The following is a 143,116-nucleotide window of genomic DNA, read 5'->3' as shown; positions in this document are numbered from 1 at the left end:
GATTTTTCTATTGTCAGTCTAAAGACTGGTTTTCTATCAGTTTTGCCCTTCTCTTGGTTAGACCATCTCTCCCCACTCTCACGCCCCAGCCTTACTCCCTGACAAGCAACTTTAAGTAGTTTAATTCCTGAAGCCCTTACCTTATGAAAATGAAAATCACAACTGTTTCCTCTACTGTTTCTTTTTACTACTATTTACACCAATACTTCTGGTCACCAAATGTGTGGGTTTTTTTCTCACACCAACCAATTCTCCAACACCAGCTGCGTGTCCTACTATTCTGTTCAGCTCAGACACCATCTCCCTGGAGTCAGATCCCACAGGTTAAGGGCTCAGCCGCAGACAAGACTGTTCTCCTTTCACATACCAATAACAAGCGTGAGACCTCAAGTTACCCACATTTCTGTCTGACTTGGCTACAAATCAGGGGTCCCACAGGCCCCTCCTCAGGTTTGATGATTTGCTGTAATGGCTCACAGAACTCAGGAAAACACTTATGTTTACTGGTTTATTATGTAATAAAGGATATGATAAAGGGTGTAGATGAATAGCCAGATGAAGAGATACACAGAGAGGTCCAGAAAGGTCCCGAAAGCAAGAGCTTCTGTCTCTGCGGAGTTGTGGTGCACCACCCTCCCAGCACATACATGTGTTCACCAACCTGGAAGCTCTATGCACCCCTAGTTTAGGGATTTTTATTGAGGCTTCATCACATAGGCATGATCGATTAGTAATTTGTTCTCCAGTCCTGCTTCCTTCCCTGGAGGATGAGGGAAGGGCTGAAAGTTCCAAGCTTTGGTTGGTCTTGGTGACCACTCCCCATCCTGAAGCCATCTAGGAGCCCACTAAGAGTCACATTATTAGAACAAAAGATGTTTCTATCACCCAGGAAATCCCAAGCGGTATGGAACTCTTTGTCAGGAACCAGAATCAAAGACCAAATATTAGGACAGAAAGTGTTCCTAGCACCTTTATTGCTTAGGAATTTACAAAGGGCTTTAGGAAAGCTGACCAGGAGCTGGGGATAAAGACCAAAATATTTATATATCTTATTATATCACAATACTATACCATATCTGGGAAGTAGTAGAAGAACTAATTTATGGAAGACTTTAATAAGTCAAAGACCCCTGTTATAAATTCTAAGAGCAATTTAAAAAAGGAAAAAAAGCTTGTGGAATGGAAGGGAAAAATGATAAATATAGATATAATTTAATTATATATTATATACTATATTATTAAACATTATATATATTTATTACATATATATTTATTAATATAATAAAAGAAAGGAGAGAAAAAGCCACATAGATCATTTGAGATGAATAAAAAATAAAGAGATGACAGATTTAAACCCAAGTACGTCAACAATTACATTAAATATAAATGAACTAAACACTGTAATTAAAAGCAAAGATTGTCAGTCAGGATTTTAAAAAACAAAAATATTAAGCTATATGATACTGTCAGGAGAGTCTAGTGGAATATAAGGATAAGAAATGTTAAAAGCAATAAAATGGGTGAAGGTACACCATGGAAATACTAATCAAGAGAAATCTGGCATTATCATATTAATATCAGAAGGATTACCAATATTATCTTTTCTGCATAGCAGACAATGAGGAGTAAGTTTTTTGGTATCATGGTTCTTTTTTTTTCTACCTGGAATTCATTGCTTGAAGAAATCTCAAAAATATATCATCTTTGATTACTGAAAATTGATGTCAGTCTATTCAGCTCTTTTAACAAGTTATTTTTCTCCAAGGACTCAAAACTATGAGAAACTATCTTAAAGTACTCTTATGATGTCTGCCACTTTGAAATCTGATAAGTGAAAAGAAAATGTAATTTGTTTACCTCATTTTTTTCTAAAAAATACTCTTTTTTATACATTATTTATATGTTATGTTTATTTTATTTTTTTAAAAGATTTTATTTATTTATTTGACAGAGATAGAGACAGCCAGCGAGAGAGGGAACACAAGCAGGGGGAGCGGGAGAGGAAGAAGCAGGCTCATAGCGGAGGAGCCTGATGTGGGGCTCGATCCCAGAACGCTGGGATCACGCCCTGAGCCGAAGGCAGTCGCTTAACCGCTGTGCCACCCAGGCACTCCTATATGTTATGTTTAGATAGAAGATGGTTTATCGTGGATGGTGTTGTACATGGTTGGGTTTTTTCCTTCCTATTAAATGTCAAGGGGACAAAATACATCCTCAAAAGCCATAACAAATATTCTTGAAATACCTTTGGCCTAAGTGGAATCAAATAACCAAAAGCTAAACATAGTTCTTAAAGTTTGTTTTGTCAGTGTTATGAGTGCTAGTACATCAAGCTATTCTACAATGATCTGAAAAATGGTCAATTATTCTTTCTTGCAGTATTTAACTTTCTTTTTTTTTTGATAGAGACAGCCAGCAAGAGAGGGAACATAAGCAGGGGGAGTGGGAGAGGAAGAAGCAGGCTCCTAGCGTAAGAGCCTGATGTGGGGCTCGATCCCAGAACACTGGGATCACGCCCTGAGCCGAAGGCAGACGCTTAACGACTGAGCCACCCAGGCGCCCCACAGTATTTAACTTTCTATTGACACTTTGGGTTCATAAATTTCTTCTTATAGTTATCCTTCTAACCCATTCTATCTTACCCTTCATATCAACTGACATTCTATTTCCTATATACTTAGCTTTTTTTTTAATAATTGTTTTTGTACATAAAATTACTCATTAATTATGGTAACATTTCAATTTTGTAAAAATAGATACACATTTATATTTGATTTATTATTTATAGAATTATATATAGAATAATTATAGATTTATTTATAGCATTAAAACATACAAAACACACAAAGAGGTTCTTGCTCCAAAATATATCTAAAATGATTACTCTCAAAGATGAATATTCTAATATTAACAATAAGCCGAATGGCATAACTTATTCATATGAGTGAATTTTTGCACTAATTATATATGATGGTAACTCTCAAGGTCATATGATTATTAATTATCACAAACTCATGGATGCCAGACATTATGCTGGAGTGTGCATTTGGCTCTTTGGCCCTCTTAAGGCTGAGGCTTAATACCAACACCCAGTTGAACTAGTATGTACCCCATGCATACTAGTCTCCATTCTTCTACCAAAACAGGGTGTAAACCAAGAAGAAGGAAACGTGAGATTCAGGAAATCAGAGTTCCATCTTTTTTTAAAAAGATTTATCTATTTATCTGAAAGAGAGAGCATGAGCTGGAGGTAAGGGTCAAAGGGAGAGGGCAGACTCCCAGCTGAGTGTGGAGGCCTACCAAGATGCAGGGTTCGATCTCATGACCCTGAGATCATGACCTGAGCTGAAATCAAGAGTTGGGGGCTTAACCAACTGAGCCACCCAGGCGCCCCCAAAGTCCCATCTTAATGGACTTAAACCTCCAAATGACAATGAAAGGAGCTTTTAGGACAGCAGCTGTGTGTCAGTCCTGACTGCGGCAGCATAAAAGCATTCAGAGGTAGATCTCCAGGCAGGTGAACCTAATAGAGAACCTGATGTGTTTGAGTGATTGAGGGGAGTTTTAGATGGATAGCTGAGGGCCAGGTTGCATTATTCATACATATATGGAAAACCGTATCAGACAAGCTCTGTGAGCCTCCGCTTGCTATTCCGGGCCTAGCAGCCAGTCTCCCAGGCTTTGTCTCTTCTTGTCACTTCCAGTGTTGGGTGAAACACTACATTCCAGGCTGGGGGATCTGGCATCCCAAGTGGGCAGCCCGTGAAGGCACTGGATAATGCAACCCAGAAGTGCAAGGGAATAGATCCACAGGGGGTGAATTTTACTGAATGAGAGACCAGAGACAAGAAAGAGCCAGACAGATAAATTCTCTGTTCTTCTCTTCCAGAGGACTCACCCATCCAGCAACCTGCTCTGTCTCCTGGTGGCTCTTGTGCTACGGAGCGCGCTAACACACCACTCTGTGTTGCTTCCCACCTCTCCTTCCTCCCTTCCTTTTCCCTCATCCTCACTTCCCCGGATTTGCATCTCCCAAATAAAGTTGATGCTCTTTAATTTGCAATTCAGACCCTACTTTTTAGAGGATCTGGGCTAAGATGAAAACAAATAACTAAACAATGAACTATATTATATGAAAACTCGAAGTAGTGTAAGAAATGACAAATAATAATAGTCGAGGACCTGGCTCAGCCTATGAATAGGGTGTAGTCCTACCACTGTAAATACTAAATATTCCACAAACAATGAACTAGAGCTGCCTTGGAAGAACAGCTGGGAGAGAGATGATTGGTATGGGTGGCGGTTCTGGTTAAAGAGATCTAAATTCTCATCTTCCATAGTGAGAAGTTAATTAGACTGAAAAATCTGAAATATTGAATATTAAAAAAAATAAAAGAAAGAAACAATAGAATTTGAAGGATGATTGCCTTTGGAGACAGGGGAATAGGAAATTGAAGACAATTCTTTTTTAAGTTTCCCTGAATTAACCAACTCAGCCATTTACCTCTGTGACTTCAATCTGCAAAGATACATTTGAAAATGCATCTCAACTATGATAAAGGGCAACAATGTAGCATGATTGTTGCTTACTGTATAATCAAATTAGGGGAAATGTATGTTTGTTTTTATTTTTTATTTTTTTAGATTTTGTTTATTTATTTGAGAGAGAGAGAGAATGATCAGGGAGAGGGACAGAGCAGAGTGACAGAGGGAAAGGGATAAAGGGAGAGAGGGAAGCAGGGAGCCCAATGCAGGGCTTGATCCCAAGACTCCGGGATCATGAGCTGGGCCAAAGGCAGACGCTTAACCAACTGAGCCACCCAGGTGCCCCTGTATGTTTGCTTTTGAAGAAACTTCCAGTTTTCTGAAATAACTGTGCCATTTTTTATTGCCTCCGGCACTTGGCACTTTCCCCCATGAGGCCTCCTCGGAGGTATGGCCGCCTGGGCAGAGCTCCGCAGCCAAGAGCAGTGGGTAGCAAGAGTCTGTGGGCTCTGTGTCCCTCTGCGGTGATGTTTATGAGCCCAGGGGTTGGCGCTGTGTGTCAGACCCGATCTGCACCCCTCACCCTAAGGCCACTCAGACACAAGGCTTCCACCTGCCCAGGAGGCTGTGCCCTATACCCTGCAGGTATGGAACTTCTTGCCAACCTCGGTAGCCAAGCCAAAGCAGAAGCCAAACTAAGGCAGGGGACAGAGTAGCTTGAAAGCAGTCTCTATAGTGGGAGCTTCTTCTATGCCAGCGAAGTAGCTTCATGGGGTCTCGGGATGGTGTTTTTCAGCCTGGCGCCCACGACGGCATTTCTTAGCGCAAGGACCATGTGTGAGGGAGAGAATCATTTAGACTGGGAGGCACCAACCATGGAGGAGGAGAATGAACACTTGTGAAGCCCCCGCTAAGCGCCAGGTGCCCCACTGGCTGTTTTAAACACGCCATCTCTAAGCCCCATGACACCTCTGCAGGGTAAACCTTGTTGCATCTTGCAGACGGACCTGAGGTTCAGAGAGGTTAAGTAACTGCCCAAAGGGCACACAGCACTAAGTGGAGAATCAAACCTCTGCCTTCGGAGTCCCATGTTTCTCCGCTAACACTCTTGGGGTCCTTGCAGAAAGAAGCCTACCGTGGGCAGCTGCTGGAGATCGAGACCTCGAAGCCAGGGTGGAGGACCCTAAGGAAAGCCCTGCAGGATCTGCTGTCAGATCACCCGACAGCGGACGACGCCTAGAAATCCTCGGCAAATGGCTTTCAGCATCCTCACTGTCGTCATCGTAGGACACCGTGAAGCTGCTCAGTTTGACAGCTGACGAAAACTTGTATAGCCCTTCTTTGATTTGCACTCACGTTACCCTGAGAGGCAGATGTCGTTCTGCCTGGTTTTGAGATGAGCACAATGAAACGCAGAGAAATCCTTTCTCCAGGAACCTTCCTTTCCAGTGAGCTACCTTTGGAGTCCAGCTCTGGAGGGGCAGCCCCTCTGAGGGCTGGCGTGGGAGGGCATGGAGCAGGCTCCCCGTCCCGGGGCAGCGAGGGGCTCGGCCAAACTTTTGTGGGTGTGAGTGAGGTGAGGGAGGAAGAAGCCAGGCTGAGTGGATTACTGAGCATTTGAACTCAGCCTCAGAACAGCAAATATTGATTCAAGAGGGCTGCCCAAAGAAGCTGACATTTTTATAGTCAACAAATAAAACCGAGCCCCTCCCAGCCCCCTTCATCAAAGGCTCTTTCTCTCTGCAGCTGCCAGGGGACATTTGTCATCTGCGCCTGGGAAGAGGAGGAAGAGCTGGTGGGAAATGTCTACAGGGGCCTGGCTGATGTCAGCACCTCACCTTTAGAGAGAACCGAGAGCCCCAGGCCCCAGGGGTGGGACCTCGGGGAGCCAGGCAGCCATCCGAACAGGTGCCAGAGTCCCTTGGGGCAGAGCAGAGCCTGGCACCCAAGTCCCCAAAGACAACAGACACACCTCCCACACAGCTTCCTCCTGGGGTGGCTCTTTGGCTGCTCACCACAGCCCAGGGCCCCTCGTTCATGGACTAGGAGCCCGAGGCCCAAAGAGATAAATGGCTCTCCAAGGTAAACAAGGTCTGCGCAGCTTCTTGGTTTCAAGGCCTAGGGGAGGGTCGCTCTCACCGAGCTGAAAATGAGAGGTAACCACCAGGTGGACAGCTGTCCCTGCTCTGCCTCCATGACCCAAAGCCTGGCCTTCGCGTCCCTGCTCCAGACTTTGCTCAGACAGCTCTCCTCTACCTGGAACCCCTCCCTCCCCAAACCCTCTTGGGACACTGCTCAGCATTCACACCTTGCTCATTTGTCATCTCCACAGGAAATCTTCTGAACGCCCTCCCCGCCCTCCCTGAGCTCCCCACGTCTGCACCTGCACCCGCACCTGCATCTTCGGGCAGACAGAATCCCCGATTCTCTCTCAGCGCTCCCCGAAGCATGGGCTGCTTCCAGTCTGGTCCCCCTGTGGCTGTGTCACCTTGGGTGGGTCCTCCCTTGGGTACCTGTCTCTCAGTCCTTCCAAGCCAGGCACTCCATCATGGGCAGGAGCTGTGCTGATCCACTCCTATCACCCCAAGGAGCCTAGAAAAGTGCCTGGCACTTGGCAGGTGCTCCATCAGCGCCCCGGGATTGAACTAGAAGACTCTGAGATACGCAAGGAAGAAACCAGAGAAGTGAATCCCGCTGCCTCTGGACCAGGGCAGGAAGGGGACCCGCCCCAGGCAGGCCCGCCTCAGGAGGGAGGCCTTGGCCCTTTGCTGCTTTACTTGTCTGTTCTCATGCCCCTCTCCATCACCTAGGGCCTGAGCTTATTTTCGGGGTCAGGCCCCGTTGGCTGCTGGGAAGGCCACGGCTGCAGAAGAGCACACAGCCCTGTGCTTCGCCTGGAGCTTCTGGAGCATGCCAGGGCCTGGGGCCAGGGGAAGCCAAGAGGTCTTTCCATTTGCTCCCTGGTCTGTGGGCCAGCGTCCGAGCTGCGGCTCTAGGGTCTGGGGCATTGGACTCAATGCAGTCAAGGACCGGGCCCAGGCAGAGCTGCAGGGGAGCCGTGGAGCTCATCCCTGCTGCTCACTGAGGCTCTCCACCTTCTGGGCACCATGCTAGGATGAGACCGGCCCCCGTAATTGGGTGAAAGCCTGGAGCTGATTCAGGGCAGAAGTGGCACAGACCCCTTCTGAGATGGATATGCAAGTGGTCTGTTTCATCACTTGCAGGAGATCCATGAGGACTCTTTTTTCCTCCCGAGTGGCCAGTTCTGCACCCTGGGGCCATCCAGGGACCAGTATCAGGGCAGCTGTGCCGCCCTCCACACGAGGCTGCATACCTAGGTGTGTCCAAAGCAACTGCCCCACGTGTCACCATCTCTTAGGCAGGGGGAAGGGAGGAGAGGTCATGCAGGTCTGCAGCTGGGCTTTAGGAAGGAACCCAGAGGTGCTATTGCTCGCCTCTGTGGGCTTTAACTTGGCCACATGGCCACGCCTACTGCAAAGGCACATGGGAAATGTAGTTTCTGGTGCAGCAGCCATGTGCCCAGGCTAAATTCCACAAAGTTCATTATTCAAGTGAAAAATGGAGTATGGATCCTGGGGACCCTCACTCACCACCAGTGCCTGGGGGCCCCTGGACAGATCCTGACTGCCCACAGCCCACCGCCAGCCGGCTGGACCCGGGGACCTTTCCTCTCCACTCACCACCTGCTCAGAATGACCTTGGGCAAAATGTGTCTCTTCCCAGGGCTTCCTTTTCCTCATTTGTAAAAGGGGAGATTTAGACCAGTGATCACTGGGGTTCCTTCCAGCACCGACCTTCGACAGTTGTGGTTATAGGCAGGTTCTTAACCTCTTCGGGTTTCGATTTCCTCATCTAGAAAAGGGAGATAAAAATAGTTCTCAGCTCAGAGGGTTGTTGCGAAATCATCTAGGGTTATGCCTGACATATAAGAAATAATTGATAGATGTTTGCTCTGATCAAAGTAATCTTGAGTTCCGTTTGTCAGTGCCTGAGAATCTGGTGAACGTGTTCAAGTGAAGACAGGTTTTGGCCACGAGTCCTGTCATTACCCTCCCTCTTCTCCTCTCTTAAGTTGAGGCTTTTGTCTGGAGCACTGCATGTGTTCAAAAATGAATTCTAGATCTTGCGGCTGGCACGCGTGGAAATGTCTGGGGACAGGTGGTGGGCTACGGGACCGCCTTACAGGAGACGGCGTTCCTGCCTCTGCCAGGTCCCCTTGAGCCGTGGGGCGAGTCTCTCCAGCCAGGCTTCCCCTGCAGGCTGGCTGGACACTGCCGAGGGAGCTGGGGCAGCCAGCATCCATGGGGACCGAGCTAGGACAGCAAACCTGGAGGCCACCAGGTCCGCTCGGAGGGAGCTGCCCTCCCTGGGGTCCATGGCGGTCTGCGGGCACCTCGGGCTCCAGGCTGCGAGGCCATTTCCCACTTAGCAACTAATGGACCTGGGAGAGCTCAGGCACCTGCTTTCCACTCTTGCAGACCAATGCCCAGCATCACCTTGGCGACAGAAGGGCGAAGGGAGGTTAGGGAGGGCCGGGAGAGCACCATCTGCCAGGTTAGCCCAGCGGGGTGCCCACTGCTGGGGCTCAGGCAGGCCTGGGGTGGGGGCAGTGACCACAGCTGTCCTCAGGAGCCCCTGTCGAGCTGTGTGCAGCACTCACAGACAAGGCAGAGGCACAGCAACTGGAAACCCGGATTTCTAGTGTCCTGGCTCATGGCCATACGGCGTCATCTGATTTTGGACCATAAAGTATGGTTACCAGGCGTGAGTCTGATGGGGAAGCAGTATGTAATCTGAGGGGGCGAGGAGGGCCTATATTTGCCACATATCTACCCTCTGGCTTGTCACAGGCCCTGAAACGCCAGATTCGAGATGAAACCAGGTCACTTTACTAAGAATACCCCTTGCCTACCCGATCAATAGATAGGAGCCTGACATAGATGAGGAGCCTGACCCTCAGGAAGGTGAAAGGACTTCCAAGGTCACATAACTTGGAAATCAGGTCACAGCCCTCCAGGCGCGGGGCTTGCCCCTCCGTCCTATGGGCCTGCGCAGCGAGGTTCTGTTCCTCAAACCAGTCCTTGATGCCACCGCCCTGCAACTGACGCACTCTGGGCAAGGGTCACTGAAGAATGATAGCTACTAATTATTAAACATTTAACTTTTCCTGTTACTGATCTCAGGTGCTCAAACAGCACCCCTGGGCCGTGGCCAGGTGCTGGGGGTTAAGATAGCAGCAAGCCAGGGACTCTGCCCTCCAGGACTCAAAAAAGTGCAGGGTGGTAGCAGCTCCAGGGTGCCCAGCGACGAGCTGGTGGCATCTTACTGGCATCCTTGGGTAAACAGCAGTAATAATAATAAAACTATTAATCGGGAAGAAAATGTGTTGAACTGTATCGGTGGCTTTTCCCTTCTCCCCTTCTGTGTCTTCAGCCAGGGCCATCCATTGCTTCTGGAAGGATTAGAAGGGTCACCACAGGAATACAAACGAGAGAACATCATTATGCAGGTTCTTTTTTTTTTTTTTAATCATATGGTTCATTTTATTTGAATATTCAGGGTAGGTAAGTCTATAGCAACAGGAAGCACATGGGTGGTTGCCAGGGGCTGGGGCGGGGGAGAGTGAAGAGTGACGGCCCAATAGGTATGGGGTTTCCTTTTGGGATGGAGAATACGTTTTGGAACTTGGTAGAGGTGGTAGCTGCACAAGATTGTAAATATACTAAACGCCGCTGAATTGTACGTTTTTAAACGGCTAACTTTATGTCGTGTGAATTTCACCTCAGTAAATAGAAAAAAAGATAATATCGTGCAGGTTCTTAAAGTCCCTTTCAGAGGCAAAAGCTGTTCAAGTCGTCTCTATTCATTCACAGCACCAAGGAGTCTTGAGAGGAAAAAGGTTTCTTTGCAAATCCGAATTCGATCACTGTCTCTCATTCAAGTTATTTACCGAGAAGCCATTTTGCATTACACACGCTGTTGTAGATACTGAGACAGCTGTTGCCGGATTCAGTGGGACAGGAGGGCTGGAGAAAGAACAAGTCAGGCCCCAGGAGGGGTTGGGATGACCCTGCCTTGTGGGCTTGGGGGGCAGGTAAAGTTGAGGTGGGGGTGTGTGGAAGGTAGAGGTTGGGTCCAGGGGGGCCTCCCAGTTCAGGGGTCGGTGTGGGGAGTCAGCCCTGCCCAAGCACCCACAAGCTCCCTGGCTGGCGCTGTCCAGGGAGCAGGTCTGCACACTGTGCCAGGAGCCGTGCACGGCCCCTGGACATTCTGCTGAGCCCTGGACCATCGCGCGAGAGGGACCCATGCACACCATGAGGCCTCAGAGCCTATGGGGCAACCCCTTGTCTTGTGACCCAGGTCCCCTTGGCGAAGTATTGATCTTGCCGAGTGCCAGCTTTCTCATCTTGTGAAAAGCAGTTAGTACTCAGCTTTGCCTGGAAAGCCCTGTGTCGTCATCTGTACTTACTCACAGGTTACTAGAAGTGGAAGTTCTGGGTCAAAGGGCCTCAGCACGGTTAAGGTTGGCTCTATATTGGGCCAAAAAGTTTTCCAAAGAGGTGGTACCAATTGAAAAGTCCTCCAGCAGTGGGCAAAAGCCCTCCTTTCCCTTTGTCCTCTTCAACATGGAGAGGTAGTCTTTCCAGATTGTTTCCCATTTGCTGGGTAAAAAAAAAGCACCTCGCCGGGGAGATTAGGCATGGTTTGCTGGTTCAAGTGAAGGTTCTGGCGGAAGATTGCTGGGTACGGTTACAGCCCTGCCCCCTGTAGGCTCTGTGACCTTGGGCATGCTCCTTGGCCTCAGATTGCTTCATCTGTACATCGGGCGGGGAGCCATCACGGGATGGTTCAAGGCTTAAATACGGTATTGTAGGACATGCTACGTGTTTAATAAATGTATTCTTTCCATTCTTTGGCTAATGGTAAAGTTGAATTTTCTTTTGTATTTCTTGTCTCTCTTCTCCAGCAAATGATGTTTGCCTTTGCCCATTCTTCTATTGCGACGCAGAACTTTTTCTTAGTAATCTTCGAATAAGTCTTTATCTACTCATAATATTAACACTTGGTCTTCTAATTTTTTTTATTTATTATTTATTTATTTGACAGAGACAGAGACAGCCAGTGAGAGAGAGAACACAAGCAGGGGGAGTGGGAGAGGAAGAAGAAGGCTCATAGGGGAAGAGCCTGATGTGGGGCTCGATCCCATAATGCCGGGATCACACCCTGAGCCGAAGGCAGACGCTTAACCGCTGTGCCACCCAGGTGCCCCTGGGTCTTCTAATTTTTAATACTAGATCACATTAGAGTCACCTGGGAGCTTCTAAAACATAAACTAATCTGTGAGTGAGGTCTGGGCACTAGAACTGTTGGCACCCCCATTCTCTCCCGAGTCGCCCCGGTTCGGACACGGTGGTCGACTTCAGTCTCATTGCTTGCTGGCTGATTTTGTTTACGTGTGGCTTCAGCTTCTAGTTGCCGTGTTTATGTGTGCAGTCACGTTTATCTTTCTTTTCCTTTATGATTTTGCGAGTATCCTTTATGCTTAAGAAGCTCCTTCCCACTCAAATAGTCACATATCTCTTCTGGTTTCCTGTGATGGCCTCACGTCTCACTTCCTGTGTGATCTCGACAGGTCGCTGAATCTGTCTGGGCTTCCGGTTCCCCAAAATGAGGGGGTGGGCTAAATCAGACTTTTCCAAAGTCTTCTGAGATGCTTTGTGGAAATATGGCTTCCTGGCCAAAAAAGGTTGGAAAATGCCCATTATGTCAAACATTCTGAGAAACAGTACAGTAAAGCCAAGTGACTCAGCAGCTCCACTCCTGGGTCTATGCCCGAGAACTGAAAGCATATGTTCTCACACAACTCGTTCCCGAAAGCTCGCAGCAGCATCGTTCGTGACAGCCGAGAGCTGCGTCCGTGAACTGATGAGTGGATAAACAAAGTATCCAGATACCCACACCATGGACTATTATTCAGTCGTAAAAAGGAATGAAATTTTGATCCACGCTGATCACGAGCCTTAAAAACATCATGCCAAATGAAAGAAACCGGCCCCAAAAGACCACAAGGCATCGTTCCATTACAACAAATGCACAGATTAGACAAATCTGTGGAGACAGAGGGTAGATTAGAGGTTGCCTGGAGCAGAGGGAGTCGATGGGGGAGTGAGGAATGGTGGCTGATGGGGACGGGGTTGGGATCTGGGGTAATAAGAATGCTCTAAAATCAGATTGTATTGATGGCGTACAACTCCGTGAGTACACTAAAGACCACTGAACCTACAGTTGAAAGGGTTGAATTTTATGACACGTGAATTATATTTCATAAAGCTGTTTAAAGAAAGAAAAGAAAAGAAAGGTCAGGACTTGGGAAGAGCCAGGTACCTCCCAGCTTCAGGCTCGCCTCAGCCCAGGACCTGGAGCAAAGCTTCTTAAATTTTCATCTTCGAGTCTTAGTTCCCTCATCCGCACAGCAGGGCCCCTCGCATGACTTTGCATCATGCAGCTGAAAGGTCACGTCCAGGTCTGCTCCTCATAGACCCTCCAGGAAGGGGTGAAGGCAACAGAAATGAAACCTGAGACCTTGCAAGGGTGCCTTGCCTTGGTTAACACAGCACTGAGTGGTGGTGTCTTGAGTGTTGACCAGGCCCAGCCAGGGTCACGGGCTGCCAAGAGGTTTGTGGCAGGGATGTCCAAATTCATGCACGGGGACTCGGAGGCTGCTATGTAGACGTGAAGTGTCTGCTGGCTAGTGACCACGGGAGAGGGGTGGCCGGGGGGAGTCTCACTTACACCCACTTCCTCTAAGGCTAGAGCAGCCCTTCTGTTTCAACCTGTGGCCCCTGACCAGCCACCGCACCGCCCCGAGCTTTGTGTTCCTTCTTGTTAAAATGGAAGGCTGGCCCTTATCTCCCGGGAGCTGGTGGCAGCAGATGACAAGAGCGGCCCCTTTACTGAGTGCCTGCTGGGTGGCCTGCACACCGCTAGACACGGCGCCTTGTTTAAAGCTGTGAGTTAGGTATGACCAATTCCCTTCCCAGGGGGCCCGCCGAGGCCCAGCAGCCAGCCGGTTTATGGCCTGCCTCTTCTCCACTTCATGCCCGTTGCTTGACAGTCTTTAAATAGGTCATCAAAGGTCATCAATATTCTGTCAGAGACATAACCTTCCTTTAACTATTTCCCTAGTATTTGACATTTCTCCCTATCTTATTTTAAATACCAACAACACTGTGGTGGACAAAACTACAGAGAAATTTTTGTGCGCCTCTCTGCTCACATCCCTCAGGCAGATTCCTGGAAGTGGAATTAGGACTAGGTGGAAGGGTGGGAACCCATTTACTGCTCCTCACAGAGGCTGCCGAGCAGCTTTCCAGAAAAGAAAGGCCAAGATGTCTACACTCCCACAGGCAGGGCTGGCGCTGCCAGGGAGGCGGGTAAGTCACCAGCCTGGGCCTCTGTTCTTCCTCTCGTCCATCCGGGTGATCTGAAAACTGACCTTACCCGACCTCATGCTAGTTAAAACGTATGTTAACTAGTAACTGGAAATAACCAATTCCCTGGGTCTCTTCCGTGGGGCTGTGGAAATCCCCAGGGCACCTTCCCAAAGAACCGTAACTGGCAAGGCGGGAATAGATCAAGAGCGGTTAACAGGCCTGCTCACGGTCTCGGGCTACACGAAAGGGCCAGTCCCGGTAAGAGACACAGGACTTCGAGTCTGTCTTCATCAAACCAGTCAGTCACAACAATTCCTAACACTTACGGAGCACCTACTCAAGAAATGATGTGTATTAATTAATTTAAACTTGATAAGAATGCTCTGAGCCAGACTTTATTATTAGCCCATTTTAACAGTGGGATGAGGAAGCGAAGGCGCAGCAAGGTTGAGGAACTTGTCTAAGGTCACACAGTAAGCCGGAGGTGGATGACGGATCTGATCTGATTCTGGTCAGTCTGCCTCTAGGGGCCACACCCTCACCTCTGCCCCCATCCCCCCCCCCCCCCCCGCCACATCCCTGTGCCTTCTGGTCCTGTTGCTCCACTGGTCTTGAATTAGCTGGAGGGTGCAGAGGACTGGGACGCCCTGACTGGGGCCGGTTTCTAGTAAATTCTTTTGGGAACAGTACACAACAGAAGATTCAGGAACACCTGAGGTGGTCTACTGAGATGCTGGTGTCCATGGGACCCCTCCTGCCTTGGCCAGGTGCTGTGGCGCTCAGCTCGGGGGGCCCTGGCCCGCGCTGGCCCGCTGGTAGCAGGCTCGTGCTCAGAGAGCCAGGGACAGGCCTGGGGTGGTGAATATGGACAGATGCTGTAAAGGGCCCAGCACGGCTTCTTCCGCGAGCTCCCGTGAGCCTGTCAGCTCTGTGCGCCCACTGCCACGTCCCCAGGGCCCAACGCCACGTGGCACTCGGCGGACAGTGAAGAGTTAGGGGTGGAGGTGAGATCGTCAAACAGATGTCGGAAGGATTCAGTTATTTTGGAGTTAGGAAAACAGACATACAGCCAGAGGAAGGGGAAGTCAGATACGGAGGGGACAGCAGTGGGAGGAAGCGAAGGGCGCCGCTGATGAGGGACAGAGTGACAACAGAAGATGGTTAGAGGCTGTGGCAGGTGAAGGAGGAACAAGAGCAGAGCCGGGTACACTGGTGAGGGTGTGGGCTGGTGCAGAGACAAGAGGTCAGCAGGGTGCACGGGGGTACCTAGCTGTCCGGGGACCCCACCATCACAGTCACCAGAAGGGCTTATTGGAACGGAATGCTGGGCCTGCGCCCAGAGCTCCTGATTCTGCAATTCTGGGGAGGGCCTGGGAATCAGCATTGCTAGCCCTTCCTCCTGATACCTGCACAGCGTTGGGCTCGGCCCTCCGGCCACCTTGGGACACCCTGACCCTTCATCCCAGGGTGAGCCCAGGGCTCAGGAACATTACAGCAGGTGGTGGTGGGGGTTTCCTGCGGGTACATGAGGCTGCCTCAAGCCATAGGGACGGGGACGGAGGAGGCGTGAGGCTGCTCTGTGGTTTCCTGCCCGTGGACCCGTCCTACCTGTTCCTCTCCAGAAGTGAGGTCCTTGAGAGCACGCAGTGGAAATGAGGTGTCAGGAGCAGCACGAAGCAGGGCCCCAGGGAGGCGCTGCCCCGTGAGGCTGACTCACTGAAAACAAGGTGTTCTCCCCCAGCCTGTACTCTGCCACAGAGGCCTGTGGAGGGGCTGGGCACGGGGCCCACCGGGAGGGGAGGCTTTATAGCTGGAGACCCTTCCCATAAGCCAATTCCTGAGAGACATTGGACGCATTCCCGTACACATTCACATACTCTGGGATGAGAGAACCAAGTCAAACACTGATCCCTGGAAGGGAACCCCCGAGGCCACTGCGGCGCCAGCTGGCACTCGCCCAGCTGTGGGGGTGGGGAGCGGGTGTCCTCACACTGAAGACCTAGGGAATGGGGGCTGAGACCTGGAGAAGCAGTGCACCCGTGGAATGGGTTCGCGTTCTGCCCCTGCAGCCGGGCTCCCGCGCAGGAGGGCCCGGGGTTCTTGTTCCGCAGGGGCCCAACCCCACAGGCCCAGCCTGCCCTGGATCCAGCCCTCCCCTGGGATGCTGGGCAGCAGGCGCTGAATCAGGGGTCCCATTAGGCCAGAGGTGCTCAAACTGAAGGGCCCATTGGAATCACCCGGACGGCTTGTTAAAACCGCCTGCCAGACCCACACCTGGAATTTCTGATCCAGTAGCTTTGGGGGTGGGCCTGCGTGTCTGCATTTCTAAGCAGTTCCTGGGGGAGTCGCACTTTGAGAACCACTGTGTTAGGTCTGCCTCTGCCAGGCAGTCTACCAATTCTGCCCCAAACAGGGTTAAGTTCTCGCACTGTTCGGACCTCATGTCAACAGCATGGGGCTCTGTGAGCCTCTGCTGGCTGCTGACGGTCATGGGGCTCCGTGCGCAGGCCCTCAACGGCTGGTGTCACAGCAGTGGCTGGTTTCTGCCATGGTTCTGTCACGTGGGCCTTCCCTTCTGCCGTTCCTCCCAGAACGGCCTCCGCTTCCTTAACCCTCTGCTCCAGAGGGGGTGCCCAAACCTGGACTGAGCTTCCAGGGTCCCTTGTCCCATGGAGAGAAAGAACACACTCATTCTTTTCTCCTCCCTTTGCCTTTTGCTCAGGACACAGCTCCATCAGCCTTTTGGGCCTCCACGGAGTCTCCTCCCTGGGTCCATCTGCCACACTCACCCCAGCACTGTTCCCCTCCTCCCAGTGCCTCTTTTTGACAGGGGCCACCCTCTCGTGTCCCTGAAGCTCTACCCCCCACGCCCCCACGTCACCCCCTCTGGCCTTGGGCTTTCTCTTCTTGGCTCTGTTTTGGCCAGGGCCCCCTCCCCAGAGCTTTCCTCCAGCCCCACAAAGGGGGCAGTAAGGGAAGGGCCGAAGGCTTAGGAATGCGTTGGTCCTGGTGGGAAAGTCTTGCCTCCTACAAAGTACATATGAAGCAATTATTTAACAAAGGGAAAGGTAATAAAGGAGCTCAATAAATATTTGTTGAATAAGGGAACACAAAGCTACTTTCCATGATGCCCAGTCAAAACCTCCTCTTATGAAAAAGCACTTTGATTGTGAGAGCCTTGCAGGTGTGCATGCGAAGTGGGAAATGGGAGGCCCCCTTGGTGGGCATTTCTCTGGCACCGTGATTTCCAGTGAGTTCCATGGCAGCTAGAGTCCGTGCCAATAAGTGTTACACACCCAAAAGGGGCCCCAGGGATAATACACTTGGCAAGCACTCAAGTGAATTACTATCAGCTGGTCCCTATACTGGGGGGACTTCCCTGAGCCTGCCCTGGGGAGGGAGCTGTGTCAGGCCTCGAGGGCGATGCCCCAAGCCCACTGGCCCTGGGGCCTGGGTCTGCGGGATACCTGTGTGAGAATGTGGCGGGTAGGAGGGGCGGGGTTAAAAGTGAGGGTGGGAAAAAATAAACCAATTAAAGTGAGGGCAGGAGCAAGGTAGTTTTATTCACAGAGCCCCTCCCAGCCCAGAGATGTCAGCATTTGTGCCCAGGGGGCAGAGGGTTGCCTTCTAAGCTTCTACCAGCAAGGTCAAGAGAGAGACACCTGCCTTCCCTGCCTCCCAAAGGGTTGCTGGAGCCTTGGGGGTAACTGCTGAGGACCATGGTTAGCCTGATGACCTGGGATCAGAGGTCTCCACACACACACACACACACACACACACACACACTCTGGGGTTGTACATGTGGTGAGCCCTGAAGCTCTAAGTCATCCCACCTGGGACTCATGAGCCAGAGGAAGACTCTAGTAGGAACAGGGGCAAACAGGTGGACGAGAGTTTGGAGGGACATTCCCAGCACCCTCAGCTCATTCTCTTCTCCTGCCCTATCATTGGATAGCCAAGGGAAGAGCACAGGGCAAGAAGGGGGGCACTAATCAGAGGGAGAGCTGGAAGCCAGAGACTTTGGGGAAGGCAGTGACCCTGATCCTTCCCCTCCTGGAGAAACCATGGTTCCTGTCACTGGCAGCCAGTTCCTTTTGCTCTGTTTGAGGACCTACAGCCTCCCAGGGGCTTGGTCGAGGGGAAGGTGGGCAGGAGAATGGGAGTATGGTAGGGGTGGCCACAATCCTAATTGTTCCAGAAAGAAGCTGGATAAGGGAAAGGGTTGGGAGGGAACAGAGTAGAGAGGAAAGCTAAGCTGGGGCCCCCTGGAAACCCTGACGATGGCTCATGTGGGCCCAGAATCCCAAATGCCTGAGTCAGTAGTCATCCTACGGGGACTCACCGGGCCTGGAACCGGCCCTTCCCCACCTCGGTGGTAAGCAGGCATGTGACCGTGAGGTCTCCTTTGCGTTCTCCTCGGCCACCCTCCTCTAGGCACACTGTGGCCCCAGGTTAGGCCTGTCCATTACAGTGGCCTCCACCCCTCAATCCCTGGGGAGCCCTGCCCCTCTTTGCCCCCGTTTGTATGGCAGCTGCCGGGGCCAGCCCCGAGCCCAGTGTGCTCCCACACCTGCTTGCCCGCACCCAGCCCCGTGCATCGCCTCCTCTCTCTCTGCCTCTTGTAGTCTCCTCCAGCTCCCATCTCTGGTTCTCAGCAGGCAGCCTTCAAGCGTCCAGAATGGAGGGGACATTGAGTCAAGGTCAGGGCTGGGGGTGTGAAGGGAATAGCTCCCTCCACAGCCACTGGGTTAGAGTTTCCAGGTCCTTGCTGAAGGGACACAGACACCTCACTACACAGACCCGGCAGGCACCTTAGCTTCCCTCCACAGCAGGCCTGGCCATGAGGACCACATCTGTCTAACAGTAACAACACTTCCTGTTGCCCTGGCTGTCACCTCAGAAAGCCCTGACTGATCACCATTTCAGACCACCCTTCCGCTCCTGGTGGCTCTTGTTGCTTCAGCTTGTGGCCTCCCTGAGCAGACCGTCAGTGGTGAGATGTCCACGCAGCCTGGAGCCTACAAGAAGCACGGCTCTGTGAGGAAACTGTCCCTGGGGTCTTTCTACAGTCAGAGAATCCCTCAGCCCCTGGCCTGTCTACAGGGCGGCTCTGCGGCTCAGGAACAGCCTGGCCCCTGGGCTGCTCCCGTTCCCCCGGCCTGATGTCGGTCCTGGTTTCTAGGTTCCCATGAAGCTGTTCAGGCTGAGTGGTTGTGCGGACTTGAGGGGACCCAGCAACCTGGAAAATGTCATTCTCCTGCTGGGAAACGGGGACGGTATTGAGCGCCTCCCTCCTCCCTGACAGGTCCCACAAAGTGGGATTGGCAGGGCCCAGGAAGGTCCTGCGCTTCAAACACCTTCCTGCCACGGAGGAGGAGACGGAGTCTGGGATTTGGCGCTTGGCTCTTCACCAGGCTAAGCCTGAGGTCTTGAGCACCATTTGCCTGACTTTCCAGACCCTTAGCTCTCCCCCTTGAATTGTGAATCAGGACAGAACCTGCCCTACCTTCTTCAGACTGCTGTGAGGGCCCATTGCGGACCCGCCCAGTGTGTTTGGGCTGACAATGGTTGGAGGCAGGGGGCACTCCAGCATCACAGACTTCACTGTGACCTACGAACCTCTGTGATGGGAGGGCTTTGGACTGTAAAATCTGAGAGCTAACCCTCTGACAGTTGCGTGGATTCCCCGCTCAGCCCAAGAACCACGCCAGGAGTGGGAGGGACACAGCAAGAGGGACAGGAAACACCTAGGCCAAGTTCCCCGTCTAAGACTGCACCCCAGTTTCCAGGTTCCTGGGATTTGCTGGAGTGTCTGGGCACCGACATAGGAAAGTCCCTAACATCCCCTGATTCCATTCACCCAGAGTGACTACAGACGGGCCACATGTGCCATGAGGTTCGGGAAGCAGAAGCGCGCCCAGCTGTGTGTGAATTGGGGTTCCCAGTAGGTAGTGTCGGCTTCTTGGGAGTGGATCAGGGTGGCAGGCTCTCAGCACCGAGACCCCGGGGGCAAGACCTCTTGGAAATGTAAAGGTGGCCTCCAGCCCTCTTGCTTGGACCCTCAGACACGTTTGTTCCTCCCTCTGGTTCAATCATTCAGCCCCTCACTGTCCCGCGAGGCCCCTCCGGGGCTGGCCTCAGGCTCAGGCTCAGCACAGTCCCCACTCCTTCCAGCCCCCTCAGCCCCAGAGACGCTTGCAGTCCCCCATTCCTCTTACCAACCCTGCTGCCTCATACTGCAAGGGCTTGTGTGGGGGCTGCTCCCTCCTAGAATGATCTTCTTGCTCCTCTCTGCTTGTTACCACCCCCTCTTCTCTCAGATCTCCCAGCCAGGTCAAACCTCTTTTTACAAGCACCATGTCCTTGTTCTTTGAAACTTTCGCCATTGCTGCAGTTTGTGCCACCCAGTTGACAGCTGCTTCCCTGACTAAGGCTGCTAAGCTTCCTGATGACCTGGTTGTAGCCTCTGACCCCAAGAGTCCCCAGTGCCCAGCACTGAGCAAGACGCTGCTGACGTTTGTTGGGTGGATGGATGGTTCTCACCCTCTGCATGTTGGCCAGTCCCAGGGCTGAAAGGGATGTCCCTTGGTGGCCCCCAAACCAAATGGCCATTGACTGAACCTAGGACCACCTGCTTGACCCTCTTCTAGAGGCTGAGACCTGGCATCCTTGGCCTGGTCTGCCCCCTGTCTGTGTTCATGCAGGCTGCTATAACACAACATTACAGACTGGGGGACTTAAACCACAAAGCTTGATTTCTCACAGTTCTGGAGGCTGGGAAGTCCAAGATCAGGGTGCCAGCAGATTCTGTGCCTCATGAGAGCCCTTCCTAGTTCACAGGCGGCTGTCTTCTCGGTGTGTCCTCAAACGGTGGAAGGGGCGACGGAGCTCTCTATTACCAAAGTACGATCCCCTCCACGAGGGCCCCACCCTCACCACCTAATCTCCTCCCAAAGGCCCCGTCTCCAAATGCTATCACACTGGGGATTAGGATTGAACATGCCAACGTTAGGGGGACACAAACATTCAATCGGGCAACCCCACCTGGTAATTCAGCCCTTCCCCAGGCATACGGACAATTTACACAAGCGGACACGGGGATTGGGCCCACACAGCTCGTGGCTGGGCCTGCTCAGGCCCCACTTTACCATTTATTTGCTGTGTGACCTTGGGCCCTCATTTAACTCTTCCAGCCTCCATCCCCTTGTCTGCCCTGACAAGACCGCTGGGGAGATGGACCATGGTCACGTGCAGACATGGGAAGGCCTGTCGGAAGCAGCATACACGGTGTAGACGTCAGAGGTCCTGCAGAAGGTGAATTACAGTCACAAGGCTTCGTGGTCCTCAGGCTGAAAGTGAAGTCTCCCGGACTCCTCTCTGTTTTGGGCTCCCATCTGCCCCGGCTCAAACCCTCTGCTGGCACCACTGTCCTTTCCTTGGGCTGACCCTGCTTCCACCCGAGGCCCTGCCAGGCTTACTTAGCCTGGGAAACAGGTCTTCCCTGTCCTGGGCCCCAGGCCCGCCCCGTGGCTTCTGGCCACCACGGCCCCACGCACCCCATCTCTTCAGCAACGAATTTCCTCACAGCGTCCCCCTCCTTCCTTTGCTTCTGAGGTGGCGCTGACCCTGGGAGCAGGCAGACACGACTTGAATCTCGGTTCTGCCACCCTGGCTGTGGGCAGTGAGTCAGCCACTCTGGGACTCGGCCCCTTGTCTGCAAAACTGCCACCCAGTCCCCCTGCAGGTTACAGCGAAGATACAGTGAGATCATGGGTGAAATGCTGGCTCAGTGCCTGCAAATGTGGGGTGTCCTCCCCTCTAAAGGCCTCCCTTGTCTCCACAGCTCTGTTCTCAAGCCTGCAGAGCTGTGCCACCTGAACCCCAGTGACGCACACAGATAAGGCCTGGACGGCCTCCGCCTGGCAACCTCGCTTAATCTCCTCCGAGTTGCTCACTAGGCTTTTTCTACCCTCCCTCCTTGCTCCTGAGGACGGAGGAGGCAGGCAGGCCGCTAGCTCAGGCCCAGCCTGGAGCCCCGGGCGGCAGGTGGAGGGGGAGGGAACCTGGCATCTGCCAGGGTGTGGAACCGCACCGGCCTAGCGAGTCATCGGCAGCGGAATCTGAGTTACACATCCCCTCCTCACACCATGCCCTGGAACACCGGAGCCCCAGAGACAGGGTTGTCCCTGCCAAATTCACAGTGAGCTTTGCTGGGCCCCACTCCCGCAGCCTGGGGGACACCCGCTGCCACAGACAGCTGCAGATCCCTTCATCGTGATTCAGTTGGCCTCAACACCGTATTATCCCCACCCCCCGTCCCCCCGGGTACAGAGAGCACCTCCTGGGTGCCAGCCACTGAGGGAGGCCCTGGGGGTGCAGAGGTGAGGAGCCCTGCCTTCCACGGGCTTCCAGCTTAGGCGGAGAGACAGCCGCTGACAAGCACCAGCTACCCTGCATGCGAGCGCACACACACACACACACCCCAGCTCTGCCCTCTTCACCATGGCCAGCTTGCGGCTCCTCGAACCCTGCACAACCCCACCGGCCACACTCTTGCCTCCACATTTCTGTTGTCTGAGACACTCTTTCATGACATTAGATTTATTGCGCTCTAATTTATTCACGTAAGATTCTTCAGTTTGGACAAATGCATATGATGGATTCCATGACCCCCGCCATGGTCAAGAGATAGAACGCTTCCACCCCCTCCCCCGGCAAGTTCCCTCGGTTATGCACGTGGCTGGCTCCTCACCCCCTGGGGTTTCATGTGGGTCACCGTGGGCACTTGCTCCCTCTGTCCTGCTGAATCAAGACCCCGCCCCCAGGACTAAACATCAAGGACCTGTGTACCTGTGCGTACAACTCCGTGTCTCAGCTACTTCGCACCCAGGATGGGAACAAAAGGACGTGTTTTGTGTGCCAGTTATCAGAGCTCAGAATTCTGAGTCTGAATGTTCCCAGAGGTGTGGGGCTGGGGCTACAGGAACATGGGGGTGGGGGGCCTCCTGCGGTCATCAGGAACAGACAGGCATGGCACCCGGTGGAGAAGGAAGGAAAGGGCATTGCCGTCTGAGAACCAGAGCTCGTTTGGTGGGAGTGATGAGAAGCGGCTGGAGACGCAAGTAAAGGGTGTCAGGTCTGCCAGGCTGGGAGTTCTCAGGCATTCAACCCCCTGGGGGCGGGGGTAATACGGGAGAGTCTTAAATGGGGGGCTGATCTACATGTTAACAGGGCCTGTCTGGGTGCATCCTGGGGGCAGGCCCGGAAAAGCCACAGCCCTGGAGGCTGGATATTGGACACTGGGTGGAGGCGATGGTGGCTGGGATGGAGCCTGGGGCTGTGACATTCAAGTTGGGTTTTGAAGGATAAATAGGAGTTCACTCATGGTACATAGTAGGGAAGATTCGCAGGCGTTTTAGCAGAAGGAAGAGCTTCTGCAGGGCCTGGAAGGTCTGAAGGTATGTGATGGGTACAGATGGGTACAGTGATGGGTATCACTGATACAGTCCTTTCTGGGTTGCTTGGGTGACCAAGAGTGACTCCTGGGAGCAAGGTATTCATCTTGGAGAACAGTGTGGACAATTCTTCACAGATAGCTTTGTAGCCTCATCCTAGTCTGACTGGCATCCTGCATCATGGGACCCTTTCCTGTAACTCCCTTGCCTTGCTCTGCGTTTGCCCCTTCTAAGGTGATCTGGTGCTGGATGTGAGGCACTGCAGGACTTTCACAGCCACACAGTGGGCTCTAGAGCTGCTCCAGCAGCTCATGGAGAGGGAAGGAACAGGGCAGGGATCCTAGGAGGCACTTGATGCCCAGGGGACCTGTGAGGATCTGTCTGTGGCTGGCAGGACCCCAGCTGTGAAGCTAGGCATGGGGAAGGAAGGACCATCTCCCCCCCCCCCATCACCAAGTGGGGCTCAGAGCAGGATTCCACTTCGGACGGCACCTGGGGTACCAGCTGGGTGGCTGGTCAGAGCCGGGGTAGAGAAGCTACAGCTGTGCCCAGGGGAAGGGGCAGAGGCACCAGTGAGGGATGCCTGCCCAGGGCAGCAGCATGGGGGCTCAGAGTGGACAAGGAGGGAGGAAAACCAGCTTCATCGCCTCGGGAAGGGGAGTGTTTCACGCTGGATTGTTTTCTTCCACCGAATGTCGAAGCCTGGGCCAGTGTGACAAGCCTACTGTTTCATACCGATACCTCTACCTCGTCTTATTTGGGGCTTCCCATGGGCCAGGCACTCTGCTATATGTTTTGAAAACATTGTATCACCTCATCTTCATACCAGCTCTGCGTGGGAGGTGCTGCTACCATCCCTTCTCCAAGATGAGAAACCACAGTGCGGGGCACTTACCCAGCAGGGCCCAGCTGGGAAACTGTAAGAGGGGGTGTGGCTAGGACCTGGGCCCCGGCCACTGCACCCTGCCACCTCATCCCCAGGGCACGGAGAGAGAAAACCAGGCTGTACCTACACGGCCTGCTTGCCTGCCTGCCGCCCCTCTGCTCCCCACTTTCCCTACAGCGTTGGCCGATGGGGGATGGGCCGCCTTGGGGTAGTGGCTGGGAGAACAGGCTGCTGGAAGCTAAGCCATCTGTTCCGCGCCCTCTCCCCTCCCCCACCCCCAGCGAAGCAGAGGCCAAGGCCTGGGTGTCTGAAAATTGGGTTGGCCCTCCTGGGGCTGAGAAGCCACCCGGAGCTGAGTCACAGAGATTTCCTTGGGATTAACGATCCTCCGAGGTCCATGGTACCTGGTTGTGGTGGAGGCAGTTGGCTCTTCCAGCCAGGCATTAATCCTAGTGAAATACTTGGTATTTCCAGTCATTCCGGCTGGAATTAAACTTAAATTAAGGCCCCAAAAAAGCAGAGCCAGGAGAATGTGAGCAAACTCGCCAAAGAAACAAGGCATCCGGCCTGTTCAGATGCTGGTCTCAGTTCTTAGGCACTGTGGACCATTCATGGCCTGTGCCTGGGAAGCAGGAGGCGAGGCGAACCGAGCACCCCGCTGCACTCCCAGTATCCTCCCCACCGTCGGCCGCACCTGTAAACTGCCCAGCAGACAAGTAACAGGCGTCTTCCCTGGGTAGCAGAGCGAGGCAGCCGGGGCCCAAAGCTCTGGGGTCTCAGCGAGATTCTGCTGCTATCACAGGTCTCTTTGCCCAAGGGCATGCAAGTCTAGTCGGTGACAGAGAGGTAGCCGTGTTTTGGGGCTAGGAGCCCAGACGCTGGAGCCACAGTGCCTAAACCTGACTCCATCGCCCACTGACGGGTGACCCTCTGGGCCTCAGTTTCCCCATTTGGAAGAACAAGAGACTAGGTGCCTCACTGGGTGATTGTGACTATGAAGTGGGTTAATACACTTGAAGAGCTTATGTTGTGAGTGTTGTAAGTGCCAACGGTTAGCTGCTATTACTCTTGGGGCATTGCTTCCTCACCTGCAGGGTGGGGCTAGGGGAAGCCTTTGACCACCAAGGGCCCTCTTCCTGCCCGTGTTCTGTGCTCTGGAAGGGCACTTACCCTCCATGGGAGGAAGCGGGCAGACAGCATTACACGCTCCACAGACCACACCCATTCAGTGGCTGTGCCTACGCGGAATGTGCGTATGTGTATTTATGTATGTGTGTGTTGACTTGTGTAGGTGTGTGTGTTTGTGGGTATGTGTGTACATATATACATGGGCATATATGGGTGGGTGTGTATATGCGTGTTTGTGCATACATATGTGTTCGTGTATGTATGTGTGCATGCATGTCTTGTGTCTACATATGTGTGCATGCGTGGCTTTTGTGTGTACATGTGGAGGTATGTGTATACGCATGTGTCTGTCAACATGTGCGTGTGTGTATGAGCATGTTTGTGTATGTATGTACGTATGTGTCTGTGCTGTGTGTATATGCATATACACACGCATGTGGATACATATGTGTGTGTGCATACACGTGTACAGGTGTGTACACGTGTGTATGTGTGTCCAGGTGGAGAGTACAGAGAACCAGCCCATTTTGGTTGTTTGTTGAGGTGCTGATGGGAATGTGCTCCCACTGCATCCTGTACCTGTCTGAGTGGGCAGTCACCCAAACCCCAGAAGGAGGGCTGCAGACATGAACGCAAGTGCTTTAACCAAAGAGACACGTGAGGATGCAGAGTGGAGGAGCCGAAAAGGCCGGCTTCTCAGTACTGGCAAGGCCCCCTAAGGAAGCGCTTCTGTCACAGAGAGGAACATAAAGCTCAGAAGTCATCGGTGATCAAGCCAGGACTCGAGAGTGGGTCCACTGATCCGCAGGCCCTGGCTTCCTTGCCACCCTGGGCTGGCCCTTGGGGAAAGGCAGACACACTGGACAGGGACGGTCCCTGGGGCCTCACTCTGCCGGGCTCCAGTGTGGGGAGTGGTCAGGGCTCCAAAGTGCTGGATCCCTGTGCCCCAGGCCTGGCCTAGTGGAGGAATTGCTGAGGAGGACAAGAGTGTTCTGGAGCCCTCAGAAACCAGGGCAGGTCAGCGGGCCCCCAGCGGGCAGTGAGGTGGTTAGAAAAGGGCCAGGCTATTGGTATTTTAGTTCCGTGTATGACACGTGGTATTTGGGCAACTCAAGTCACCTTTCTGAGCCTCCGTTTGTTGTTTATCTGCCACCACTTCGACCCTGGCCTCCTAGGAAGCATCAGTGTTGTGCTGAGGTCAAGAGTAGAGCCTTTAGCACCCCAGAGTGAATCCCAGTCCTGACCCTTAGCAGCTGTGTGACTTTGGGCAAGTCACTTACCCTCTCAGCCTATTGTCTTGTATGTGAAATGGGGACAACAGTGGTCTCTACCTCATAGTGTTGCTGTAATAACTAGAATAATGCCTATAAAACCCTTAGAACAACACCAGACACAAAGACAGGGGCTAGGGAATATTTATTACCGTTGCATTTGGTCTTATTTCATAAAATTGTTAGAACAAATCCAGCTTGCATAGAGGAGACTGCTGAGCTGTCGAAGCATCTGTTGGAAGGCAGGCAGGTAATATTATCGTTGGCACTATCCATGGCCTCCGTCCCTTTGAGAGCAACATATATTTTCACCCTACTGACTTTGGACCTGACCACGTGATGTGATTCGGCCCGTGGACTCTGAATGGATGTGATGATATGCTCCAGGTCTCAGCAAAAGCTTTAAAATGCATTGATGAAAGCTTCCACCATCATACTTGCTGACCCAATGGGACAGCTTGGACCCTGGAATAGCAAGCCATGGGGCAAAGCCACGGGAGCCACAGTTGGCAGTCACCCGCATGAGATGTGAGTGAGAAAGAAATGTTTGTTGTCATTGTGAACCCCTGAGATTTGGGGTTGTGTGTTATCACAGCCAAACTGACACAGACAGTATTAAGAAGAAGAAGGGTCTCCAAGGAGGTGTCCCATGACCTACTGGAGAGGACAAGAGCCAAATCTTGGAACAAGACAAAACGCATACACGCACCTGCAGGCATACCCACATACACACAAAACACGAGGAAACCCTCCATATTGTCTGCCCTTCATTTCCATAAGACATTGTGGTACTTAGCAGGTCCCTAGAGCTAGCCAGCTCTCCCACAGGGTCTCCTCACCTCCCGCTGACCCACCCCAGGAGCTCCTCCCTCGCTCCTGGCCTTGATTTCTGGGCTGCTTCATTGAGAGAGCCCAAGAAGCCCTTTGTGTTGGCTTCTGTTTTGTTTGCTTTCACTTGTGCCATCCTGTTGTGGACAAGAAGGAAGCATGCCAACATCAGCCCCTGCCACAGACCAAGGGAAACATTTCCTGGCCTCCGGTTGGATGCAGTTCCCTTCCCGTGGGTCTTCCTTCCAGAGCCAGGTCTGTAAACTTGGGGAGCAAATGTTTTGTTGCTGCGCTCTGTCTGGCCCAGAAGAGGTTTTTCTCAGAGGGCACTGAGCTGGAGGGGGCTGAGTTTGCCAGCCCTCTGGTCCCAGAAGTTCTTCCAACTGGGCATAGAGGGTCTGGCGGATGCCGCCATCTTGCTTTTGGAAGAGGGGTTGCTCACAGATCTGACCTCACCGGTCCGGGAAAGTTTTCCATTTGGAGTGCTTTCCATTCCAGGAGGCAAAGCAAACATCTGGTCACACAGTTCCCTTTCTCCTTGCCAGCTACCCCACTTGGGGATTCTAGACATTTGTTCCATCATTTCTTCATTTTCTTTCCGTGCCATCCAGCTGAGCTCTGGCTGTTTCTATCTTTCCTCCCATCCAGGAAGCCATTCACAGTCTCTCTCCCCTTGTGTCTGCTCCTGGCCCTGACGGGAATTTTCCTGTGGCTTTCTTTGGTCTCCGACCCTGTAATTTACCACCCAGAGCTTGCAGTCTCTCCCTACATTGAAGACTTTCCGAGCTGATCTTGGTCCAGTGTGGTGGCTCCGGGTGACTGTCACAGAAAGCCTTGGAAAAGCTGCCTCTATGGTCCTGCAGTGCTCTAGCCCCCCACCAGCTCATGGCAGCTCATGGCAGCTCTGTCCTTGTGTTTGGTGTTTTGGCAGGGTGCAAGGACTAGAGGCATACTCAGGCAGCCTCAGGCGTTGCTGGCAGGATGTGGGGGACAGGACATGTGGAGAACGGCCTCTTGGGTCCTCACTGCTCAGCACAGCAGTCTGTGGTCCCTCAGATGCCCCACCATCTCCTCCTGCTCCTGGGTCTTCACCATCCTTGCAACTCAGGTTTCTCGGCCACTGCTTCCATGCCTGCTACTCCAGTCTCTCTCCCCTGCATCTCATTTGCTCCTGCTTGCACATGATGTCTGCTGATTTGTGGCTTCTGCCGACCCTCCGAGGGCCTCTCAGCTCTGCTGCATTCTGCTGACTGGGGCCATGTCTGTGTGGCTGCTACCAACACCCCCACGAGGATTTGGCTTGGACGGCTCTTTCTGTGTGGCATCTAGTCCCTGCTGGACAGAGTTCCAGGCCAGGCCATCTCACAGGTCTCTGGTCCCCTCATGACCAGCCTCTGTGTGGCTTTTTTGGAGTCAGGTGCCAAGCCTTGTGTCAACTGGTTATTTATGGCCAGGGTTGCACCATCCCACGACCTAAGGCATGGCAACTGGTGGGTAAGGAACAGTTTGAGGCTGCTCTCTTCAGTATGCAGCGTGGGTGTCGTGGGCACTTGTGGCCCCTGCAGCCACCTAACAGCACCCTCCCCCCCACACCAGGCCTGGTCCACAATTCAAGAAGGCCATCGATCTCTCCCACTTCAGACTAGCCCACCTCTCTCCTATTGCTCGGCACACGCCACCCCTCCAATAGGGCAGTTCCTCCTGCATGTCCCATTGCCCCCCTACCCAGAGTCTGCCTGCCGACCACCCCCTACTCAAGTGCCTGCTCAACTGTTCCAGCTCCTCCTCGAATTCTCCCTCACCCTTCCCTTCCAGGGTGTCTATGAGTCCTGCCATAGAGACTGGCTCTTGCACGTGGTCTGTCCTGCACTGTTTTCCATGTGGCATCACCACACATCTCCTCAGTGGGGCTGACGCTGGGCAAGGGCCACTGCGGAATGTTAGTCATCACCACCCCGGGCACCCCACGAGCAGTCCTGCTTTCCTCCTGTGGGCCAGCCTCTGCAGACTGACGAAAGAGACAGGTGCTCTCCTGGTGCAGAGATCATACCGGAACCCGAGAATGCTTCACCATCAACAGCAGTATCTGTGGACTCAGATCATGCCACTTCCTTGCTTGAGACCCTCCAGTGCTTTCGATTTGCACCAGGCGTCGCGCAGAGCCCTCTGTGGAGCCTGCAAGCGCCTGCGTGTGCGTGACCCAGACCCGGCTGACGTCCTCAATTTCTTTCGAGCCACACCCCCTGCCCACCCTGCCCCACCACTCTGGCTTTTCAGTTCCTCAAAGACACCGTCTGTCTCCTTGGCTCATTTACAAGCTTCACATGGCAGCGGCTAGGCTATTTGACCTCCACTGAGCCTGAGATGAGGCACAGCACATGTAGGTGTTCAATAAGTATTTTTCAGTGACTAAGTGAGCAATCTGTGCATCGATGGGACTGGAGGGGAAAGTCATTAGGTACATATGGGGAGCACAGAAGAGGCAGGCCCGGCCAGACTAAAAAGGGCAGCGGTGGGAGACAGGCTGAAGGGGTGGAACTGGGAGGCTGTGGGTGCCAGGCCGGAAGTCTGGCCTGCCCCCCAACCTGCAGCCAGCAGCTGGAAGGTCTCTCTGAGGGAGGAGGGTGAATGATTCAGAAGGAGGCCCTTGGCAGAACAGATTGAAGCATGAGAAACCTGAAAGTCAAGAAATAGGTAGGGAGCCTTTGGAAATACCCCAGGGCTGGCTAAGGACGCACACAGACTTGGGTGGCGGGGAGTGGGTGGTTCTGGAGGCCTGGCAGGGGGACTGGCCGGACTTGCTGGTGGAGTGGAGAAAGAGCCAAGTCCAGGAAGGTGGGGACTCGGAGTCTCTCCACTGGGGCCACAGCCTGATTTCTAGGAGGGCAAAGGAATGGGAGAGACAGGAGCAGGGGGCAGGTGATCAGACCAAGAGCACAGGAGGGCGGCCATGTCGGCAGGACATGGGCTTTGCCTGAAGTCCAACAGCCCTGGTTCACTTCCCAGCTCTGTCGCTTATTAGCTGGCTGAACTTGGCTAATCACTCCATATCTCTGCCCCTTAGTTTCCTTATGTGTCCTGCGGGGACAATAATGTCCTAGTTGCGGTGACTCGCTAAGGTAATGCACGCAGAAGGCGAGGTGCAGTCAGTCCTGGGTGAAATAGTAACGCTCTTTTGTAACTGATATTATGAATACAATGCTAATAATGTTAATCCCACAAACTGGCATACCTGGAAGGACTCATGCTTGAAGATGGATGCTTGGCTGTGGAATGAGATCAGCAGGAGGGTAGGAGCAGGGCGGTGGGAAGCCTCGGCCTGTGTCTGGGTTCTCAGGGAAGTTGTTAAACCCCTCGGTGGGGACTGAAGCACTGGGAGGGACAAGCCTGCCAGTCATGGACTGGACTCAGCTGGGAGGAGCAGGGGGGCGGAGACAACAGGGATGGGGGTGCATGGGGGTGCACCTGCTGCCAGGGCCCAGGTTCCAATCTGGCGTGTCCCCTGCTCCTTGGGAATGCTTCCCACAAAGCGTGTGACCGAGGCAGCCTCTGAAACCACTGTCCCCGGGTTTGGCTGGAGATTCGAGTCACCTGGTGCTCCCTCTCTGCAGGCAGAGCAGTGGCACGGCTGTGCCTAGCGACTCAAGTGGCAGCTCTCTGGGCAGGAGGCGTTTGTCAGGCGCCCCTCTAAGCGGGGCGGCTCTCAGCCTTCTGCAGAGCAAGCGTCTTGGCTCCGCCCTGCTTTCTGGACCACGGGCTTGCCCCTTGTGGGCACCGACTCACCACCTCGTTGCATTTGTCTGACAGCAGCACTTGAAAAGGGAGTCAACAGCTCGGATTCAGACAGAGCCGAGAGCAAGCCTGGGCCCTGCTGCTTCTCCACAGTGGGTTCTCGGGCCACTCCTGAACGGCTCTGTGCTCCCTTCTGCACATCTAAGAGCATGGAGATGATGCTTGTTGAGTCCTTAGTCTTAAAGTTTGGTAAATGCTAGCTAGTTATTAAAATTCATCGAAAAGCCGTCACATCCGAGATCACGTTTCATGCTCGTTATGGTTAGCCCTGTTTTATAGAGGAGGCCCGGAGTGCTTAGGTAGCTGGCTGCATTTCACGTAAGCCTGGGTCTTTCCACCTCGAGGCTGGTGCTGCGTTCCCTATGTGCAGGGTTTCCAAAGGGCCCCTCTGGCTGCTTAAGATCCTGATTTAGAAGGCATGAGGTGGTTCGAGAAATGATCTTTAACAATCCCCCCCAGATGGCAATGTGGGGAGCATTTCTAAAGCTCCGAGCCGAGGTTGTTGGACTCAAGTCCCTCAGGAGAAAAGGAACATAACAGGTGGCACTGGGCAAAGAGTGGACAATTCTTGAAAGAAAAATCGGCTTCTCAGGCTACAGCACCAAGTTCCAAGAAAGGAGGTGGATAAAGGGTGTCCCCAGAGTTTCCCAGGAGTCTGAAGGATGCCCCCTCAAAAATCCTAGAAATCCTTCAACAGTGGGCAGCTCTGGAATGAGATGACGTGAACCCTAATCCTTTCTCCCCAGCTTGCTAGCCTTGGGCCTTTGACAAGTCATTTTACCTCTCTTGCTTCAGTTTTTCCAAACAAAAGATCCTATACTACTGCTGTAAGTATTGTCGCTGACTTCAGTGGCCTTGCCTCCTTTCAGCTGCCACTTCCCCGCAGCTAAGGCCAGACCCAGCCAGGAAGAAAGAAGCACAAGGACGAGTGCGGAGATGAGGCCGACCCAACAGAGGACCAGGTCGGCTTTGCTCCAAAGCTCTGTAATCCCCCCTCAGAGTCTTTCCTCGCATCAGTGTGACTAGGGGCCCATGGAGTGCTGGCCAGGTGCAGCGACAAGCCCCAGCCCTCTGGCTGCCATTGCCCAAAGCCACCTTGGAAATGACAGCCACTGTGAAGTTAGTCTTGCTCTCCTGGACATGTGCTGCAGAGGAGGGGCACGGCAGGTGGCACAGACATGCGTTTTCTCAGCCATCCCTCAGAGCTGTGTCTCTTCTGCACAATGCAAGAGAAGTGTGGACTCTCATCAGCACGGTGGCAAAGGGCACAGGTCAGGCCAAAGAAGTGGGTGCACAGAGCAACTGTCTACTCTTTCTTTGCCTGTCCTGGTGTTACAAAGACTTGGCTAATGTTCTTAGTGCTGAGAACTGCGTCTTCATCTTGGGCTTTCTCCATTACCCCCAACCCTGCTCTGCTCGGATGGCTGACCTGGGGAATTTGTTCAGTGCAGAACAAATAGAACCGTATTTTGTGTTCGATCATCACGGCAAGAATGGGTTCTCACTGCCCTCTGGCCCGTGACACCAGAAGCAAGACCAGGCATCATTCTACGAAACATGAAGGCCAGTTCCCTCACCCAGACATACAGACTACAGGCTAGAAGGGCATGGGATCCCCCTCACTGTGTGGTTGGGAATCCCAAGGCTCAGAAGCAATCCCATCAAGGTCCCCAGCTTCTTTTGTGTGGGACAAGCATCACTCTTGGATGTTTGCCAGGGCTGTCAGCTTAATGAGGTAGAAGCTGGTTTATCCTGAATTGTAAGTACTAAAAAGGACGATTTTAAAGTCACTTTCTAATCTTCAAAGATTGAATTATGCTTAGTGGAGTTTGGGGGTTGCCAGGTGCTCTGTATAAAGCTGCCATCCTCAAATATTAAAGTGTATAAAGCCAGCCAAACAACTTTGGGTGTGGTCCTTGGTCATTTGGGGCAGAACTATCAGGGGTACTTGTCAAAATCAAAGACCCCCGTCTCTCAATGAGCGCAGATCTTTGAACACACAGCCTATCCTATTTTTCCAATGGGTAGATACTAGTTCTTGGAATACTACTTGAAAAACTGGACGTGTAAGATCTAAGAGTCCTTGTGGTATCTTCATGAGGTGTCTGCACAGTTGTGATGTCACTGTGGGAACACACTCCCTGCTGACAGCTGGTCTGTTTGAGGCCAGGGGTTGGCTGTGCAACAAAGGAGCACTAAGGGCTTCTAGGCAGAGGGCCTGTCCAGTTGCAAGAGAAATGAGGAGGGTGTGAGTGTGCTGCGGAGTGGGCATGCTAGGTCTGACTTGCTCATCAATGAAGATTCTGAATGGAACATCCTAAGCTGGTATTTCTTTGGGACATTAGAATTAACATTCATTCCTGTAAAACGTATCCCTTGACAAATACAGTTCTGCAAGTGAGCTTCTGGTCAGACTCTGTCACCCCTTCCCACCTTCCCATGCACTGAGAGCAGCACCTCCTATCATTTATTCTGCTCAATGCACCGATGAGGTGGATAGTATCTATTCCCATTTCTCAGGAGAAAAAACTGAGGCACGGAGAGATGAAACAGCTTGCCAGAGGCCATACCACCAGCAAGTGGCAGAACAGGGCCATGAACCCAGGCCTGCCTGACACCAAAATCTTCCTCTTAACACCAAGTTTCTTTAGGTGGGGTCCTTGGTCATTTGGGTCAGAACTATCAGGGGTACTCGTCAAAATCAAAGACTCCTGGAATGGAAGGCTCTGGGTTGGGGACGTGGGAATGTACCACAATTACACCAGGTGGTTCCAAATGTCTTGGAGTTTGAAGAACAAAGTCTTATCCAAAGCAACAAACAATGCCCATGGATGGGAAGCCCTCTCCTGGCACTTTAGGTCAGGACCCCTGTCAGGACAGGGCAGGGCTTCCATCCCAGGAGCTCAGCTCTCTCCAGTGTGATTGGCACACCTCTTCCCCAGGTAACTGACACCAGGACTGATTGGACCCTGTGATGAGATCCTCCCCCTCCTTATAGGGGCCATCCTGATCCCAGGGTAGGTGCTCTGGGTGGACTCAGCACCGTGGCCAGAGCAGCTTCTGGCCGGCAGTTACAGCCAGTTACGTCCTTTCTGCTGTGACACTCAGTTATTCATGCTGTCACAGCCCCCACCAGCAAGATTGAGGGAGCCATCTCACCTTGCCCAGGTGAATGTGAGCAAAATGGCTCCAAATCAGGCCTCTTAAGGCCATAGCCATAGTAGGAAGCCTGCTTCCTGGGGCCTGGGTCATGACAGGCCCCTGACCCTCTGCTTTAGCTAATTTGTACAGACTGGGACCCATGTGGTTACAAAACCTTCTCTGTACAGTCTGCAAGCACTAGGCCTGTGATTATTTGAAGCTCTTTCATACTAAAACAAGCCCTTTGGGAGACAGGCTGTCACAACTCCCAGGCTCTACTAGCACAATAATCCCTTTGCTCGGGGATGGCACCAGCTCGATGGGGAAGGATCTTTGGCCTGGGATGGATGGGCCCAAAACAAGACAATGAGAAAGGAGGGAGGAAAATGCCCATGCCTGTATACGGCCGTGTCACACTGCTGCTTGTAGATAAGCCCGTTGTCCCTGTAGCAGATAGCCCCCCTCTGCTGTTTCTGGAGTACCTGTACCCTGGGATTGTACCCATATGACTGCAGCTGAGCACATCTGGCCCAGGAAGGCCAACCTAGCATCCACCAGAGAGAAAACGCATACCCATGTAGAGTTGCTGGTGCCTACCTGCCCCTCAGACTTCCTCTCTGGGAGTTAACATTTTAGATAGCAAAGGAGTTGGGGATTTGTGGTAGGAGGAGACGCTAGGAAAAAAAAGAGCAAAGTCTTATTAATAATCAGAGATCAGTAGTATGTGTTGAGAGGGCAGGGATAAAAGTGAGCCCCTGGAACATTTTAGTTCCCCAACCAGGTGCCAGGCACTGTGAGGTCAGCTCTCCCCTGTCTGGGCTCCCTAGGAGCCTCTTGTCTTCTCAGTATCCCAGCAACTTTCAAATAAGCCTTGTTATCTGCAGCCTAGGGGGGAGAGTTTCTTTTGCTGTCACCTCAGGTGGAACTCTTTCCCACCACTCGCTGCAGTGGTGGCTTGTGGCCTGGGGCTCCAGAAAGAGGAAGGAAATGAATATCAACAAGGCACCATGGTATGACAGGGACTCTCTGACATCGAGCGGGTTGGAGTCCCTCGGGTGAGTGGAAGAGAAGGTGACCCTATTTATGGATGAGCATCCTGAGGGCCCGAGGGCAGAATGACAGTACTGTAGACTCTTGAGGTCCATGTTCACGGAGCTCCATGTTCATGGCCCATGATGTATATGTGATGATCAACATGGACTGGTCTTGTGTTTCTCTGTTTCAGTTTCTATACTGAAAACAAAAACAACAACAAAGAACAAAACTGACATGGATGTCCTCCCTGAGGGCCCTGGAGACAGACAGCCCCTGTAACGCTTCTGGGGACACTGTGTATGAGTGAGCTCTGGGCATGTTGGGCTGGAAGGGACCCTGAGGACCCTCTAGAGGCATCCCCTCATTTATTGGAAGAGCACACGGAGTCCCAGGGATGGGAAATCTCTTGGACTGTCTCTGGGGCTAACATTTTTTGAAAACTTCCCATTTGCCATACACACTCATGAGTATACATGAACTAGCTCATTTAATCCTCACAACACCCAGATGAGAGAGGTTCTCTTATTATCACCATCTTTTTTAAAAAAAGATTTTATTTATTTATTTGTCAGAGAGAGAGAGTATGCACACAAGCAGGGGGAGCAGCAGGCAGAGGGAGAGGGAGAAGCAGGCTTCCCGCTGAGCAGGGAGCCCAATGCGGGACTCAATCCCAGGACCCTGGGATCATGACCTGAGCTGAAGGCAGATTCTTAACTGACTGAGCCACCCAGGCATCCCTACCACCATTTTATTATTTTGACATAAGGACACTGAGGTTTAGCGAGGTCAGATAAAGCTCCCAGAGAAACAGGTCGAGCTGGGACTTGAACCCAGCCAGTCTGATCTGGGAGCCCCTCCTTTCAACCACCAGGTGAATCAGGCTCCTCACGCTGCTACTTTTGTCCTGCTACAGAGAACTGGTGCTCGAGTGGGCTTAACTGAGCATTTATGTTGTGTGCAGTGCTGCCCACCCAGACCTCTGTTTCCCTTGACACTTGAGAAACTTCGGTTGTTGAGGCTAACATTTCTGATGCTTGGTCTCTACACAATAAAACAAGAAAAGAAGAGTTTTATTTGTAAAGAAAAACAAAACTAGTGTAGGAAGTGCTGATGTGTAAGGTGGAGCAGGGGTACTGGGGACCACGGAAATGTCATTTGAAGGTCAGCTTGAGTGAGGGTGATGTAAAATCAAAATTGTCCTTAAATTGTCAAACTTGACACTTTTTGTCTGGTCAACATGACAGCCCTATTCTCTGTTGGACAGTATTTGAATTGTAAAAAAAAAAAAGTTATTTAATTATATCTGATGCTGTTGGTTGCTAAGTATAAGAAAATACACTTAAATTAGCGAAAGCACAGGGAGTTGTGGGATCCTGAAGAGAAAAGTTCGGTGGCAGTGTGGCTTTCTGACATGGTTGTCGTGAGCTGTTGGTCCCACCTTTGTTGGTGTGTGGGTCTCACGACACGTTGGCTTCTCTCAAGGCAGTAAGACAATGGCACCCATTCTGGGACTCACATCTACACATCTTCCCACCCAGACAGAGATGAACTTTCACCACTTCCCTTTCTCCAACCACTGAGGCAACTTCCCATCCCTGAACAATCCCAAGGCAAGAGGATGTAAGTACCCTGAGGGCTTAAGCCCATCGTTGGGTCATTGGGGCATCCACATCAACTCCACCCCAGCATCTGGCAGTTCCCCAGTCAAGGAAGGAGAAATGGATACTAGGCACCAGCTTAGAATTCTCACTACAGACATTTCCTATTTTATTTCAACTTTCTAAGAAGTTTATTATTTTTTTAAATTACAGTTGACACTCAATGTTACATTAGTTTCAGGTGTACAACATAGTGATTTGACAAGTCTATACCTTATGCTATGCTCACCACAAGTGTGGTTACCATCTGTCACCACACAATGCTATTACAATACCATTGACTGTATTCTCTGTGCTGTATCTTTTATTCCCATGACTTACTCATTCCATAATTGGAAATCTGTGCCTCCCACTCCCCTTCACCCATTTTGCCCAACCCCCAACTCCCTCTCTTCTGGCAACCATTATATTGTTCCATGTATTTATGGCTCTGTTTCTCCCTTTTGTTTCTTTATACATTTGTTTTGTTTTTTAGATTTCACATGTAAGTGAAATCATATGATATTTGTCTCTGTCTGACTTCTTTCACTTAGCATAATACCCTCTAAGTCCATCCATGTTGTCACAAATGGCAAGATCTCATCCTTTTTTATGGCTGAATAATTTTTTTCACTTTTAAGTATGGAATATCAATTATTTTATACCATCCCTAGTGTTAGGTTTTAGTCTTTCCCCGTGATTAGCTAAACTTCATTTGCTACAATTCCTAATGTCCATTAATTAAAAAGCAATTACTATTACTTCCTCCCCATTTCATAGACTGAAAAAACTAGGGCATATTGCAATCATGTTTTATAAATCTTGACACATAATCAAAATTATACTATTCTACTGAAAATTGCAAAGCCTTAAACCTCCGCTCCCTCTCACAAACAACTATTACTAGGGCCATATTATAAACTGGGTACTCTCAAATCCCCTGGAGAATTTCAAGCCCTGACCTGGGGTGGTCTTGGCCCAGGGGTTCTGGATAAGATGAGCAGAGTCACCCTGGCCACGAGGCAGGTCCATGAGGGGACCAGGGGCAGGGAAGCCCACAGCCCACCTGAAACCATCTTCCCCAAAACCAAGAAAATGCGCCAGATGACTTCTCTGGGTTCCTTTGGGCTCTATCATTCTCTAGGGTAGAATATGTCTTACACAGTCTTATGATTTAAGCAAGGAAATAAATTCGATCCAGTAATCCAATGGGTCCCTTCCTCTGACCACTCCCCCTCCCAGGATAAGAGTAATGCAGAGGTTCTCAAACTTTTTGGTCTCAAAACCCCTTTAATAGGACCCCTTAGTATTCCCTTGAGAACACCGAAGAATTTTTGTTTATGTGTGTTATTTCTGTGGGTATTTACTGTATTAGAAATTCAAACTGAGGAAGTTTTAAAACACAAGAACATAGAGCACACATTCCGTTAGCCTCAGACTGATGTCACGACTGTCACGCAGCCTCTGGAAACTCCAGTGTCACTCCTGAGGGAATGAGAATTCAAAAGGCAAACAACGCCTTAGAATAATATTAAAGTAGTTTGGATCCTGGACTCACTATAGTAGCACATAGATTTTTAAGAAAACAGGCCTTTGATTCAGACTGTCTGGGTTCAAATTTGAGCTTCACTATCTAATCTTCTCGTGCCTCAGTTTCTTCAGCTATAAAATGGGAACAATGATATAATTTTAATAATATAAATGCCTATAAGGCACTTAGAACAGCACCAGGGTGTAGTAAATACATTATAATAATAAATAATAGTAATACTATTATTAATAAACATCAATTATTATTGGCCTAAAATAGGAGCTTATAAGTTATCAGCGTAAGTGCAGACCTTTGTGCCTTCCTCCTGGGCTTGCCTCTCTGTCTGGTTCATGGATGCTGGTGTTGTGCCCTTCAGCCCTTGTGAGGCTGTGAGGTCCTGGTGGCCCCTCCTTGGATTCCTCCGTGGTGCCCAGCACTGTCTTGTATCAGCGAAGAGGCCATGTTGACCAAATAACTGAATAGACAACTCTGTTTCAAATGAGCAAGTAGAGAATTCAGATCTAGCAGCCAGGGCTCCTAACTCACTGTGTTGAGGGCAACACCACAAAATAACAGCTCACCCACTCACTGTGGTCAAGGAGAGAATTAACTTAGAACACTGCATTTTCTAGATCTGGAATTCTAGAAATTGAACACCAGCCATTGTATTCATAAATGCACATAGGAAAGCATGTTGAACGGCCTCTGTTTGCCCATCCAGACCCTCTCTCCTCCCTTCCAACTCCCCGCTCTGTGTTTCGGGGAGGGGCTGACTTCGAGGGACTGTACCAACCTGCCTTCTGTTAGAGCGTGGCCACGGGGAGACCCAGGCAGGAGATCAGAGGCCACGGGGAACAAGCAGCCAGGTGTTTTTCCTCCCTCCCATGCTGTTCATCTAGAGGCTACGGCTCCTGTCAGGTAGCCCTCTTTTAGCTGCCTGAATAGGTGTGTGTGTGTGTGTGTGTGTGTGTGTGTGTGTGTGTGGACAAGCACACACATGCTGCTGTGGAAGGATAAACACAAAGTGCTAACAGGATTGTTGCTGTGTGGTTAGGAATGATTTATCGCTTCCTTCTGCTTCTCTAGATTTTCCGATTTTTATACAACATGTATTATTTCTGCTAAAAAAAAACTGTAAGAAATGAAGGATCACAGATTTGTGAAATCCAGTTGTTTCTACCTAAGAGGATTCAGGCTTAGGGGAGACTAGAAGCGCTCAGATCCAGATCCTTTGGGGGTAGATCTGGGCCCCGGTTCACTTTGGTTAAGGGAAACTAAAGACACTGGTCATTATGCCCTAGATCAGATGTCATAAGGATTAATGAGATAAACATGTCTGCAGCTTGGAATTCTTAATGTGATTAAAAAGAAAATAAGAGGCCCATTATCATTCCTTGGCTTTGAGGCAGCCCTTTGACCTTGGCTGCCTTGGTCTTGCTGCCATCCTGACTGCTAGGGCCATGCCAGGTGCGCAGTAGAAGCAAGACGACAAGTCTACCATGGGACAGGAACATGGTGGCCTTCAAGCTTCCGCATGCACAGAATCATCTGAAGGTGTGCTAAAGGCAGATTCTAAGGCATCCATAATAGGGCCAAGATGGGGCCCAGGAATCTCATCTCAAAGAAACTGGCCCTCCTCCACTCCCACACACGTACACATCATGACGAATGGAAGTGCCTTGGCCTTCCACTAAGTTTTGGGTACAAGTCCTACCTCCTTTGGGCTCTCATCCCAAAGACTCAGTGAGCAGAGAAAGGGAAGAGGAGGAGGGCGGGAAGAGCTGGGTAGCTCAGAGGGGCAGTCAGCAGAGGCCCAAACCAACCTGGTCATCACTAGGAGGAAACCCACAAGCGGGACATTGAATCCGCCTGGGCGATTAGTGCTCCGGAAACCACGGGGACCCACTGGAGGCTTTGACTGATGCTGTGTTCTTTTCCATTTCTTCTCTGATTACATTGATCCTGTACTTTTGCTGATGTTGTGACAGTCTAATTATAGACTTCTAGGCTGCTGAGCAAACAGTCGTCCCCTCTCGGTAAATCTGCCTGTTACACAAGCGCCGGCTCTGGGACACTGTCATTATAAGCAGCCAACCCCACGATGTGCTGGGCAGCGCCGTCACACACCCATTACCTCCTTTATGCCGCTGCTGGAGCCATAGGCGCCACAGGTAAGCTAGGCCAGGTCCTTTTTTTTTAAACAGACAAGTAAACTGAGGAACAGAGCTGTGGCTAATACATCACAGAGCCAAGAACGAAGGATGGGGAGTAGGGGTGGGGACGGATGTTATCCAAGATCTCTTTCTTTTTTTTTTTTTCTTTTCCTTTCATTCTTTCACCAAACATCCACTTGGGGCCTATTCTAAGAATTTTGAAGAGGGAAAAAATGTCATCTGGACACCAGCAGAGAATATTGGCAGGGTAGTATGAACTGGATGGCCTCCATCCTTGAAGTTTCTCAAGAATCCACTTCCTGGTCCTCCAACTTGTAGGCTTCAGAAATTTGTCTGTGTCCCAGAGATAGATGGATCAAAGGATGCTGATTCATTCAAGCAATGCTCACAAGAGATGTACGTAAAGGCTGCAAGGAAGGGGTACAATTTCTGGCCATCCAGCATCTGAACATCCTTCCTGTGTTTGGAGAATCCCCTACGTTAAGAGGTAGAGCTAACTCTCCAGAATTAAAGCTGAAAAGATCACATAATCTGTTTCTGAGCCATCTTTGCAACCGGGGCTTGGACACATGAGCCGGGTTCTGCCAATCAGATGCTCCCACCCAGATTTTGAATGAGAAGCTAGTGGTGGGAAGAAGCAGAGGCTCAAAGACTCCAGTTATCGATGGGTGATGGCCATGGTGGTGGTGGCAATTATATCCAGTTTCCAGAGGCAGTAGTGGCCTGTGATAACTTCATAGCATCTTCCCTGGACCAGTTCTGCAGTATGATCTTTGAGCCTTGTTCCTGGTAGCAGAGCCAAATGGTGAGGCTCTCCAGCCAGCCTCCTGATGCTGTGGGCTCCCCGATATCTCTTAAGTAAATTCCATCTTGCCTAAATCTTCCAGAGTCATTTTCGATTGCTTGCAACTGAAAATCCAGGCTGATGTGAGGACTGGGAGACCAACGTTTGAACATTGAGAACCACAGCTGTCAGGTGAGTCAACAGTTCCTAGCAGGTGGGCATCCTCTTCCTCTGGCAAACTATGTGGGGATGGTGGGAGTCTCTTCCCCAACAGGCAAGGACTCCAGTGCTAGAAGTTTCAGGCATTACAGCAGCTGGTGAGAGAGACATCCGGGATCTAAATATAAGTCAGCTTCAGAGTGGACATGGTTGGTCAGGAGATATGAAATGATCAGCTAACAATTTATACTTTCATGGAATCCCTTTTCCCTGAAGGAGGATTTGAAAATGTTAATCCTCAGATAAGAAATCCCGGGCCCCAGAAATGATGGTAGCCATGACAAGGTGTTGAGAATTTCCCCTCCTCTGTTCTCATCCGACTTGCTTGCCAAGCCATCCTGAGGGTAAAGTGAGAAAGGGCCCATGGTTGGCAAAGAGAGAGGAGTATTGTAAAAAGGCAGCTGTTTTCACATGCATTCATTCCCTCATGTGATTGGGGCACACCTCCATGAAGCAGAGAGTCTAATTACCTTTCCCTTTTTTGGATTGGGAAGTTAAGACTCAGAGAGGTTGAGCCATCTAACAGGGTATGAGCCATCTGAGTAAACCCTACATCCTTTCCCCAGTGACACCATCAAGGAGGTGGGCAGGAAGGGTGTCTAGAGACACTAGCTCAGAGAGCTAAAGTTAGCATTACTCATATTTGGGACCTTCCTTTCTCTGGAGCACCACCATTACCCTCTCCCCCTTTCTGGGCCCTATCTTACTCTTTTCGTGCTGCCTCAGTTTCCCAGGGCATCCACGGCCATGCTATGCTTGAGCCTGCTATAAGATCACCACCCAAAGATGCAGCCAGCTCCCTCCTCCCTGCCCCATCAGATCTGACTAGTCTCAGATCCATTCCTCCTGTGCTTTGCTCTAAATAAAATTTACACCTTCTTACTCCAAACCTAGTTCGCTTTCTGCAACATCCTGAGGGAGCCCGAGAAAAGATAGAGATACACTGTCAAGAGTTCTAGGTGGGAAGTGGAGAGCCAAGTCATGCCTGGACCTCACCAGACACTCGCTAGGAAGTAGACAAGGCCACTGTCGTGGTTTTAAAATGGGTCCTCAGTGCTGTGTGCTCCCTTGTTTCTTGATCTACATGCTAGTGACACAGGTGGGTTCAGTTTGTGGACGTTCATTGAGCTGTGTGCGTTTATGATTTGTGCACTTCTCTATATGACTGTATACACAATCAGAACTTCACTTAAAAGTCATTTTTTTACAGATTTATTTGACAGAGAGAGAGAGAGAGTGAGCCAGAGAGCACATGTTGGGTGGGGGGGGTAGTGGCAGAGGGAGAAGCAGGCTCCCCGCTGAGCAGGGAGCCCAATGTAGGACTCCATCCGAGGACCCTGGGATCATGGCCTGAGCCGAAGATAGATACTTAACTGACTGAGCCACCCAGGCACCCCTAAAAATCATTTTAAGAAAAATATTTAGAGGAGGGTAGTTTAATAAACATTTATCATGATAATCCACCTTGGGATAAGGTACTACAAAAACGAAAGACTCAAGAAACTAAAAATGGGGATATCTGGGCACTAAGTAGAAGTGGGGGTTTTTCGCCTTACAGAAATAATTGACGACAGAATGTCTTTGCTTCCCTGAGTATTTAAAATAAGATTCTATTGAGACAGAAAACATTTTCAGAGTCATGGCCACAAGTGAGGCATACCTGCATTTTAAAAACTATTTCATCCCTCTGTTCTTCTTTCCTTAGCTTTCATAGGTATAGATAAGTGAACCACTCAGAATGCAAAGGTCTTTAAACATTTTGATTGGGTGTGTACTGGCAGGAGCTGGAATTTGGCAAGGAGGATCCAATAATCTTGGAAAGTTTCAATATCTGGTTCTGTGTCCAATGGGCAATGACTTCCTGAGACTCCTTCCAGCTCTAAGATGCCATAGTTTTATGAGGTAGAAAGAACACTGTGTCTTTTATGAAACAAACCAGGCAAACAAACAAACAAAATCAGAAACAAAATTCTAGAAAAGTCAAGTGATGTCCCGGGAATAAAAAGGGGACCAAGAAAAAAAAATATACACATATATGAGTTATTAATTTTTTTTCTGGCTCTTGGTTCTCCCCCCTCCGTAATGGTCAAAGTTACCTACTGGTCAGGAAGCTGAACAAAATTTTACCTCCACAAAGGTAGAACCAAACCATGCCAGATCAAATTCTAGGTAAGAATTTCTGAACTGTGTTCTACCCTAAGGCTACTTGTGCTAATGGTATTCACTGGGTACTGAAAAGATAGAAAAGGTCCAAGAGTCAATGTAATGTAAAATTTTGCATTAAATTTATAGTGATCATGTGTCCTGGGTTTTTCTGGACATTGTGGATTCTAAGTAACTGGCTGCTTTGTTCTCTCAAATGAATTTTTCATTCAAAAAATATTTATTCATTCATTCATTCATTCATCCATCCATTCATTCAACAAAACTGCTTGCCATTGGTGCTGAGCTAATTGGATATCCAAATGGGAAAAAATAAATCTTGACCCCAAACTGCACAAAAAGTTAATTTGAGATTAATCATAGACATAACTATGAAGGTTAAAACAATCAAGTTTCTAGAAGAAAATAAAGGCCATGATCCCTATGGCCTTACACCAGGCAACAATTTCTTAAACAGGACATAAGAAAGCCCCAGTCCTAAAAGATAAGATTAATAAATTAGACTTCTTTAAACTTAAGAATTTGTTTGTCAAAAGATAACATTCAGAGAATGAAAAGAAAGTCACAGTCTGGGAGAAGATATTTGTAATACATATATTGGGCAAAGGACTTACACCCAGAATACGTAAGGAACTCTTACAGATCACTAAGATAGACAACTCTCTACAAATGGGCAAAAGATTCGAACAGACACTTAACTAAAAGGGTACCAAATGGCCAATAGCATATAAAAAGTTGCTCAACATCACTGGTCATCAGATAAATGTAAATTTAAATCATAATGAAATACAGACCTGCTTTTTTAAATTAAAAAGACCAATGATACCGATATTGGCAAGGATGTGGAACAACTGGAAATCTCATATCACTGGTTGGTATACAAATTATTAAACCACTTGAGTAAACTATTTGGTAGTATATAAAGCTCAATATGTATATATTCTGTGGTCCTGCAATTCTAATCCTGAATATAAATCCAACATAAAAGGCGTGTCTATGTAGGCCCGAGGGTACAAAATTTCAGTTACACCCCATGAATAAGTTCTGGGGATCTACTGTACAGCATGGGGCCTATAATTAATAATACTGTATTATGTACCTGAAATTGGCAAAGAGAGCATTTGCATTACACATACACACACAGGATCTACGTGAGGTAATGGCTATGTTAATTAGGTTGGTTGTGGTAATCATTTCACAGTGTATATCAAAACATGTATTACATCTTAAATATACACAATTTTTATTTGTCAACTACATCTCAATGAGGCTAGAAAAAAGAGCTAGTTTGTAGTAGCTTCATTCAGGATAGATGAAAACTTGATGATACCCAAACATCCACTAGTAGAATGAGTATATAAATTGTTGGATATTTACATAATTAAATAGTATACAACAATGGAAATGAATGAACCATTGTTACTTGCAACACAATGGATGAATATTACAGACACACTGTTAAGTGAAAGAAGCCAGACACCAAAATGCACATACATGTAATTGATCCACATTAAGGTCAAACCCTGGAAAACTAATCTTCCGTGACAGAGGTCAGAATAGTGTTTACCTTGAGGGACACTGAATGGGAAGGGGCATGAGGAAGCTGGAGATACTCTACGTCTCGAGCTGGTTGGCAGCCAGATGGGTGTACACATATGTGGAAATTCATCATGTGCACACACCAGCTTTGTGCACTATACTGAATTTATACCTCAACAATTGAGAAAAAATCAGACCATGTAACCTGTTTCATGTTCAACAATAGAGTCACTGTGACTTTCCCTACAAGCAGGCATACTGAAATCCTATCTCATCGACGTTCCTGCAGACTTCTCCCTCCACCAGAGAGCTTTTGAGATCTTGGCAGACACTGATATTTCCGGGAGGGATAGGGAAATACTGCATCTGGGAAGTAACCTTCTCCATCACCCAGTAGAGGATTAGTACAAGCTCAGTAAATGTTTATTTATAAATAACAACAGCTACTATTTGATATAAACAACTTACTACACACTTTGCATCAGACACTGCACTAATAACGTCTCATGTTCTTATTTAGTACTTATAGAAGCCTAGAAAGCTGTTCTTTTTTTAGTCTTGTCATACAGGTGAGGAAAGAGATTTATAGAGGGTCGGTTAAGTTAGTTGCCCAAGGCCTTACAGATAGGTGGTGAGTGGAGATCCCAACCCAGACTGACCTGAGTTTAGAACCTGGACTCTGGGCCCCTTCCTATGGAACGAGTGGATGGTGTCCAAGCCCCGCTTGCATGTTATATAACATACGCGACATTTCGAGCAGGGCCGAAGCTGTCGCGATTGCCCGCCTTGGCGACGGACTCCTCAAGGCCCGCAGTCCCACTAACCGCACACAGGTGGTAACTGCGGGCAGAGAACCAACTGCGCCGGCCCTTTCCCCTATGGCCTCCAGGCAATTTGGGGAAACAGGAAAGCGCCGTTGGCTCAGAAACCGTAAGTTTTTTTCTGACTTCGAAACACACGCCGGAGGTAGGCGTAGGGGTTTCATTCCCCACTCCTGGAGAGAGAACCAACGCGAAAATCCCCAGAAAAGAGAAAAAAACAGGCCTGCGAGGGAGCGGGACGGAGATGGGAAGAACTTGGGAGAAGAGTTATGTGATGCCAACGGCAGAAGAGAGCCTAGCGGAAAGTAGAGAGTTCCAATAACTCCGAAGTTGGGGGGGGGGGTGTCAACCCAACCCCTCTCTATTGCGCCTGCGCAGTGCTACCTCTTTTAGCACCCACCCCCCCCGCCCCGTCCCGCCGCCGAAGGTTTACTCGTCTCTCGGCAACCATTCACCCAAGGAGCCAATCAGAGGGCACCTTTCGCCCTGCCCTTGCCGTCAGCGCCCAGGCGGAAGGATCCCGTGGGCGCTGGCTCCGCCCCACCCCGCCCCTTGCTCCCCTGGGAGGGAAGGCTTAGGGGCGGGGACGGGGGGTGGGGGCGTGGTCAAGCCTTATAAGAACGGAGGGGGCGGCGGCAGGACCGCTCACTCGGTGCCGCTGCCTGGGGGCTGTAGTGACCGCGCCGCTCCTGCTGGGGGCTGCCCACGCCAAGGACCTGCCTCTGTCGTCCCTCTTCCGCCGCCCAGGTGAGTCCCCGGCCCCCTCCCTTAAAGGTGAAAGGATGCGGCGGCCCCAGAGAGCCGTGCGCTCTGCCTTCGGGGGTATGTCTCCGTCGGGTGGAGCTCCAGTTTCCTCAGAGCCCGGTGGGGAGCCGAGGGGAGGTACGGACAGGTGCGGGGCCGCGGTGCCCCCTTCCCCTCCCGACCCCGCGACGACATCCCCACACACATCCCCCGCCCCCGAGGACCAGGCGAGACGCCCCGAGAGAGAGCTATAACTTTCCAGAGACTTCGGCCGGGGCTTGGCAAACTTCGGCGAGTTCCTGCTCCGCGCGTCCCTGGGGCTGCGCGCCGAGCGGCGCGGGCGGGGCGGCCGAAGAGTTCGTGATGGGGGCCTTCAGCCCCTTCCCGGTCCGATGGCGCCCCCGCCGCCCCGTCCTTGCTTGCTCTCCCGCGGGCACGCACACCTCCGCAGGCCAGCCGAGCGCGAATTCGAATGCGGCGGTTTCGGGAGGCGCAGTTGGAGACGCAGCGGTCAGGGGCTCGTATCAGGCCGGGGAGGGGAGGAGCGCTTCCCCGGCTGGGCGCCAAGCCCGGGGTTTCGATGTCAGGGCGGAGATCCCTAACTTTCCGTGTACTCGCACTAGACGGTGGACACCGTGAGCAGCAAAAGTGGTCCAAGCGAGTGACTTCCGCGCGCTGCACTTCTCTTGGAAACTTCTGGGGAATACGGTGTCTGTGCCCTGCCTGGTTCCTCCCCTTTTAGGAATGAAACTTGCTTACCGTGTAGACTAAAAGCCTTGACAGTGAGTTGACTGGGCTAGCGGTGCCGCGAGTGGCTGCCCCAGATCACAGAGGTGGGACGGGAGGCGGAGGAGGGTGACGAATCTGACCAGCACAGGTTGGTAGACTGTACACCTAAACACAGAACGCAGATGCGAGAGAAAACAAAACTGCGCTACCTCAAAGTAAGGGAGGACTTCCGGAGAAAAGCCTGGCGAGTTTCTCTGCAGAGTGAGAGCTCACCCATCCCCGCTAGAACCGACTGATACATTAGGCTGGACCTCACGGGAGGGAGCAGCTCAGTCCTCTTCCCTCCTTTTTGTCTGGAGGAAGGCTTCTGCAGGACTAAGTCCTTGTCTTAGCTAGCGACCTGCTGCCTTTTAAACTTTTTTTTAAATGGAGTTATAACATGCAAGCCGTGGAGTGCTTTAAAGTTCACTTATTACAGTCAGCGTTTATAAAAACTGTTGTAATCATTTGTATTGTGACAGTTGGTATTCAGGATATTTGGTAGGTGGGTCAGGAACCTGAACCTTCCCAGGAAATAAAGTAAAGATTATTAAATTCTTCTGAAGTAGACTCCTGGCATGGCCCAGCTGCCCTCCAAGGGGCGGGGGTGGGGGGATGATGAGAGTGGCCATTGTTGGCTACACTAACCTTTCCACGGGAGTAACTTGGCAAGGAAGCCCACAAGGAAGCAAGCCAGGCAGCCTGTGGCTGCCTGGGTGTTTGGGGGTGGGGGGCGGTAGGAGCGCTTACCAAGAATTGTGCTGTGTCTTAAATCCCCAAAGATATTATTGAGGGAGTGAGACCCACAGGAGACCCTGCCATTGAAGGGGGTGGGGTGGGGACTAGAGAATGCTGACTTTTCTCTTCGCTTTCAGGGAGGCAGTCTGGCTGGACCAGCAGGGGTTCTGTCCTTTGACATTCTTGTTTGTGAAGATGGAAAACTTAATATCTCTGGAGTCAAGCTTTTACTTGAGATAACTGAAACCTTGTGCCTTAAGGTATACCCATATCTTTAGAGTACATTTATTCTCAATAAGGAGTTTTTAGAAAGAAGGTTTTGGTATATTGAATATAATTGTTCAGGTAGCTATAGGGTGAGTCCCACCACATAATGTGAAAGTAAAAAAACAAAAAAACAAAACAAAACCACTTTTTTTTTCCTCAGCCAGGAGGCCTCTAAATTGTTACCTAAAACAGAGGTCCCTAATTTCATGACAGTGTCTGTACCTAGAGCTCACCGAAGCACTTTCTATGTTGAGTTTCTTCTATAATACCTCCCTTGTATCCAGCGATTAAGTTGGGGTACCTCTGAAGGAAAGGATGTGAATCTTGCCTGTTTGTCAGAATGAGTGTGATTTAGCTGAGCACCAGTGGTTCTCTCTCCTTGCTTTGCTCGCCTGTACTATGAGTACAAGTAGCTCATGGAAATCCCATCCTGAGTTACAGAACCCCTCACCCCTGCATTTCCCAACATGCCCCACTTAGCCTACAGTCCCCAGTGTTCAAGGCCAGGGCAAATTGTGCACATCTTGCACTACCCATCAAAGAACAGAGAAGTCCTCGTACTTCTGAAAATCCAAGGAACTGCCTAGCAATAAGATAATGTAGAGTGGACTGTAGTGCCCTTGTTCTCCCAGTGCCGGTAGCATTTGATACAAAGTTAGAAAATGACATGGTTTTTTTAAACTGCTCAAGTAAGTAGTACCTTGTCTTCATCTTTCATCTCTGATATATTGTGTGCCTCGGGCCAGTCACTAGAGAATGACAAGCCAAGAGCACTGAATGATAAACCTTTTTTGTGTGTCCCAAAAGAAGTTGTGGAAGCCCAAGCCCAGTTTCATGAGTTAGGCTAAACTTGGATTGTTGTGTTTGGGTTTCTTGGTCTCACGCCAGATCTCTGGGCTGTGTGCGTTACCGTGTGTGTGTGTGTGTGTGTTTAGGGGTTAAAGGGAAGTAATGCAGAATCTGAGGTGTTACTTGGGATAAAACATTACTCTGGTTAGATAAGGTTCGTTGCTTTTTTTGTGATGTCACTGAAGTCCACAACAGGCAATATGGAAAAATGTGTTGTGCCATCCTGGTGTTTTGACCATGGCCTGTCAAGCTGGCATCAGCTGTATTATGATGAAGCAGCCACCCCTGTGTCTAAAGAAATGCTCGTGTGTTTAAACAAGCCAGTTGGGTACAGCAATAGTGCTGATCTCCTGTGATGCTTCCCAGACTTCTGGTCTCAAGCCTTTTTATCCTTTCACTGCGTGCATTATAAAGAAGCTCATATTTGGAATTTAAGTGGTTTAGACAAAGTCTCTTCACATAACCCAGCTATGTAGGAAATAGCCTTATGAATTGTTTAGAATCAATAGATTTTGTACAGCTGGTCTCTCTAAGCTGCCCTAGAACTGTTTGCTGAACTTGGAACAACAGGAACAAACGAACATGAAGAAATAATTGCTAATGTTAAGTAACTCTGTGTAGGATATTTTTTAGTCTCAGAGCCCTTGGGAGTCTTGGTCACTAAACTGCATTAAGTGTTTATTTCTTGGATAACCGTGATTGAGTCAGTAAGCAGTTAAGTGCTTCCCCAGGCAGCGGTTGGTGCCAGGTGCCGAGGAGGCCAAGGCAGTGGTATGTAAAAAGGCCTGTGGAAGCGCTCTGGATGCAGGAGGAGCCGGGACAGCTTCCTAATGTACAGGCACTGGGATTTTGCTTGTTTTTCTTAGCCACTGGCCATGTGAGCCCCAGGAAGGCAGGGATCAGTGCTCCCTGCTGAATCCCCAGCGCCCGGAGCAGGGCCTGGGGCACAGAAGGTGCTCCTGTGGATTGGATACAGTGCTCTGCTGGCATTGAACTGCCAGTCCTCTCAGTGAGGGAAGCCTCCTTTAGGTAGATTCATTCTGGCACTTTCTAAGGTGCCGGGAGCTTTTTGGGCCAGAAGCTCCCAGCCTAAAATGCCCTGTGGTTTCAGGGCCTTTTTCCAAGTGGTGGCCTCTGTTTGGTAGGTTTGGAGCCCAGGGGCCGTGCCTGCTAATTGGCCCGCAGCTGAAGCTCCTTAAGCTGAGCTCCAGACCTGCTCTCTTCCAGCACTTCCCATCCTGCCCTCCTGCCCAGCCACACCAACAGCAGCCTCACATGGCTCGCTCAGCCCTTCTCTCTCCAATTCACTCGGCTGCTGGTTCTGCTGACCTTTTATCTTTTTCGCTTTTTGTTTCCCACTGCCATCACTGACCTGGTTCAGGGCCCTGTAGACAGCAGCTCCATGAGAGCAGTACGGGGCTCTTCTCCTGCCTCTGGCCAATTCCACCTCCCATGCCTCTCTCCAACGGCATCTGAAGAACTCCCAGGAACTGCCCATCCCTCCAGAAGCCGAGCTCCTTTTCAGGACCTGTCCCCTTCTGACCTTCTGTTCATTCTCCAGCTCCCTTGGACTGCCCTCCCTTGCCTCACAGAATTCATACTCACATATTTGAACGAATCAGTGCTCTTCCTTCCCCACCAAACTATATTTTGACCCAGCTTTAGACCCTTCTGAGAGGCTCCTGAGGTCACCCCATCTGAGGGTCCCCAGATCTCCATTGCAGTTCTGCCGTGTCCCTTGTTTTCTGTTTCTATTTTCAAATCTTCAACTGAATGAACACACAAAGTCCCATATCTGTCTCCATATTCACTCTCTGTGGGCCTGTTTTGAGAAGAAAATTATCCACGAATCTTGAACTGTGTCCGCGCCCTCTGCTTGCCATTTGCTTCTCTCCCCTGGCTTAGCCCTTACGCGAGGGTGGGAGAAAGGGTCATTCCCCACCTTCCTGGCTGTCTACACCCTACCCCCAAATGCGCCCTGTTTATCCCTGACTTGTGCTTGTGGCTGAGGAGGTGGGCATCGCAGCTGACTGACCCTGCATGGTCTTGGCCAGCCAGGGCACTCATGTGGAGGAAGTGGCCGGGCGCTGCGGTAGGAAGAGTGCGGAGCCAGGAGGAGAGATGAAGTGGACACGAAGTGAGCGTGTACCCCGTGTCCAGGCCCTGGGGCAGGCTTGCTCAGCTGGGAGCTAGCACTGCTGCTGCCTCCAGGGTCCAGGCCTCTCGCCGTCTCTCTGCTTCCCTCCTCCCTGCCTCTGAGGCCGTCTTGGGTTGTGAGGATAAACCTCTCTACCTCTTCAGACTTTGGTTTCTTTATTGTGATAAGGCCAGTCGACCAGTGCTGTCCAGGAGAAATAGGAGAGCCCCAGTTAAGTTTCTAGCAGTCATCACATATAATACAAACATATAAAATAAACACACATAAAAATAAACAGGTGAAATGAATTTCAATGATTTTATTTAACCCATCATAGCAAATGTTAGCCTCTCCGTATGTAATCAATATAAAAAATATTAAGGAGATATTTTCCTTTTTTTCTCCCCCCCCTCCTACTGAGTTCTTGAAATCTGGGGTGTATTTTATGTCACAGCATGTCTCAGTGGTCTCAGTGTGGACTTGCCCCGTGTCAAGTGCTCAAGGGCCACACGAGGCTTGTGGATACAGGATTGAGCAGCACGGGTCCAGACCAGCTGCCCAGTGGCTCACTCTCCAGTTCTGATTCTGCACGAGTGGGAGGCAAGAGTTAACAGCAGCAAGTTACGGGAGGGAGAGCGTGAGCCAGGGCAGAGGTCTTTGCCTCTTGCTCGATGATGGGTCGTCAGCTCCTAGAACAGCGATGGGAATATAGTAGGCACTCAGATACCGGAAAGAACGAAAGGAAATTCAGTCGTCGTGGCCCACTTACTGATAAGCATTCACCCTGTGAGTCAGGCCTGCCACTAAAACACAGGATACTTGATTCCTTGTCCGGTGCTCATTCTTTCATTCTTCTGTAGTTTCTTAGCGCATAATCACCAGGTAATAGAATTTCAAAGAATTGCAGATGAAATCTTCTGACACTGGAGGGGGGGAACCAGGGCTCAATCAGTGTATCAACAATGAAAATGTAGCAACAACTGAAATTTGAAAATGCAAGGGGAAATACTGTTCAGGTAACAGGTGTCTGTGAGCTGCCAAATGACAGCAACACATGACGTGGTAAATGCTAATTTAACGATAGTCATTCCTAGTGGGTCATGTCCATGGCCTGCACAGCTCCACACATGTAGAAATATCAACACACAAGGTGACTTGGCTGCCCCGGTGCAGTTGGTACAGAAATAGGTCCAGAAATAGGTACCCCATGGTCTTGCTCCTTCACTTTTTAATGCATCCCTCCACCTGCCGGTGCTGCCCATCCACCCAAATTGCCATTCTTCACAGCATTTATATGTCAAAGGGACCGCTGAGCCTGGCGGTGTGTCACTCAGGCTGCTGCCATGCTCAGACCTGGAGGTCCGGTGCCTGCTACAGGGACGGGTCTATGCAAACCTAAAACCTGGATGGAATTGTGCATAATTAGCATCCTCCCAGAAATGGAGGCCAGCTCACACTTAGACATATGTGAATGGGGTGTGTGTGTGTGTCTGAAGTATGATAAGTGTTGCACTTGAGCTTGGTCCTATCCTGATAAGGCCCAGGGATGCTGCTAGGGATGGGACAGCAAACTGAGGCCCTCCTTCTGGACACCTGAAAACTGCTCCATGTTCTAAGCTGGAGAGTTAGGCGGTGTGCAACCCTTGGTAGACTCTGGGGGCCGGCAGCCCCTAGACCCTGTGAACTGTATGGAAACTTGGCCATCCTTATGGTAAACAGCCTCCTAGGAATGGTTCTATTTTTCTCAGTCTAGTCAGTCTCTAAAATGGTAGGGGCCAGCTCTGGCGATCTCTTTAAATGAGTCAGACCAGTAACATCTCTGATTTAGAAAGAGGCATTTCGTAGGAGGAAGTGGGGCGCCAAGTTGCAACAGGGATTATTTCCAGTTCAAGTGGTGTATGTAGCACTTAATATCGCTGACACCCTGGAAAAATCAAGACTTCTGTGCTTGGCTTCCATCTAAAGATGTCCGCGTCCTGACCTTGTTAACGTTTACATTTGCGATGATTTCAGGGTATTCCTTTAAGCGCGTGAACTTCTGTGGTGTCCCTGTTACAGTCTCTGGGCCCGTGTTTTGATTCTGTTTCATGCTGTTTTGCAGCCACAGCATGAGCTCTTCCAGCGTTATCTCTCCAGCCACACTTGCTCAAGCATCCTATTTTGAAAGACAAGAAAGTGCTTTCTGTTTGGAGTCCTCTTAGGGCGGGTGTCTGCGGACAGAGCCCAATCTCTGATAACCATTAAGACCGTCTGTGGGCGTCCATGGGAAGTGAGAACTTGGGAGGGCCCCTCGAACTCAAAGCGTGGTGCAAAGCCAGGTGGCCCTGGGTTCTGGTGGCCCCCTTCTTCAGTCCGGGGCACCCCTTTCCTTCAGCGGAGGCGGCACCCCAGTTGCCGTGGGAATCATACCATGTTTGGGGGCTGTAGCACACGTGGGTATTCAGTGGCTAGGACGCTCCTGATAACCCTGAGAAAATAGATTGAGACCTCCGGCTGGATGTGCCCAAGCGGAGAGTGAGAACAGGTCAGCTGCGGGATCTGTTGTGTCACTGACTTCGAACTGTCTTCTCTGGGCAGAGTTCTGCGGCATGGCACAGTTGTTTCTTTGAACGGAGGCAGAGTGTGTTGCGGGTGTTGTAGAAAAGGCTGACACACGATATATTTTACTGTCCTTTTAATAAGCAAGGCATTATTTTATCTGGTTCTATTGCTTTGGGCTGCCTGCTAATGTACACTCTTATTCTGTGGACATTCACGTGAAACATAGGTAGGTGTGTGTCTCGGTTATCTGTACCATTTCTATGTGTTTGGGGGCAGAGGAGTCTCCACAGCGTGGCCTCCTCCCTGGGGCCCGGGCCCTGGTGAGGGGCTGGCCGCTGGCAGACAAAGGTTTCCTCAGGCTGCCCCCTGGTCCTCCATAAGTCCTGGCCCTCACCACACATTCGAGGATGAAGGGATGATTTCTCTTCAAAAAGCCGCATCTACTTTGAGCCCAGTTTTTCTCCTTGCTGCCCACTAGTCTGCTGCTGCTTTTATGAAGTCCATGGTCATTCAGAGTTCCCGGCTTGTTTCTCGACGGCATAGGCATCTCAAGGGCCAAGCTCTGTGCAGTTGGGAAAAGTGGCAGGTGTGTCCAGTTCTGTTCCAGCTCGCCCGAGCGGTTCCTGTCACTTCTTGCGAACTTACCTACCTTCTGTCTGAAGCTCTGGTTGGGTTATCAGTTTCTGGGATCTAGAAAGTTGCCCTCTTGTCTTCAGAGTGTCCTGTTCTGTTGCTTTATCAGCAGATGAACACTGCCGATCTTCCAGCCAGCAGAGCGCATCCCCGCAGCTGTCCCTGCGCTGAGAACCACTGCCTAGCCTCCTGGCTGGCCTCCGGGAGCTCCCTCAAAGGGAGCAGCCTGGGCCTTCACCTCACAGCCTCTGCTGCTTTAAAACAAACAGGAGCACAATGATCAGCATTTTTATGCATAATTACCTTCCATTCTGGTGGATCCAGCCAGGCTGGATGCATCCCCAAATCCATGGTGATCTTGAGGGAGAGGGTCTCTGCACTCTCAGCTGTGAGGTACCGTGCTCGGAATGCTTCTGCCTTGCTTCTGGCCCCTGCCATCTGGCCCGCCTCGCTCAGGGGCCTTCGCTCATCCAGCCGCCTTTTACAACTAGTTGAGCAACTAGCTTATCTTCCAAGCCCTACCCGCACCCCAACACGTGCATCCAAACTATCCACCTCCTAGGAAGCCCCTCAGGGCCATTTGTGCCCCTTCCCGGCACGGCATCCTTGGACAGTTAACACTGTGTATAACCTCTTCGTTCCTCAGTCCCCTTTCCTGTAAAGTAGGGATAATAGTAGCGTTGGTGCACAAATCAGATGGGTTGGTCCAGATAAAGCTGGATCAGATAGAGTTTGGTGGTTCATGTGAGGGCACCTGGCTAGACATCTGGTCACATTTGGTCTCTCCCTCCAAGAAGAGGGCCTGGAGGGCTATGCACCTGCTAGTACCTGCTGGAACTTCTGAAGAGGTAGTCCATGGTTTCTGAGTCGATAGCATTGATAAGATGTTTATATTATGAAATAGAAATAGAAATAGAATTTCCCACACCATGGGCAGTGAATTGCCTTCTCTGAGAGGCACCTCTAAACCACCTTGGCGTCCTCGAAGATGAACCCTGACTCATGTCCTTTGCTCAGCTGGAATCTGCTCTTAAGCAGGCAATAAAGGGCAATTGGTTCAAGCTTTGTTGTTTTCAGTGTAGGTGGTGTGGATAAAGTGTCATGGTTTTAGGGGTAAGTTTCTCCTTTTCTGGATAGGACCAACACAAACTCTGTTTTAGAGGAGATCACTGCCGTCGCAGCAAGAACTGGTTATCACAGTGCCCCTGTGGGCTTGTAGCAGGATCCTATATCCTCTCCCCACCTCCCACCCGGCCAGTGGCAGAGCGAGCTCACTGGGGACTGTTACCAGTTCCAAGTGTTCAAACGTTCACTGTAGAGTTGAGGATCTGGGGTCAGTTCACCTCATCTTTTCTGATCTGTATTCCTTAATTTGGTGGGATAGAAGAGTATGATGTGTATGTCACCCTCTTTTACTTCTGCTTAAACTCTCTAGGTTTTTATATGCAATGAGTAGTTTCTTTTTTCTGAATATGCCCTCTGTGGTATACTGGAGGGGGAAGACTTTGTGTGGAAGATACCTGCCTCATGTGCCTGGGTCTCCTCTCAGTCCGGAGCTGGGGACAGCAAGTGTCTTTGTTCTGCATACACCCCTCCTGTGGCTTGTCACCAGGCTTTGTCCATTGTCCAGGGCTGGGTCTCTCACCTCGAGCCTAGAAAGTGTTACTAGGAAGGTCCAGGCTTTTGAGGTAACATCCAGTAACCATAAAAGGAAATGTCATCAAAGGAATGTTGAAATGTGTTTGAGTTTCTTTTTTTTTTTTAAAGATTTTATTTATTTATTCGACAGAGATAGAGACAGCCAGTGAGAGAGGGAACACAAGCAGGGGGAGTGGGAGAGAAAGAAGCAGGCTCATAGCAGAAGAGTCTGATCTGGGGCTCGATCCCATAACGCCGGGATCACGCCCTGAGCTGAAGGCAGACACTTAACTGCTGTGCCACCCAGGCGCCCCTGAGTTTCTTTTGTATTCTTAAACCCCAGCAGGGTCAGAGGAAGAGGGTGTTGCTCAGTTGTCTCTGGAGGAGATGGAGGGCTGCCATAGCTGAGAGTCTCCGTTCACACCTCAGCATTTCCATGAAACCTTGGGACAGTAGCTTCTAGAGCTTTCATGTGAAATATCGCAGACTGAGACTTAATATATACACTGTCCTTAACTTCACAGATGGACATTTCCACATGTACTAAGAACTCGGTGGACAGTGTCTATATCTAATACCTAGCACAAATAGCAATCAGTGTTGATTTGACCTAAGCCCTTGACCTAAAGACCCAGAAGTGTTACATGGGCTCTTCACGCTCATCTCTAGCTTGTCTGGCTGCCTGTCCTACGGACCCACCTTGAGTCCCCTCATGCTTTCATAGCCTCTGTCACTCTTATTTCTGGGCTCTAGATAAGCTAGGAAGCAGGACTAGAAATAGCTTTTCCTTCCTTCCTTCCTTCCTTCCTTCCTTCCTTCCTTCCATTTTCTTTTCAATTAGGGCTTAATTATGCATTTTCAGATCAACTTGCCTTTGGGGGCCCCTGGCCCAGGCCATGGGAAACAAAGGTAAGTTAGACATGAACTTGTTCTTAGGAAGCTTGATTTATTCTTCTTTGGGCCTGGTCAGTCTTTTCCTCTCACCTTTTGCTGCCATTCCTGCAAAACTGTCTCCTTTCAATGTGTGCATTCTACCCTTCTGCTGCAACCTGATGATAGAAGTAAAGGAAATTCAGGGGTGCTTGAGGTGGTTAGTCATCATGAGTCCAAATTTTTAGAAGATTAAGTACTTTGAACTGAGTAGGCAGATGGTCATCCTCACTTGTAAAATGGTGCCTGAATTTCCAAATCAGTGAGAAATCCTGGTTCCCACCTTGCCTAGTTTCTACTGTGCAAAATACAGTGAATCTTCTTCTCAGACAGTAAAAGGAAAATCAGACACTAGTTTGAATTTACTAGGCTTCAAATTAATTTTGTTTTCTAGTCATCATTTTGCTAATTCTGCTAACTAGAATTTGTCTTTAACCTGGGCCTTTCATGAGTTGAGAATGTGTTTTGCATGATTCTTTTATATGCAGATTCTATCAATGTTGATCTCAAATGGTTAATTAAAACTCAAAGTATTACACTAAGCTCTGATGTGTTGTCTACACCCTCAGGGCCTATGACTTTGATTTATTCTAGTAATACCAGTGTTGTTGGAGTCACTAAAAAAAATATACTTTTGATATTTGAAATTGTTTGGATGGGCAAGAGAAAACAAAGAATTCCTTTGTAATCATCACCAGTAACTTATTTTGGGCTCTTCTAACGGGCTAAGCACTGAATATGAACCCAGCCTAAATGTGAGCCTTCAGTAGTTTGAGCTCTTCCGTATCTAAGTCATGGTAAACTGGAAGAATTACAAACTACACCATGGATTTGTCATTTGTCATGTTCCACACCATGCTTTTACAAGAACTACATTTTTCTAAAAGTTAACTCCATTGTTCACATGTATGTCAGAAGAAGTTGGCATGCAAGCTGCCAAATACAGACATCCTAGATTCCTGGTGAAGTGTTGACTGCATTTAAGGTTCTTGCAACTTTAACTAGTAATCAACATTACAGCATCATGAAGGTCACTATCATGTGTCTGAAATGAGAAATAGCAATTCTTATAAAACTACAAAAAACCACTTCGGGATAACAAACACAGAAAGGGTCTAGATGAGATGGCTTATCCATTATTTTGAAAGTCTGGAGGATTTTTGACAAACAATGGACATCTTCTATTAAACAATAGAGAAGTAGAAACTTGACTAAAAGCCATTCTAGGGGAAAAACAGTCCCTTCTCCCCTGCCTAACCCCTAGAGATCCACATTTAAGGCTCAAAGGGGAAGCTTCTATGTGTATTTGATTTGGGGACAAAGAGATGGTGGGGAGTGATAGGAAAGGCACTGAAAGAACTAAATAAGGTAGCATATGAGTTAGACGGCTCATGGGGGAAAGATTTTCAGACATGGCTCATAAGATTTAAACTATTTTCAATTAATACATGTATAGGTTCTCAATTCAAAAAGGTTAAAAATAAGTTTCTTTTGTCCCATTTCCCAGTCTAGAGGGGGTATTTGGTATAGGCTGAAGTACTTGTGTTTCCTTCCAGAGATCTGTATAAATGTACAAGCATGGGCTTGTGCTTTTACACACGCAGTGTTGGTTTTCTGTGAATAAATCTCGACTAGCATTTCACATTCTTACAGATAGAGAGCTGCCTCCATTCTTTGGGATAACTGCATGCAATTGTATACTGTTGTATACATGCATTAAGTCATTTCACCTTCTATTGATGTCTCTGTAGCTTTACAAATAATTCTCCAGTGAATATCCTTGTGCATACTTGCAAGTATACCCACAGGATAAAAGCGAAAGTAGACTTCCTAAAAGTAGAATTGATATAAAGAGTACATTCACTTAAAATTAAGAGTCCCACACTGTTCTTCAGAGAGAACCCATGGGCAGTGTGCCAACGGGTGTCTGCTTCTTGATCTCTGCCAATCTGATAGGTAAGAATGATACGGTGAAATTTTAATATGCCCATCCCTTAAGGTAAGGTTGAATGTATTATGCATCTGAGCCACTGTTCATGTATTTTGCCCCTTCTTCTGTTGGGGTGTTAGTCTTTCTGATTTGTAGGAGCTCATTCTTCATTAATAAAATAAGTACTTTGCCTCACATTGCAAATATTTTCCTAGTGTTGTCTTCTGACTTCTTTGTGGTGTCTTTACCATGTAGATATTTTTATTTTTCTGTATCAAATGTTTGACTTTTAGGTTTTATGTGACTTAGAAAGGACTACCTCCTCTATATTTGTGTAGGAAAATTCCATGTTTCCCCAGAACTCATAAGGTTTTGTCCTCTTATGCTTAAGTCTTTAATTCATCCATCTAGGTCTTAGTTTGGCACAAGACATGGAGCCACCTTATTCATTTTTTAAATGTAGATAACTATATGTCTAAACTTTCGTCTCTACTATTTTGAAATGTCTCCTTTGTTATGTACAAAATCCCCCTGTGTATTAGATTTTGTTTCTGGATTTTAAAACTTCTGCTCCAACAATCTGTCTTTTTTTTTTTTTTTACCAATACCACACTGTTTCAATAATTGTGCCTTCATAATATCTCTTATGGGGCTCATATGTACATCATTCTTGTTTTTCATAAATTTTCTGGCCATTCCTGCCCCTCCTCCCATATGAACCTTACAAATTTTCAATCTAAAACAGATTCTAACTTTGAACCTACTACAAGTTTAGAGATTTTAAAATATATGAAAGGTCTCGTGCCTATGTCATCCCCTTCTCTCCCCACTCCCTCCCTGGAGAAGGAACGATAGCTTCCATCACATTCTCACTGGTGTTAGATGTTCCTCCTCTAAGAACTACTGCTGTAAGGGTGGCAGGAGTCCTGACTTTAATTTTAGAAACTTTTTTTCTCTCTCACAACTCCTTTAAAAAAAAAGGCACGAGTCAAAAGTCATTTCTATAGTTATTTTCTTCTGCAACGTTATTAAAGTTTTTCCAAGAGATATTCTTAAAATTGTTTTTTCTCTCCCATGTATTGATTCAGTTGCTACTCCTCTGTCACTGTGACTTCTCATACCTGTATCTAAACATGAGACTTGGAAGCATAATAGCAGGTGATACATAGGGAGAGTAAGTTGTGTTTTTATAGGGAGACCAACATACCTGATGGAACTCTGTGTCACGAAGTCATAGATAGTTTAGCAGTATCTCAAAACAAAGCTAGAGCCATACCTCTTTGTAGTCATTTGGACTTAATTGTGCAGCACCCTGTGTAATGAGCACAGTGTACTGTATGCTGATCATAAAAGGGCCACAAAGAACCAAATGTACATAGATATGCACATTAAAATGATGTCCCAAGTCTGACTTGAAGCCAAATGCTAGCCACAATGAACATGAAGTATTTCATCACAAATATTGCTTGTTAACCTAGGTGTGCTTTGGTAGAATGATCCAGAGAGCCTAGAGCTTTTTTATACTGTCCAAACAGGTTTGAAGGGAAGCTTCTCTGACCCTTGGCAAGTATTCTTCCGCAGCAAGCAGAGGAGGGCTCATCCCCAGATTGGTGTTCCTAGAGCCTGCTGGGATCACATGACCACCCTTCCTGTTGCCGGCCAAGCACATTCAACCCCTTAACCTACAGACTAAAGGGAACCTATGCTCTGGCTTGAGAGGTGCCTGACAGCCAGACTGGACAATTAGCTAGGTCTTGGCTGCACATTGCCTTCTGGCCCTCAATCCCAGCCCAGAGCTCATGTTGCCTTTCTGTCAGCTTATGTCCCTTTCCCATAAGTGAACTCTTCTGTGGCCTTCTTGTTCACCCGAATCAAGGGACAGTCCTTTCTTCTACCTTTATATTCCATTTTCTCTCTATCACACACTGCCCTTTATTGCTATGTTGTATTCTCACCCACCTTCTTAATGGCCAGCTTCTGGAAAGCTTGTCTCGGGGTGTCCAGTGGTGCCCCCCAACACTGAGTGACAACCATCACCCTTACTCTGAGCGATTATGTCAGGCGAGGATCCCTGGCACAAGTGCAAGGCTTAAAACCCAAGTTGGAACCTCAGGACAGTGATGGCGGATGTGCGTTCAAAAGCAGCGGTTTCCAAACAATGAAACTGCAGAAGTTGTTGGGGTGGGTTTTGTGTGCGCCTAGCAAGTCAGGAAGGTGAAGGGGGCGGAAAATTCTGTGCTCACACTGAACCGTGAGGATAGCACCTTGACATTTTGTTTCTGCTCTTACGTCTGTCTAGCTAATGTTTGACCCACGTGGATCCACAAGCACCTTGACTTTCTAATACAGCAGTATTTGTTTTTACACATTAGGATTTCCAGGGATCTGCTGTATTTTATTTTCTGAAACGTATCACTTGGTTGAAAATTACTTTGGTAACTATGGTTCTAGCAAGTCAACCGTGAGACGGGATGTTTTTCTCCGAGTACTGAGAGCTAACTTGATTCTCCTTAGGTAGCCGTGAGGTACTAGATTTCAAAATACAGTGAAAAGATCACACTGCCCTGAGGAAGTTTCCCACGTCCCTAGGAGGGTCCTCCTTGCTGGCAGAGCCATTCACCACAGCACTGACCTGAGCCTTTGTTGCCAGGAATCTTGTCATTCAGATGGCTCCCTGGAATTCCGCTCTGGATAACAGAGGTGCTGGTTACAGGGCAGACCACCCCCGTGAGTGAAAAAGACGTGGGGTTCTTGCTAACAAGATATCCGTGTACCTGGTTCTAGCAGGGACTGATCGGACTTCCTGTCCTCGGTGTGGTTGCGACCCAGAGTTGAATCGTCATCTCCTCATGGAGTGAAGGAAGTCTTTTCCTGGGGGTGGTCTTGTGTTTAGGGTGTGGGGGTTGTAGCTTAGGTACCAGCCAGTTCAAGATGTAAGTAGGCATGCGAAGGCAGGAGAGGTAATTCTATGAAAAACTAGGAAAATTAGCCAAACCTATAGGCCTTCTATTGAGGAACATGTTTATTTGTGTAAGAAGTCTGTCTACTTTCCTTCACACAGTCCACCCTCTTGCAGACAAAACAAGCACAATGAAGAACCCAGCCCCACAGAAAACAAAATCACGAAGCAGAGGGTAGGATTCTGTAGATGTTGTCCTTACTCCGTGCACATACCCCCTGACATCCGTGACCTGTGACCCTCACGGCAGAGCCCAGCAGTAAGTGCCCATGGTCGCTGTTGTGCGGGAAATCATTCAGAGACCATTGAGCATCTGCTCTGAGTCCCTCGGGCTGCTTAGCCTTGTGGAAGTGAATCCTAACTCTGTTTCTCGCCCCCTCACTTGCAGTTTCCCCGCCAGAACGCCCCCCAAGATGGCAGAGGAGAGCAGCAGTACTAGGGACTGCGTGTCCTTCAGCGTGCTCAACTGGGATCAGGTTAGCCGGCTGCACGAGGTCCTGACCGAGGTCGTACCCATCCACGGACGAGGCAACTTTCCAACCTTGGAGATAACTCTGAAGGACATCGTTCAGACCGTGCGTGGCCGGCTGGAGGAGGCTGGCATCAAAGTGCAGGACGTCCGGCTGAATGGCTCCGCGGCGGGCCACGTCTTGGTCAAAGACAACGGCCTGGGTTGCAAAGACCTGGACCTGATCTTTCACGTGGCTCTTCCCACGGAGGCAGAATTTCAGCTGGTCCGAGATGTGGTGCTGTGCTCCCTTCTGAACTTCCTGCCGGAGGGCGTGAACAAGCTCAAAATCAGCCCGGTCACCCTGAAGGAGGCGTACGTCCAGAAGCTGGTGAAGGTCTGCACGGACACAGACCGCTGGAGCCTGATTTCCCTCTCCAACAAGAACGGGAGGAACGTGGAGCTGAAATTCGTCGACTCCATCCGGCGCCAGTTCGAGTTCAGTGTGGACTCGTTTCAGATCATCCTGGACTCTCTGCTCTTCTTCTACGACTGCTCCAGCGGCCCCATCTCTGAGCATGTCCACCCCACAGTGATCGGGGAGAGCGTGTACGGGGACTTCGAGGAAGCCTTTGACCACCTGCAGAACAGACTGATCGCCACCAAGAACCCCGAAGAGATCAGGGGCGGGGGCCTGCTCAAGTACAGCAACCTCCTCGTGCGGGACTTCCGGCCCACAGACCAGGAAGAAATCAAAACTCTCGAGCGTTACATGTGCTCCAGGTTTTTCATCGACTTCCCGGACATCCTCGAACAGCAAAGGAAGCTGGAGACCTACCTTCAAAACCACTTTGCCGAAGAAGAGAGGAGCAAGTACGACTACCTCATGATCCTTCGCAGGGTAGTGAACGAGAGCACCGTGTGCCTCATGGGGCACGAGCGGAGGCAGACCCTGAACCTCATCTCCCTCCTGGCCTTGCGCGTGCTGGCAGAACAAAACATCATCCCCAACGCCACCAACGTCACCTGTTACTACCAGCCAGCTCCTTACGTCAGTGATGGCAACTTCAACAACTACTATGTTGCCCATCCCCCAGTCACCTACAGCCAGCCGTACCCTACCTGGCTGCCCTGTAACTAACCTTGAGACCTGAGGGCTTCCACAGTGGGAACCCCAATAGGGCAAGGGCTCTCAGGTAGGGGAGCCTCCTTCTAGATGTAGGTGTTTGGCTTTTAAAGGGGAACTCAGCTCTGATTCTGCTCTTTTTTTCTTTGTGCACCCATTGGAATGGGTCTACAGTATATCATGAGCCAACCCTAAAGGGACCCATCGTTCCAGTGCCACTTTGGAAAATGCTATAGGAAGTACGACCTATCCACATCTTTCCAAGATAGACACTAACATGCCATGTCCCAAACATCCGCACGGGGAGATTGGAGCTCCGTGCACTAATGAAATCTGGGAGAATGCTTGGGCAGTGTCTCTTCTCAGTCAAGCCTAGAGTAGGCTCTGTTGGCCCTCACGTGGGATTCTCAGCTGTTCTATGAAAGTTGTGGTTTATAGTCTATTTTCTTGTACCAGTTTTAGCCAGGCAGAAAATGGTGGACATGAGAGTGGTCACGTGACTTCATTTTTGTTCAAGGGACTGAATTGCCTATGTTTGTTCCCTAGTAGCAGAGCTGAGGATTTCTTTCATGAATAAACCAAAGCCGGTAGCTGGAGAATTGAGATCTGGTTGACAGTGGTTTATGGTTTAGATGCTGTGTTCTCATGAGGAATTGTGAGATATTGCTGAGAAAAAAAAAAAAGACCTTTGCTTGAAATGTAACTTGAAAACAAAATAAAATGTGGAACACAATGTTAAAGCAGAATTGTGGTGGCGGCAGGGTGGGGGAGGGGTGATTGTAAATAGGAAATGTGAATGTTCAGTTTTTGTTTTTTTTTCCTTTAAGGAATTCTTATTGAATGACACTTCCCCCCCCCCCTCAGCAGCTCATCACTTTCGTTTTGCTTTTCCTAAGACTAAGGATTGTGCTGAGTTCCAGAGCCCTTGTAGTAACTGACGTGAGAGGGTCTTCCCATGCTTTAATTGGAAACCCGTTTTGGTCACATTCCAAGTATGACAAGCTGTTTTTTTGGAGTCCCTTGGCTGATTACTTTTTGTTTGTTTTTGTTCTTTCTTCAAAAAATAGTGATTTCCTTCTCCAGGCTTTTTTTGGGGCAGCACATGAATTCGGGGTTTTCAGTAGGAAGGAATGACCTGTGGCATGACCTGCTGCTGTGGGCAGAGTCCTCTGGCTTCCGATTGCTTTAGAATTGAGCCCACTGTCCCTGCGCTGTGTGTGAGGTAGGGCTTCGCGCTCATCTGGGCTTGGTGAGCACCGGGGCTGCCAGGGCACCTTGTAATGATTAATTCTGGTGGATTCGGGGAAGAATGGAGTAAATGGAGAATGGTCTTCCTTATTCCGGTAGATTTGACCATACTTGTTTATATTGTGCACTTTAGAAGGAAAACAGTGTTAATCTCCAGTCTAAAGCAAGCTTGGTAAACGGGAAAGTTCTAGGCTACTGCTTTCCCAGTCAATCTAGATAAGGAATTTTGTGTTTTGAAACTTTTGTAGAATCTCTTAGAAAGCCTCACTCTAGGGTACTGAGGGCAAAGGAACTCGGTATCGCCAGCCAGCTTGGTCTATAAAGTGATTTCATCAAATCCACACTCCTGATTTTTCCTTTCTCCTGTGGCCATAAAAATCCCAACCCCTGAGTGATTACTCTCCTTTCTCCTTGCTTTAAGCAATGAAGATAACTTAATGCAGAAAGGCTTAGCAGAAAACGAGTGGTTTACCCTTTTCTGAAGATGGTATTTTCAGGGTTTTTGTTTTTTTGGGGAATGTGGTGTCTTGGTCCTCTTAAAAGCAGATTGGGCATGACTGAACCCCAGGGCTCAGCTGGTATCCGTGTTGTGTTACCCTCGGTGAATAGAAGCCACTTCTCTGTGTAAGTAACCGGCTCCGGTTTGCCTGTGAACTGTAGTTACATTTGAATGCACTGGCTTTGAATCCAGACTGGTCCCATGTTGAGGGGGGACCCCAGCATGCTTCAGGGTTAAAAGGGGGGGAATGAAGAGTGAATCCCAAGTTTAAAAACTACGTGCTCATCCATGACATTAAAAGGCTGCCATTGTGGTCTAATGGCAACATCTTTGTGCAAAAGTGACAGATCTGATTAACCAAAACTTTGAGATGCGATTGAAGCCACCAACATGAGCAGTTGCTATCAGAAGTCAGTCAGTATTGCTCCTACTAGAAGGCTTGGAGATCAGGGTGACGAGGCTCCAGACGAAGATAGAATCAGAACCATATCGAGTAATTAAATTTCCACTTTGCCCTTGGAGTTCTTTCTGCTTATATATATATATATATATTTTTTTTTTTTTTTGCTGACTGGTACTAATCCTTCTCTGAGGGTGAAAGCACTGCACAATGACCATCTTGGTGTAATCTGTTCACCTGAAGTTAGTCAGCCATTTTGGAGTTTGAAAGGAGACACGTGTTCTAGAACCATCGGGGTGAAAAGCTGCACTGACCAAAGCTGCGTTTTTAAAACATCTCCCTGGTCCAGTGGTATGTCTACCTGCTCTACAAGGCCTTTGCCGGCCTCGGAATAGATCGGGTAACCTTGAATTTCAGGTGTTTGGAAATTCCAGCTGAAACCTGCCTTTTGTGCTGCTCACACAAGCACCAGGTCCTCTGAACTGGTACCAAGCCCTGTGGTTCCTCTTTTTTTGCGTGTTGAGTAACATGAAACTTGGCAGTGGTCAAGGGCACTAAAGTTCAAGCACAAATTCTAATAGAAATCTAAGCAGTCGCACTTGCTTCAGGACTCTGAAGTTCTCTGATGCTTTCTGCAAGTATGCAGCTTGTTTTCCTGGCCTGCTTCTTGGAATCCATTCGAGCAGCACTGAGATTAAAACAGTGCCGTTTCCCCTTGTGTTGGCAGAAAGGCACAGCCTAAATTCCTGGCCTTGAGCTTCAGTCTCACCCTTAAATTTTACTTTGGCAGTAAGACGTGATTCCTCACTCAACTTCAACTCTGAAACGAAACTCGCTATCACGGACACCTTCCAATCAGGGTTCCTGCTAACCGCATGTGGGCTGGGGCGCGGCCCACACCTGGGAGCACCTGGCAGCCGGGGAGACTCGGGTAGGAAGGATGCTGGGGCCCTGCCCTGTGCTAACAGATGTGGTTTGGTGGTCAAATTCCCCCCGCCCCCTGCCAGTCTGATTTTCCCTGGGGATTTGAGTCACTGCGAGCTGTGTGTAAACCCATGTTTTGTGGTGACATGTTAGCAATCAAATCGCTAATGCCCTGAATCTGCTCGTCCTTCTGCCTCCCTGCGAGCACTAGCTCTTTACCTTCATGGTAGGTTAGGGTTCTAACTAGCACTGCTTTGTTAACTTGGAGAAAGGGTGCCACTCAGGAGCGACTTCCTCATTTTAGGAACGCCTCCTTTCCAATGAACTTTCTGGTACTGGCACCTTGTTTTAGGGTGCACGAAGATTCTGAGCTCAAATGTATTGATAGTTATTCATCTGCGGGAAGAGACCCTGTAGCCCCCCGGGGCCATGATTTCCTGGGGCTCTCTATGAGGGAGAACCCTCGGTTGGATTCTGTAAGGTGAAGAACTCCCATTTGCCAGGGTTAGATTCAGATCCTTAATCTGGCAGAGACCAGAATGTCCAGTTGATTTTGGAACCTATTCCCGTTCAGCCAATTACATTCCGAGGACCAAGGGAAGTACGTAGGGAGGATGTGTTTTAAAAGACCTGGCAACTTTTCAGGATTACTTGTGGAGACTCCCCAAGGTGAGGATCAGGAAAGAAAATGTGTTTTTGTTTTTGTTTTGTTTTGTTTTGTTTGGTGAGTTCTTAATCTTGTTTACTTATCATTTTTTTTTCAAAAATCATTTAAGTGTAAGCTAAAGAAAACGCTTGGAGGTTTGCCTGGGCTGGTGAGAGTTGGTACAAATTGTCATGTGTGTTTGGATAGGAAGGTGAGAAGACGATGCACTAAAGAGGAAGTCATTAAGTAATATGGATATGTGGGCGTTTTAAAACTCAAGCCATCTGGTCTTTTTCCACCCCTCCCCAAAGGATTAAAAAAAAAATAGCTGCTTTAGGAAAATTAGGAGTTTTTATCCAATAATTTCCAAATTAATATAGATGAAAAGTAAGATACTCATTGGAGTGAATTGGAAGCTTTTTGCGATTCTGAATTTGCATAGCCTTCGAAATACTAATTTCTTAGTGATGCCTAAGATACGTGAGGTTTCCTCTTTGGTGTGATGGTCATTGACCTTCTTATGTGATGAAGGTGAAATCACTTGTCAATGCAAACTGTCTTAGAAGTTGATGAAATAAAGCTTTGAGTTTGAGAAATAAAGATATATTTAAAAAACCCCCCAAACCTTGTCTGTTATGGTCATTTCTTTGTGTCTCCTCAACAGTGAACCTGCCTTAGGTTTCAGGAAACATGTTGTGTGGGGGGAGGGGGAAGGGTCAGTTCTTAACATTCTCAGCTGTAGATACTTCTCTGAGAGATGTGCTTTCTCTGGGGGAAGGGGTGTGTGCTCACCCTGTGGACACTTCATATATGGGCTGTTCTCCAAGGTGCCGGACTGATTTAAACTGAGCTGCATTACTGACCCCAGCCTTTCGGCTAATGCCTGTATCAGGTGGTATAGTCCTGGAATCTGCCTTCACTGGATCTTGTTTGACTCGGCGTTAAAGCTAGGTTCTTTGGCCCCAAACCCATTTTCTTTTTTCTTTTCTTTTTTTTTTTTTAAAGATTTTATTTATTTATTTGACAGAGACAGCTAGCAAGAGAGGAAACACAAGCAGGGGGAGTGGGAGAGGAAGAAGCAGGCTCCCAGCGGAGAAGCCTGTTGTGGGGCTTGATCCCAGAACGCCGGGATCACGCCCTGAGCCGAAGGCAGATGTTTAACGACTGAGCCACCCAGGCGCCCCCCCAAACCCATTTTCAATAAGAGAACCAAATTAACTTCAACCATCCTACATCCGACTGCTACGATGGTATAGAAGTGATTCTGGGACTAAAACTACTCGGGAAGGTTAGAGTGACTTTTCTTCTCCCTCTGTCATCAAAAGAATTGAGATCGAAACTTTTCCATCTTAGGTTTGCCTCCGAGTCCACTGTGGGGTCCTTCCCTTCCTCATCTGTACTGTGTGTTCCTTCTGAAACATCCCTTGACTACTGCCTTTTGGGTACTGCCTTAAGCCCTGTCTGGGCCACTTCCTGAGTCTTGTCACCGGTCTCCACTCCAATTTTCTTGATTCACCCAAGGGCTCTTTCTAAAACACATGCCTGTGCCCCTCCCGTACATTTCAACCTGTTTAAGACCCTGTTGTGCCAGGGCACCTGTCAGACTTACACACGTGAGGAGTCCTGCAGGCCCAGCCCCAGGCTACCTTGGCAGTCCTTTCCCCCCTCTACAGGGTGGGTCTTCTTGCAGTGTCGGAGCACACCATTCGTCCCGTGCAGCCCAGCACGAGGTGGGCCTTGCTGAGCTCGGCAGAGCTGGCCCGCCTCGGGCTTCCCCTGCCTGCCGTTTCTGTTGGTGGGCGGACTGGGCTGCATCACTCCTTTCCGGGGACTATGAACACCTGTCCATTTCATTTCCCCCTGCCTCCCACACAACTGGCAGCAATGTGGTGCCCCAGATGTTGAACCTGGGGCTTTCATCCCTGGAGGACTTGGCCTGGGGCCACTAGCAGCGATAAGGCCGAGTCCTGGATATTAACCTGGATGTGTTGTAACGCCTCCTTCCCGTGCCAGAAAACACGGTAGTCCAGGCATTGTCCAGACCAATATTTACATGCAGAGTACCTTGTGTGGGAAGTGGGGGTGCTCTGTTCCCGGGAATGAGCCGTCATGTCCCGGACACTAAAGCTATTGCTCACCGGCTCTCGACCTCCCGAACAAGGTCAATACTTACGGCTGCCATCTTCACACTCTGCTCTTCACACTCTGTTCTTCCTCACTCCCCACCCCCTGACGCCCCCACAGATCTACCTTCTGGTGTTTCCATGGAACGTTTCTGGCGTGGCCTCCAAGGGTTCGCTGTTCAGGGCTAGCGTGGTGCTTCCATCGTCCCCTGGGACACCCTGGGTTCCAGAAGTATGTTTTCAACGCGTGGGGAATGTTTCTCCCCTTCACTTGGGTGGGATAATAGCATACTTGGCTGCAATTTGGGATTCATACCTGTTAGAAGGTGCTAGGAGCATTAATGGAACCCGAGAGGGTTTACCAAACAACCTTTGGGAGAAGCAAAGGCCAAAGCTACAGTGTGCCACACCCTCTCCTGCCTTACCTTGGGGTGCAACTTCGTTCTTTCGAGAGGCCTTAGCCTCCTTGTGCACCTTAGGGCCAGTAGAATCGAGAGGCAAGGCAGCGGTGCAGCCCAGTCTGGGGCATGGTAAGAGTCCGGATGGCACCGTGGAGAGGATCTGTTCCACCACCCGCCCCTGCCCCAGAGCTAAGGGGGATTGGTGAGGCGGACACGCTCCTGCCCCGAACGAGGCAGCTGAGCTAGGCCGGGGACTGGTTTCTCACCTCCAGGCCCCATGCTTTCTTCTGTACCCCGGGGCTGTGGCCCTGTTCTGGGGGTAAATGCTGTCTAGAAGAATGTGCTGGCCTAGCAGATGAGCCATATGTCTCTTGGCTGCTTGACTGGCATCCCTCTCTTGAGCAGATTTCTGCGAGTGCTGCCAAAAGCCAGGGAAGCCCAGCCCTATCAGGAGGTTCGGTTTCAGGTGGGTCATTCCTCCTCTAGCTCAGGGCGACCCCGCCCACCTGTTCAGGCCACGAGGGCACCGCGGGTCTGTCGACTCCGGGGCTCTTCCATCAAAGCAAGTCACCACGCAGGCTGTTTTTTACTGTAGGGAGTTTCTTAAAAATGGTTCCAGAGGAAGGCGGGAGCAGCGAGTCACCTGCCTTCCTTCAGATGCTCACCTGGGAGGGAGGAGTCTGGGGCTGGCATGTGTGTGAGGGAGAGAGAGCAGGACAGCAGAGCCACAACTCTGTTCCGACTCTTCTAAACCATCTAAATCGGTCCACTGTGGGTAGCGTGTGAGCCTTTGCCCCGGGAGTCTGCTGGAACCTACAACCTGGAGAAAACTGAGCGACAGTCGCTCACATTTGGCTTTAGAGTTTACCAAGTAGACATTACAAAAACGTCAGCCTGCGAACCTCAGGAACCCAGGAGGCAGTATTCCCACGTTACAGACAAACAGCTGGGAGCTCTGAGCACCCGGAGCTGCCCAAGGTGACCTATCCTGTGAGAGGCAGAGCCTTTGTTCAACCTGACTCCAAGGCCCCATTCTTCCCACTGTTAGAAACCCTGAAGGCTCTCCATAAACTGCCAATCACTGTGCAGACATTAATTGCGAGGCCAGCCCCATGTCAGGGGCTGGAGAGGTGTTGAGTTGCCTGGTAACAGATGGGCTTCCACTTACACAGGAAAGGAATCCCATGGACAGGCCCGCAGCGTTTCTCAGACAGCCCTGCCTTTGTGAATCAGGTCGGCGGGGGACCGACTGTAGGCTGGCTAACAGGTTTAGGGAATAGCATGCAGTGCCACGTCCTGTCCTCTGGGATGGGACCATGAAGTTTACAGGGGAAACGAAAATGTTACCTAGCTGGCAGAGCCAGGGGCAGGCCAGGGGTGCCTGCCTTCAGGGCTCAAACTTTTAGCCCCTCTATGATACGCTATTCTGCTTTCAACACGTATTTTTCAGGGTAGCTCCAGGAAGAGGCACCTGAGAACAAGTATCCCACCTTCCAACAGGAAGAGCTCCGGGGTCCACGGTTAGTAAGCAGCATATTAAATGGGGGCCCAAAGGACGGATTCATTAAAAGCAAAAACTAAGCCTGTGAATGAGCCAAAATAGGATCCCTGTATTGGATTGTGGCTGGCATAAAATTTTAAATTCGAATTGAAATGGAAGCATTTCTTTTCTCCTTATGCAAGAAGTTACTCAGTAGAGGGGTATTTAAGGACATGCAGGCTGGAGAGAGGGTCAGGGAGGCAGGTAGCACTTGTAGACGTCGGGAAACCAGCTCCCCAACCGAGGGCTACTGGACAATGAAACCGAGAAGGGAGGGCACTCTGGAAGCTAAGAGCAAAGCCTGAAGTGGTTCCTGGGGTCAAACACCTGTAGATTTTCATGTGCTAAATATAGTGGAAGTTGGGTCGTCTTATCCTTAAGTAAACACTACAGCTAGGCAAAGACGTTTTCCGAAAGAATCTTGGCATTGGCTCCTGGTGGCTGGAGGCTGGGAACGGCAGTGCGGGGCAGCTAGTAAGGGCCCCCCACCTCCACCCCTGGCCGCCTCCTGCTCCTCTGCTACCCCCTGGTATTTCAGGTTCCTATGCAAAAGGTCTCTCTGTGGTCCCTCCCTCCCCTTAGGTCAACTCCATGTTTCTGATTGTCCTGGAGCCTCTCTGCCCTCCCCCGGTAGGATCAGTTTCCTTGGCCTTCCTGTGATCAGCACGAGGGTCAGATTGGAGAAGAGCCCCTCTCCCTCTGGCCCGGGGTAGCCGAGGCAGCTTTTCAGCAGGCTTATTTTCCACTCTACTTCAGCTACTACTGAGAGGAAAATGATTTTCTTTGCCTTTTGAATGTTGGCCACTGCTGAACCGGGCCCAGCCCCTATTTCGGGAAATGTCATACCGGAGGCTCGTTGTCACAGTCCTCAGCCCCACTGGTCCGCGGGTGATGCTTCCGGCCTCCTGTCTGAACGCCAGTTCTGGACTCAGCAGGGTGCGTGGGAACCGAGGCGAGGAGCCCCAGAGAGGCCGAAGGGCGGCGGGACGGAGGAGCAGGAGTTTGGAGCCAGAGGTCCACACCCAGCCCTCGCCCCGTCCTGCCCTGCGCTCTCCTGAACCGCTGCTAGCCCAGATGTCCACATAGGGAGATGCAGATGACGTGATGCTGGCTTTGGAGTCACTGAGCATTAGAGACGCAAGGTACTTGACATCAAGCCCCAAGCCCAGCAGCAGTGCCCATGGATGCTGTACTATGCCTTGTTGCCCTCCGAGAGTTTCCAGTTTGCCTGGAGGAACTAAGAGAAGCTATGTGGTGTTTAAAACACTAACATATGTGTGTCACAGATTCTTTGGTTCTACTAGACATCAAGAAGTGAGTCGTAACACTAGCTATACTTGACTGAAACCTACACAGCCAGCTTAGGTCATCCCTTATATTATCCCTAACGCTCATGACAGCTCTACCAGGTGAGTGACAGTCATCTGTCCCCATACGCCATGGAACAGATGAGGAATCAAGGCTCAGAAAGGTTGAGTGACACACTGCAGTCCACGCAGCCACGGAATGGTCCGTCAGCCCACGCTGAGCCATTCTGACACCTGGAGCCAAGATGGTGTGGACCATGCCCAGCTGCTGGGCTGGGAGCCTGGGGCAGCGGCCAGCGCTCCGTCCTGGCAGACCGCCCCATTGCCCATTGGCCCATGGGTTGCAATATCATCATAATTCCCACTAGACAACCAGCTAGCCTTACTCCCGAGGTGTTTCCAGCTCACACAGTTCCCCAGAACTTCAGACACAGTTCACCCCACCCCTGAGCCGGGGGGGTGAACAGGGAATGAGAGATGCTATTCTGGAGAGCTCAGTGAGCTCACTATACAATGATGTCATTTTGTCCTTTCCCTGAACAACTTCCCTGCCCCAGGAATTAGAACCTACATCTGCTGAAAAGGCCCAGAACCCTCCTGCTCCAGTGTGGCAGGCTCTTTTGTAAATGTGTGACCCGCTGGTTTTGCTGGGATGTGCACATTTCCAATAATGGTGATGATAAACAAAGAGGACTTTGCATGGAAGGGGCGTTTCCTCTCTCCAAAGCTGCTGTTTCAGATGTTCCTCCACCGCCAGGGCTCTGGGGCTAGCCCACCCCCATCCCTCACCGGGGCCTGCTCCCCCAGACCCAGCACCAAGCAGCCCTGGGGAAATGGCAGAAGCTGGGCTCTGCCTGCCTGGGATTTCCCATGCTCGCATTCCTGAGCACAGCGGTGTTTTGTCTCCCCCACCCGAAGAGCATTCAGTGACTTCTAGCAAGGTCAGCAGCCAGGACCTGTGGGGAAAGAGGTAGCGAGACACTGCACAGCCATTTTCGATCAGCTTGGGCGAGTTTCTGATCTGGCCGTGGTGGACACCAACTAAATAAATAACTTCCTGGGGGCGTTATGGCAGTCTTTCTAGCTCAAGGGTCAGCGATCTTTTTCTTTTTTCTTTTAATGTTTTTTTATTATATTATGTTAGTCACCATACAGTACATCCCTGGTTTCCGATGTAAAGCTCGATGCTTCATCAGTTGCGTATAACACCCAGTGCACCATGCAACACGTGCCCTCCTCACTACCCATCACCAGTCTATCCCATAGAGATCTTTTTCTGTAAAGGACCAAGGAGATAATAGTTCAGTCTCTGTCATGACTATTTAACTCAGCTGTTATCACAAAAAAACACAAAAAACAAAAAACTAGCAAGAGCGAACACCATGTTCCAATAAAACTTTATTTATAAATGCTGAAATTTGTATTTAATTTTGATGTATCCTAAAATACTATTATGTCGATTTCCCCCAAGCATTTACAATGTAAAATCCATTCTGGCTGTTGGCTGTGCGAAAACAGGCAACAGGAGAGATTTGACCTGCTGGCTCTAGTTTGCTAATCCTTGTCCTAGATGCAGGCTGCTTCACAACAAAACACCCTTCCTCTTTTTTTGTACCCCACCCAACCATGTCTTTCAACAGGTGGAACTGCAGACTGCCTGTCTTGTTACTTCCTTGCCAGCTCCCTCCACCTCTTCTCATCGTGGCCTGGCTGTGGTTGCCTGTTGCACCTGCTAGCATGACCTGCTGTCACCACAACTGTGAAGTTGGGCCTGGAGGTTCTAGACACGTGAGCATCACTGCCCTCCAGCCCCAGATGGTCCTCTTGGCCCACCTTCCACCATACCTCTCACCCAGCTGGGGAAGTGCCTCTCCTTATCAGGGTCACAATTTCTTCTGTGTTCCCAGAAAAGGGTGACTCCCTCCCTCAGTTCTTCATAGAGCTCCCAAATGATATGACTCCTGCTAGGAAGGCTGGTTCTGCTTACAACACATCCCAAAGAACGTGGAACAGTTTTCTTGGGACTTTCAAGTCGCAGTCCTCAGTGTTGAGTTAAATTTATCTTTCTTGTACCTACTCCCCCAGGACCCTGAGGTGCTGCCCTAAGCCTAAAGCAAGACCTTTGTCCTGGTGTCCTAGGGACTGATTCCCAGACTCTCGAGACCTTTACCACTTCTCGCAGGGGGCCTTGGGACTGTTAGAAAGTGCGGTGGCCAACTATAACCCAAGGCTGGGTACGTCCAGCAGCGTCTGTCCCACCTCACTCAGACCTCCCTGCCCCAAGGGCTCGGCATCTGCCTCTGCAACAGGTTCAAAGGCTGTCAGAGGTTTGGAGAAATGATGGCCCAACACACCAAATCCTCAAGAAGGATGGAGCTCCCAAACAAAGAAAACCATTGATGTTGTCCCTAATGAGTTTAGAAGGGGACAGGAATAGGGAGGGTGCTAATGAAATTGGTGTGACTCTATAGACCGTTCAGTCATTCAAGGGGAAGGGGAGGGGACCATACAAGAGAGGCTCAGCCCTGCCAAGAATGAGTCAAGAAGGTTCAAGCTGGGAAGAAACTATCTGAAAGACTCTGGGCTTCACCAAGAAGAACATGGAGGGATAGCCCCACTCCCTGGGGTAGGACAGAGTAGGGCTGGTGATGCCTGGAAGCCACATGCTGGGTTCCTCCTGGGTGTCTGTCTTTTCTGTTCAGGGCAGAGTTGGCCATGAAAACGAGACCTGAGTGAGGGCTGAGGAGCCAGACGGACTTTGCACTGTCATTTCCCAACTCTGTGACCTTTGGTAACTTACTTGACCTCTCTGTTTCCTTGACTATGAAAATAAGGATGATAACCTGCTATAGTTAGTGTAAGGATTGAAGGAGATAAAGTTGGTGAAAAGACCCTAGCCCTAAGTGGACGGTTAATAAGTGATAGGCTGTGTGTGTGTGTGTGTGTGTGTGTGTGTGTGTGTGTGTGCATTTAACCAGGACAGTTCTTCAGTAAGTTAGTGGTCATATTGTGGGTCCTCAGATTGCTACTAGTCAAAAATTTGGGTTCCCAGGATCCCAACCCAAAATTCTATTCAGCAGGTCTGGGGAAGGGCCAGGGAATCATCCTCAGATTATTCTCGTGTGCTCTGGAGTTTGGATGCCACAGCATAAGGGTTAAGGAGATGTGCCACTAGCAGGGACAGTCAGAGGCCCCTTAGGAGCTAGAAGGCAGGGTCCTAGCCCCAGAAGATGACCTCCCATGGGATCCCATGTCACAGTTTTCAACAAGAAAGCAAGGCAACCAGAAACATCCGACCAACAAGCTAGATGTCTAACTTAGAATTTCTGAGTTTGACTTTGTTAAAGGGTTGCCCACACAGATTCAATGAGAGAGACCGATCTGCCCGTCATTTTCTTAGACTATTAGATCAGGGTGTGGAAAGACAGTTACGTTTTTGTGGTTTTAGCTGACTATTGTTAATACATAGCATTTTTACTTCAGATTTTGAAAACTCATGTGCTTGGGGTGGAACTGGGTACCGAATAAGAATAAAATCAAGAGGATTTGTGGTTTGTAGAACAAAACAGGGCCCAGGAATTCCGCTCAGAGGGTGGTGGTAAGAGATTTTCACTTCCCATGACAAAATCCCCAGTCTTGAAGGTTTAACCTTAGAAGGAGAACCCTCCAGCAGGAAGGGTAGGGAATTCAGCGACTCTTTCTGCCGCTCGGGAGCCTTTGTCCTAACGGCCCTGCTACGCCCACTCAGGAAGCCACTCTTCCTCATGGGGATGCCACCAAGTGCTCCTGGCACCCCAAGCCAGTTGAGACAAGTTGGATGTTTTGAAAAGACATCTTACTAAATTTTAAAGGAGAACAAAAGGAAAATACTTATGGAAAGAACAGAATTCTAAAGCTAGAACAGTGTAGAAAGGCCTGTCTCCTGATGCTCCCCCAGGTAGCTGCCCAGTGCGCTGCTTGGGCTCCTAGACGCTGGCTCAGGTCTCAGCCTCCCCTGGCGGGGCCCACAGTTGCTGTATGTACTACAGCTCCTTGACCTCTTGACCCTTCCTGGGTTCAGATCCCAGAATCCAGGGACAGATTCCCTGCTGTGCTTTATCCAGGATCTCCCTTTTCGGGTTTTGTATCTGCTGAGAGAATTCCACAATGACTGCTCTGTTGAGGGGAGACACACCCGCATCTTCACTGGACATGACTGGCTGTGGCACTCACGAGCCCTGGACCCACCACTGTGGTGGCGGCTTCCCAGGGGTCTGCATTTTCCACCTCTCCTCTGTCGGAAGCCCTGCTCCAGTCAAGCCTGCCTCTTCTCAAAATCCTGTGATGGCATCCTGCACCACAGGACTCAAATCACCTCCCAGGTCTACCTCCCATTGCCCCGTCCCCACAGGCCTTCCTGAAGCTTCCACAGTGCTGAGAAGGGAAGAAAGACCTGGTGAGGCGCTCACTTTAGCTGTAAAACAGTCACCAGTTTCTCCCTGGTTCCCTCACATGTGGGGCGAGCGCTGATAGGACACTGGCCCAGAGGCCAGGAGACCACGTCCTCTTCTGGTGTGTGAGCCCATGGAACTTCAGGTGAGCCACTGGCCCCCACTAGGCCTCACCTTCCTCATCTGCAAGATGCAGATGTTGGACTAGCCCATTGTTAGGGGCCTTAGCTCACAGCTCCAGGTTGAGCCTAAAGCCACAAAGCTAAGGACTCAGAGGAGGCCTGACATGATGTAGGACTCTTGCTCCTGTTGGTACAAAGAGCATACCTGGAACTTTTCTCTGAGCACAGCCCTCTCATGAGGGAGAAATGGGTCAACTGTATTCAGTAAGAGCATGAGGAGCGCTTACGGCCTGATAAGTACTGTGCAGGAGGCATTGAGGATTCAGATGGAGGAGAAGCAGGCAGTCCTTGCTCGTGAGGGGCTCCTGGGCTCCTGGAAACACTGTATAGAAGCACACAGTGCCATACCGTGCTTGCATACTGAGGGTACATCACCCGGGTCTCCATAGAAGGGACTGTTTGGGAAAAGCCCCTCACAGGAGGTGCCCCAGAGCTGGGCCTTGCAGGAGGAGTCCACTGGGCTTCAGGAACTTGGCGAATGGGAAGGCAATGGGAAGGCAATGACAGCTTTGGAGCAGGTGAGTGACACAATCAGATGTGAGTCTGAGCGATGACTGTGGTCGCCGTGTGGCAGATGGAAGCGCAGAGCTGAGACTGCAAGCGGGGATGCCCACAGGGAGGCTGCAACCGTGGCCCAGATGACATGGTGGGCGGACGTGGGCCTGAACGTGGGCACAGAGCAGTGACACACCCCTTTGCAAACGTCATCAAACACAGTGTCATAGAGTTCATTTTGTAGACTTGTGGACATGTGGTACATTTGTTTATTGTCATCAGTCACGATTTTATCTCCCAGAATCTTCTCACTCCATCCTTGCGATTCGGCTTCCTTCTCTGCTTTGCCCAAGCCAACCCCAAACCCTGGGCAGCCCCCCAGCCCCACTTCAAGTGTGACCAGCCTCAGAACATGACAGAGCTTCTGATTCCTATTTCACAGATGCGAAGTCTTCTGTCACTCTAAGACCAGTATTCGTAAGTATTTGATGTTTTCTCGTGGTCCTTCTACCTCTTTTCTCCAAGTCCCTTTTCTCTGTTTATGTGTCTTATCCCATCTTCCACTGTAGAGGCTTTCTTCAGAAGATAGATGACCCTCAGCTGTCCATTCTCACTTTGGAACAAGTCACTTCATCCTGAAGGAGAAGCTCTAGCCAGTGCACAGGGCTTCCTTATGGGTTTGTAGCTGTCTCTGTAGCGGCAGTAGGCAGAAGCTCAGCTTGGTTGGGACATACTCGCTGTGGAGGTCTGTGGGCATTTGCTCTGGGGTGGGCCAGTCTTCCCAAGAGGAATCTGTCAGCCACACCCAGATCTGGAGACACCAGCTTGGCTCACAGTAAGGTGTGTGGACTTTCACTTAATTTCCGCTTTCAGAATAGCGTCTCAACCATGCCTTTAGTTATCTTTGGTATCCCCAGATCTGGAGCCTTTCCAATCCACCTTCTGCAGAGAGTAAACTCCCATCTTTCACCAGTCCCCATCCAGGGTATTTTTCACTTCACACATCGTAGTTGTCATCTCTAGAAGTTGTTTGGGTCTTTTCATATCTCCCACTTCTTTACTTAATATAGTTAATCTTTCCTCTTTTTGAAAATTGGAATCAAGTTATAATAACATGTTTTGTTCCTTACGTAGTTTTTTTTAATTACAAGACTTTTTTTTAAGATTTGATTTATTTATTTGAGAGAGCATGAGAGAGAGAGAGAGTGAGAGAGCATGATCGGGGGGAGGGGCAAAGGTAGAGGGAGAAGCAGGCTCCCCACTGAGCAGGGAGCCCAACATGGGCTCGATCTCAGGACCCTGAGATCACGACCCGAGCCGAAGGCAGATGCTTAACTGACTGAGCCACCCAGGTGCCCCCAAATTACAAAACTTTTTTTTTTTACAGCATCTTTAAGTTTAAGAAAAATTAAGCAGAAGGAACAGAATTCCCATCTACCTCCTCTCCCTTCCTTGCCCACCCCTACGGTTTCCCAATTATGAATTAACATTTTCCTTAGTGTGGACTATTTGTTACAATTGATGAGTCAATACTGATGCATTATTATTATTATTAACTGAAGGCCATAGTTTACATTAAGGCTCACTGTGTGTAGTATAACATTCTGTGGGTTTGATGAATACATTGCTAGATCACATGGCAAAAGTATGCTTCATTCTGTAGTAAACTGCCAGACTGTCTTCCAAGGGGCCGTATCATTTGGTACTGTCACCAGCAATGAACGAGCATTCCTGTTGCTCTGTGCCCTCTTTAGCATTTGGTGTTGTCAGTGTTTTGCATGTTAGCCTTTCTAAATATATCATAACTTTTTAAATGCTCTTGTCTACCAGTTCTATCATCCATGCCCATTCTCCATCCAGTGCCCCTGAATGATAAGGGTTTACACTCTGGCTGGTGGAGCACAGGGGATTATTCCCTCCAATCCTTCAGGGTGGTTCTTTCCCCACCCCAGGTAGATTCCTTACAGGTGTGCACTGCTCAGTACTCAGCTGAAGACTCACAGGGAGACCCTCTGCAGGTCTCTGGAGCTCCCTTTCTATCTAGCTCTCTCCTTTCTGGGACTCTGCCCCACACTCTCCCAGATTCCCAGGCGCATCTCCAAAACTCGGCTCCCTTTGGCTTCCTCCTTCCCAACCAGCAGCCTGGAAACTCTCCTGCCAGTAAGCAGAGGCAACCAGGGGGGCTCAATGCCTTTTTTCCCAACTCTTGGGGATCACACAGTGCCTTTCATTGCCTGATGTCCAGTGTCTTTCAGATCTTTTGTCTGGTTTTACATTTTTCAGGCAAGAGGGTAAAGATGGCCCCTTTTATTTCATCTTGGCTGGAAATGGAAGTCTAATGATTTCTTTTGAATGGAACCAATGATTAATAAAAACAAAACTTTTATTCCTGCAGTGTTCAGAATCGGTAGATTCCATAGCAGTGTGCTCATGATACAAATACTACCATGCACAACTCTTCAGTCTGTGGTTGGGTTCAGCTTTGATGGTGCCACCCAGCAGGCCATGTCATCTACCCACTCCCTCCCTGAAAATGGGACTGCCAATAATGGAGCCAGTGAATCAGCAGGAGAGGCTGGGTCTACTCTCTCCCAAAGGCCAGGAGGCCAGATCTATCTTTGGAAAGTGTAGCAAAGGGGAGCAGGTGGGGAGCAATGAAATGACAGGAAAAAGAGGTCATAATATCAGCACAGTTTTTCTGATTAAAAAGCTTCATCTGTTTGTCATTCAATCTCTTTAAGACACTGGAAGAAAGGGGTATTGCCCAGTAGGGAATCTATTTTGGCAATTTAAGAGAGATCAAGCTAACTCCCTGGTCCATTATCTCTTATCTCTGGTGGCCTTATGGTGCTGTGTCTCTAGGCTATCCTGCAGCTCAGGCGATGGGAGTCACTGGGCCAGCTTCTTTCCCACATACCCAAAGATGAGCCCAAGAACACCAGCACTTCCAAACTTCTAGCTTCTTGATGGGATTATCGACAAAAGTCATTGCACACTTTCCTGCCTCAGTAAAAGTAATAGAATGGCAATACTAATAACAATAATACTAACACTCAATGAGTTTGGCATAGTTTCAAGTGCTTTGTGTGTATTAATTTAATCCTCACAGCAGTGTGAAGTATGTACAAGCATTATCACCATTTTGTAGGTAAGGAAACATGCAGAGGGAGATTAAATATTTGGCCAAGAAATGCAGATTACAGAGCGTAATTTTATCAGTTCTCGGTAACTTGGAGCAATTACTAGGATCATCAAATATTGGACGGTAGCCATCAATGTAGACACACATATGGAAGGTCCTAGAAGTTTGAGAACCAACCTGGGGTCCTTCGAAGTTGGGCTCCTTGAGGGCTCGCTGGGGACCCTGCATTGGCAGTATTTGCTTTCGTGGGAGCCTACGGAGAAACAAGTTATGGAAACAGGGGAAATTTCCTATTTCCCCTAGAAAATGAAGGTTGGGGAGACTGAGGATTATGGGAGAGTGGAAAATAGGAAACCCTGCCGTTGGGGAAGGGGAGCATGGCAAGGCGGCGGAGGATATTGAGATGCACAGACGGCAGTCTTGGTGGGCTTGCCCCACGCATGAATGAGTGTGACGACTATTGCTACGTCAGTGGATCGGACGAAACCATTCAGACCTAGGTTTCTGTGGACCTGTGTGGACCGGGTAACTCTGACTTAAACTGTAGGTAGGATTGACTTAGATTGACCCAGCTATGTACATCAAGTGCTTAGCAGAATGTCTGGAATGTAGTAATAACTCAGTAAATGGTCTTAGCTGTTTTTAATAATGAAATTCTGGAGTGAGGCCAAGAGGAACAGTTGCCTTTGGTTATATAATACAGCCTGTCTATGACTTTGAATTTAGTGTCAGAGCCACAATGGGCAAGTTTCTCTGGAGGGAGATTGTTCTCTGAATGGTGAGTGGCTGGGCTGGTGTTGGTGTCCGGTAAGCTCCCCTGTTCCCACCCACCTGGGCAGCCCTTCTGAGCACGGCCCCTTCAGCTCTGGCTCCCTGGGCCTCAGCTTGCTGTTGCTGGGCTCCGGGCAGTCATATGACCACTTCTCACAGTGCCCAGCTTGCTCTAGCAGGGATCAGGCAGCCTGCACAGTGAAGGACTCCTATGTCAGCAGCTCTGGCAGCCAGCAGGTCAGAGAGGAGGCCAGAGGTCCTGAGCTCAAGGCTCCTAGAGGCCCAGCAGCTGACAAATCTAGAACATGGACATCCAACCTAGAAGTACATGGCTTAGCTCCATGAGGTCCAGACAGTAATGGCCTCAACTGGCCCCTGACTTTTCTCCGGTGGCCCAGCTGCACACCCCGTCCAGTATAGACTGGAGCAGTCCACCTTCTAGAAGCCACACCACTCCACCCCCAGAGATGACCACCGGATGACCCTATATGGCTGGAGTTGGCCCTCGTGCCCCAAAAGCAAGCAGCCTTTTCCTCAGCACAGAGTCGGGGAGGGTGTAGTTGGCAGGAGTGAGATAGGGAGTCAGGGAGAAGAGTTCAGGGCCCAGGGTCCAGAGGGAGGCCTGAAGGACCTTGTCTTTGTGAATAGTCTGGAAGAGAGAATTTTTTTAAAATAAGAAAAGTAATTTTAGTATTTCTATATTTCTGCATTACTTGAAGGAGAACTGATGCCTCAGGAATTTTCTTCCTTCTTCTCTTAGCATCAGAAGCCATTCTTTAAAATGAGCTTTCCTGTGGATGTCCAACATATATGGCAGCTGGAGGCAGAGCAGCCATCGCGGCTGACGTGGGGGGCTCAGAGTCCTGCTCGGTTGCTTAGCACTCCCTCAGGAAGCCCTCAACTCACCTTCACAGAGCCCCAGGGACCACACTCCGAAACCCTTATAATCGGAAGAAGATGAATGGGGCAGCGCAGCAGCAGCAGAGCCCCGTGGTAAACCATGTTCCACCGCGCCTCTCGGGCAGAGCCCCTCTCCCCCCACAGTTTAGCAGTTAATTCTCAGAAAACTCACAAGCTTGAACTCCTTGAACTCCCACTGATTCTGCACTAGTGAATCCAAATGAATGAGCCTTTTGAAAAGTCATTTTTGAGCCCGTGAGATGAGAAGATGTGTACTTCACTTTTTATGTGTGTGACTATCACAGGGTATAACCAATGTTGTGGACCCCTTCGAAGTCCCTCCAGAGCCCCATGTTCTGTCACCTCCCTCCTCCCCAAGGTGTTGCTATCCTGGCGTTTGTGATACTTCCTCCTTTTCCTTGTGGTTTTATCACCTGTGTAAGGACCTCAAAGTGGAGTTGAGTTTTGCCTGGTCTTGAACTTGTTAGAAATGAATTCATAATTTTGTTCTTTTAGAACATGCTTCTTTCATTTAATGGGAGGTTTTCAGGCTCCACTATGTTGTTGAGTGGAATATTTTTATTTGCAGTAGATTTTGAATATGTCATTCTCAGGTCCTTGAGCAAGTCAATTAACTTTTCTTGAGCCTCAGTTGCCTCATCAGAAACTATGGTTCAGAAGTGTCTCCAGAGCCCGCTCCAAATTCCTGTTTTATTGCAGAAGAGATAAGATAAGTGGAACACGGGGCTTCCAAGTCACTAACGGAGATGGAAGAGAAGAGAAGTAAACATGTTTTTGTGAGGAATAACTACTTTTTCATTGAACAGAGAAATGAACGTTATCTTTGGGAGCAAGTGATTTCAAAAGGAGAGTGATTCTTCCAAAAAATTGGAAATTTATTTTTAAAATTCCAGAAGTGGCTTCCTCATTTTGGCGAGTCAGTGAGATCCCTTCGTACTGGAGGTGAAGTGGATGGCTCTGATGGATAATAACCCCTCAGTCTTCTCCCACATAGCTTTTTGGTATCAAGGTGCCGTATAAAAACCATGAAACTTACGCATAGAAATTACACACATGGTTTATCGGTTCTTCACTAGTCGTTTGAATTTTGTAGAACTGGGATTTTGCTGTAATGGTCCCATTTTACCCACTATCTTCCTTCTACCCCCCCTGAAGTCTCCACCTTTCCTGTCCGGCACCATCCCCAGCACTTGTCACCGTATTCCCCGGCCCATAGCTTCTTCCTCTGTGCATTCAGTCCTGGGCAATCGTGAGCTGCTTCTACTTGTCACGGACCTTTGCTGGATTTGATGGATATACGGAATGCCCAGACAGCTCCCAGACCGCATCCTGAGGTCCAGCAGCCTCCCTGATGTCCCCCATTGACCTAACCCCAGGTTAACTCTCACTCACTGAGACCAAACGTGAGTTCACAGCATGTACAGATCATAACTGAATCTCCCAATGGTTTCTCTGCTGGATTTGGAGAAAATTTTGGGTTGGAGGAGGTTGGGAGCAGTATGTACTGATTTAACTGGGCTTGTTTTATTGAAGCCAGCATAGACATGATGAATTAAGACTGTTTTTTCTAGAGCAGCACTGTCCAGTAGACCTTTTTGCCATGATGGATATGTTCTATTCAGCTCTGTGCAATACAGTGGACATTTAGTACTCGATCAACCACTTAGCACGCCAGCCGCTTAGCTACTGTGATTAAGGAGCTGCATTTTAAATTTAATTGATTTTCATTTCAATAGCCACATATGGCTAGCGGTTTTGTCGTCAGACAAGTTCTAGAGTGTGCCTTTTGCATATAGTCTTTTCCTGGATACATATTGAACTTTCATGTCATCAATACAAAACAAACAAAACAAATGCCTCTCAATTTCCAAGGTCATTTGTCTCCACTCTGTTTCCTCAACTACCATTTACTTCTGCGGGCTGGCTTCTGCTCCGCCAGTGCGCAGAAATTGCAGAGATGAGGCCACACGTGCTCTCAATACTGCTAAATCCCTGACATCTGACACTGGGTTATTTCTCTCTTCTCTTACCCTCTAGCTACATTCCTTTGGTCTTTACTGTCTACTGTATGCCAGGATTTCAGGTGGTGATAAGGAAAAGGATACCATCCCAGTTTCCGTGTCCCATGTTACAGTCTGGGGTATTCATTTTATAAATCTGTAACATTCAAACTAGTCGGACCACAACCAGAAAAATGTGTTTTAGCTTGTAACCAAGTGTATAAATATATATAGATATAGATAGATGATAGATAGATAGACAGATAGATATGTAGATATAATCATAGCAAAAGTTTCAGGGAAAGATCTTTACTGAAATTGTATGCACAACATGTTAATGTTTTCAATACCATTTCTGAACACTGGAGGAGATCTATTCTATTTCACAACCCACCCACAGTTTGAAAACCCTGCCCTAAAGCCAGTGCTCCCCAGGCCCTGATGTGACCACCAGCCATCTCATGCTGCCTGCTTTCCCCGAGTGCCCTCACCGTGGGGCATGGCTCCAGCCCCTACCCGTGGCTACTGCTCCTTCCTTGGAGCCCTCTCTTCACACAGACTCCCACACCACATTCTGAGACCCAGCAGCCTTCCAGACGTCACTGTCCTGTCCCAGCCTTACTTCTTACTCTCTAGACCCAAATCTGATTTTATCCCCTTTTCCCAAATCCTGCTCCTTCTCCTGTGCATACTATGTTAGTGAAGGGTTCCATTCATCATCTACCCATTTACCATAGGGAGAGACCTACAAGGCATCCCAAATGCATCCTGTCTCATTACTCTGCATGACATTAAATGTCTCAGAGAGATCCTGCCCCTCCATCTCATCCTTGTGGCTTCAGCTTAGATCCTCCTCACCTCTACCATTGCTAATATATCTTAAAAGTTTTCTAAATCAGCTCTGTCCAATAACACATATAGCAATAATGAAATTTTCTATACTGGCACTGTCTGATATGGTAACCATTAGACACGTGTGGCTCTGGAGCCCTTATAATGGTTAGTGTGACAGAGGAACTAAATTTTAAGTTTATTTTTTTAAAGATTTATTTATCTATTTTAGGGAGAGAGAGAGTGTGAGCACTTGCAAGTAGAGGGGAGGGGCAGAGGGAGAAGGATACAGAATCTGCAGCAGACTCTCCACTGAGTGCAGATCCTGATGTGGGGCTCAATCTCGTGACCCTGAGATCATGACCTGAGCTAAAATCAAGAGTTGGTCGCTTAACCGACTGAACTACCCAGGTGCCCCATAAATTTTAAGTTGAGATAGCCATATGCAGCTAGTGACTAATGTGCTAGAAAGCTCAGGTCTGATTGACCTCCCTGTTGCAAGGGTACCTCTCCTAGTCCCTGGAACAAAGAGACGACCTCTCAACCCTTGTTGGCTAAGCTAACAAAAGAAATATGAAAATAGGAAAGCCATATGAAGATGTTAGCAACACCAATTACCAGGTAGTACCACAAATCAACTCAATTTCTCAGATGAAATTTTTTCATCAATTAAAAAAAAAGGAGGAGGACACCATGTGATGCAGCCTCTCTCTGTAGTAATTGATTAAATTAAGGAATTAAAGAAATAGTAACTGAGCGTTACCATTGTGCTAGGCATTGTTGTTACAAAGATGAGTAGGACATAGTCCCTCCAGGAGCTCTGATCCCAGTGAGAGAGAGACAGTAAGCGCATCACTGCAGTCCAGCAGAGTAAGGGCCGAGGCAGACCTGGACGGGACCTGCCTAAGGAACGCCAGAGGAAGAGCGGTTAACCGGACCCCGCACCTCACAGATGGTGATGCGAAGGGAATGGCATTTGCATGGCGTTTTGAAGGATGGCAGAAAGTTTGTCAGGTAGAGAAGGAGGGGTATTTAAGTCCAGGAAGGAGCTTTTGTGTATAGTTGTCTATTGTGCATAACACACTACCCCGAAACTTAGCAGCTTGGAACAACATCTACTGTCTTGTGCTTCTGCTGGCCAGGAATTTAGAACTAGCTTCGTCAGGTGGATGTGGCCCAAGGTCTCCCCTGAGACTGCTTAAGAATGCTGTCTGGGTCTACAGACACCTGGAGGCTTCCTTGGGGTTGGAGAATCTGCTTCCCCGCACTCCCACGTGGCAGTTGGCAGAGGCCTTTGTCCCTTAATGGCTGTTGGCAAGAGGCCTCACTTCCTTACTACACGGGCCTCTCCTTGGGCTTCTTGGGTGTCTCGGTGACAGGTCAGGTGGCTTGGCACAGAGTAAGTGATGAGAGAGGAAAAGAGCAGGAAGCTTCGGTGCCTCTTATGACCTAGGCCCTGGAGTCACTCGTCGTCTTCTCTACATTATTCCACCTGTGGAAAAGGGGGTCTCTAAGTCCAGCCCACACTCAAGGGGAGGGCAATCAGGCTCACCCCTCAAAGGGAGGAGTATTAAAGAATACGTGGTCTTGTCTTAACACTATGTTGTCTTAACACCATGTACAAAGGCACGAGGCATGAATATTGCCAGTGTGTTTAGAGAAAAACAGAATGTCCATTGTGGATAGAGTAGACTCGTGTGGAACCATTCCTGATGGAATTTGGCCCTAGAAGAGCTCCAAGGCCTCAAAACTGGAGTGCTGGGCTGAGCAGAGGGCTATTCTGTGGGTCAGCAATCCCCAATCAAATGGGCAGCTGGCCAGGTCCTACTGGACCAACCCATTAGGGGCTCTGGGGGTCATGCTGTCCCACCAAGACCTATCTTATTGCTGGGAGCAGGGTGCTGAGTAAGCCCTCTGCACACATTCTTCACATCAGAGGTTCTCGTGAATGTGGTGACAACCCAGACCTTCCCCCATTGTGTGTGTTGCAAAAGCCAACCTTGGGCTTTTTCAACTCCTCTTTAAGGCTATGGTGTGCATCTCCCCCCATCACACCTCTGCCACTCCCTGACCCTCGGGTGAAGAACTTCGCTGCTTCATTGGGCTCTTACATCCCAAATTCTCCAAGTAGAGGGGAGGGATGGATAGGAAGAGAATACAGTTCCTCAGACTCTCTTCAGGGCTCCACAGGCGTTCTAAATGTCATCCAGGTGTCATCTGGCTGCTCCCTCCTCAAATTTGAAAGATTGCCTGGATAAGTTTGCTCCAAGCCCTCATTCCGCCTTTAAAAAGTTCCAAGCCCTTCCTACAATTTCCCCAAGATTACCCTTTGTGGTTGTCTCTGACTCTCAACTCCTGATTCCACTGAATTTGTTCATTTTATCTCTGTGCTCTTCCTGTTCTGTGCCCCAGTGGCTCCAGAGCCCAAATTCTTCCTTTTATATAATTCCACAAAACCCTCTAAATCATCCAAGACACAGTGTTAACTGCAGACTTGACTGAAAAGGAATTTAAAGGAATTTAAATCACAACAGATAGAGATCCAGTTAATACCCAGGACACCCAGTTAAATTTGAACTTCAGATGAACAATAATTTTTTATTGCGTGTGCCCATTTTTTTTTTTTCTGAATCTAGCAACTCTAAGAGACAACAACTTCAAAATGAACATTGGGCATTCTGTTCTTGGCCTTTCCCTCACTGGGGATTTCTCATGGTTGGTGTCACCCAGCTTACACTATCTTGCTGGTGCCTTGCTTCCTCCACTGTCCCACCCTCCTTGTTCTACTGCAGGTTAGCTTGTGCATCCAAAACTATCCTGGCTCTAAGCACAACAAAGGGACCTCTCACTCACCCATGTCTGCTCCCCTGCAAAGGTAGTTCTCCCCACTTGCATAAGTATCATATGATAACACCCTTAGAGGTGGGCCACCATGGTAACAGAAAGGCTTTGTCTTCCACTCAAGATAGTTACAGAGCTCCATTGCTGGCTGTGGTATTCCTGGTGGAGGAGGTGTACTAGACTGAACTATTTGTGCATTCAGCACACATTTATTGTATCCCTATGATTTAATGGGCCCTGGGTATAAAATGATAAATAAAAGGAGATGTGGGGCACTGAGACCTGAGTGCAGGTGGCCAGAGGACATTGTAGGCGGTGCAGCGTAGAGGGATACATAGTGAGCTGTGAATCCTACTACAGAGATTAATCGCAGAGGGTTTCCCAGAGAAGGTATCATTTCAGCCAGTCCAGGGTGGTTAAAAGGACATTCACAGGTCAAGAAAAAGGGGCAGATATTCCAAGCAGAGAAAATACAGGTTCAGGGAATGATAGAAAAGTTAATGTGGGAGAAGATGTATAGGAGATGCCAATAAGATGGGCTAATTCAGTGGGTTTGGTGCACCTCTGTTTGTTGTACACCCCTGCTTACAGCAGAAAGAGCTCACCTCAGTTTGTTCAAACAGGAAAAGAGATTATACATGTATTCATTTCCTATTGCCAAGTAATAATTTAGTATAAACTTAGCATCTTAAAACAATGCATATTTTCTCACAGTTTCTGAGGGAGGAATCAGAACATGGTTCAGTTGGGTCCTCTGCTTCAAGGTCTCTTACAGGGCTGCAGTCAAGGTGTTGGCCAGGGATGGGGTCTCATCTGAGCCTCGACTGGGGAAGAATACACTTCCAAGTTCACATATGAGGTTGTTGGTAGAATTCTGTTCCTTGCAGGTTGTTGGACTGAGGGAGGGCCTCAGTTCCTCACTCTCTGTCACCCAGAGAACACTCTCAGTTCCTTGGACATGAAGCCCTCCACAATCGCCACTTGTTTCATGGAAGCATGGAAGCCAAGAAGGCAATAGAAACAGTCTTCTAGGCGAGACTGAAGTCATGAGTTTATGTGATATAATTGTAGAAATGACATTGCATCACCTTTGCAGTATTCTTTTGGTTAGGAGCAAGTCATAGATCCTACTCATACTCAAGAGAGAGGAATAAACAGGGGTGTGAATACCAGGAGTGGAGGGTTATTGGGAACCATCTTAGAATCTGTCCACCAAGTAAGCAGTAGTGAGCTGTGTGTCTATGTAGTAGGGGATGAGTAGGGAAGCACCATATTGGGTGAGAAAGAGGGCATGGAGCCCTCCCCAGGAGAGACTTCACATACCCATACACCATAGCTCATGCAGGTTAGGGAAGGCTGGTCTTCTCTTATCCACCCCTGCGCTGGAATGGCATCCTATTTCTGGAAGAGGCTGGATGCCTATGAACTAGGCTGGAGCTTGCTGTTATAATGGGCCGTGATGAAGGGCATAGGCCCCTTCACCCTAGTTTCACCCCTGGCACCCTGTACACCTTGCCAAGGAGGTTAATGAGGACATAGATCAGGGTAGTGGGCACAGGGATGGGAAAGAAAGAATTTAGAAACTAAATTAGAGGACTTAATGACTCATTAGATGTAGGAATAATGGAGTCAGAGGGGGAAAAATAAATTTCTGTAGCAGGAAATTGGGTAGATAGTGGTGTCATTAACAGAAGAAACATGGTAGAAGGTTTGGGGACTCTAGTCGTGCTGTTTTTGAGGAGATGATGCTAATAAGTGCCAGTATAGTTTCAGAGCTCAAGACTGGGGCAAGGGCTAGGCATAGGCAATTGGCAGTCTGTGTGGAGGTGTGACTGGAGCCTCCTCTGTGTATTCAAAGTCCCCAAGTAAGCAAGAGTTGGCCTAGGACAGATTCCTCAAGGAGCATCCACCCACAGAGAGCTAACACAGGAGGAAACACCAGAAAAGTATGAGAAGGAGCAGCCAGAGAGGCGGGTGGAGAACCAGGGGAGTGTGATATCCCTGGAGTCAAGGCAGGGGTGGTTGGCAGCATCAAAGGTTGTCATGGGCTGGGGAATGGACATAGTATATCACTGTGACCACAGGCAGGTGCAGAAAGCAGAGGGGGACAAAGTCCTATCGTAGGGGGCTGAAGAATAAGTGGAAGGCAATAACCACCCACTGCAGGTGATCTTTTTAAAGAAAGGGCAAGAAAGCTCAGTAGGCAAGAGCATGGGCTCGGCATGCAGCCTCTGTGGCTCACCAGCTGTGTGGCCTCTAGGCAAGGTTCAACCTCTCTGAGCCTTGTGTTCGCATGCGTGACAGCCCCAGGGGAATGAGGATAAAAGTGGCCACCTCATAAGATTGTGGTGACCTTTTTTTTTAAAAAATGAAGGTTTTATTTATTTATTTGACAGAGAAAGACAGCCAGCAAGAGAGGGAACACAGGTAGGGGGAGTGGGAGAGGAAGAAGCAGGCTCCCAGTGGAGGAGCCTGATGTGGGACTTGATCCCAGAACGCCAGGATCACGCCCTGAGTGGGAGGCAGACACTTAACGACTGAGCCACCCAGGCGCCCCATGTGGGGACGTTTAAATGAGGTGGTGCAAGTAACAGAACAGTGGAGAACAGCTCAGAACTTAACTCTCAGCTTCTGCTCCTGCCAACCTATTCTCCACAAATTACCCTTTAAGAATTTTCTGCTCCCCAGCAGCAACATTCCCTCTGCAGGTAGGATAGCATTCGAACTCCTTGTGAGTTGGCATCTACTTCTCCTCCCATCCTCAGTGAGGCCTTTTTGCAACCTTGAACATGTGAAGCTCCTTCCAGACCTCAGGGCACATCCATACGGAGTTTCCCCTGCATGGGATAGTCTTCCCACCCCACCCCCCCCATCGCCTGCCTGGCTCCTCATCTGCTCTTCTGCTAAATGGTAGCTTAAATGTCACTTCCTGAAGCCTCCTTCAACCCCTGACCTAAGATAGGCTCCCTGGTTCTCTGCTCCAGTGCCCAACACAGCTCCAGGCACACAATGAATGTTTGTCTATCTGAATAAATGGGAAATGGATAGCAACAACTGGCCGTGTGAACTTGGACTGGTTACTCGACCTCTCTGAGCTTCAGAGCGTCATCATCTTTAGTCTGGAAGGAGGACAAGACTTCTTTGAGGTCTGGCAATCTTTGCCTCTAACTCTAGGGTCTGTGCGGATTCCCTGGACAAGGCATGTGGGCCGTAAGGGGGTGGGAGGAGGCTGGGGGCCGTGGTGGAGGAGTGGGGCGTCCACTCTGAGGTCCACTCACCCACGGGGCTTACAGCCCCCAATTGTGACCCGATGGACAGGAGCCGGGGGACAGTCAGAATCAAAACCATGGCCTTGCAATTTTAGTGCTTGGGCTGCAATTCAGTGAGTCGTGAGTGTGACACCACTGTTAGACCAGCAGTGAGTCTACTTCTGGAGAATAAAAAAGAGCTCTGCGTGGCCACGTGGATAGGCTCAGTGCGTGTACACACACACACACACACACCCCAAAGGCATCTTCGCAATTACAAATACAAACACAAATGCACAGAGATCTCTGAGCTCACACCGTCAATCCCCCGGGAAGTCTATCCCCACGTAGCTGAGCCCAGAGCACTCTGCCACCCTCTGAGTCTCCAGGGCATTCTCTCCTTTCACCCTCTGGGTCCTCCCTGTCCCCACACACCCCAAGGCTATGCACCTGGACCCCAGGGATGTCATGCCTTCCCCCGGAGGTGGAAAATAGGGCTCGAGAAGGGAGAATAATTTAAAGGACTCTCCAGGTGCACAGCTATTTGCACCCCCACAGTCTAAGGAGCTAAAAAAAACCCTCGGCCTGGTCACTAGAAACTTGGGGGTGTGCAGGTGCAGGTTTCAAGAGAACGGGGGAAGAGGGGCGTGCACCGTTAGAGGGGCATGTGACCAGGCAGTTTTAGCGTTTACAGAACAGTCTCACCCGTGATCTCAACCCTCACAACAACCGCGCAGGAAGTATTTTTGGGATAGGAAACTGAGAGCTGGACATGTAAAGTGAGCTGACCCCAGGCATGCTGACGTAAGTGTCAGGTGTGGGACTCGGCCCTGGCCTCCCCAGCAGGCTTCTGGCCTCACAGCCAGCCACTACCCCCAACCCCCTCCAGCTCCCCAGCTTGCCCTTGGTGCTGCCCTTCCCCTGGGGGTTCCACTTTCAGGCTCACCTCCCTCAGACTTGGCCCTCTGGGGCCCTGGCCTGGGCCAAAAGGGGAGGACAGGACAGTGAGTTTTCTAGAAACTCACGGAAGGTCATCTTTCGGGCACGGCTGGTGGGGATGCTCCAGCTGCAGGCCCTGGTCCTTCTGTGTTCTCAGAAGAGACAGAGGTGTCTGGAGGAAAGCAAATGTGAGTCAGAAGACAGATGTGATCAGTCACGTCTGCATATTGGCTGCCTGGGCGTGGAAACGGTCATGTGGTGACTAATTCTCGAAAGCTGACAACGTAACATCCTTCTGAAGCGTAATGCCTGGTTGACAGTTTCATCAGCCCAAAGACATATCTTCCTCCCCTTCTCTCTTTCTCTTTCACACACACACACACACACACACACACACACACACACACACACACGCATGCACGCTGGTGTTGAAGGAGGCAGGAGTTTTTAGTCTAAAGGACCTTAGCGCTCATGGAGCCCCGTATTTCCCAAAGTACCTGGCAGTCAAGAATCACCTGAGACACTTGTTTAGATGACAGCTTCCAACCTGGGGCCCATTCCCGACCTTGGGAGCCAGAATCTCTAAGGAAAGAGCTAGGGAGGCTGAGTGTTTTATGAGGTCCCAAGAGATTTTTATCACCAGGTTTAGAAATGACCAGACCAGCCCCATCATTTTATAAGCCACGTTTTTGTGATCTAGAGAGGCCCCTTGAGCTGCCCAGGGTCACTCAACAAGTTATTAGCAGGACAGGCTTGGGAATTCCTGGGGGAGGTCCTGACCACGTGCGGGAGGAAGGACACAAGAACCTCAGAGTTATTGTGCACCTGCCATGCGTTAGGGTCTGTGCTCGACAACTTGGCAGTGACAGCAAAGCGAACCTCCTGACTGCCGGAGTCTGTGCTGCTGCGTACCTGCTTATGCCCCTTAATCCTTAGCGATCCATGCTGGAAAGTGCTGCCCCCCTCATGGAAGAGGTGTGGAAAGGGGTCCCCAGGAGCTGGGTGCTTCCCGCGGCCCCAGAGTTGTGAGACGTGGGTCAGGATTTGAACCTGAATCTGGAACAAGTCTGCTTGGAAACTCTGCCCCATACTAGCTCTGAGAGACACTTCGTCCTCTGAGTCTCACGAAAACCTTGTGATATAGGCGGTTTCTCTTTTAAAGATATAGAAGCCTAAGCTCAGGGCGGCCAGCTAACCCGCTAAGATCGTGAGGCAGTCAGCTCTGACGCAGTGAATCCCAGGGTGTCTTACAGCAACGCCTTACTCTTCATGCTTCTTGGAACTAGACAGGGGGGGGGGCAGGGGAGTGGCGGGCTCCGAGGCTCCTCCGGGGGCCCAGACGCTACCCTGGCTGTGCCTTTGCCCCCACCCCCACCCCCATGCTCCCTGTCCCCTGAACTGTGTTTGTCCCGAGTCCTCTTCTGATCCTCGTCTACTCTGGTGTTCCAAAGCCAGGCTCAGCACACTCTGTAAAGGGCCGGGCTGTTGACCATTCCAGGCTTTGCAGGCCAGATGAATGCCGTTACAGCCCCTAAAGCCGGCCCATGTAACGTGGAAGGAGCCACAGGCTTGTGAACGGATGAGCGTGGCTCAGTAAAACAATTTCGTGAGTTTGCCCATCCCTGTTCTAAAAGAAAGCTAAGGCTGTGTATCTGAGCACATTTTCATTTGTTTTGCTCTGTATGGGAGAGAAAATGTGTCTGCCTGAAAGGGCACGTATTTGAGAAGAGCCTCTGTGGGTCTGGCTCTGAGAACCTCACACCTGAAAAGTGAGGAGAGTTCCTAGTCCTCCAGCACTGTTTGTTCGCTCACTGCAGGTGTGCTCATTCATTCACTGAATGTTTTTTGAGCCCATGCCGGGGGGCTGACACTGTGCTGAGCCTCGCAAGACAGGCAGACGAGTTCTTGCCCTCGCAGAACTTGGAGCTCAGTTGAGCCCGGGTAAGAGACGGCTAGGGGTGTAAAGCAGGGACACAACTGAGTCGGGAGGCTGGGAAGACTTCCGGAAGAAGCTACCTCTAAGCTACAACCCAAAGTATGGCAAGGAATTACCCAAGTGACAGCAGGGACAAGGCAGGATGTGATCAACATGGGAAAGGGACCTCCAGTGACAGGCTTTTAAAGGTCGTTTGTAGGGAATATGGGCAGGGCTGAATTGACCCTTTTGGGGGAAATAGGATTCTTTCAGACAACGTAAACATCCGATTTTCCCATGGGCGGGTGGACCTGGCTGCTTCTTGATTCTGTTCCGTGATCCAAATGGCCCAGTCTCTGTCCTGGAAGGAGGAGGGCATGTAGCTGATGTTTCGTGTTAGTTGGTGACAAAATCATGTTTGATGAAACAAGACCGTGTTTCTTCAGTTTTACCTCTGAGCAGGGCCTTTCCCCTCCTTCCAAAATATCCAGGTCACCAACTCTGGCAAACAGCATGTTATTTTAAAGGCAAATGCTTAGAACTCAACATTTGTAATATACTCTTTATTTAAAATATAAAATAATTGACTGCATTTTTTTTAAAAAAATGAGAAATCATACCTAGTAATTCCTTGTGCCCGGAGCCCAAAAGACTCATTTGAGCTTTTTAAGGAAAATACAAAAAATACCAACTATACGAGTAAGCTAAGCAGATATTTGACTCAAATACTAATTCTATTTTTTATTTTTTAATTTCATTTTTTTAAAGATTTTATTTATTTATTTGACAGAGAGAGAGGCAGCAAGAGAGGGAATACAAGCAGGGGGAGTGGGAGAGGGAGAAGCAGGCTTCCCGCTGAATAGGGAGCCCGATGCAGGGCTCGATCCCAGAACGCTGGGATCACGCCCTGAGCTGAAGGCAGATGCTTAACGTCAGGCGCCCCTAATTTTATTTTTCTTTTTGAGTATGCTTCCCAGAACCCGTGTAATCTCGGGAGTGTCTGTGCCGTTGCGCTGATTCAACTGTGAGCACCGGAGCTGTTGGGTTGTATTGGCCACCGTGTGCGGATAACCTCTTTCCCCAACTGGACTCTCACTGCTACACAATGGAAGCCAAGCGCCCCAGGCAGGGGCTTACTGCCTGCTCGGGGGCGATGACAAAGATGATAGTGTCTGGGGCAGTGGTGACAGCACAGCATGAGTGAAGATGACACACTGCTTACCCCCCTTGTACCTGGGTCCCGGGCTCCCTGCTGGTGATGCACCGTCCCCTGGGAGGATGCTCTTGGGCAAGTGTCCCCCGGGGCAGCTGGCTGTTCACATTGCCCCTGAGCCTTGAAATAACACTCCGGGAACCAAAGAGACTGCTGAGGTCTTCAGGTTCCTGGCACAGAACAGAGTCTCTGGGGAAGCTGGGCTTTACCGGTGAGAATGGCTGAACAGAAGACCCTGGGGCATCTCGGTGCAGAGTTTCCAAACAATCTCACATTCAGCAGCTTTTCTGAAAGTCATTGCAACCGGGCCATTTCCAGAAGGAGGATGGGAGAGGGTGGGCATTGAGGTGGGGTGGCGCCTGCTGGCAGGTGTCCAGGGAACAGCCTGCAGTCCAGAATGACATGAACTCCAGAGAAGGAGCTCAGGGTCCTGTCGTAAAGAGGAGGACAGCTCGCCTTGAAGGGGCCGAATCCTGGCATGGGAGGGGGAACCCTGATCAGAGCGTCCGTGTTTACTGTGGTTCTGAGGGCACGCCTGGGGTTTCTCGGTTTCTTGAGCAGAAACGCATCTTGTTCTCAAAATCATGCAACCGGTGACCCATCTGGGAGGCAGGAAGGAAGGGGCCTCTCATTCTCCAGGTGTTTATTTCCTCCCCTGTTATAGGTTTCTAGAGTTCAAGAGCTTCTGGTTCATGCTTCATTTACCAAGCTTCATACAGAAGCCGGGCCGGGCACATACCCACTGTCAGGATGGCAAGAGCTTCCACTCCAAGTACCAGTTCGGATCCCACTGAGTGGCTGCCTGGACGGTTTTGCCGAGACAGTCCCTAGGCCACCACTGGCCCGACAGGGAAAAGAGGCTGTGATCAATTATTGAAGATGCCACAGACTTAGAATCTCTACCACTTAGTTGGCATTTCCCTGCTCCCTGGCCCCGCATGTGCATAAATGTTTGCTGAATTAAATTTAATCCACCTAGATCATCTTTCCTTTTGAGTGGCAGGCAGCATCCACACTCCTTTTGATGGTTCAGAGGTATAAAAGAACAATTGCCATTTGAGCTATCCTGGGAAAATCTGGTTGGGCAGAGCAGGAAGCGGGAGTAGGTAAATGTTTTCGTTCATTCAACACCTGTTTGTTTAGTCTCTACTGTGGGCCGAGCAGTGTGCTGTATGCTGGAGATGCACGGTGTGCCCTGAACCTGACGACACAATGAAGCTCCCGTCTCTGTTGGGGTAGAGGGGCCGCCAAGATGCCTCCCTGTTCGGGGAAGTCAGAGAAGTCCTGNNGAAGGTCAGAAGCCTGCTTCCCAGGTAGCTGAGGGCTTGGATGAGGAAATCCTCAGCAAGAGGCCTTCTGGTCCAGCCCTTCCCAGAAATCTTTCCCACAGGCTGCTGGCCCTGACAGGTGGCCCTTCTTCTTCCAACTGTGCTTCAAGTGTGGGGAACGCTGGGGATACTGGCAACTTTGGTTGGGCCGGTAAACTCTTCTCTTCAAGCCTGTGCACCCCGGTAGAAGACTTGAAGCACTTGTCAAAATTAGCTGGTGGCCCCTGGTTCCTGCTAAATTCTGGCAGTTCCAGAAAAAGCAGATAAAGAAGGCAGAAGGTCCTCTGGCTTGAAATCTACCAACTTTTCCCCTCTCCCAACCCCTCCCTCAGCCCATTGGGCAGGTCTGGTTTCACTGGTCCCAACATGTGCAATCCCTAGATAAGAATTTCCAGAGAACCTGACCAGCAAGAGTTTAGTTACTATTTGGGTAAGTCATGATGTATGCTTCCTTGTGATTGGTTCCTAAGAACCCAGAATTGCCCAGTTCATGCACTTTTAAATGGATAAAAAATGGTTTGAAATCACAGAAAAATTGCCTGTCACATAGATCTTTTTTTTAAAATTCTTTATTTAAATTCAGTTTAGTTAATATATACTGTATGATTAGTTTCAGGGGTAGAATTTAGTGATTCATCAGTTGCGTACAACACCCAGTGCTCATTCCATCAAGTGCCTCCTTAATGCCCATCACCCAATTACCCGTTCGCCCCAACCATCTCCCCTCCAGCAGCCCTCAGTTTGTTTCCCAGAGTTCAGTGTCTCTTATGGTTTGTCTCCCCATCTATTTTCATCTTATTTTATTTTTCCTTCCCTTTCCCTATGTTCATCTGTTTTGTTTCTTAAATTCCACATATCTCAACTTTTTTTCACAGAGCTGGAACAGATAATCCTAAAATTTGTATGGAACCAGAATAGCCAAAGTAATGTTGAAAAAGAAAACCGAAGCTGGAGGGATCACAATCCCAGACTTGAAGTTTTATTACAAAGTTGTAACATCAAGACAGTATGGTACCAGCCCAAAAACAGACACATTAAGTCAATAGAACAGAACAGAGAAAATAGATTTTTGAAGACTATCATATAAATAAAAGAGGAAGATTCTTTTGTTTTGTTTTGTCATCTATGCTTTGAAAAAGGAAATATATTAATTGTTTCCCTCATGAGACATGCTTTCCGATCCGTTCATACACATACACACCCTTGTGTGTGAAAGAGACCATCCTCACGCATACTGACATGCAGGTCTACGCCCGAAGGGAACACACACTCATGTACATACACCCTCACCTTGTGCTGTGGGTTCTGATCCTCTGCCATGGTTAGTCTGGAAAGATTTGAATCTCCCACATGTGGTTTGGAAATACAAGCTGTCAGTGGCTACTTCTCATTCACACGCTTTTGTTTGCATAGACTCCCCTCTAACCCACCAGGTATATGTCATCAGTACACTCAGTTGCAAGTTCCTAAGGACCCAAAACTTCCCCAGGTGTGTATCCCCACTTTGGACTTCTGGGGGCAGTGTGGGTGGCAGGAAGAGCGTGGCCTTTGAAGTCACAAGGATCCAGACATGAGTGACGAACCATGTGACCTTGGGCAGAGATTTGATCTCTGGAGCCTGGGTTTTCTGATTAGTAAAAGCAGCGGGTATGGGGCTGCCTGCTTCACAGGGTTGTGCTTGGGATAAAATGAGATGATGTGCATAAAATCAATGCTACCTACCTGGCCCATGGGGGATGCTTAGCCTCTTTCCCTCTGTAACCAATGGGAGGATTTCATCCATTGTAGAGTAGGGAGGAACCTTAGGGGTCGTGGCCAAACCCCTACCTGGGCTATTCTGGTTCTCTCAGCACCCCATCCTGAGCACCAGCACCAAGTCCCAGCCAGCGGCAGGCCCTCTTGCAAGGGTTGAAAGACCCAGTTGCACTGAAACTGGGCTAGACCAGCTTTGGGGACTAAGAAGGAGCTGACTTCTATAGGAAGGAACCCATTTCATTGTCAGGCATGTCATTACTTGGAAATGACTTTCTGAGAGATTAGACAAGAGCAGCCTCAAATAGGGGAAGATAAGAGGTGTAACAGATGAAGGCAGCTCCGTAGAACATGGTACAGTCAGCTGGTGTACTAGATAGCCGTGCAAGCTTCCCACTCCATTTATGGACAGTTGCTGAAGATACCACCCAGACTGGGTGTTATTCAAAGGGTTTGTGCCTTCCTGAACCCTTCCAACTATTCACAGACCTTCTCTTCAACTCCAGACTTGCATATCCAACCATAGCCTTGACATCTCCATTTCAACGTTTAATAGGCATCTCAGACAACACATTCCAAGCTGGACTCCTGGTCCTCACATCCCAAACCTGCTCCTTCTGTAGGGAAGAAACAAAAAAGGCAGCCCAGGGATGGGTTGGGTGGGTCGGGGTGGCTGTCTTTTGCGGGGGGAGTGATCCACAGACCAAAGTCAATGCCTCAAGTTTGTTCAGGGAGAAGACAGGATCCATTCACAGACCTCCCTCCCAGAGTGCTATGTGCTGCCAACAGCAGCATTTGGAGGTGCAAACCGAGGTCATGGAATGGATTTTCCTTTTTCCCTAGATGATATTAATGGCACGACCATGGATCAAAGCCACAGCCACGACTGCATCGTGTTACTTCTGGGCAACAATTCAACAGATTCAAATGTGAGTAGGAGCGCACATATTTCTAGAAATCTAATCTCAGTAGCCTCAAATCTCAACCACTTATGTGACTGGGCATTAAGTCTGATTTGTGATGACTTTGGGTTGCTATCTGACAGCGTTACTGGAAACCTCGTCATTCTATGTGGGAGAAAAAAGAAGAAATGACACTTTGATGTTGTCTCAGAAACTACAGCTAGGATTTCCCCCTGTGAGAACGCACGTAGTTAGTCACTCAGAGACCCTGTTTTAGCACAGGATTGTCACAGGGACAATCACATGTGACATGGGAAAGTTATTGGGTTTGGGTTCTAATCCTGGTTTGTCTTTGAAACAGTTGTGAGTTTTTAGGAAAATCACGTAGCCTCCCTGAGTCCCGACTTTCCCCACATATGATGAGAAGGGTAGACAGAACGCTAAGATTTTTTTTTCCAGCCCTATTGTTTTGTGATCTTCGAATAACCACAAAACTCACAGATCTGCAGGACCTTCATCTTTACTTTCGTTACCTTCCTTTAGAGCCCTGAGAAGATTCTGCTCACAGGAGGACTCACTGTCTTCTCCTAGGCCAGTCCTTTGTCAATGGACCTTAGGTCACTGGCTACCGGGGCGGCGGGGGCGGGGGGGGGAGGTCCTTCTAAAATATACAACGGATGTCTTTTACCTCTACTTAAAAATTTCCACTGAGAACTACTTATCACTTTTTCTCTTGACAACAGGTTGCTTTTTTCTGTCTCTTCACACGTCTTGTACTTGTTTTGTTGTGGGCTGGACTTGGGGAAGGCGACTTTGTAGGGACCATGGATTTTCTCCTCTTCCTTGAAAGAGCGGTGAGCTTTGTTTTCCAAGCCAAAGGAGACAGTGAGCCCCCTCCCTGAATTTATGTTTGGCAGGCAGCATGGCAGGGGCTCTGTGGCCTGTCTCTGTCTCTTGGAGGCTTTGCCTCTGGTGTCCTTTCTCTCTTCATCTGTCTCTCTGTAGTTCTCACAAATCCACTCAGTTTTCTCACAGATCATCTAAGAAACAAAAACAAATGCTCAGCAGTTTATTCACTTCATTGTGACTATTTGTGGTAGAAAAAAAATGAAAACAAAATAAAAGTGACAATGGCAAAAATTACACTTGGTAAAATTATTTTGTAACCAAAAAATTGAAGAAACCATGAGAGATCCTAGACCATATTAATTTATACAAAATTTGGCCAGTGAAAGTCAAAGTGGATAGGGATAAAGGCATACTCCCTCATAATGGCAAAAGTTTTAATAAGCACAAGAGGATATGAACAAAATAAACAGATCAATGAATAAAATCTTTGCTGTGCAAAGCAAAAGAAAAAAGGAATAGATGGCAAAAATAATTCTAGTAAGAGAAGTAAGGAAAAAATATGAAACGATTTAAAGATTTTATTTATCTAATTTATTTTTAGAGAGAAAGCGTGAGGACTTGTGAGCAGGGGGAAGGGCAGAGCCAGAGAGAGAGGGAGAAGCATGGAGTCAGACGCAGGGCTCGATCTCACCACCCTGAGATCATGACCTGAGCCAAAATCAAGAGTTGGACTCTCAACCCACTGAGCCACCAGGCGCCCTGAAAAAAATTAATCGCAATAACAAAATTTCATTAGTATTTATGTAATTCTGATTAAAAATATGTCTAGTTAAAACATTGAAATGAAAAGTACAGCATGGGGAATGTAGTCAATATTGTAGTAATAACGTTGTGTGGTGACAGATGAGGAAGATACCGTGTTGAACACTGAGTAATGTATGGAATGTATGGAAATCACCACGTTGTATGCATGAAATCAATATAACATTGTACATGAATCATACTTTGATATAAATAAATAAATTTAGAAAACATCCTCAGGATGAAAATGATGGGTTCGAAATGCCCTGTGCACCATTGTGCTTTTCAACGTCTCCACGTGCCTGTCCAAGGTCATCCTTTATCTGGAAAACACCCTTCTGAGCTGGCCACCTGATCACCTCGTCCTCGACCCCTGGCCCAGCCCCAGTGTTATCTCCTCAGTGAAGGCCTCCCTGCAACCCAAGGCATAGCTGGCTCCTCCCTTTCTGTGCTCCTCCCACCCTCCGTCCATCCCTGTCTTCGGCTTCGCGGTGTTGGATTAAACACACACCTGCCTGGAGACTGTGAGCCCTTGAAAAGGGCGCTCTTCCTTGTGCCTTGAAAACATGGGTTCTGTACCCCAATACCCAGTGGAGTTTTGCTTCAATACCTATGAGTCAGGTGGTATGAAGCCCAGTCTGGGTACCAGAGGGGAAGCAGAGGAGGTGCCCAAGGGTGATGGAGACACAGCCTCTGACCTCAGGGAGTGCACTGTGTGGCAGGCAGGTGGCTACGGGACGGAGTAGAGCCACAGCGGGAGGCCGCGAGGGACACTGTGTCCGTGGGAGCAGGAGCCCTGACCCAGCTAAGAGAATTTAAGATTCCCTTCCTAAAAATACAGTGGGTATTTCCTTCACATGGTAACACATTGATCTTAAAAAATGGAAAAATTCGTTAAGAAAAAGAAAAGATGAAGAAAATTGCCTATGTTTCCATCACATAATGTACTCTTTTAATTTTTCCAGGCGTTTTCTTTCTGTTTAAGATTGGAGGCATTAAAATTTTTTTTTATTTTGAAATCATTATAAATTCACTCTTGTTTGAAAAATAGAACAGAGAGCTCCCATGTTCTCTTCAACCAGTTTCCCCCAATGTCTTACATAAATATTGAGTAATAGCAAAACCAGGAAACTGACTTTGGTCCAACCCACAGATCTAATTCAGGTTTCATCAGTTTTACATGTTATGTTTATCTTGTGAACATGGGGATAATAGGCTTATAAGTGGTGTGTGTGTGTGTATTATATATATATGTACATATATATATATATATTTAAGATTTTATTTATTTATTTGAGAGAGAGAGAACAAGCACGAGCAGGGGGGAGGGGCAAAGGGAGGGGAAAGGGAGAAGCGCATTCCCCGCTGAGCAAGGAGCCTGATGCGGAACTCAATCCCAGGACCCTGAAATCATGACCTGAGCCAAAGGCAGACGCTTAACCGACTGAGCCACCCAGGTGCCCTGTGTGGTCTATATTTTTCCAATTTACTTTATCTCCCAGTGTTGCGTCACCTCTGTGACCATCATTTCTGACGCCTGGATGATGAACAGCCCCCCCACCCTGTGTGGTACTTTGCCAAAGTCTTCCTCTGTTGAAGTTTACATTGCTTCAGTTTCACTGTGAGGAACAACACTGTTCCATATCTTTTATATGCTTTTTATTATCTTATACACATGTCTATATTTTATATTCTTTCTTTCCTAAGACAAATTCCCTGAAAAATGGAGAGGGAAATAGAGGGTGGTAGATTGTTTGATAGGAATACAGAGTACTTTTTCCTTGAGAGGGGAAAGTTTTCACATATTTTGGGGCGGGGTCTGATCAAGCAGAGAAGGAGCAGTTGAAGACACAGAAAGAGGGTCTGAAGAATGGACAAAGTATGGGAGAAGGTGGCGGTGTGGTAGGTTCATTTCCTCAATGATCCCAATTCTTTACCTGCCCCACCCCCCTGTATCCAAGCCTTTTCCATGCAACTTTGGAGTGCTCCCTGAAATGCATGGTACTTCCCTACTCTGTGGGGCATGCTTTGGCTATAGAATGGGGCAGAAGTGACAGTATGCTCTGAGTATGTCACTGAGGCTTTCTGTTCTGAACAATTTGTACCCAGGACAGAGGCCGAGAGAAGGAAAGGACAGAGGGCTCAGCTCTAGATAAGGCCAGGCTTTCTAGAAAGATCTGCATGGGATTGGATGCCGTGCTTCTCCAAGACCATTTCTCTTCTGCTTCAGACGCTGGGTAGGCAGAGGATGACGGCATCTCAAATGAACCACTGACTTCATATAAGGAATTAAACACTTAAAGGTTTCTATCTCAGCTGTCAAGGCTGAGAAGTCATAAGAAAAGAGAAGTTCGACTTTTGTTTGAGGAAGCACAATATGGACCACTCTGAAGACCAGGATTGCCATGTACAGTTACGCAGGCTGTGCCCTGCACAAGGAAGCCTGCCCAGGGACGGTGTGAGATGCACACAGCTATAGTGAAGCATGTATTTAGACTCAAGAACACCTTCTTTTAAACTCAAGAACATCTCTGAAAGGTCAAAGTGCAGGCTTATACTTTGGGTACCAAAAAGAGTTTCAGTGTAAGAATGAGGGGGGAAAGAGCACCAGAATTAGATACAAAATATCCTCAGCATCAAAAAATCAAGTGATGTCTTTGCTGAGGTCATTGAGATGCAATAAAAACTATCCCCCCCCTCCCCCGGGGAAAGCTGGTTTAATTTGGGTTAGTTTGGTGCCACCAAGGGCTATGTGTTTCCAGGGAACATGATGAGAGAAAGTAAAAAGAAAGGGGATTCTCCTTTTAGAATGGTTTTCCTGCTCCGTAAAGTGGAGTCATTCTTTAAGTCCATATTCAGGCAAGGATACCCCCATTACAATCTCTGAGGTCTGCACGGCAGAGGAAATCATACAAGGAGAAAGTTCTGGACCAGACGGGCGTGGGCAGGTCTTCCTTGAGTTCATGTGAGTCAGAGTCTTGGGACTGGAAGGATCTGAGGGCTCATCCAGACTATTCTTTCATTTAACAAAGGAGAAAAGGGAAGCCCAGAGAGGGAAAGGGATTGGCTCAAGGTCACGCAGCTCAGAAACAGCACAGATGGAATGAAAACCCAGAGATTTGTGTTTCTCTTCCTTGGTTCTTTTCCTTGCCATCAAACCCTGGGATCAGGGTGGCTAGTCGTTACAATATTGGGCTGGGGAGGGGCTTGAAATCGGTGTCCAGAGTAAGTCCCCCCACTTGAGAAAACTGCTGGTGTGAGCGGCCTTCATCAGGGCCATCAGCACGGTGCTGCCGCTGTCCTCAAGCTGCCTGGTCACGTAGTGCCTCGCATGTTCTGGGTGCTTCTCAGGGCCTCCTGACTGGAGTGTGCTTCTGGGACTGTCAGAAGCCGATCACGTCCCAGCCTGTGTGCTTCACGGTCTGTGCCCACGGTTAGGATACAGTAGCTGCTCTGTATGTGGAATTGCATGTAGACACCTCCTAACAGCAGCCAAACATTGGCTTTGGACACATTTTTGGATCAGGACCAACTGGGTTCAAGCTTCTAGAACATCACCAGGAATGCTGCTTTTCCATTAGCGACAGAGAACCAAGTGAGCCATGGGGGCACTGTCGGGAGGCGAAGACTGTGACCCCCAGACACTTGGGCAGCAGGCCCCAACACACACTCCCCAGCATCGGCTCAGGGTGTCACAGCAGTGCCCTGTCTCTAAACCGCTGTGCAGCTTTGGACAGTTCCCTTTCTTCTCTGGGCCTTGGGCTCCCCACCTGGACATAAGGGGGTGGACTGGATGGTAGTGGCGGCCCCTCCCAGCTGGGCCTTCCTTCCAGCCTCCGACCATGTGTGGACTCAGAGCAACCAGGCAGGGAAGAGCAGTTTCCAGACACTTCCTCTTGCTCCACCCTGCCCCATGCACCCGGTTCCCCTCCTGGCATTTTCTAGTCGCTTCTGTCTGGACACAGGGCTGGTTTGGCTCTATTTCTCTGCCTTCCGTAGGAAATTGTCTTTGCCTGGAGCACACTGGTGCACAGGGCGCCTGGCTGCCTCTCGGCTCTGGGCCATGGCTTCCCGAAGGCACAGAACAGCGGGGGGGAAAGGGGGAGCCTTCCTGTCACAATCCTGGGCAGCTGACAGGCAGCAGGGAAGGGCAGGGGCTGGCTCTGTCCCCAGGGTCACAGGGTTATGGCCTTCTCCTCCATAGTTGTCCCTGGGTGGGGGGGGGGGCAGGAGAAAGCCCTGGACACTGCTGCCAAAGCAGAAGGGGAGGGGGGACAGTTGGGACAGTCGCAGGGAGGGAAGAGTGACTCCTCAAGCATGAGGTCTGGAGACCAGAGCAGGAAGCCCCCATGACAGAGGGAGGACCGGGCCAGCTGGTGTGCCGGCTGGAGGAAAGAGCTGCTCAGGTCCCTCTCTCAAAAAGGAAAGAGGACACAGACCGTAGACTATGGGGTGTCCAATCGCAAGTGGTCTGGCCCCAGCAAGAAATTACGAATCCCTCATATTTTACCTTAGAAACCCAGCGCCCGGCCCATGACAGAGGCTCAGTGAATGTTTCCTGAATTAATCTGAATTCTGCATGCCACTGGATCATCTGCATAATCCCCCTGATTTTGGAGCCAAACTTCGGCTCCATGGCAATCCTGGGCTTCCGGTGCCCATGCTCACTGCCTCATGCTCTGTCGGAAGCACGGCGTGGCGGGGAGAGCTCTGGGTGTGCCAGCAGCCCCCTGAGCTCTCGTGGTGGCTTGCTGACTGGGTGGCCGGGGGGGCCTAGTGCAAAGAACTCCTGCTTCCCGGGCCTCAGTCTCCCCGTCTGTGAGCGGAGAGGTAGGGATTGTAAGGTTCCAGCGAGCCCCAGGATCTCAGCAGCCCACACTCTTGGGATCTGTCTGGAGCGTCTGGAGGACCCGGTGACACGGAGACTGGGGACACGCTTGAGGAGAAACCAAACCTCTGTAGGGTCAAAGGGTGTTAAATACTTCGTGTCACTTCTGACCGCCTCTTGAATATTGCATAATATTAACTTCTGGCTGTGACCAGAAGCTTGAAAAATGTGTTTCTTTGCCTTGAGATTCACGTGTAGATCTGTGTTTAAACAATAATAATAATGCCAAGGTCTGCATTGTGCTTTTCAGATTTATCAACTCATTCATGGATTCATTCATTCAAAAAACATGCATTGAGCACCACATTGTGACAGGTGGGGGGGCTGAGCGGGAGACTCGGTGAAGTAAGTGAGAAATTATACCACCATGTGCAAAAGGCTGTGATCATGGCGTGACCAACGTGCTCACCACACTTAACCCTGGAATAGTGTGTCCTATGCTCATCACCATCACTCCCTGAAGAGGACACAGTCTATGGTGGAGGGCTTTGGAGCTCAAGAGGTTAAGTGACTTGTCCAAGGTCACGCAGCCCATACCTTTGGACTCTGAATCCACAGCCACGGATGTAAGGTCCTGAGTCACCTCCCTTTGGGTTCCTTTAGGGAATCCCTTTTGCTTTATTAAGACTGTTTGGTTCCCACTTTAAAAAAAAAATAGTAAAAGTAGCTGTTTACCTGCTTTCTTTATAAAGCTGAGGGGTCTGATAGGCTTGTCTTGTCCTTAAAGAAAAGGAAAATATTTCAAGATTTTCACTTTGGGTCCCACACTGGGGCTGGACAATCATTTCTATGCCTTCCCGGAGCATCCAGGGATAGACAGTTGCCCATGACTGTGAGTTCTCAGGACCTTCCTTTCCATGGTGGGATCCTTTCCCGGCCTCCCAGATGTCACTCTATGTTTGCTTTCCTTTTTACCTTCCAGAAATAAGATGCTTCTCCCCTAAGCAAAGAGCTGGGTCACATAAAGCAAGACAGAGGCAGAAGCTGGTTAAACCCTTAACCCCTAAGAACACCTCGGGATCCTCGAGAACACACGAACACATTTGAACTAAACCCCGGCTTTGCTGTGTGACTCTGACCCAGTTATTTAGCCTCTCTGTGCTTCATGAGCTCATTTGTTGTACAGAGGTTATCAACAACACATCTCACAAAAGCACATCAGGATTTACAATGCAGTTTGTAAACTGTGACCTCTTTCATGAACAGGGTGCACATCAGGCTTCTGGGGAGTGTGGGGCAAGGTGACGTGAATTTGGGAAAAAGATTAGACTTCAGAGTTAGGAGGTCCAATTTCAAACTCTGAATGTGCCTCTTTATGAGCAGTGTGACCTTGAGCCAGCATCTGACAGCCCTGACGCTCAGCACCCAAACCAGGGTAACACAGGTGCCTGCCCCATGCCCCTCACCCCACAGTTATTAAGAACCAAAACACTGAAGGGGCACCTGGGTGGCTCAGTCGTTAAGCCTCTGCTTTCTGCTCAGGGCGTGATCCCAGTGTTCTGGGATCAGCCCCCCATCTGGCTCCTTGCTCAGCGGGAAGCCTGCTTCTTCCTCTCCCACTCCCCCTGCTTGTGTTCCCTCTCTCGCTGTGTCTCTCTCTGTGTCAAATAAATAAATAAAATCTTTATAAAAAAAAAAAAAGAACCAAACGCTGAAACCACCATCTCCCCCTGCTTGTGTTCCCTCTCTCGCTGTGTCTCTCTCTGTGTCAAATAAATAAATAAAATCTTTATAAAAAAAAAAAGAACCAAACGCTGAAACCACCATCTGCCAGATCTGGGACAGATGGACGTTGGTCAGCCCCATGGCCGAGGTCAGGGTTCCCCTTCCGCGGGCTGCAGTTCTCCAAGGGAACAGAGATTGTGTGAGGCTCTGAGATCCCGCCAAGACAAGAAGAGGAAGCTGATAATTCCTCCCTGCCTTTACCTCTTCCTGGGTTCCTCCCTCTTCAGGCCCACATCTCCCTGACTGGCCCGCTACCTTCTCAGGCACACTTTTCAGAAGGGCTTCAACTACACTTCATTAAATTTTAAAATAATAATAAAGAACATGTTTTAAAGAAAATATAAATAAACTTTTCTTAAAAAGATTTTATTTATTTATTTGAGAGAGAGAGAGAGAGCACAAGCAGGGGAAGCAGTAGAGGGATAGCGAGAGAAGCAGACTCCCTGTCGAGCAGGGAGCCCCATGTGGGACTTGATCCAGGACCCCGAGATCATGACCTGAGCTGAAGGCAGACGCGTAACTGACTGAGCCACCAGGCGCCCCCAAATGAAACATTTTTTTCAAAAAGAAGAAGGAGGAGGAGGAGGAAGAGGAGGAGGAGGACGAAAAGAACACGAAAGAAAAGAAAGGGAAAGGAAAGGAAAGGAAAGGAAGGAAAGGAAAGGAACAGAAGATTCTGTCCCTCTTTGTGCTGGAACAGCACCCACCACTCCATCCCATTGGGAGGCAGGCCCCCTGCTTCCCCTCCCAAGGATAGGCAGGGGCTAATGGCGGGCACTGGCACCTACCACAGGGGCCCTCTCTTTTCCACACTCCATGGTGGCTCCTTTTGGCCAGGTTCCAGTTCCCTAGTTTTGGGTTTCCTCGCACGTGGCCCATGAAGGCTCAGCCCAGCAGGAGTCCAGCAGAAAGGGCTGGGTTGAGGACTTGAACATCGGGACCACCCGGCCAGCTGGGATGCTCTTGAGGAGCCCCGAGCAAAGCGGAGTGGCTGGGGTGCCCTCTGCTCTGCCCAGCGGGGCTCTGGGCTCCCCCCCACCCCCAAATCTGCCTGTTGGAAATCTGCCAGCTCCCTCCAGGTGGCCAGCGAGGGTGTGGCAACTCCACAAATAAGGAAAACCAGGATAAGAGTTCATGTTTGCCCCTATGCAACAAGGGATAGTTTTGTGGTAATTCTGATTAGGCCGCTCCAAAACCATTGTTTCATCCACAACTGCTCTCATTTTTTTTTTTAAGGAATTGAAGTCCATGACTGTTCCCCTTCCCTTTGAAGTATGATGTCTCTTCGGGTCCAACATCCCTCCTTCAAGCCACAGATCCATAGGAACCAAATGTCTGTGGAATAAAAATATTTGCAGTGAATATTAACTCAACAGAAAATATGTGCTCCAATTTGCAGTCAAGATACATAAGCGGCGTCAGTAATCATTGACTATAAGCCAGCTGTCGAGGTGACCTGAGGTGTCAAATGCCGGTGGAGAAAAACTGACTACAAGAGGACAAGCACAGACATAGTCCGTGGCCCCCGGGGACCAGGGCGCGGGTCCAGCAGAGCTTGGGGCAGCAGGCTAATGTCCAGACTGTCCGGCCCCAGCCAAGCTCTCGAAGGCCGGCGCTCTGAGCTTCTACAGCTCTGTTGAAGATGTCCTCTCCCACCCAGGGACATGGACAAAGCCAATACGATATTAGCTCGGATGGTCCCCACACCCAGGGCTCTCCCTACAACCAAAGGCACAGCTCAGCTTCTGTGCCCCCACTTCTCTTTTTAAGCTTTAATTTAAATTCCAGTGAGTTAACATACCGTGTACTATCAGTTTCCCCACTTTTCTATCTGAGAGGGCACCCAAAGCCACGCCTTCCTTCAGTCCGTCCAGGTTAGAGCTGCACTGGACCCAGGAGGCCATGGGTCTGTGTTGTGCTCCAGCCCCATGGACGGCCCCCGCCTGAACACTTCAGTGACCAGGAGCTCCCTGTTCGGGGCAATAGTCTGTCTGATTTTCACATCACTCAGATCGTCGATCCTTACCGTGAGCTGAAATTGGCCTCCCTGGTTCATCACTGGAACTTCATCACTGGTTCAAGCTCCTTCCTGGGAAGGCAGGCAGTTTTTGCCTTCCTTCACATGACTGCCTTTCAAATATATGACTGCAAGTCTCCGGACGAAACAGCCTAGTTCTTCAACTTTGGGAATGGTGGTTCTTAATAATTTGAAGGCTTTGGACCACATTCCTTAATCCCACAAAACCTGCGGATCATTGTCCTGGAAAACTGCGTTGGCAAGTGTGTCTGCACTGCTCCCCTCTGAGTACATCCGTGGATCCCTCGAGAACCCATGGACGGAGGTAGAAAGCTTGCGGTGGAACCCTAAAGCCAGATGCCAGAGCTGGAAGGGAGTGAAGCACCCACCCTCCTGATGTCACAGACAGAGACTGTGAGCGTCTGGACACCCTGGTTTGCACGTGTCTGCACAGACCAGGCATCTGGCATCCAGATAATAAAGGGTTAACCAGCTGCCCTGGAGTTTCTTCCCAAGGAGGGGGATGGATGTGGGCACCCCACTGGCCCTCTCCACCTCCACCTGAGCCTGCCCCAGGAAGAAGGGGACTTGGATGCATGCTGAATCCCACAGAATGTGCTGGGCTGACCTCTCCTCCTCCTCCCATTCGTGTCCCTACCTGAACCAGCTGCATCCCCAAATGCTCATAGTTTGGCCTCTATTAGCTGCTCTGTGGTTTCCTTCCTTTCTTCCTTCCTTCCTTCCTCCCTTCCTTCTTCCCTTTCTTTCTTTCTCTCTTTCTCTCTTTCTTTCTTTCTTTTCTGAAGTGAGGTAGGAAAAAGTGCCCCCTCCCAGTGATCTCATTTTACAAATAAATATGGAATTATATGGCATACACTTTTTCATAAGCTGCCTTTTTTCTTGTTAGGTTTTAGATGTTTTTGTTTTGTTTTTGTTTTTTGCTTCACAGTATACTGTGATGCTTCTCGATGTCATTAAATATTGTAGATTTTGGAGGGATTCTGAAGTGAGAGGGGGAGGTAAAGAGAAGCATAGAGACGCAGGAAGACAGACTGAGAAAAGAGGCGTGAGGGAGAAGGAGGGGAGAGTCTGATGTCTGGGAGAGGTGGAATCTCATGGTGGAGAAAAACTGACTACAAGAGGACAAACACAGACACATTCCATGGCCCCCGGGGACCAGGGCACGGGTCCAGCAGAGCTCGGGGCAGCGGGCTAATGTCCAGACTGTCTGGCCCCGGCCAAGCTCTCGAAGGCTGGCGCCTTTGATCAAGGATCAGGGCAGGAGTGGGCTCTGGTCTTGGGGGGCTCAGGGGTATTCTGCTGCCCCTTCTCTACGGGGACATCTAGGACATGGGTGGGCTTCCTGAGGGCCGTGCTGACCACTGCTTGATCTGGGGAGCGCAGAGGTGACTGGACGCCCCGGGAGAAGCACAGACTCAGGTCTGGTTGGGAGGAAGCCAGGCTAGCACCGGCACCACCTGCCTGTCTGTACATGGCCTGGCTTCTGGACCCTTAGCATACTGGTCGCCCTCCAGAGATGGAGACGGTTTCAGCAGTGATCTCATGAATGGGCTTTACACATCAATAGATTCTTTTTATTTATACATTTTTCATTTTGGTTTTACCATCCCTTCTTAGAAGCTTCCTCTGCTCCAGGCCTGCCTGTCCCCAGCTAGGGCAGAACGCTCTCCTCTGCTCGGGCAGCACCCAGGCACCCTCTGTCATGACCTGTGTCGCCCTGAGTTGATAGGATCTGAGAGCTCAGCGCTGGCAGGGAGGGCCTGAGTGCTATTCATCTCAGTCTCCCTGGAGCCTGGCTGGCAAATGATCCTGCCAGGTGATTCTCAAACTGTGCCCAAACTGTGCCGTGAGGAGCCTCGGAAAGGAGGCGGCGGTTTGGGGGACTGTGGATGTGACTCTGCCCACCCTTTCTCTTTAGTAAGAGCACCTCCCTCTTTCCTAACGCACCCCTCTCCCCACTCCACCCTGTCCTCTCAGGAAAGGACTGAGCTCCTAGGGAAGAAGGGGAATGCATATCTTCTGTTCAAGGAACTTGGTCAGTGATGAGCAAGAGAAGGATATTTCAACAGAACAGGGAATCTTTGTGCCCAAAGCACTCCAGCTTTATTCTCTTGGGTCAAAACCACACCAGGCATCTAGGCATGAATGTTCTGAGTGACTCTAAGGTGTGTCCCAGTACGTTATGGTTATCTTAGGAAGCTGATACCTGAACATCTGGGATCGTAAGTGTCCCGAACGCAGGGACAGCTGCACAATTTCCCTGTATACCGTGCAAGTGAAAACAGCACTGGTGGTGGAAAGAACAGGGTCTTGGGTCCAAACATCTGCATTTTGGCCTCCAGTGTCTACTTTATAACTGTATTTTCAGACATAGTTACTAACTTCGGTGGGTTCTTTCTCCCAGAGTTCTTTATTCTATTACCAAATGAGATAATACATGTGAGCAGCTTTTATAAGCTGTAAAGACCTATTTTTTTAAAGATTTTATTTATTCATTTGACAGAGAGAGAGAGACAGCCAGCGAGAAAGGGAACACAAGCAGGGGAAATGGGAGAGGAAGAAGCAGGCTCCCAGTGGAGGAGCCTGATGTGGGGCTCGATCCCATAACTCCGGGATCACGCCCTGAGCCAAAGGCAGATGCTTAACGACTGAGCCACCCAGGCGCCCCCTGTAAAGACCTATTTTTAAATGGTGATTATTACTGATGTTGATGATAAACCTGAGCCGGAAGAAGGGGACAACCATCCATCTTACCAGCAGCAGAGGAAACCTGGTCCTAAAGAGATGAGGCCCCGGGATTTCAGAAATTTTCTTTGCCAGATGGCGTTGGCTTTATTTTTATCCCTGAAAGGTCTATGGAATCCAGGACGTCCGATAGACCTATGTATGCTGGGTGTGCTGATGGGAAAGGACAGTCCAAGCCAGCGTGGTCTCTTTCCAGTAAGGTCTTGCCATAGACAGGTGCTTAATTGCCCCTGACCCCTACTAATGACTCACAGCAAAGTGACCAACGGCTTACTGGGGGGAGGGTGATGGGGGCCATCAGGCCAACATGTCAGGCAGGTCTGTGCAGCCTGAGGCCATGTCCCGTTGGCTCACCTTGCCCCCTCCAGCCACCCCCAGCAGCCCCTGGCCCTCCAGCTTGGGGGAACAGCTAAGGGGTTGCTGGATGACGAGAAGTTCACCAAGCAGCCAGGACTTTAGAAGTAGAAGTCAGCATGTCAAGGAAGCCATGGCCCAGAGAAGTGAGGTGGCAACTACAAAGTGGCCAAACCCAGATGGGAAGGCATTCCTTCTGCTTCTGAGGAGGGTACATCCTTGTCCTTCACACCCCGGCCTTCTATTCCGCCTTCCCTGACTCTAAGTGCCGTGAACGCCTCACGCAGGCTGAAGCTTATGTTCGTAACAGAAGTTACAAGAAAAAATGGTCACAGGCTACTGGTGTTGACTTAAATTATTTTTTTATGTTACTTAAATATGTGCCCATATAAAACTAGGTATAAACTGCTAAATCATACAGGCCTAAAGCCAAAGTAAATATACAGATTAAACATCATAAAAAGGACGCAACAAGTAAAGTTTAAGAAGTCCCACACAATGGAGGAGGTGGTCTTGTTGAAAGCTGCTTGCCTCTCGGGAAGCGAGGGCCACGGCTCAGGCTCTTGGGCATCTGGCTTGCCCTCTACTGCACCCCCGTCCGCTCTGTTGGAGTGACTGCAAACACTCGATGAGCAGGCACAGTATGTCCACGTTGCATCGGCCTCTGTCCTTCACTTGGTTTGTTTTTGCCAATTAAAGTGTTGCCACTTATTGCCAAATGTCAAGGGCAGTCCTGAGGCGCACGGTCCTCGGTTACAAGGTGGCGTCCGATATTTCAGAATGCACTCCTACTTTAACTCACCACAGCAATGAATATAGTGAAGGTGAAGATCCTCCACCCCAAGCTCTGGACCCCTCTGGAATGTGGCCCCTGTTGGCTGTTTGGTTCCAGGCTTTGAGACAGGAACAAGCCCTTGGTGCAATGGCAGATGGGGTTTTGCTCCACACTGCCCCCTCGTGGTGCTCTCCTTCACCACACCTTCCCTAGGGTCTGCACCTTTCCAGCGTGGTTCAAGAGAGGCAGGGTCTCTGCCTCAGAGAGGTAAGGGGACAGAGGACAGCAGCAGAGGGGGTCAGCATGTTAGCTGGATTGAGGGACTTGGGCAAAAGGATAGGAATGGCGGCCTGGATGACCGAGGTCGTCGTTCGGTCTGAGCTCTTTTTCTCACATGACCCCTCCTCCCTTGCCTGCCACAGTCACTCTTGAGGTTACCATGATTAGTGTTGAAACGTGGCACAGTAGCAGCAAGTGGTGCGCACCCTGGGGTGGGGGGTGGCCTCCTGGCTTCCTCTGCTGTCCTTCCGGACGCCAGCTCCCTGCACCTCCCCCCTCCCAGAGATGCAAGAGAGGGCAAGCCTACACCAGTAGGCTCAGGATTCTCCAGTTCCATCTCTGTCCATATTAAAGCATAGGCTGGGACCCTGGGGGTGTCTGGAGCATTCCCGAGAGGACTTCAGCAAAGTGGTCCTCAAACACCTGAGAGTGGAACCCTGTCCTCTTCACCACTCCGTCCCCTCTCAAGAGGCCAGAATCCTACCCCCTTGGGCAGCTCCAGCTAAAATGTACTTTGAAATCACACAGACCAGCATTCAAATCCCAGTTCTACCGCTTATGACTGAAGCCAAATTTCTTAATGCCCGGGAACCTCAGCTCATCTGTAAAATGGGAAGGGTAGTGCCTTTTGTTCAGACCTGTGATGAGAAAATAGGATGAAGTCCCTAAGAAGCATGAGGCAGGGCACACCTGGTGAGTTGAATTCTTCTGACAGTACCTTCCTGGATGTTCAGAAGCTCCCGCTCCAGGGTCCCCAGTGCGAAGCGCCCCCAGCTATGGTGGGGCTGGTGGCTCTGTGACCTCACCACACCATTCACCAGCCACTGGCTGCACCCCTGGAGTTGCTGGACATGCTGTCACTCTTCCCCAAACAAGGACAAGCCTGGATTTTGTATCATGATTTTCACCCACCCCCACCCCCCAAAGGACTTTCCCACGCCATAAGCTGCCTATTTGGCCCCTCCTGGGCATGTGTCGTGCTCTAGCCTGAAGTTGCGGTAAAGCCAAAAGCTATTCTGAGGTTGTCTTTAGCCTCACGGCTATTTCAGGCTCCAGTTGAGACGTGGGGAGAGAAGCCAGCACTCTCTGCCCGTGTCTCAGCCACAACTCCCAAGACTGATCCTTTTATGCTTCTGACACCCTCAGATCCAAAATAGCCCCCGCATGGGGGTGGTGACTGGAACCCGCGTGGACGGAGCGGGGATGGGCCTGCAGCTGGGCTGGAGCAGGCGCCGGGGCTTGAGACGGAGCAGAGAGGCAGCCAGGGCTGCGTTTCCATGCTTTGGAGCTGGGGCTGGCAGGCTTGTCCCGGGAGGGGGTGCTCCGATGGGGCAGCAGCTTCCAATCCTACGTCTCATTTCTGCCTGCTGAGTTCTCAACCGATGCTTGCTTCTGGGCTGGGGGCATTCATTCATTGGGGCCACAAATACTCCTGAACGCCTGCTGCTGGCCAGGCACCGTCCTGGTCTCTGGAGGTGCAGCTGTGGACAAATGCAACAAAAATCTCTCTCTCTGGGAGCTAGCGTATCGGTAACAAAAGCTGTAATCATGAATTGGCATTGATCTCGAGAGTTTGCAAAGCACTTTTCCATATCTTTTCTTAATGGCAAATCTGCTCGAATACTCTGTGCTAAAACAGTATGTGTAGTTTTATACTTTCCCGTTCTCCTGTCATCCTGCCAATACTTCTCTGAGTTAGACACCCTCCAATTTATTGACAAGGAGACAAAGACCCCGGAGGAGTCAGCAAATTGTGTGAGCTTTGCACAGCCAGTGAGTGGCAGAGCCAGGATCTGAACCGAGGTATGTCCGGCTTTAGGGACCAAGCAAGAGCTTAACCACTGTACACAGAGAAGCTGCTGGCATCCACTCACAGAGGCTCAGGGAGACGCAATGGTTGACAAAGGCAAGTTCTGTTCCATGGAATGATGGAACTTTGAGTTTGCCCCACGCAGGACTCCTACCTCCGCCCAAGTGGAGGGAACTGGACTCTGCTTGGGTGTTTTTGGGCTCTAGGCTGCTCCCTGCCCCATGGGCAGCCCACCCCATCTGGACACTGTGACGGTTCCTAGTCCTGCCGGCCTTCGAGGAACCACCTGCCCCGTCTGCCTGCCTGGCAACCCGTCGGAAAATCTCTGCCTCCAACAAAAACCCACCCAGCGTGGTTCTGAGTTGCTTCTTTCTCCCGCCAAGAAACAACATGTCCCAGACAGGGTGTGGTGCCTCTTCTTCATTCTTACACACTCAGCCTGCCCATCTGATACATTGCTTATCTCACTGTTGGGGATACACCTGTCTCATTCCCATCCGAGCCCCTCCGCGGTACACTGCACACACCACTAGGGGCTCAACCAACGTTTGCTGAGTGAGTGCTAAGAGATGGGCAACTTCCAGCCATTTGTAGTCATGCAGAGAGATCGGGCCAGTTATTACTCGATCAGTGTGGCCTCACAAAGGAGAAAAAGTTCTCTTTATCTTCCCCACCAGCTGGGTCATGACACTCCTGTGGTCTATGGTACTCAACAAATACTTGTGGCTTCGGAGTATTATTGTGTGAAGGCATTTCTGAAAGCTTTGGCTGGCGTTTTAATCCCCGATCCCCTGAACCCGACACCCTGGCGTGAGGTGGCTGGGGTCTGAAGCAAGCCGGGTGTGTTGGTATCATAGCCATAGGCTGCCTGACTGCTAAAGAAACCATTTTGAAATGTCCAGGAGGACGTGGAGGGAGCTACCTTAATTCCATGGCCGTGCTAAGATGATCCACGTGTCCATGGCTTTGTGGCTTGGCTCTTCCTCTGTGAGGCTGCTGTTGTCCAGGAGACCAACCCTGTGACAATCCACTGCCTGTCATCTGGGTGGCCCTTGGGATCAGCACTCCAGGAAGGGTCCGACCGGGCCCGAGAAGGTGACTGCTCACACAGCTCTCCCTGCACCCGCCCTTAGCACGGATCTTCTCACCCAAGGGCCTGCAGCCAAGCAGAAAGCACCTGCGGATTCGTCCGTGCCCAGCTCTGCTCGGGCAATCTTTCTTTAAATCTCTCTTCCCTCCCAACCCAATAAAAGCCTATTTTTGTCTACTATTCCTAGTTTAAGTCTAGGCCTCATCTCACTGGTGACCTGAGGGCTAAAAGCGTCCAACAGACTCTTTTTTTTGGCCCAGAACAGGACTTTTTTTTTTTTTTTAAGGAAAGAGTGCTCTCAGCAGGGTAAGCATTTCCCAGTTGTCACGGTTCCCACGAGCCCCTGTCAGGTTGTACAGAGTGTGTTAGGAGCACGGATATGGCTGCACTGCCTGGCCTGAGCTCCGGATCTGCCCCTAGCTAGCTGTGTAACTTAATCTCTCTGAACTCCGGCTTCTTCGGAGTTCACGCATCCTCATCATCGCCAGCATCACAAACGGTACCTATCTCGGAGGTTTGCTGCGAGGGGTTAAATGAAGGTTTAATGTTTCCTACAGGGCCTGGCATTGGGGGTACGATGGGTATTTATTGGGTATCTACCATGGGCCAAGTTGTCTTGGGGTCGGGGATACATCAGAGAACAAAACAGACTAATCTCTTCCCTATGGGGGGCACGGTGAGACAGCTCACAAACCCAAAAGTAGTTTGTGTAGTAGTGATAAATGCTATAGGGGAAGGTAAAGCAGGGAAGAGGGGTGGAGAGTCCTGAGGGGCAATCTAAACAGGATAGCCAGGAAGGACTTCCTGAGAAGATGACCTTCCAGAAAAGACTCTAGGGAGGCAAGGAGTAAGCCATGTGGAGCTCTGCAGGGAAACGTGTGCAGGCTGATGGAACAGCAAGCACGAAGGCTTAGAGGCAGCGTGTCATGTTTGATAAAATACCAAAGATTTTTATTATTATCTGCCTGGTCCCCAGAGGCATTTGAATTTGTGACATTGCTATCAAATTCTCTTGCTAGTAGCCGTGGAAATTGGTCCTGTGACTCTGGTCTTGATTAGGAAAAAGCACAGCGGGGAAGAGGGAGAGCATGGACAGTGCAAAGGAAACAGAGGGAGTTGTGTCTGTTTGCTCTGCTTGAGGGTGGCTCCCTGAGGGCAGGGACCACAGCCCCAGGCCTGGGCCTGAATGCATGTGTGCACGCATAGAGGCAGTGGTCCTGGACTGCAGGGGCTGGGAGAGAGGAAGGAGTAAAGGGGAGCGGGGGAGGGTTGAAATGAGCCACACATAGGAGGAAGCTCTGCCTTAGGGCCCCATGTTTCTAGCTGCACTGATGATTCTGGGCGGACGGCTGGTGGCTTTAAAGGGAGTTTTGTTTCCAGCTCATTAGAAACGGTCAGTTGGTTTAACTGCAAAGCTAGCTCTTAATTTGATGCACATCTAAGCAGATTGGAGACATTTTTGCCAGAGTTGCTATTTTAGCAGGCAACAATTTGTGTGCCCACCAGGAAACCAGGTTTGGTATGAAAATAGAGACTTTGCCCGGCATCTCGTGTTCAGGGACCAGCAGTAGCTGGCTTCCCATCCAAGCTGCTGCTTCACTAGGAAACAAGGCCGAAAACAAGGGGGTGGGAAGGGGAGGGGACAGAAACTGCCAAGGTGCATGCTATTTGCAGACACAAGAGAAGTAGGAGGGAGAATACTCCAGTCGGGCTCTCGTGCAAAGGAGGGTAATGATACCTGCCTCACGTGGTTAAGGGCAGGATCCCACGAGATGGCCTGTGGAAAAGTGCCTGCACTTTGTCCCTTCCCTCTTCTCTGGAGACCCTTCTTCTTCATCTACTAAGTCAAGCTAGAGACAGGTTTCCTCTCTGTGAGATGTAAGCCCCAGGATGCACAACGATAGAAAGAAGAAATCCAGCGGGGAGCCACAGTGGGCATAGGGGGACCCTCAGACCTGTGGAGGCTAGTCACCAGAACCCCAGTCTATGGATGAGAGCCGGTATGGGAGCCGCAGCTGGCCACAGCTGTCCCCAGGGTGTCCTCATGGTGCTGCACTCACCTCCACCTTGCACCCCAAGTTCAGGCATATAGTGAGATAAGACACATAGCATGGTCTCCAGCGGTCAAGGGTGCAGCTGCCAGAGACGGGAAGCCTAAGTCAGAGCTTACAGGTGGATGTGTGTGCGGGCTGCTCATGCTTTCTGACCTCTCAGTGTTGCCCTTTTTGCAAATCAAGAATCCGGCACATACGAGGTTCACATATCCTGGGTAATTTTGGTTGCAAATAATCAGAACCTCATCTCAGCAAGAAAAGGAATTCATTCCTACCAGAACCCTAACAAGTGTGGAATAATCAAACCAGGACAGGGGCATAGATGTGCCTAGAAGAGACCCAGATGCCACCTGACTCTCCATTATTCCTTTGGCTGATGATCTCTGCCAATATCATTGCACCTGTTTGTCTCTGGCTTTCTGGAAACATAACTGGCAATAGCTTTCCCCGTGGGAGGGAGTCTGACCTCAACTTTCTTGATCCGGAGTTAAAAATCCCCAGGAGAGGGGTGCCTGGGTGGCTCAGTCGTTAAGCGTCTGCCTTTGGCTCAGGGCATGATCCCGGCGTTCTGGGATCGAGCCCCGCATCAGGCTCCTCCACTTGGAACCTGCTTCTTCCTCTCCCAGTCCCCCTGCTTGTGTTCCCTCTCTCACTGGCTGTCTCTCTCTCTGTGTCAAATAAATAAATAAATACTCTTTAAAAATAAATAAATAAATAAATAAATAAATAAATAAATAAATAAATAAAATAAAAATCCCCAGGACAGAAGTTCATTGGTTCAGCTGGAGTCAGGGCCCATCCCTGGGTCAGTGGGCTGTGGTCAGGGGGTGGGGTCATGCCAGAATCAGGATGCTGTCTGGGGGCTTGCTTTGGGGTGCTGAGAGCTGGACAGCCACGACTCATATCTAGTGTGTAATCCTAAACTTCACACTTTTAGTCTCAGTGGCCACCCCAGGGTGTTGATGCTGTGTCACCTTTCAGCGGGGTGCAAGCCACACACTTAGATGGCTGGAGGTAGGATGGGGGTGAGGGTTTCCGGAGGGCGAAGGGGGTGTGGTGCTCTCTTACAAACAGGCTACCTCCTCCCCAGAGACCACATCAACTCACTGCTGTCCTCACCCGTCCACCCCCTCCTATGTCACGAGAGGCCTCTCTGAGGGTTATTCCTGCAGCATGAGCAGGGCAGCCGGGTGGGTGCTCCCATCTCAGACATTTTAGCTGAGTGTCTTTACCATCCTTCCTTTTCTCCCCTACCATTAGGCCCTCTCTTGGGTAGTAGACACTGATTCTGGCTCTACAGGTGCAGGGGAGGTTTTCTGGAATGATTCTAGGGTCTCTCATGATGCAAGGAGGCTGTGGAAGGGCAGGAAGCAAGGCAGCTAGAGAGCTCCACAGCGGGAGCTCATGCACTTGGACGCCATGGCACTACCCATAACCCAACTCAGCATCTATGTCTCTCGACCCCCAGACCCCTCAGGCCCGCAGTTCCCAGTGCCGGGACAACTGGCTGGGCCACAGTCTGGTTCAGTTATGTGCCCTAAATCAACCAGTGAGAGATGTTCATTTTTTAACATCTCCCCCAACAAAGTTATCTCAGTAACGATCATGAAATATGGATAATAATAATAATGACAGTGCGAGAAAAGAAGTGCAGTGGAATAGTTTACTATTGAACTTTGTATATACAGTCATACCAATAAAAAGTAAATGAAAAAGTAAGGTACAAAACAAAATAACTATTGCAGTATAATGAGGGGAAAAAAGTCACGAAATAACTCTTTTTTACATTAATGTATTTTTTGGGAAAAAAGGAAAATAAATTTATACTTGCTTATTGGTCTGTCACAGTAATGAATAATAGCATTTCAGTTTTTTGCTTTTAAGTTGTAACTTTTGCAAACTTATAAGTAATTCGGTCAAAATTAATCTTTGCATATTCATGTTCCATAGGTGATATAATAAGATTTATCCATCTGTCTTTGCTCATGGTTGACTGAATAATACTTTTTATTAATTTTAATTTAAAGGATTTTCTTCCCTGTGAAGTAACATGTAAGTAAATAGGAAATTTTTTAAACATAAGGATAAATTTAGCAGAGATTCACAAAAATCCCATTTCACAATAAATTCTCGGAATTGCAATACCACTCACATCTCTGTGTCTTCGTTATTGATAGTAGGAGCTGTCGAATGTTGACACATTTGAAAATTTCCTAGTGAAACAGAAAAGTCATTATACATTTTAATTATGTTTAGTTAAAACTTCCAAAGCTTCCATTCTATAAAAACCAAAGTTAATGTCTGATCAATAACCAACATTGACGTTATTCGACCCATCACTTTAGAGCAAATGTCCAGTTCTTGGTGATAACGGTCCAGGTGTCGCACACTGCCATTTGATTCCTTTGGTCCGCTTAAATCAGCATCTTCTGTCATTTCTCCTGGCTTTCACCAAATGACGGAATGAAAGTAATTTGAACTCTGTTTCTCCATTTTTGTAAACCCCACCCCATTGTGGCTTATTTTGAATCTACCATTGGGATGCAGGAATATGTAAGACCACAAGAGGTTAGGCTTACGAAGTGAGCTTGAAGGACTTGAAATCATTAGGAATTTACTCGAATGCGTGTGTCTGAGTCCATGTGTGTTGGGACGTGGTTGTAAAACTGGGAGTTCTCCAAGTTGACTCCCATGTAGAATGCAAGTTATAAAGGATAAGAAGTGAAGCAGTGCTAATCTGAAGCTTACATACATCTTATTAAAACTCGATGGTAAGCAATTGTTTAGGACTGAGACTCACAGAAGATTTTTTCAGGAAGGAGTACTTTATCACTGACATTGCTTCGCATTGCCGACACATGATGATAATAAAAAGCAGATTGACTTCTATTTGGTTTTATTATTGTTTTTAAATTCTCCACAGGCTTACTTATTGCCTGAACCCAAGGCAGACTCTTCCCCTTGCCCCGCGGCTGGTACCCCACTGCATCCAGTTATTGTGGTGGTGGTCGTGGCGGGGGGTGGGAAGAAGCCCAAGTAATAAAGCAGACAAAGACTTCACAGGCCCACCCCAAGTTTCATGGGCTGTACTCAGAGCAGGGGCACTGCTGTGGCTCAAGCAGCTGCTCCACGTGGTGTCTATTATGGTCTCCTTCTTGGTTGCTTAGCATAAACACACACACACACACACACACACCCCATACACTCCATCCCATGTGTCCAAGATGCTCCAGCCCAGCATGACTGATGTGCCCACAAACAATCACAAAGGCAATGGGCTCTAATTCCAAGTCATATCAACTACTGCATCCAAGGTGGTAACATGGAGCCCTTGTCCTCTGAATCTAGATAGCCGAGTGATCTCCGTTCCTCCTGTAGTTACACTGAGATGCCATCTGATATCCATCAGGCTTTGGGTGACTTAGCAAACAAAACCACTAATAACACACCCTATCCTCAAAGTCAATGCTAACACAATTTCTTCCATCTTAATGATATTCCTTAGCCAGTCCCTATGTATGACTGCTCTCTTCTCTATGACAATCCTGCACAACCCCTGCCAGGCTGTGTTGAGTTCAGATGCTGGCCACAGAGTGGGCATTATTGAGCAGTGGAGCCCAGCGAGGTGGATGGCTAGTTTCCTCTGGTTGGTGGGGGTGCAAAGAGGAATGTTTTCAGAGGGGCTTGAGGGCTTAGGGTCCCCGCTTCCTCCAGCTCCTTCCATAGATCATAATTTCCCTTGGCAAGACTCCACTCTTTGTTCATAGAAGCATTGTCCACAATAGCCAAAGCGTGGAAGGAACCGAGATGCCCTTCAACAGATGACTGGATTAAGAAGTTGTGGTCCATATATACAATGGAATATTACTCAGCCATCAGAAAGAATGAATTCTCAACATTTGCTGCAACATGGACGGCACTGGAGGAGATAATGCTGAGTGAAATAAGTCAAGCAGAGAAAGACAACTATCATATGATTTCTCTCATCTATGGAACATAAGAACTAGGAAGATCAGTAGGGGAAGAAAGGGATAAAGAAAGGGGGGTTAATCAGAAGGGGGAATGAAGCATGAGAGACTATGGACTATGAGAAACAAACTGAGGGCCTCAGAAGGGAGGGGGGTGGGGGAATCGGATAGACTGGTGATGGGTAGTAAGGAGGGCACGTCTTGCATGGTGCACTGGGTGTTATACACAACTAATGAATCATCGAACTTTACATCGGAAACTGATGATGTACTGTATGGTGACTAACATAATATAATAAAAAAAACATTAAAATAAAACAAAAGACTCCACTCTTTCCTGACCATGCTGTATACACATATGAAACCTAGTGAGTTTGTAAACACAAGGGCAGGTCTACTCAATAGCCTAAAATATCGAGTTCTGGACTTGTTGTTTTAGTGATCTCAGGCCAGTAGATGGTGGGATCATATTAGGCCCTTAACTTTGAATGTATGCCTATGGGGAAGACTTCTCAGATGGAGTTAGTGGTTCTCTTACTTGGGTTATCCCAATGCACTCAGAGGCAACCACCTGACTCGATGGGCTCAGCCTTTCTCGTCTCTTTTAAACTGCTCTATGGTGGCAACTACTGGGTCCCCTCAAACCCCAGCACCGGTGAAGTCCCAGGTGACCACAAGAATCATATTGATTGTCACTTCTTACCAAGGTTGCTCATTTCCCATCTTTGAATAAAAAGTATTATTACTTTCACTCCCACCCCAACACAATGACTTGTTACATTTTCCTTCAAAGTCTGGAATTTGCAACATACTCTCTAGAACCAATTTATGAACTATTTAATCTTATTGTTTGAAAACCTCAGATACCGCCTCTAGTGGATTTTAACAAAACTAAAGGGAGGAAGACATCTATTGGAAGAATACTGGGGCATCCATAGAGGGCATATTGAATAACAGCTCCGCTGTGGTGGTAGGGGTTGGGGAACGAGGGCATGCTGAAGGCCTTGGCAGCAGGCATCTGTGGCCCTTCTCTGAAACTCTGTTACTCCTGAGCGGCAGCAAGTTGAAGCTCAGCGTGTCTTGGGGAGAATCTGAAACTGGCCGAGCTCAGAACTGGTGTCTGACTATGTCAGGGGCAGAACTGTGTGGGCCAGACAAGGCCTGTGGAGGGTGGAGACTAGGCAACATGCTGTTATCAGGGGCTGTACCCAGAGAAGGGCAGTTCTTGTGAGATAGGCAGCCTCCACTTGGGTTTTAGAGTTGGGGGGAGTGTATCTTCCGCTTCCTTCATTAACCCTTGTCCTGCCATGGCTCCCACTCTCTGTACACACTGGGGCCCATTCAACGGTGTTGACTGACTGATGAAAAGATGCCATTAGCTAAAAACAAGAGGCTGTAGAAGAGGTTCAAGACCAACCCACCTCTGGCTAGGAAGATCGTGGTGGTTTGGTAAGAGAGAGAAGAAACTGAGGAGATGATTCTAAAATCCGGACAAGAGAATTCAGAAGAAAAGCGTGATTCTGTGTGACTCTGAGCCTTTTGTTGGCATACTTAGCTTCCAAAGAGCCCTTCCCTCTCAGAATGTCAGCTCCTACCATCTATATTGCTCGTTTGACTCCGAGCACGGATACTCTGCCTTGCTCTGTATGTTTCTGCATGTAAGCTCCATGTCCCAAACCACACAGCAAGACCCCCAAGGACAGAATGCTTGTCCTACAGGTTTTTTGCATCTCCAGTATCAAGCCTGTTGCCCCCTCACCCACTAAATATGCAGTGACAGTATTTTCATGATGACAATCGCCATAAGCATGACTGGGACAAAGAATATAACAAATTTTCCTAAGTATGTCTTTTGCTGTTAAAAAAAAAAATTAAATTAATAGTATGGCAAGGACTATGCCTGAAATTGATATTCCATTTCGGACAAGATTTAAGTAATTATATAAGCAGAGTTTGGTTCATTTTTCACTCACCATTAATAGTCATAATCAATGCTTAATTTGTTGCTGGTTTTCTCTCAAGCTCAAGCAGATTACATATTTCTAACTTTTTTTTTTTTTAGCGGGAGAGAGAGTGGGGGAGGGGCATAGGGAGAGAGAGAATCTCAAGCAGGCTCCATGCCTAGCGTGGAATCCGATGCCGAGTTTGTTCTCATGACCCTGAGATCACGATGAGCCGAAATCAAGAACTGGACCCTTACAGACTGAGCCACCCAGGCGCCCTTACATATTTCTAATTCTACATGAGACAGTGTCTATAAGAAATCCAACAGGCCATCTTACATATAGTAGGCACTCAATAAATATTAACCAAAATACACTGGTGATAAAAATCATTCACCTTGAATCATTTTTAGACCAAACCTTCCAGTTAAGGCCCTTTGGCATTTTTTGACATCTTGATTCTCAAACCCCTTACGGGGAGCTTGTATTTATCCTGGGGGGTCTCAGAGGGCTGAGCTTGGGGAACCCAGTAATCAGCTCTCCCTGGAGAGGTGTTCTTTCTGATCCCTCTCTTCACCTCTTGCTCTCACCCTTCGGAGAATCAGTCGGATCTACGTTATCTCTCAGAGCTTCTCTGTGGGAAAATGTGTTGAGATTACTTAGCCTTGGCTTTCTTTCTTTTCTTTTTCTAAACAAGAAACACTTAAAACTGTATGTTTAGGATTTATCTGGCAAAGGGCTTTCTTTTTTGGCCTCTTCCTTGCTATCAGATAAAAGCAACCCTGGAAGAGGAAAATCACGTTGCAGGCAGTCAAAACAGTCTCACGGTTGTGTTGCTAACCCAGCTCTAAGTTTCTTTTCCCCCAGACTGTTCCTTGAAGCTTGCTCTGCTTAGAATAGCACTGGCAGATTGCGAGTAGGTCACAGCATGCACTGGGACAGAGGCAGCCCATTTTCAAGAGGACGACTCAAGAAGCTTAGGCTCCAGAGTGGGTGTCTCGGCTCGATGTCACACTACGACTTTCTAGCTGTGTCCCTTCTCTGCCCCAGCTTTCTGTCTGTAAATGGAGGCAAAAATCGTTTATATCTTACAGGGTTGTTAAGAATGAGAAGACCACCTGGTGCATAAGACGTACTGAATAAATATTAGTTCTCATTGTTTTTACTGGGCGCCTAATTTGGGGGCAATTATCATTTGCCAGCCTGTGTGTGTGTGTGTGTGTGTGTGTGTGTGTGTGTGTGTGTGTGAAGAAGGTTTGGTTAACACAGTCTGATTTCAGAAAATATTTTAGTATGGAAACTGAGGTTTCAAGAGAAGACATTGACACACCAACTTTGCAGAATCCAAGAAGACGGAGTGGGAAGTTGTCCCAAGCAAGAAGATACTGCAGGGGAGGAGAAAGAGGGAAGCAGCCAGTCCCCCTGACTCCTGCCCCCTGAGGAGGCTGCCTGGGTTCTCAGAGCTTTTGCCAAAGTGGGTTTGCACCCTTTCTAAAGCTTCCTCTGGACCACATGGCTAGGGAAGCAGTTGTGGGTTCCTTCCAGCCATCCAAAAGTGTTCTGCTATTTAGGTCAGTTTGCTCAGTTTCCCAGAGGTCTGTGGATTGCTTTAAATGACAATTCCTGGACATTTTAAGCGCTTTGCTGAGTCACCGCTTAAGAACTTTCTTGCAAAGAAGTCTGAGACTCTGCTGACTGATGCAACAGGCCACAGCTCTATAGCACTAGCGATAGGCTCAAACTAATGGCAGCTGGTTTCAAGGCTGTTCTGTGTTTAGTGTCTGGGAGAGAACCCAGGTACTCCTGACAAGGGAAGCCGCCCACTGCCCATCCTATGCAGAGCTCTCTCCATGTGCTTTTCTCCCGGGGGGCACAGGCTCTCATGACCTCCTGCTGGAGGACGCCCCAGTCCTGCTCAGCTTCTCCTGAGACTTCCAGAACAACAACCTCCACTCTCCCTGTCCACTTCTCCATCCTGATGTCCCTGGAAACAGTCCAAACATGAGTATTCAAACAAAAGAATGTGAGGGGCTGGTGTGGATCACTTCTTGGGCTATCCGCCCCCTGGAGAAGCACAGGGATCCACAGAAGTCACACTTAGCAACCTCGCACTAAGCCACAGCTCCTTCATAAGGTTAGCCCTCCTCATTTGGGAATTTTCAAGGCCCAAGGGTATAATTCCACTAGTTTGGCAAATCGATGATGTAGAAAGAGAGCTCTTTATCCACTTTTAACCACAGTAAACTATTTCAGTAGCAAGCTTCCATACAACAACAATTAATGAGCAAATTACAAATAGGGTTATCTAGTTAGAAACAGTGGGAAATTCAAAATGAACTCCATTTAAGCATTCATTGGTCAAAAATCTAGTGAGAGCTTGCTATAGGGGAAACTGTGGGGCAAATGGGAATGCTAAGGTCATTTGGAAAGGACAGACGTTGATTTTGCTGCACGTCATGTTGGGTGTTTTCCCGATCTTTGCATGTAATCTTTACAACAACTTTGTGAGATAGGTGTGGCAAAGACGAGTGCTTGCCAACCTCTTTTAGGAACAGACCCTTCCCCACCCAGAATCTTAGCAGGGTTTGTGACTTCCTAGTTGTTCCTGCATAGGACAGTGGAAGAACCAGACGCTCAGGGTTGGCAAACATTTCCCAGCTTCCCTTGCAGGTGGGTATGGCTGACACTCTGTGCTAGTCAATAGGATTTGAATGAAAGTGGTGTGTGTAACTTTGGGGTGACGTCCATACTAGGGGAGCTGTTTCCTCTCTACTCTGCCTTCCTGGGAACTGGAAATAGATGTAGTTGTGGGGCTAGCAAATAAGCTTTAGTTCATCTGGGAAATGTTAAAGCAGTGAGACCAAACGAACCTGAGCCCCTGGCTGGCCTCAGAGAACAGTCTCCTACCTCAACCACCTGCCCACCTATGGGTCATTACATGAGAGGACAGTAAACTTCTATCTTATTTAGTCTTTCTATTTGGACGTCTCTCTGCTACCTAAACTCAGTTTTTACAGTTTTAATAGAGTGGATAAGAAATCTATGCTAAGGATGAAAAAAAATGAAGAAGTTAAGCACATTTTCTAGAATCATCAAGGTACTATATGGTCCTATACACCCAGACTCGGACTCCAGTCTGATGCAATCTGCTTCTTCATGCCATCTTCCCTAAAATCAGCAGAGAGTAGATTGTGTAGAGAGTAGCATCTGTGAAGTCCCTTGGGCTTCTCAAGAAAAGGAGTTGTACTGTAGGGATTTTTAGGGGTTCATCTGACAAAAAGCTTGTCTTACCACTTACTGAATACAGCTATATTCACCCTGATATGCACTTTCCATGTGATGTTGCATCGGAGACACAGATGTTCCTCCCCAAATATGCACAGTCTGAGACCACATGCCTTGAACTGACAGTAAGCTCCACATGAGAGAGCAGAAGACTGGTGCATGCAGAGGAGGGAGATGGGGTGTCTGGCCGCATAGGGTCAGGCACAGCTTCAAGGAAGAGGTGGCCCTGGGCACGGGTCTTGCAGAATAGGCAGTATTTGGGGAAAGGACATAGCAAGTAGGGAGCACAGCAGGAGCAAAGGACAAGAAGCAGGACAGCAGCAGCAGCATGGGCGGAATAGAAGCTCCATGGGGTGTGGGAACCACAGGCCGGCTGGCTCAGCTCAGGGAGGGCTTTGCGGAGCAGAATTCAGACTTCACTAGAGAAGTGGAATCATCATGCTGTACGCACAAAACTCACCTAACGCTATGTGTCAGCAATATTCAAATTTTAAACATTGCTAAAAGAAAACAAAAAGCCCAAACATCCAGGGTTGAATTCAGGGATGCCTTCAGGATTCTGAATACAATGGTGGAAAAATCAGAGACTCAGACGTTGACTATTTACTGAGCCACTGTGGGGCCCCCAGGCACTGGCTCCAGATGAGTGTATCAGTAACCTGGACACTGCGTGGAGGAGGACAGACAGGAAACCGGGAGGCCGCCTGAGGAGGCTAAGTAGGGAAGCAGCAGCAGGAGCGAAGGGGTGGGACGGATGGAAGCCGCGTGGGGAAGGCAGGGCAGACGGTGCTTGGCAGCCGGCTGGGTGTGGGAGGTGAGGGACAGAGGGGAACCTAAGATAACTCGGAGGTTTGTTTTCGTCTAGAAGCTTGAAGGGAAGAAAATTTCTTAAAGATAGTCTGACCTTTTTCTTCTTAATGAATACAGTGAATATGAAGTTCTACAGAGAACTAAAAAGACCTCCCTTTTCTGAGCAATATCCCTTCACCATGAGATAGGCGCAAGAGGCCTGGTGGCGGCGTCCTACCTTTCTCTGGGGATCAGTGCCATGGTGGGAGTTAGGATTATGGATCTCTGCGTCCACACTGCTGAAGGCCAGGATGCATGCCTCAGCTGGCATGTTTCGTGGCTGAAGCCAGTGTTACCGAAGCCCTGGGCTGTGACTCCAGTTTACTGTGGTTTGTTTTTGGGTTTTGTTTTGTTTTTTTTTTTTATTTTATTTATTTATTTGACAGAGAGAGAGAGAGTACAAGCAGAGGGTGAAGAAGGCAGAGGGAGAGGGAGAAGCAGGCTCCCCGCTGAGCAAGGAGCCCAACACGGGGCTCGATCCCAGAACCCTGGGATCATGACCCAAGCCGAAGGGAGATGCTAAGTGACTGAGCCACCCAGGCACCCCTGTTTTTTAACTGTCAGATAGCTTTGTAATCTGTAAACTCACCCAAAGTTTGCAAATACCTTGGGTATCTCAGGAATCAGGGAGCAGGCTGTCTATACAGCCATAGCAATGACGGGCTCCATGCACACTCACTCAGCAGGCTTCTCAGAGTCGGGGCCACCAGAAGCGAGCCATCCTCCTCTGTCTGGATTCCTCTTCCTTTGCCTTTCCTTCTGGTATCTTCAGTCACCTTGTGTCACAGGGCACCTAGGAGGAGTTGGGAAGTGTTCAGCTCTGACGGGAAAACAAATCTGAGTTAAAGACAATGGTTAACCAATCATGTTCAAACACAAGCTCGTGAATGAAGAGTTTCAAGCTCAAAGAGCCAACTAGTCTACCTTCCCAGGAGATCTAATCAGTTTCTCATTCTGGTGACTCTTTTCACTTCATCCTTTGCTGCCACAAACCAAGCAGGTGCACCATTTGAGAGCTAATTTATCACTAAAAGATTTGAATTGGGAAGCTGGAAAAAAACACTTGGTATCTATGTATTTTTTAAAAAATCTGTCCATGGAAAAGGAGCCGAATGTCAGTTTCTGATGGGGGACCGGACTCTTGGAGATGCCATAAAACGAAGCCCACACACTTCATTTCTTGTTTTTTAACCGATTCTGTAGTGCCATTGTTGTCCTGTTCAGGTTCAGGGAGCTAGGTCAGTGGTAGGACCACTGTCTCATGAGGCAACATTCCTCACCCTGTACCTCCCAGGCCACCCTCCTGTGCTCTGATCTTGTCCGATCGGCACCTGGCCCACCAAGCACCCTGGAGCCTTCTCCACTTGGTGTGTGTCCCCTGCCTCCATTGTTCAATGTCTTGACTCCTGCATCTAAACTACAGTCAGACTGGAGCTGGCTCCTTATCCTTAGTGAGGACTCCCACCTGGCAGCTCCCTTTTGGGTGAAGTGGTGGGGGGCAGTGGTAAAAAGCAACTGGCTTCTTTTCTTGGGCCTCACTATTCACCTAAAGTCATGATTTGACCTCAGCTATGTAATAGGCTCTGCCCCTGGGGGCACAAAGGAGAATTCAGAAGTGACTCCCCTTCAAAGACTGTGAACAGTCTATGGTCGGGTGGGCGGGTGGGGGACAGACAGACAGAAACAGTTGATTATAACCCAAGGTGGAGGGGTGGTGCTAGAAATAGGCCCAGGAATGATGGAGGCAGGGATGAGGGCCACTGACCCTCCACAGCAAATGGAAAGAGCCCCCCAGTCTTCTTCCAGCTCACACCCAGTCTTCATCTCCTCCATAGAATTCAACACTAGTGATGAACTCCCTTCCATTTTCTATTTATTTTTAATTCTAATCACAATATTCAAGTAATGAAATATTTCACACATGCTTCAAAATACTAAGAATAATATTGGTGGTTTTGTGTGACACTTAAGAGACAGTTAAAGAATGGCCCAGGGTCAGCACCAGGACTGCCTCCTATCCCGTGTGATGTCGGGCTGGCTGCCTCCTGGGACATAGGACAGTCATACCCCCTGCTGAGGCTGCTGGGAAAATGAAATGCATTAGCATTCCTACTGTCCTAGACCGGAGCCTGGCATGTGGTCAATATACATGAGTGTCAACTTTCATGGCCTGTAAAGGGCATAACAGTGTAGTGGGTTTTTTCAGATTTTGTTTGTTCTTTGTTTTGAGAGAGAGAGCACGCGCAAGTGGGGGTGGAGGGGAGGGGCAGAGGGAGAGGGAGAGAGAGTCTTAAGGAGGCTCCATGCTCAGTGCAGAGCCCGATGTAGGGCTCCATCGCATTACCCCAAGATCATGACTGGAGCCAAAATCAAGGGTCAGACGCTCAACTGAACTGAGCCACTCAGGCACCCCAAACAGCGTAGATTTTGTAGTCAAGCTGCCTGCATGCAAATCACATCCAGTTCTACTGCCTGGTGACGGTATCATCTTGAGCAAGCTGCTTATTAACCTTTCTGCGCTTCAATTCCCTTATCTGTAACAATATGGGTTATATTGGAATGACCTCATAGGATTGTTAAAGACTGAGTCAATGCCTATAATGTTCCGACAACAGTTCTAACACATAGCACGCAGCAAACAAATATTAGCTATTATTACTAAATAGAAACGTTGTGCCCTGACTCAGTGTTAGCAGGTGCTAACATTTGCCATATTTGCCTCGAATCTTTTTTTTAATTAAATAAAACGTTACAACTGAGGTAGAAGTTTCCACCTTCCCTCCTCTTCCCCTTCTGCCCATCTCCAGAGCTATCCACTCATTTGACCACGGCGTGTCTCCTTCCTGTCCATGTAGTATTTCTTTTACACTGTGTGTGTGTGTGTGTGTGTGTGTGTGTGTGTATCCATAAACAATGTATAGATTTTTTTACGTTTTAAGCTATTTATAGGTAGAATCGTATTGTACATATTCATCTATAACTTGGCTTCTCTCCTCGCACCTCCCCCCACACCCTGTGCTCCCTCCAACCAACTTTGTTTCTTTTTGTTTGAGATTTTATTTACTTATTTGAGTGAGAAAGAGAGTGAGCATGAGAGGGAGGAGGGTCAGAGGGAGAAGCAGACTCACTGCTGAGCAGGGAGCCAGAGAGGGCACTCGATACCAGGACCCTGGGATCATGACCTGAGCCAAAGGTAGGCATTTAACCAACTGAGCCACCCAAGCACCTCCAACTTTATTTCTGAGATCTGTGTTCCAGTTATTCATTTTCACTGTGGTATTATACAACATCAGATACATAAACCCATGTTCATTAGTCTACTCTCAAAGGATGGACAGTGAGGTTGTTTCTAGTTTCTGCTATAGCAAACATGCTGCATTGGCCATCTTCATATGCACACCCTCTTTGCAGTGCTCTGATACTGGGCTTCCGTGGTTTTCTGACTCTTCTCTGCCTGGTTTAGTCTGTAAAGCAACAGACAAGTGTCTTTGGTCTTAATATGCTGAGGATTGTGCCAGGTAACTTAGATGCATTGTCTTAGCTAATCCTCACAGTGGTGTCTGCAAAGTAGGCAGCAGGATGGAATGATTACAAACAAGGAGTCTGGTGCCAAATACCTGGATTCAAATGCCAGAGCAAGAGAAAATCACTTAACATCCTCGTGCCTCAGTTTCCTTCTGTACAAAGAGAAGTGACCATTGCCCACCTTGTAGGTTCTGGGGAGGACTGAGTTATGTAAAACACTCAGAACAGTGCCTGGCACATAATGAAGGCTGTGCAGGTATTACAATTGGGCAGTTTTCACAGGAGGGGAAATGGAGACTCGGAGACGCTTAGTAACGTTTCCCAAGTCACCCAGCTGAATTGCACGCAACCTTGCTGAGGCATGGATTGGAAGTTAGGCATATCTGGTATCACAAGCTTTGAAGCCCAAACATTTTCCATTACGTCACCTCCTCCTTATAGGGAGCTTAGGATTCATGCAATAACTGTCTCCTCGGTACAACTGACTCAGTCAGGGAGACCTGGAGCCAAGAGCCAAATCACTGTATACCATCACACCTTCTTAAGCTCCAGAGTATATCTTCAGTAGTATCAGGAATTTGTCACTGGACAAGGTACTGTCCTCCTAACTAGCTTTTCTCCTTGCTCTCCTGGCAACCAGAGTGATCTGTTAAAATGTAAATCAGCACAAGAGAGCAAAGGCAATACAATGGAGCAAAGGTAGTCTCTGCAACAAATGGATGTTCACATGCAAAAAGTGAATCTAGACACAGGTCTTAGACCCCTCACAAAAATTAACTCAAAATGGATCACAGACCTAAATGTAAAATACAAAATTAAAAAACTCCCAGAAGATAAGCCAGGAGGAAGCCTAGCAGAGCCCGGGTATGATCTTTTTAGATACATTACAAAGGACCTCACCCGTGAGAGAAATAATTGATACACTAGTGTAAAATTAAAGACTTCTGTTCCATGGGAGATAATGTCCAAAGAATTAGAAGACATGCCACAGACTCAGAGAAAACATTTGCAAAGGATACATCTGATAAAAAACTGCTCTTCAAAATATACAAAAAACTCTTCAAACTCAACCACAAGAAAATAACCCAACTAAAAGTGGGCCAAAGACCTTAACAGACACTCACCAAAGACAAGCAGATGGCAAATAAGCGCATGAAAATATGTTCCATATCAAATGTCTTGAGGGAAATGCAAATTAAAGCAATAATGAGATACTACTACATATTAGAATGGCCAAAATCCAGAACACAGACAATACCAAATGCTGACAAGGGTGTGGAGCAACCTGAATGCTGGTTGCTGTGGGAATTCAGTCATGGCTGGTAGGAACGCAAACTGGTATAGCTGCTTCAGAAGACAGTTTGGTGGTTTCTTACAAAACTAAACACACCCTCACCATGTGAACTAGCAATAGCACTCTGGCTTTCACCCAAAGGAGTTGAAAACTTCTATCCAGACAAAAACCTGCACACGCATGTTTATAGCAGCTTTACTCATGTTTGCCCAAACCTGGAAGCAATAATGATGTCCTTCAGTAGGTGAATGGATAAATAAACTGGGTCGCATCCAGACAACGAAATACTTAGCTCTAAAAAGAAATGATTTATCAATCCATGGAAGGATGTGGAGAAATCTTAAGTGCATATTATTAAGTGAAAGAAGCCAATCTGAAAAGTCTGCTTACTGTCTGATTCCAACTGTATGACATTCTGGAAAAGGCAAAGCTATAGAGACAATAGAAAGATCAGTGGTGGGAGGCAGCGTGATGAACAGGCAGAGCACAGAGGAATTGAAGGCAGTGAAAATGCTCTGTATAACCCTATATTGATGACTATATGTCATTATACATTTGTTCAAACCCATAGCATGTACAATAGCAAGAGTGAACCCTAAAGTAAACCATGGACTTCCGGTGATTGTCAATGTCAATGCCATTTCCACCTTGGGAATGACTGTGCCCTCTGAGGAGTGATGATAATGTGGGAGGCTGTGCATGTGTGGAGCTGGGGGAATATGGGAAATCTTGATATCTTCCTCTAAATTTTGTTGTCAATCTAAAACTGCTCCCAAAAAAAAGTCTTTGTAAAAATGTAAATCAGCTCCTGTCACTCTTCTGCTCAAAACCTTCCACTCATTTCCCATCACACTTAGAATGAAACCCAACTTCCAGATTATGATGTGCTGGACTCTCAGGACATGCTGCCTGGCTTCCTGTCCACTTTAAGTCTTCCCCTGGCTCTTGTCAAACTGGCCTCCTCGTGTCCTTGAACTTGGCACCTCATCCCACTTCAAGGCTGTTGCATCTACTGTTCGTTCTGTTTTCCCTGGATCCTTCCATGTCATTCCCTCATTTTACCCAGGAGGCCTTTGCTCTGATGTCATATTCTGCAAGAGGCCTTTCTTGAACCCCCAAAGAGCTGTCTCACCCTTTACCACCCTTTCCTTACCAACCAGTCAGAGCCAATGATGCCCAATAGCTCAAGGGCAACTCTTGTTGTGGCTGGATCTTTGGGAGGTCCTGGGGGCCTGGAGTAGGACGTGGTGGGGCGAAACTTGGGGCAGCAGGGGAGGGGAGAAAAGGGAGAGCACTTAGGGTAGCAGCTATTTGCCTGCTGGTAGAGATGTCCTTCAGTATTTTAACTAGTGTGGTGACATCACTCCATATCACTGTATCACCAGGGCATAGTTCTGGGTCAGGCAGAGAGTAGACACTAGAAATATTTGCTGCATTAAGAAAGGAAGGAAGAATGGACAGGGCAACACTTTGGGGTGAGGAAGTGCAAACAGTTGGCTTGCGACATGGGGGAGGGAGGTAATGAGATGTTCCAGGTTGGGATGTGATGTTAGAAGCTGGGGGGACTGGAGAAGGACCGGTCTCCTCCTCTCTGGTGGCCACCTCTTCTCATCTACTGCAGAAAAAAGGGTTCTGCTCTTGTGTCCTTCCCCGGAAGTTGCTCCTCTGGTCTGCCATGCCTGCTGCTGACTTTGCCCTTGGGTTGGCCTGATCCTCCTGGAATCTGGTTCAGCTCCATAATTGGCTGTTCCCCCCACACGCGTGGCAGCAGAGGGAAAATGTGGGGGACAGCACCCCTTGGCCTGCTCTGCCTGTCTTCCCCGCACCACCACCTGAGTCTCCGAAGGCATTTCAGGGTGTCTCTGGGGCCCCATGCATGTTCGTTTTACGCTCTGCTGTTGTATTCTGAAATTCTTCATAACTTTGGAACAAGGGACCCTGCATTTTCCTTTTGCACGGGGCCCTACAAATTATGCAGCTGCAACTGGGGGTCCTATTTCCATAAAACAAGAAAACAGCTAGCTCGAGTTGAGCCCCACCCACAAACAGACGAAGATGTCTCATTATTGCCGGCAACAGCTGAGCCCGGGGCCTGCCTGTGTAGCAAAGAGGGGCCCATTACCCAGCTTTATGCCTTCAGGTGGCCACAGAAAATTAAGCAGAAGTTTTAAAGAGCTACTTTTCTGTATCTCAGGCTGAGCTCTTCATTTCATTTCTCCCTGAGCAGAAAGGAGGCAGTGACAGGATTTATGATTCTCTGGGAAGGCAAGCCATCCCCGGAGGTCTAGGAAGGTGGCTCGCGTATGGGTGGCAGCCCGAGCACGTGCACACACATAGGCACTCTGGGTTTGTTTCTTGTTTTCATGTATTGGTTTGTTGCTAATTGGCCAGAGTCATCCTGACAACTGAATTCTGGCTTCCCAGACTCTGGAAGCCCAAAGAGTTTGTTCAGACACTTGATTTTGCCCCCTAAAACCCACAGGTGAGGTAAGAGAGAGAAGACTGAGCTTAAGGCTGGGGCTGGGCGGAATTCCAGTTGCTTCAAGTTCTTGTGTTTTTCCGGGGACCATGAAGCCCCTGGGAGAAAGGTCTGTGTTCCGGGTATCTCCGTATCCAGGCACAGTGCCTTGAAAATAGCATGGCTCAATCAATGTTGTTTCTTAACCAATTAATGAAGCCATGGGCCCATTCAACAGTGGCTTCTGAGTCCCTTGCTATGTGGCAGACAGGGAAGGGACTAGGCTCTGGGGGCATAACCGTGAGGACCACTCCTCCTCCCCCAGACTCCAGACTGTGCAGGCAGCTCCCTTACTTGACCTCAAACTCAACATGCTTAATGTGAGTTCATGAGACTTGGCCAAACCTAGTTCCCGATCCACATTGTCCAATGAGTGGACAGCACCATTGTTTAGAAAGGCACCACAGAGCAGTGACCGAGAGCACAAGAGTCAAACTGCTTGTGTGTGGATGCTGACCGAGCCCCTCAGTTGAGTGCACTACTCCATGCCTCAGTTTCCTCAGAGTTGTGGGGACTGAATGAGCTGATGCATGTGGAATATGGAGAAGAACTATTATTACTACCCATGCAGGTCTTCAATCCAGAAAACCAGGAATCAGGTTTGATACCCGCTTCTCTTCCAACCTGCACCCCCCAGTACTGGTTCTATGACCTGTTCAGCAGTTGAGGAATCCATTCTGTACTCTTCCTCTTTATCACCGAAGTCCTGGTCCAAGCCACTGTCCTCTGCCAATGGGCCACTACAACTGTCCACATTTGGTTTCCACTTCCCCTCTGCTCTGTTCTGTTCTTTACCCCATGCAGCTAAATTAATCTTTCCAAAACGTTGGTCTTATCATGTTGCCGTGCCTACAAAATCTTCAAGGCCTCCAGCCTCTACACGTTCCACACTTGCCTTTTCTCTCTTCTGTACCAATGGAGTGCCATTGGCAATTTCAGCCAGATCATTCTTTGTCGTGGGGGACTGTCCTGTACATTGTACAATGTTAACGACATCTCTGATTTCTACCTGCAAGGTGCCTGTAGCACCCTCACCCTATGTTGTGACAAAAAAAGTATTTCCAGACATGGCCAGATGTCTCTTGGGGAACAAAATCACCCCTGTAGAGAACCTTTGCTGTAAAGTGCTGTCTTCCCTCCTGGAATGAGGGAACAGGCTGCTCCTTCTGCCTAGAGGTCTGTCTACCCCTTCTTGGTCTCAGAATCTCTAGTCCAGCATCACCTCCTCAGAGGAAGCTTCTCTGACACTCCTGCTTCCCTGGTGCCTCTAATATAAGCTCCCCTAACATTGGGCACTACTCCTGCATGGTACTTACATGAACTCAAAACACATGGTTACCAACATAGTTGTAATTCTGTTTTACTTGTATGATGATTATTTGATTGACAACCCTCTCACCCAACAGTCTGTAGGGTCCATGTGGGCAGCCTCTGGGCTTGTTTTCACCCTCCCTTTAACCTTGGGATACAGCGCCTAACTTCACAGAGCTGCTTTCTAGGTCAGAGATAAGCAAGTAAACACGCAAACTCAACACGTCATTTGTTGGTGACGTTCATTACACATTGGGAGCACACAGAGCACCTACCAGAGTCTTAGGAAGGTCAGCAGTGCTCCTGGAGGAGGCGGCATCCCGGACCCTGTTGGGAGGTCGGAAGAGTTAAGAGTAAAGTGAATGAGGGAGAGAAGAGAAACTGTGGGAGAGTCTCGGGCTCCAGGTGGAAGGGTCAGCTTGGGCAAAGACAGAAATAAGACTGTAAGGCCCTCTAGTCCCTCCTTCTCTAGCTCTTCTGCCTCCTTCTTTCTAACTCCTGCTCATCCAGGGCTAAGGGCCTGCTTAAGCGGCCCCCTCTGGAGGAGGTGGGAGGGGAGAAAGGGATGGAGCCCTCGTCTTCTCCCCCGGTAGGGTGACCAATCATCCCAGTTGGCCCAGGCCTCTCTCAGTGTTAGCACAGCAAGTCCCACATCCTGGGAAACTGCCGGTCCCTGAAAGAACCGGACGGCAGCTCACAGAGCTCTGGGTTTATTCGTGGCCATGCCAGGCACCTGGAAGGAGCCACAGGGCATCTGTTCATCATGGTTTGATCTCTGGACACCTGGGCTTGAGTCCCGGCTCTGTTCCTCACCAGCTGGTGATTTCTTGGGAAGTTGTGTCTCCAGCCTCCCTTTCTTCCTCAGGCCCCCTTCCTCATGCGGCCGCTTCAAGGGTCTAACGAGAGAATGTGTAGAAAAATGCCTTGTAAGCTTTGGAGCATAAGGCATTTTTATGACCATTCCTTTCCAGATCATTCTGGTCTGGAAGCCCTGGAAGCCCTGAAATCCCACAGAGCCCCGCGGAGGACTCAGGGAGGCTGCCCTGGGTCACTCTCGGCTGCGAGCAAGCTGCCCGCCAGGCGGCCGCAGCCAAGGCCTGTTTGGACAGCCGCCTCCTGGACTCCTGGTCCGGCGGCCTCCCCTCCAGCTTGCACCTCCTTTTCCTCTCACTGGGGGAACAAACACATTTGGAGTGTAAAGGAATGAAACCACTCCATAAAGTGCTGGTCTGAGGGAGAGAAGCTTCCTGTTCCCTTAGAGAGTATGCGTGCCTCAGGGCAGAGCTCCCCAACTCCTTGCTCCAAGTCAAACACAGGGGAGGCGCGACAACCAAGGAGGCAGGCACACTGGGCGGGCCCTCCTCGTAAAAGCGGGAGCCTGCATCCTCTCCTCTCCTCTCTTCCTGGAAACCATCCTCTGCTCCTGCAGCCCAGGGCGGTTGACTCTGGTTTACCTCCCAGCTGGGTGGTTCACAGCCACAGGGCCAATGCGGAGGCCACGTGTGACCCGTGACCGCCTCTCAGACAGCCGGGCCGTGACAGAAATCCCCAGCAGGCTGGGGCAGTGCTGTCATTCTGTGGCTTCTGTGCTAAGTGGGCTTGACAAGTGGCTCGCAGGGCCTCGGGAGAGGGTTGCCAGAGAAAACATGGGACGCTCAGCTATCGCTCAGCTCATGCTTGTGCCGAAAAGTATTTGCTGTTGATCTGAGATTCAAATGGAACAAGGCATCCTGCATTTTTAATCACTCAAATCTGACAACCCCACCTTGGGAGCCCATCTCTGCGTCCGTTTACTTCCTGAGTGAGATGGGCCCAGGGCCTTAATTTCCTGCTGGGATTTCTGGGTCCAGTCTTTTGTTCCTGTCCCTCCCCCTCCCCTGCAGGGAGCACCAGTTTCCCAGGCATTATCCATCCAGGTGGGGAGTGGGACCCCAGAAGTAACCTGTCCCTAATGAGTGGGTAAGATTGCTGAATGTGGAACTGGAAGGTGGTTCTCCTGGGGAATCTTGCAAGATCCGACAGAGAGCATTTGTAGACACAGAAAGGATGACTGTGGTTGGGTTGAGTGAGTGGGTGAATCCCAGGGATTATGGGTGGCGGGCAGCCTGCAGCTGAGACGTGGAGGTGGGAGGCGCGCCGATCTTTGGGCACCGGTCGGTTTGGACTGCTACCATGACTGGAGACTCGTATATCTCTTTGTGCCCAGGAATTTGCCAGGGCCCTGGGAGAAAAGGTCTCGGGGTTGCAGCCTGTTTTTCTGGACTTTCAGAAATCATTAAGGCGTGTGTCATGAATTTAGGTAGCTAGGAGCAGGAAAAGCAACGAGCAGGGCGGGACGTGCCAAAAGGAAACACTACAAAGGAAGAAGGTAGGAAGAAACGGGGCTGAGGAAGGAGAGTCTAATTCTAGACACAGAGTGTTGTGCATACGGCAGCACGTTTTGCCCCTGGCCCCATGATGGGGTCTTGGAGGGTGGGGAGAAATGTGACCTGAAGGCACTGTGCCATTAAGAGCTGTCCTGTTAGGGCCGGAGCCCTTGTGCAGCCTCATCATAGCTACGGACTCTCACTCCCGAGGCACAGCCAGACTGGATGAAGTGGCAGAGCCTGTACGGGAAGCTGCAAGCACAAGACGAGCTCTGAAGACAGCTGGAGCGGGAACGCAATCTGGCCGAGACCTTGGCGCCCTCTCACACACACCTGCGGGTCAGAGACTGCGGAGCTGAGGGTGAGGGGGTGGGGTGCCAGGGTGGGTGGTTCGGAGCTCAGGGGTCCTGAGGTCGGACCTTTCCGTGGTGTGGGAGTTCCTTCTCTTCCAGTAGGTGGCAGCAGGTGAGCAAAGAGAAGGACTGAGATTGGCTTTAGGGGCACAGGTGTGTGTGTGTACGCTCACGTGCATGTGCAACCTGGGTAAGTAACCAAACTTCTCCAGTTTGGCAGGTGGGGGCTCCGCACTCTTCTGTCTTGGTTACCAAAGGAAATGGAATCTTACTATGCAGTGAAGGCTTAGTGAGATCAGGACCGCTGGGAAATGCACGTTGGGAAGATGCTGTCCATTTGGATACCAGTTGACACACGATTGAACTTCTTTTGATGAAACTTCTTTGGACACCAGATTCAACTTCTTTCAAATGGAAGATATTGCTCAATTTTGTTACTTCTTATCTTTCGTGAATGTTCAATTCATAAGGAAGTAGGAGAGAGGAGCTATTTTTAAAAGGCATCCCTTTCTCTGAGTGGGTGCAGCTGTAGCCTAGCTTGGAGAGTGGAGTGCAGACTGGATTTCAGCCCCCTGTTCTGTCCTCAGATGCATGCCCCCGCACAAACTCCCATTTAAAGAAAGAATGTTCTAGAACATAAGCCCCATTACCCTATCGTGACACTGTTACACTGATAGAATTAGTGAACATTTACCATACCCTGTACTATTCTAAACACTTCACATATTTGCTTGGAACCTTTTGATCCTTGTAGCAGCTCTGTCAGATGAGGGAACAGAGCAACTTGCCAAGGTGACCCAGGCATGGTGGAGCTGCCTTTGCTCTCTTAACTGCCTGCTGTCCTGCTCGACATGGAAAGATCTGTTGCAACAAGGCAGGGTGCACAGATCAGGGGGAGGCCACAAACGAAAGATCTGTAAGAAAAGTCAGGCAAGGCAGGGAGAAAACAAAAGAGAGGGCTAAACTGGTAACAAAGGCTTGCCTTGAAATTTTGTGTGCCAGAGAGAAGCCACACGCATGGTTAGCTCTGAGATTTTCTGTAACCCACTGGAAGAGAGAAATCACAGTCATTTTCAAGATTCCGAGTCTCTGTAAGGTAGAGAGTTCACGTGTCAGGGGAGAAGCACAAGTATTTGTGGAACTAAGATAAAAGGGAATTATCTCCCGTTGGTTGTTGAAGAGCCACTTATCCAAGGTCTCACAGCTGCTCGGCCAGATTAAAACCCCAGCACCTGGCCCTGCAACCCTCATTCTCACATGTGGCCCCACACTGCCTCTGCAGCTGGACTTGGCACTCTTAATGAATGTTTGTTGAATGGCTAAGTGACCGGACCAGAAAAACTGGAACAGGTGGTTCAGGAGTGCCCAGGGCAATGGGAGTGCAGAAGCAGGTTGCAGCCTCCGTTCTTATGTAAGAGATGTTTGTAAACCGAGTGCTCACTCTTCAGGGTCCTGCCTATTAGTAATCACCTCAATACGCTCACAAACACAAAAGCAAACTAACTTTTAAATGCATTCTCTCAGAGAAACAGCACAAGAGGCTATTGTGTGTCTCCCTTGTCCTGGGCAGAACCTAAGAATTTGCTTGGAATCAGCCTGATATGAGTGGAATTTTACTTACTCACAGGAGTTTCACAGAAACTCAATCATATTCTCTCTCTCTCTCTCCCTTTCTCCTTACCAGGACTTAGATGAACACAAGGCTTGAATCAGATACTGGGCTGCTCTTATAGAAGTAGAGAGGGAATACTATTATAAGTATAAAACTGCTTATAAAATTCTTACAGCAATTGGAAAAAAATTGGAAACATTAACAGCTAAATCCCAGTTCAGCTTACACTTCATTAAATAAAAAAATCCTTCAAACATGATAATCATTCAAAGAGGTCCTTACTCAGCATAGTGGAGCAGGACCAAATCCAAGGCCACTGAGAAGGAAGCAGATGGCCCCGAATCCATAAAAATCCCCCAACGCTCCATAATCGAGCTTATATTTTCACCAAACTGTGTCTCAAATCTATAGCACCTCTTAAACGGAATGCCTGAAACTAATACATGTTGAGAATCTAGTACAGTCTGGCACCCCTTTGGGTTCGTTCACACGCATGCCCTTCTTTGGGACCCACAATGACCCTGGGATTTAGTTTGGGCAGATATAATTATCCCTGCTTTATAGTTAAGAACACAGGCTTAGACAGGCAAAGGAATGTGCCAGAGGCTATAAGTGAGTAGGGACCCTCCTGAGA

At 49.1% G+C, this 143,116-nt stretch overlaps 1 protein-coding gene and 2 long non-coding RNA genes across 7 annotated transcripts; all 3 read left to right on the top strand.

Moving 5' to 3' along the window:
- Nucleotides 1-46,976: 46,976 nt before the first annotated feature.
- TENT5C (terminal nucleotidyltransferase 5C) lies at nt 46,977-64,785 on the top strand. 4 transcript variants are annotated; one of them, XM_040626857.1, is made up of 4 exons: nt 47,003-47,091; nt 48,732-48,854; nt 62,596-62,737; nt 62,867-64,785. In XM_040626857.1, the coding sequence occupies exon 4, from the start codon at nt 62,892-62,894 to the stop codon at nt 64,065-64,067; it is 1,176 nt and encodes a 391-aa protein (XP_040482791.1). In that variant the 5' UTR covers nt 47,003-47,091; nt 48,732-48,854; nt 62,596-62,737; nt 62,867-62,891; the 3' UTR covers nt 64,068-64,785. The 4 variants fall into 4 exon arrangements, with proteins under 4 accessions (XP_040482790.1, XP_040482791.1, XP_040482792.1 ...); XM_040626858.1 differs by lacking the exon at nt 48,732-48,854; XM_040626859.1 differs by lacking the exon at nt 62,596-62,737.
- Nucleotides 64,786-71,738: 6,953 nt separating this feature from the next.
- Nucleotides 71,739-98,328, top strand: LOC121101974. 2 transcript variants are annotated; one of them, XR_005833986.1, is made up of 5 exons: nt 71,739-71,813; nt 74,781-74,928; nt 75,843-75,931; nt 78,549-78,724; nt 98,272-98,328. It is a non-coding gene; the product is annotated as an uncharacterized LOC121101974 (long non-coding RNA). The 2 variants fall into 2 exon arrangements; XR_005833987.1 differs by lacking the exon at nt 75,843-75,931.
- Nucleotides 98,329-99,986: 1,658 nt separating this feature from the next.
- On the top strand, nt 99,987-111,202 carry LOC121101973. Its single transcript, XR_005833985.1, has 2 exons — nt 99,987-100,077; nt 109,550-111,202. It is a non-coding gene; the product is annotated as an uncharacterized LOC121101973 (long non-coding RNA).
- Nucleotides 111,203-143,116: the final 31,914 nt, after the last annotated feature.

The sequence above is a fragment of the Ursus maritimus genome, unplaced genomic scaffold (genome assembly GCF_017311325.1).
Source record: "Ursus maritimus isolate PB19 unplaced genomic scaffold, ASM1731132v1 scaffold_12, whole genome shotgun sequence".
Lineage (NCBI taxonomy): Eukaryota > Metazoa > Chordata > Mammalia > Carnivora > Ursidae > Ursus > Ursus maritimus.
Note: the sequence above shows the minus strand (reverse complement) of the source record. Positions and strands in the feature narration are given on the sequence as shown.

What these genes read in the sequence shown, in the direction of transcription:
- TENT5C (XM_040626856.1), top strand. Translation starts at nt 62,892, where the DNA reads ATGGCAGAGGAGAGCAGCAGTACTAGGGACTGCGTGTCCTTCAGCGTG.